Below are 142,825 nucleotides of genomic sequence, written 5' to 3' on the forward strand. Positions count from 1 at the left end.
TGTTCCAGCCAGCCAGGATGTTGCCACTAAATTGACAACACCACCTAAAGATAAGTTTTGGACTACAAACTGCTCAGGACATTCAAATCTCTGAGTCATGAGACTGACACGAACATTTTACACAACTTTGAATTGAGAAGTACTTAATCCTAAAGCTGTCAAATACAACCAAGCCGCCAGGCCTTGTTTTACTGTGTTAGATATTTAGATATCTTTCCTTCTTACTTAGATAAAAAGAGGGAAATGTTGCAGGATATTTGATTACACCATGAACTCCAAGATTGTGTTATTTACTGGAAAAACCTGTTTCTAGTTGTGGTTCACTGCTCCCCCCAAAGAGGCACCTATTGGACTCTGGGGACTGACCGAATGACACATTTGGTTAAAGCATGGTTTCCTGTTAGGGGGATGGAATGGCCAAAGGCAAGGGAAGAAACACAAAGTCAGTATGAAGCTGTTCTCTAAGACTAATAGCCAACTCATGGTGTGTGTGCAATGGGATAGCTCAGCCCTAGTACACAAAGTTAATCCAAGAGCTTTCTGCTTGAATATTTTAAACAGGATTAAATCAAATCAACCATAGGTTGAGAGCAAGCAAGCAACCAACTGGCGGGAAAAAGCCGTAGAGTGGGTGAAAGTCAAGAGGACGGAGAGAGAAGCACACAAGAAGTAGAAGGGAGGTTGGAGGGGTTTTGGTCTCCAGGCAGCTCCAGGCAACATAGGAGAAAACTCTCTTTCTGGGATGATTGCAAAGGAGGAAGCAGCTAGGTGCTTTCTCTGCCTCTCTGAGCTTACAAGTTTTTACCCCAACATCTGTCTCCTAAGTCTTTGTTGATAAAGTGACAGAGACTTAGATAAAAAAGAAACCTAAAGACTGTACTCAAGCTTGCTCTTCTACAAGCCTAAGAGAAACATTCTGAACCTGCACAGCCTTCCACAGCCGTGGAATCGAGTAGTTATGCTGGTTTCTGGCACCAGCTTGGAATAAAAGAAAGCAACCAGTTTATTGTCTCTTCAGTAAAGTCATTCTAGGCAAAGACTTAAGAAAGGAAAGAAAAAAAGAAATGAGGAATGTCAGAACAAGAAGCAGCCAGACAAAAGGAAGCCTTGGAGCCACAGAGCAGGATGTACAGGGCTCACCAGCGCCAGCTCCCTCAGAGACCACCCTTCTTCACATTTTTTTACAGGTACTTCAATCCCAGGGTCAATAAATTTAGAAAAACACTTGTGATAACCCATCCTCACTGACCCTCAGCAAGACCACCGAGGTCAGTCAACAGGAGTGCAAGAGTTCAGTCTCCTAGGCCAGTTCATTTTATGAGTGCTCCAAATAGGCACGACAGCAAGAGAACCCCCAAGGCCAGGAAAGAAGAGCAAATCCTCTCGAAGTGTGAGGAACTTGATTGACAGAGAGCAATGTGAGGAAATTATCAAACGGCTTGGAGAGAGAACGGGGTTGACTTGGACCCCGTCCAGGAACGGGGTGGCAGCAGCCCAACTGAGGGCTGCTGAGGATCTCCATTCTTGGAGCAGATGGAAGGACTTTATTCGAGGGTGCGCTGTCAAGCGGCAACAAAGGGGATCTGCACCAGCGCAAGCACTCTAGTGCCTGCTCAGTCAGCAGCACGAGCTTGTCGAAGCCGTGAGAGACTAACTGGCTGGCCAGATGTTGAAGAATGAGGAGAGAGAAGAGAAACTAAAGATCTTACTTTTACTCTCATCCCAAGTCCGGGTTGACTTATCAACAGGGTTTCCTTCCTCCCAAGCAGGAGCAGCCACCAAGCCGCTCTGCCACTCCACCTCTCCTGGCACAACACCAGGTCTGCCAAGTGCACCAGAAGGAAGACCCAGATTTCTGAACTGCATTCGGCTAGCAGTGCATACGCTTAGGCGCCACGAATGGATGTGGCTGCACGGGATGACTGCAGCCACCCGACCCCGCTTCATTCTTCAGTCCTTCACTTTCATAAAGCCTGATAAAGGATTACTCCTGCCAGGACTAGTCCTCATTACCCAATTTAAAAAAAAAAAAAAAAAAAAACCCACAACTTCCTATTATGTATTACATGTAAATGTTGTATCAGACACAAAGGACAGCATAAAACTGTCAGATGTCTAGCAGACCTGATATGATCCAGAGCTTTATGCCTTAACGCCTTAACAATTATTTCTCTTTCTTGAAGCCTACCTTCCTGTCTGCTCAACCTCACTGATCCCAGACCCTAGGAGTGAGCCTTCCATTCACTGTGGAATGTTAGGCAACGCTTGGTCTCTGCAGGCACAAAATGTGATGCTTGGCTAACAGGGACAATGGCAAGCAGAAGTTTCCACGGAAAAAGCTGCACCTGTGTTAAATCAGCTACACAGTAGATTGGCTGACTGTGAAATACTACAGTGTTACAAGATGTTACAAGAGCCAGAAAACGCCTCGGACTATCTGTGGCCTTTTAAGAGGTGCTCGGCGCCCCCTGCCTGTCACCTGACATTCCTGTGAGTGCCACCATCTTCTGATGCGGGTGTTGGGTTTTGAATGAGGAACGTCCTCCCGAATGGACTTAAATACACAGTCCCCAGTTGGAGGTTCTGCTTGGCAGGGGTGGGGTCGGAGAGGGGTATGGAGCCTTCAAGAGGTACAGCCTCACTGGAGGAAGTACGTCACTGGGTGTGGGCTAAAGGGTTTATAGCCTTGCCCCACTTCCTGCTTGCATTCCCTACTTTCCACACGGGGTTGAGACTTGAGCTCCCAGCTTCCTATTCCTGCTGCATGCCCTCCCCACCTTCATAGACTAAACTTCTAGAATCAGAATGAACTCATTCTTCCTTAAGTTGCTTTTGGGCTATTATTCAAACGTCATTTACAGATGAAATATCTGGAAAGTTCCAACACAATATCAAAAATGTCCTCCAAGAAGACTCAATGAAAGCCTGACCAAAACCTCTCAACTTGGAAACCTCGATCCTGATCGTACCAGGGCTCCTTTCTTTGGGATGCTTGTGCTGTTTCCACTTCTGTTGCTTATCCTTGCCTTCCTCCTTCTCAATGAGCATATACAGTTTTTCTCTTCCAGAATCCAGCAAACCTGATTACCCATGGCTTCTGACACCAGGATCAGCAAAGAAGACCACTTCAGTAATCATTGTCAACGGCGATGCCTTTGTCTGAGGAGTTTCATAGACAGTTCCCAGTGGAGACTTCACAGCCTTAGAAAAGCGTAGGAGAGACTGTATCTGCCCAACTCAGTTCTGGGCCCCTACCTAGCAGCTCCAAGAAGACCGAATTCCTCAGTAGCCAACAGGCACAGGAATAGCTTAGCAACCTAGGACTCGGCCTGGCTTGGGCTATGAAGACACACTGGCTAGTCTCGTAGCATAGGCCCTGTACCTGCATTAAGTTGCATACACACCGCATGTCAAACAGTGGAGTGTTATTCTTTCCTGATATCACTTTAGTAACTCTTGTGGCCAGCTTTCATTCAGGCATATTCTAGAACATACCTAACTATGAGAAGCAGGCAGCCAATTCGACCTGAACTGGTTCTGGGTACATGCCCAGCAAGACAAACTCTGTCCTCCAACGTTTTAGGGAAAATCTTATATTTACTGTCGTATGTCTATGCATAATTGGGACACATATGATTCAAATCAGATGGATTATGGCAAAGAATGTTCGAACCAAGCAAAGACTTACATAATCCAATCCTACCAGTCAAAACAGAAACTGCCCATAACCCATTATTAACAACTAACTCTGCTGTTCCTTAGACCCTTAAAAGGAGGCTGCAGATACTGAATACTACTCAGCACGACAATCATGGAATCCACTGCTCATTGTATTATTGTAATGTTTCTGAATAAGGTTTCCTTGCCACTTTGCAATCTGTGTGTGCCTAGATTCTTTAAACAAGATGCCAAGAGTCCGGAAATGTTAATCGAGGCAACAGTCTCCAGCAACACTTCCATGACCCATTTCAGCTCTGAGGAGCCAGACGGATGGTGCGTAGCAGCTCCTCTCCTTACAGGTTTAATGTCTCGATTCTTTTTTTTATTTCACTTATTTATTTCATCGTATATGTGTGTGCACGTGTATAGATGTGCATGCCACCACAAAATTTGGAATAGACACGCGGGGGGGGGTCAGTTCCTTCCACCATGTGCGACTGAACTTGAGTCATTGGGCTTGGCTCTTGCCCTCTGAGCCATCTCAACAGCTCTGGCCTCAGCGCTTGAGGGGGAATGTTGGGTGGCTAGATAGGCAGTAGCAGGTTTGGAGGCCACTGAGGATAGTCTCATCATCAACTTTAGATTCTAGCTCCAGTTTACCATATAAAAGGATGGAGGAACGGGGCACTTTCTTGGGATCCTCCAAAGGACAGCTATTTTCTCTTGGTTAAAAGAATAGAATCTTACTTCTCCCTCAGATGCTAACTAGATATGACAGTCTCATCTGCTTCCAGGATTAAGCATTATATACTATTGCTCCCCTCAAAGTGGTTCTGCCAGTCACCTGGTCAGGAGACCACCCCTCAGGGAAGCTGATTTAGCTGAAGGCTTGCTAAGGGGATGGGAGGAATAATTATCCCCTTAGTGATGAACTTACACGCCGCAGAAGCCGCTTCAGACCCTCACTGCTAAGCCCACCCTCTTTTCTCATTTTCTTTTCTTTTCCCCTTTCTATGCCTTCCTTAGCTGCTGAACAAAACCAGAAGCATGCTTGCCCCAGTGCATGGAGATTTGTTTTCCCTAAAGATCCTGCAGCTCCTTACAGACCTCCGCTGCTGATTTAAAAGGCAACTCCCCACACCCCCATCATCTGCCTCAGCAGCTTCAGGAATTTACCTCTTGTCCAGCCTGTTTTTCTTGCAAGCAAATGACCCTTCAGCTTCCTCCCAAGATCCTTTTGAAATTATTTTAGCAACAAGACTAAGAACATTGTTACCTTTGCCGAACTACTTTTTCCCTTAATGGACAAGATGCGGGTTCTTTGCATGGCTTCTTTGCAAAATGACCCTAAGAGTTCTCCTCTCAAACTTCCAAACAAGCTTTGTGTTGAGTTAGAATATCCAGTTCATATATGCTAGATCCGGAAAGCCCCATTCCTCTCTCTCGAAAGTCCTCCCTCTCAGAGAATCTCCAACAGAGAAAAGTCACCAAAAAACCCAGTTCCACATTTCTGGTGGCTACAGCAGCTTCTCCCCTGAAGTTGCCAGCCACACAAGTTCCTGCCTAAAGCATTCAGCTTTTGATCATACTTGGGCACAAACCCAGCTTGTGACAGACATGTCATTAGACAGGCATGTCATTACCCTTGCCTAGAACTTATCTACAATTACAACAGAAGTGTGACTTCTCCTGCCTCTGTCTCTGGAGAACTCACCTGGGAAGTTGCTTTGCTCAACCTGTTCTTTCACTTTTTCAATCCGGCTTAATCCGGCTTACTGTGTGGACAGAAGAACTTGCTATCATGATATAGAAAACCTATTACTCCGAATTATAAAAATATAAGAAGGTCTATGTTAAGGGGACAGAAAAGGAAGCTCCCTTCTGCCACCACTGGGAGCTTGAGGCATCTCCTAATTTTTTTTAGAAACTTGGTTTGTGGCTTCCATGCAGAAAAGAGTATCAGGGTGACCCAATCCAAAGAAGAGTTGGGGTTTTATAGAAGATATTTTACTATAGGCTTAAGAGAGTTAAAAGAGATCTCAGAACAAAAGGCACATTCAAGAGCATGGGTGGCAGGGCAGCGAGCAGGGCTTCACTGCCCTTACAGGAGTCACATATACTACAGAGACCGTCATTTTGGCAGGGTTTGAAGTGTCTTTAAAGGTGGGTATGGGACAGAAATCAGATCTCAGGGTGGTTCCTGAGGAGGAGATGGGCATCTAAGAGGAATCCAATTGATAAGGTAAAAGTCTAGCTCTCAGGAATGAAGGTCGGTGGGAATGCTTCCCTGTAAACAAAGTTAAGCCTTGTTTGGATTCCCAGGAGACCCCTGGGAGAGAAGGCTGACAAGGCCATGTGTGCTTGGGCTTTAAACCTGCTTCATTGCTAGTCTAAATTCCCAAAGGTCCTTATTTTAAAGAGTATTTTTAATTACTTATATCTATATGAGTGTAGGTGCCCATGGAGGCCAGAGGCATCTGATCTTAGGACCCCTGGAGCTGGGAGCCACCTGACGTGGGTGCTGGGAACAGAACTTAGGTTCTCAGACTTCTGTGCCTGACAAGAGCGGAGCTGCCTTGCTGTCTCCTTGACATAGACCTTCTTAACCACCGAGCCAGCCCTTCACCTCCTTGACATAGACCTTCTTAACCACCGAGCCAACCCTTCATCTCCTTGACATAGACCTTCTTAACCACCGAGCCAGCCCTTCACCTACCGTTTCCCCATAAGAAACATCTGTAAGCAGCCTTCACAGCACAAGTTCACTGTGCTGTTATCCTTGCTTCTCAACCAGCAACAAGCTTCACCCAAACTCTAGGCGAGGGTCTCTTTTCCCTTATCCCCGTCATTTTCCATCTCTCTGGCCTACCTCGGTCCATTTCCTGGGAAATTCATGAATTTAAAAAGAAATGAAGGAAGTATTGGTGTATTGATAAGGGAGGACCTTGCCACACTCAGGCAGTAGTCTAGATTTTTGAAAAGAAACTGAAGCCATTCATCCTAGCCAGAGGAGAATGGTCTTTCAGAGGTGGAAGATGGCAGGGGTGGGGTGGGGCCTCCGTAAGTTGAATAGCTACCTTCAAAGGATCTGGAAAAGGCACTTTAGCAAGCAGTGGGCGGGGGGGGGGGGGGGGAACTGAGGCAGGCAGACAGATATAGGGAAAAGGTTAGTGACCTGGGAACCGCACTTGGTTTCTGTGCTATGCACATACACTTCTCATGATCCACCCAGCATTTCAAGGTCTATGCATACATGCTCACATACTACGCACACCTTCCCAGCCAAGACTCCTGCCTGAATCTGCAGGCGGCTTGCCCACTTCACTCGAACAACTGAATGAACTTCCTCTCCCCTTAAGGACCAGCCAATCCACCACAGATTCCATCCAGTCATACAGCAGCTACACATCCAGTTACAGGGGTGGAGTGGCCGCTGGCTTGAACTCACTTTGCCTGTGTTAAGTCTGAATGAAAATGGCCCCCACAGACTCGGAGGCAGTGGCACTCTTAGGAGGTGTGGCTTTATTGGAGCTGGTGTGCCCTTGCTGGAGAAAGGACGTCACAGGGGGTCAGGCTTTGAGGTTTCAGATGCTCAAGCCAGTCCTAGTGTCTCTCTCTCTCTTCCTGCTGCCTTTGGATCTGCATGCAGAACTGTCAGCTACTTCTCCAGCACCATATCCACCTTCATGCCATCAGACTTCCCACCATGACCGTGGACTAAACTCCCAGAACCAACTGTCAGCCATCCCCAATTAGATATTTTCCTTTATAGGAGTTGCTATGGTCATGGTGTCTCTCCACAGCAATCGAAACCCTAACTAAGAAAGTGTGCTTGTTCAATAAGGTAAATTGAGTCCTCTAAGGGAACTTGTAGGGAAAAGTCCCTATTAGCCTTTTTGTGCCCATGCTCAATGCATGTGCATTCCATGTGCAGTAGAAAAGAGGATGCAGAGCTTTAAACTGTCTACCAAACCAGAGATCACCCCCACCCAGGCAACAACCTGAGGCCCTGACTACCTTCACTCACTTACTCTTTTTTTAATTAATTTATTAAACTTCATTTTATATTCTAGCTAAAGTTCTCCCCCCCATCCTTTCTCCTGCCCCCCTCTCACCTCCTCCCCCAGCCTATCTCCCATCCCTCCCAACAGATAAGAGCTCCCATAGGGAATCGGTACAGTTTGGCATATTAATCTGCAGCAGGATCAAGCCCCTCCCCTCTGCATTAAGTCTGAGCATGGCATCCCCTTAGAGGGAATGGGATCTAACAAGTTACCTCAACGTACCAGGGATAGATCCTGGTCCTACTGCCAGGGGTCCCTCAAATAGCTCAAGGTTCACAGTTATCTCTGGCACATAGAGGGCCTAGTTTGACCCATGGAGGCTCCACAGCTGTCTATCCAGCTCAGTTCAGGTGTCTCTGTAGATTTCTCCATCATGTTCTTGATCTTCCCTGTTAATGTGTTCCCTCCTCCCTTTCTTTGACTGGCTTCCCGGAGTTTGGCCTGGTGCTTGGTTGTGGATCTCTGCATCTGGTTCCATCAATCTCTGGAGCCGTGGACTATAGTCTAGTTATCCTTTGCTTTCTATCTAAATATCCACTTATAAGTGAGTACATACTATGTCTCTCTTGAGTCTGGACCTCACTCAGGATGGTTTTCTCTCATTCTATCCATGTGTCTGCAAATTTCATGATGTCATTTCTTTTACAGCTGAGTAATATTCCATTGTGTAAATGTACCACATTTTCTTTATCCATTCTTAAGTAGAGGGGCATCTAAGTTGTTTCCAGGTTCTGGCTATTATGAATAATGCTGCTATGAATATTGTTGAGCAAGTGTCCTTGTGGTATGATTGAACATCCTTTGGGTATATGCCCAAGAGTGATATTGCTAAGTCTTGAGATAGATTGATTCCCAATTTTCTGAGAAACGGCTACACAGATTTCCAGAATGGCTGTACAAGTTGGCACTCCCACCAGCAGTAGAGGAGTGTTCTCCTGACTCCACATCCTCTCCAGCATAAGTTGTCCTCAGTATTTTTGATCTTAACTATTCTGGCAGGTGTAAGATAGTATTTCAGAGTCGTTTTAATTTGCATTTTCCTGATGATGAAGGTTGTTGAGTATTTCCTTATGTCTTTTGACCATTTGAGTTTCTTTTGCTGTGAATTCTGTTTAGTTCTCCGCCCCACTTTTTAATTGTATTATTTGGTATTTTGTTGTCTAGTTTCTTGAACAGTTTGTATATTTTGGAGATCAGTCCTTTGTCAGATGTGGGGTTGGTGAAGATTTTTTTCCCATTCTGTAGGCTGCCGTTTTTGTCTTGTTGACTGTGACCTTTGCCTTACAGAAGCTTCTCAGTTCCAGGAGGCCCATTTATTGATTGTTGCTCTCACTGTCTGTGCTACTGGTGTTCTATATAGGAAGTGATCTCCTGCACCAATATGTTCAAAAATATTTCTTTTCTATCAGGTTCAATGTAACTGACTTTATGTTGAAGTCGTTGATCCACTTGGACTTGAGTTTTGTGCAATGCAATAGATATGGATCTATTTGCAATCTTCTACATGTAGGCATCCAGTTATGACAGCACCATTTGTTAAAGATGCTTTCCTTTTCCTTTTCTTGACCTCTTTGTCAAAAATCAGGTGTTCATATGTGTGTGGATTAATGTCAGGGTCTTCTATTTGATCCCATTGATCCACATGTCTATTTTTACGCCAACACCACGCTGTTTTTATTACTATAGCTCTATAGCAGAGCTCAAGGCCAGGGATGCTGATACCTCCTCAAGTTCCTTTATTGTACAGGTTTGGTTTAGCTATTCTGGGTTTGTTTGTTTGTTTGTTTGTTTTTCCATATGGAGTTGAGTAATGTTCTTTTGAGGTCTGTGAAGAATTGTGTTGAGTTTTTTTTAAAGATAATTCATCTAAATTTATTTTATATGCATTGGTGTGAAGGTGTCAGAGCCCTGGAACTAGAGTTACAGACAGTTGTGAGCTGCCATGTGGGTACTTGGAATTGAACCCAGGACCTCTGGAAGAGCAGCCAATGTTCTTAACCGCTGAGCCATCTCTCCAGCCCCCTGTGCTGGGATTTTACTGCGGATTTCATTAAATCTGTAGATTGCTTTTTGATAAGATTATCATTTTTATTGTGTTGATCCTAGCTATCCAAGAGCATGGGAGATCTTTCCATTTTATGATGTCTTCTTCAATTTCTTTCTTTAGAGACTTAAAGTTCTTGTCATACAGGCCTTTCACTTGTTTGGTTAGCGTTACCCAAACATGTTTTATATTCATGGCTATTGTGAAGGGTGATGTTTCTCTGATTTTTTTTCACAGCCCACTTATCATCTGTGTACAGAAGGGCTACTGATTTTTTTTTAGTTAATCTTGTATCCCACCACATTACTGAAGATGTTTATCAGCTGCAGGAGTTCCTGGATTTAGTTTTGAGGGTCATTTATGTATACTATCATAACATCTGCGAAAAATGATAGTTTGACTTCTTCCTTTCCAAACTGTATGCCCTTGATCACCTTTTGTTGTCTTATTGCTTTAGCTAGAACTTCAAGTACAGTATTGAATAGATATGGGAAGATGGACAGCCTTGTCTTGTTCCTGATTTTAGTGGAATCACTTTGAGCTTTTCTCCATTTAATTTGATGCTGGTTGTCAACTTGCTATAAATTGCTTTTGTTTTGTTTAGATATGTTCCTTATATCCCTGCTCTCTCCAAGACTGTTTTCATGAAGGGATGTTAGATTTTGTCAAAGGCTTCTTCAGTATCTACTGAGATGATCATGTGGTTTTTTTTTTTCTGAAAGAAAAACAAAAAGTTTGTTTATATGGTGGATTACATTGACTGATTTCTGTATGTTGAGCCAACCTTATATCTCTGGGATGAAGCCTACTTGGTCATGATGGATGATTTTTTTGATGTGTTCTTGGATTCAGTATTTCATCCAGTATTTTTGCATCAATATTCATGAGGGAGATTGGTCTGTAGTTCTCTGCCTTTGTTGCATCTTTATGTGGTTTGGGTATCAGGGTAACTGTAGCCTCGTAAAAAGAGTTTGGTAACGTTCCTTTTGTTTCTATTGCATGGATTAATTTGAGGAGTATTAGTATTAGCTCTTCCTTGAAGTTTTTGTAGAATTATAATAAAATAAAATGGTTTATCTGGTCTTAATTTAATTTTGGTATGAGCACCTATCCAGAAAATTGTCCATTCTTTTAAATTTTCCAGTTTTATGAAATACAGGTTTTTGAAATATGATCTGATGATTCTCTGGATTTCCTCAGTGTCTGTTGTTATGTCCCCCTTTTCATTTCTGATTTTATTAATTTGGATATTCTTTCTCTGCCTTTTTGCTGTGGGACAATTGTCTTTTTTTTTTTTTTTTTTTTTTTTTTTTTTTTTTTTTTTTTTTTTTTTTTTTTTTTGGTTTTTCAAGACAGAGTTTCTCTGTGGCTTTGGAGCCTGTCCTGGAACTAGCTCTTGTAGACCAGGCTGGCCTCAAACTAACAAAGATCCGCCTGTCTCTGCCTCCCGAGTGCTGGGATTAAAGGCGTGCGCCACCACCGCCCGGCGACAATTGTCTTCTACCCTGTAAAGATTTGTCACTTGTATTGCTTTACTAAAATTCTGATTGGCCAGTAGCCAGGCAGGAAGTATAGGTGGGACAACCAGAACAGGAGAATTCTAGGAAGAGGAAAGGCTGAGTCTGCAGTCATCACCCAGATGCAGAGGAAGCAAGATGAGAATGCCGCACTGATAAAAGGTACCAAGCCACATGGCTAACACAGACAAGAATTATGGGTTAATATAAAAGTTAATAAGAATCCTGAGCTAATAGGCCAACCAGTTTATAATTAATGTAGACCTCTGTGCGTTTCTTTGGGACTGAACAGTTGAAGGACTGGGTGGGACAGAAACCTCTGTCAACACCTTTTGGTTAGTTTGAATAAGGGTTTGTCTATCTTGTTGATTTTCTCGAGGAACCAATTCTATTTTCCATTGAGTCTTTGTATTGCTCTCCTTTTTTTCTATTTTATTGATTTCAGTCCTCAATTTAACTATTTACTGGCATCTACTCCTCCTGAATGAGTTTGCTTCTTTTTGTTCTAGAGTTTTCAGGTATTCTGTTATTTTGCTAGTATAGGATTTCTCCAGTTTCTTTATGTAGGCATTTAGTGCTATGAACTTTCTTCTTAGTACTGCTTTCATAGTATCCCATAAGTATAGGTATGTTGTACATTCATTTTCATTGATTTCTAGGAAGTCTTTCATTTCTTATTTTTTTCCTTGACTCAAGGTGATTCGGTTGGGAATTATTCGGTTTTCCATGAATTTGTAGACTTTCTGAAATTTGTGTTGTTGAATTCTAACTTTAAGCTATGGCAATCTGTTAAGATAGAGTGTTATTTCAATTTTTTTCTTTTGTATCTGTTGAGGTTTGTTTTGTTATGGAGTATGTGGTCAATTTTAGAAAAAGTTCTATGAGATGTTGAGAAAAAGGTATAATCTTTTGTGTTGGGTGGAATAGTCTATAGATGTCTGTTAAGTTCATTTGAGTCATGGCATCTGTTAATTCTTTTATTTCTCTGTTAAGTTTCTGTCTATCTGTCTGCCCTTTGCAGTGGTGAGAGTGAGTGTTGAAGTCTCTCACTATTAGGTGTGGGGCCTGATGTGTGATTTAAGCTTTTGTAACATTTCTTTTCCATGTGTGAGTGCTTGTATCTGGGGCATAGATGTTCAGAACTGAGACTTCATCTTAATGGATTTTTCTTGCTACAAATATGAAATGGCCGCCTTCATCTCTATCACTTCATTTGAAGTCTATTTTGTTAGATATTAGGATAGCTACACTTGTTTCTTAGGTTCATTTGATTGGAAAATCTTTTCCCAACCCTTTACTCTGAGGTAATGTCTGCCTTTGAAGTGAGGTATGTTTATTGTATGCAGCAGAAGGATAGATTCTGTTTTTGTATCCAAGCTGTTAGCTTTTGCCTTTATATAGGTGGATTAAGTCCATTGATATTAAGGGATATTAATGACCACTGATTGCTAGTTTCTGTTATTTTTGTTTTTGTTGGTTGAGGTGGTATTGTGTGTGTGGTTCCCTTCTTTGAGATTTGCTGGTGTGGGATTATCTATTGTCTGTATTTTTGTGGGTGTAGTTAACTTCCTTGGGTTGGAGCTTTCCTTCTAGTACTTTCTATAGGACTGGACTTGTGGATAGATATTGTTTAAATCTGGTTTTATCTTGGAATATCTTGTTACCTCCGTCTGTGGTGATTGAAAGCTTTGACCAATGGTCTCTTCGTGTCTGCATAATGCCTGTACAGGACCTTCTAGCTTTCATTGTTTCCATTGAGACGTCAAGTGTAATTCTGATAGGTCTGCCTTTATATGTTACTTGGCTTTTTTATTCCTTTACAGCTCTTAATATTCTTTCTTTATTCTGTATGTTTAGTGTTTTGATTATTATGTGGCAAGAAGACTTTTTTTTGATCCAGTCTATCTGGTGTTTTGTAAACTTCATGTAAGGTATGTCCTTCCTTAGGGTGGAAATGTTTTCTTCTATGATTTTGTTGAATATATTTTCTGTGCCTTTGAACTGGAGTTCTCCTTCTATCCCTATTATTCTTAGGTTTTGTCTTTTCATAGTGTCTCAGATTTCCAGGATATTTTTGTTAAAATTTGTTGGATTTAACATTTCTTTTGACCTCTGAATCTATTTTCTCTATTGTATCTTCAACACCGGAGAGTCTCTCTTCCATCTTGTGTAGTCTGTTGTTTATGCTTGCATTTGTAGTTCCTGATTGTTTACCCAGATTTTCCATTTTCAGAATTCGCTTGGTTTGTGTTTTCTTTATTGCCTCTATTTTTGTTTTTAAAATTTGAACCATTTCTTTTTACCTGTTTGATTGATTGGCTTTTCTTGGTTTTCTTTTTTTGTTGGTTTGTTTTGGTTTTTCGAGACAGGGTTTCTCTGTAGCTTTGGAGCCTGTCCTGGAACTAGCTCTTGTAGACCAGGCTGGTCTCGAACTTACAGAGATCTGCCTGCCTCTGCCTCCCAAGTGCTGGGATTAAAGGCGTGCACCACCGCCCCCCGGCTCTTGGTTTTCTTTAAGGGATTTGTTGATTTCTTCTGATTGTAATTCTTTGCTTGTCTTTTCCTCCATTTCTTTTTTTTTAAAGATTTATTTATTATGTATACAGTGTTCTGCCTGCATGTCGGAAAAGGGCACCAGATTTCATCACAGATGGCCGTGAGCCACCATATGGTTGCTGGAAATTGAACTCAGGACCTCTGGAAGAGCAGCCAGGGCTCTTAACCTCTGAGCCATCTCTCCAGCCCTTCCTCCATTTCTTTAAGAGAATTTTTCATTTCCTCTTTAAGGGCCTCAATCATCTTCATAAAGTTATTTAAAGGTTGTTTTCTTCTGCTTATTTGCATTGGATGTTCAGGCATCTGTTATAGAACCACTAGTTTTTGGGTTCTGTATTGCTCTTTATGTTGTTGAGTGTATTTCTGCGCTATTGTCTACCCATCTCTTCCTCGACTCGGTACCAGTGGAGCTTGTGCTTCAGGGGATCTCTCTTCCTCCAGTTGGTGCAGCTGGTGGCTGTGACTCCAGGAACAGGCAGGGCAGAGTCTCAGGTGGTCACTCCTCCAGGTGCAGGCCTGGCCAGGGCTCTTGTGATCCCTCCGTTATGTGCAGGCAGGTCTGTGGCTCTGGTGGCTGCTGATGTGATGGGGTATCTCGTACAGAGGGTGGCACTGGATGTTGCCGGGAGCGCAGGTGCTCGTTCCCAGAGGGACTTCTTAGCATAATTTCTGAAAGTTGTTGCTGTTGGTGCATCTGGGCCGCCACAGCCACCGACATTTCCAGACCGAGGCTGAAGCCTCTACCATGTTCCTCTCTCTCTCTCTCTCTCTCTCTCTCTCTCTCTCTCTCTCTCTCCAGGCTGCCACATAACTCTTGAGAGTGTATTTCTTTCTGTGTCTGTGATTTGCTTTGAATCTCCTCACACCTCTATTTTGTTCTTGAATAAGTTGCCAAGAACATTTGAACTTTTTTTGAACCATGTAAAACCTTCATGTTTGAAATTGTACAACCTTCCTTGCTGCTTTTAACATATGTGATTAACACTTCACTAGAAAGAAGCTAGCCTCAGAAAGACAAATATCACATATATCTCTCACATGTAGAAGAGAAGCTAATGACGTGTGTGTGTGTGTGTGTGTGTGTGTGTGTGTATTTGGGACCAATTCCATGACCTGGCACTTGCTAGGCACATACTCTACCACTCAGTTTAACCCTTAAATTTATATGTAACATAAAAGTAGAAAATGGACTATGGGGGTGAGAAAGGAGTCTAAACAGATGGAGAATGACAGGGAATAATGGGGAAAAGACAGAAACATGTTTTCTCTCATATGTGTTAACTATGTTTAAACACATATATGTATGTGTAGGTATATATAATATACACATACATACATGTGACATCGAAGAAAATGCACAACTTGATGGGGGAGCAAGGGGATCAACATAGGAGGGGAAGGGTAGTGGTGTTATGATGAAACCCACTATTTTATGCACTGAAACAAATCACCAAGTTACTTCCATGCATTATTATTGCAAACCCCATCCTTATCAGAGGAGTCCTTGCCCTACAGACACTGAGCCAAGTCCTTCTGGCTCAGGGCACTCAGGGATCTGTGCGTATCCCTAAGCCGCAGTGACTGTCTTAGAGAAAAGACTTCCTAGAAAGCAAAGTAAAACTTCTAGGAGTTTTCCAAGCCTTTCCTAAGGGCCGCCCCTGGGGAGATCTTTGCATGTGACTTGTCCTGGAGCAGAGGCACCAGCATGACTGACAGTAGCCCCACTTATTCCACTGAACCAACTTGTCTCTCTGAAGAAGCCACCTGGGCAGGAGCCCTTTGCTCTCCTGCAGATCAGCTCTCACAGGCAGACTTGCTGAGGTGAGGGAGGGGCTGCTCCTGCTTGCCTAGCTGCTTTATCCTCCAAGTCCACAGCCCACGTCCACAGCACAGCTCACAGACTCATGGGGTTTCACCCTGCAGCCTGCCTCTGCTGAGGAGTCATAGCAGCAGTTTAAAGGGCACGGCTAGCTGCGCAGGGTGGCTGAAGCCTTATAACCCAGCATTGGGGAGGCAGAAGCCAGAGGACTGTCTTGAGTTTAAGATCAGCTTATACAATCAGGCTACACAACGAGGTACAGACCAGCTTGAGTGTTGAGTATGACAGAACTAGCACCCGAACATTAGCCGTCCTTTCAGAACCCAAATGGAGTAGAAAAACTCAAGAGTACATTTTCTGGAAACTTCTGACATTTGCATGCTGCCAACCCAGGGAAAAGGTCAGAGGTCAGAGCCTACCCAGGCCAAGGACACACAAGTTTGGAGTCCCACAGCTTGGGACAGTGCTGACCCAGGGAAGAAGTCAGCATCTACTCAGGGTAAAGAGTTCCAGAACTCAGGGCAAGGACCCCTGAAGCTCCAGAACTCGGGGTTGGAAGTTGCTAACGTGGGGAGGAGATGGCAGTCACAGCATCGAAAGCCCGTGAAGGGAGAGTTATTCCTTCCTGTCAAAAATAAAAATAAAATCTACCTCTGAGTAGAAGCCTAGCATTTCAAAGTACCCCACAACCTAAGTATCCTAGATAGGCCTCTGCTTTTACGTTGGACTTTTTCATTCTTTTTTTTTTTCCTCTTCTTTTCCATTCTCCTCCTCCAGCTGCCCAGATTTATAGCTTGTCTGTCCGTCCTGGGGTTAGTTTTTTTTCTTTTCTTTTCTTTCCTTTTCTTTTTTTTAATTGATTTTTTTATTGAGCTCTACATTTTTCTCTGCTCCAATCCCTGCCTCTCCCCTTCAACTCTCTCCCCATGCTTCCAATTTACTCAGGAGATCTTGTCTTTTTCTACTTCCCATGTAGATTAGATCTATGTAAGTCTCTCTTAGAGTCCTCATTGTTGTCTAAGTTCTCTGGGATTGTGGTCTGTAGGCTGTTTTCCTTTTCTTATGTTTAAAAAACACCTATGAGTGACTACATGTGATAATTGTCTTTCTGTGTCTGAGTTACCTCACTCAAAATTATGTTTTCTAGCTCCATCCATTTTCCTTCAAAATTCAAGCTGTTATTTTTTCTGCTGTGTAGTACTCCATTGTGTAAATGTACCACATTTTCCTTATCCATTCTTCAGTCGAGGGACATTTAGGTTGTTTCCAGGTTCTGGATATGACAAACAAAGCTGCTATGAACATAGTTGAGCACATGTCCTTGTGGCACGATTGAGCATCCTTTGGATATATACCCAAAAGTGGTATTACTAGGTTTTGAGGAAGGTTGTTTCCTAATTTTCTGAGAAATCACCACACTTACAAAGGGATTCCTTCCTACCAGCAGTGCAGAAGTGTTCTCTTTTCCCCACAACCTCTCCAGCATAAGTTGTCATCTGTGTTTTTGATCTTAGCCATTCTTACAGGTAAAAGATGGAATCTCAGGGTTGTTTTGATTTGTATTTCTCTGATGACTAAGGATGTTGAACATTTCCTTAAGTGTCTTTCAGCCATTTTAGATTCCTCTATTGAGAGTTCTCTATTTAGATCTGTACTCCATTTTTTAAATTGAATTATGTGGGTTTTTTGGGTTTTTTTTTTTTTTTTTTTTTTTTTTTTTTTTTTTTTTTTTTTTTTCTTTTTCTTTTTTTGGTTTTTCGAGACAGGGTTTCCCTGTAGTTTCTAGAACCTGTCCTGGAACTAGCTCTTGTAGACCAGGCTGGCCTCGAACTCAGAGATCCGCCTGCCTCTGCCTCCCGAGTGCTGGGATTAAAGGTGTGCGCCACCACCACCCGGCGGATTATGTGTTCTTTTGATGACCAATTTCTTAAGTTCTTTGTATATTTTGGAGATCAGACCTCTGTCTGATGTGGGGTTAGTGAAGATCTTTTCCCATTCTGTAGGCTGTCATTTTGTCTTGTTGACCGTGTTCTTTGCTTTACAGAAGCTTTTCAGTTTCAGGAGGTTCCATTTATTGTTTCTCTCAGTGTCTGTGCTGCTGGGGTTCCATTTAATGGAAGTGGTCTTTTGTGCCAATGCGTTCAAGTGTACCTCCTACTTTCTCTTCTATAAGGTTCAGTGTTGTTAGCTGTACGTTGAGGTCTTTGATCCATTTGGACATTAGCTTTGTGCATGGTGACAAATATAGGTCTATTTTCATTCGTCTACATGTTGATATCCAGTTATGCTAGAACCATTTGTTAAATATGCTTTTTTCCATTTTATATTTTTTGCTTCTTTGTCAAAAATCAGGTGTTTGAAGATGTGTGGATTGATATCTGGGTCTTCTGTTTCACTGATCCTCCTGTCTGTTCTTATGCCAATACCAGGCTGTTTTCAGTACTGTAGCTCTGTAGTAAAGTTTAAGTCAGGGATTGTGATGCCTCCAGAAGTTTTTTTTTTTTTTTTATTATACAGGATTGTTTTGGCTATACTGGGTTTTTTGCTTTACCATATGAAGCTGAGTACCGTTCTTTCAAGGTCTGTGAAGAATTTTGCTGGGATTTTGATGGGATTGCGTTGAATCTGTTGGTTTTTCTTTTAACTACTAAGAAAGTTGTTCTGGAGTATTCTTAATTTCTTCTTAAATTTTTTCATTAGCTGGCCTAAGAACTCAAGAGGGGACCACAGTTTCCCTGGTAACTTGTGGCACTCCAAATAGGTGCCCTCTAAAATTTTCATTTACACATGGCAACCATGAAGGGAACCCAAAAAAAAGTTTCTCTAAGGACAAACCGGTTTCCACATGCCAAGAGAGTGGGTAAGCGCATTCCTGAGACTCCCCCTCCAGTCCCTGTTGAGGAGATGCAGCCTGCAGACTTCATCTTCTGACTACATGGGAAGGGGGGGTTCTTCACTGTCCCCCCTCCTCAAGTGGCTTTCCTGTGCTTCTGGGTCTAGCTGTCAGCTGCAGGGCCGGGGGTTAAGTAACACTAAGCTTAACTCCTGCTTTCTCTCTCTGGCACCGGATCCCTTTCTTTTTTCAAAAAGGGGTGGCTGCTATTATATAACGTTTTCTGGGTATGTCGAGTACCATGTTACGGTAAGGTCAAGTCCTTTCCCACATTAGACTAATGAGGTTAGTTGGATTTTCAAAGCCTTAGTTTACATGATGGCCTACTGGGTTCTAAAGAGAACTTTGGGTTTTCCTAGCCATGGACCTCCAACACTGGCCAAATGCTACAGGGCATGAATGCTTTGAGACAGCTGGACCTGGGAGGCTCATGTGAGGTTGCAGAGGTCCAAGGGCCAAGACTGAGGGGTGGGGTGGAGATAGTGGCACAGATCCCAGTGACAGACTTCATTGTTCTAGACAAGCTGCTGCCGATCTGTGGGTTGAGGTTGTTGGGCCGGAGGTTAGGGTGCTGGCTTTATGAGGTCTGCCTGAGTCTCTGGCCCTGCTTTTTCCGCACACTTAACTGTCTGCTTTCGCAGGTGTTTTCTTTTTTGTATTTGGTATGCTGTAGTTTATGGAGTCTATTGTTGTTTTGAGGCAGAATTTCTCTGCGTAGCCCTGGCTGCTCTGGAACTAGCTCTGTAGATCTGTCCGCCTCTGCCTCCCAAGTGCTGATAGCGTGCGCCACTAACCGCCCGGCTAGATTGTGGAGTCTTACATCCAAGTTAAACATACAGTAAACTACATGGAGCTCTCCCCATCCAGGCAGCTTGACGCATAGCTCTTGAAGTGAGGCATTCACCCCAAGTACTTTGTTTCCTACACAGATCTTAACGTGGGGTGGGGGGGGGGACAGATGGTAAAGTTGGAACAACACAAAGCCCAGAGGGAACATGCAAGGAAAATATCAGAAGTTCAACCCAGGAGGGAGAAAACGAAGCAGAGTTTGTGAGAGCCAAGTGGTGCCTGGCCAGCCAGCCTGTCGATGAGGGGGTCTGAACTCAGCCCAGGCACACACCCCAGCTGTAGCCAGAAAGATGAGGTGTCTGGACACATGAAATGGCAGTTCTGGTGCCATCAAGACTGAGCAAGGACATCTCACGTGATGGTGAAGCGAGGTGACCCAAGGCTGGCACAGGAGAGGTGGCAGTTGGGAGGAGGCAGAGTGAGGCAGCCTGGAAGAGCCTGTGTAAACTGTTGAACTTGAGCAGTTGGGTCTGGACTGTAAGCTAGATATGTCTCTACCCCGCTCTAGGGAAACCTCAGTGGTGGGGCTGCGGGAAAAGGGATTTTAAGCATGCTCCATTATCATTCTGTAAGTCCCTCCTCCCCCCAAAATGTACCTTGTTTTATAGTTGCAGCATGTGTTAGTAGTGTCCCCTTCATGTGACAGGAGACAAGGGAATGTGTGTTCAGGACCATCAGTGGGGACTGTGTGGTGGAAGAGAAGACAGAACCTGGGGCCCAAGTCCCCAGCCATTCCCCAAGCTCAGAGGGTCTCCATCTGATGTCAACATCACCCCCCAAACTGACTTATAGTGACAATCCCCCGCTCCTCCTGTTTAGTTAAGAGCTCAGAAGTAGCTTTAGCATTTCCAGCTACGAGTTTTTGATGATAGTCTGATCTGGGCCAGGGTTGTGGCCCTCCAAAGGCTTCAGTGAGGCTGTAGGATCCATCTGCAAGGCGTTTTAGCCCCCCACATGGCTGACAAGCAGTGCTGGTCGCTGAGAGGACCCTTCAGTTCCTGCCCACACGGATCTTTCCCCCCAAGCTACTTGACTGAATGTCATTAAAATGTGGTGGCTCCAGAGAGGTGGAGGAAAAAGAAGAGGATCTTTTTATGGTCTCGCACTAGACAGCACCTAGCATTACTACTGACTCAGCACACGACCAGTTAAACGCCATCAACAGTTCCAGCCCGCATCCAAGGGTAAGGGATGTTGCACGCCATATTCTGCTGAGAGGAAGAGCAGCCTCTTTCTCTACTACTACTTCACACCAGCTTCTAACTGTCAACAGAGAACTACAGGGAGTGGGCGGGGCATCATGAGCCCCACCCCCCTGGAACTGTTAACTGCCTCCAAATCAACCGGGTAGGGGCAAGGGACTCAAGTATCCTTCTCCCTAACTGTTAACTGCTTGTAAGTCCTCAGGGAGGGGCAGTCCTTGTGGGCCCCTGTCTGGCTCCATGATAGGTAGTTTCATGAGCTTAGTTTTGTTTTGTTTTCTAGACAGGATTTCTCTGTAGTTTTAGAGTCTGCCCCGTACTCGCTCTGTAGACCAGGCTGGCCTCGAACTCACAGAGATCCACCTGCCTCTGCCTCTCAAGGGCTGGGATTGAAGGCGTGTGCCACCATCACCTAGCTTTCATGAGCTGCTCTTGTGCAGGTTTTCTCAGAGCTGCTGAGAGTTCAGGATGCAGCTGACATGTTGTATCCAGCGGCAAAGCCACTTAGACTGTATGTTGCTCGGTGTTTGTTTGTTTGTTTGTTTGTTTGTTTTTTACAAATCAGGTTTTCAGTAATGGTTATGATTTTCTACCCCCCCCCCAAAGGATAAGGCGAGCATTCCCCCTCCTTTACACATGAGGTTAGGAGCATCGACTGCTTTTAAGCAGAAGCCTGAGTCATTGCCCTCAGTTCCGAGTTTCCATATTCAAGGGAAGAGGACGCTAGACACCATCTCTTGAAAGAGTCATGGGGTGGGGTGGAGAGATGGCTCAGCTGTTAAGAGCATTGCCTGCTCTTCTAAAGGTCCTGAGTTCAATTCCCAGCAACCACATGGTGGCTCACAACCATCTGTAATGAGGTCTGGTGCCCTCTTCTGGCCTGCAGGCATACACACAGACAGAATATTGTATACATAATAATTTAAAAAAAAAAGAAAGAGTTATGGAATTTGTGGGCCTATTTTTCAACTGCCCGAGTGCAGGAAAAGCACCCTTTTTTCTGCCACTTCACTGAATCTCAGTACTTCTGACACCAGCTGGAGAGGAGGCACACCAAGCAACTTTCTAGCTCTCTGGAGACACCAGCTGTGGGTCCTAGACTCAGCTGGACTTAGCTCTACTGGAGTTAGCTAATGCCAGACTGCTCAGATAAGGGCTTGGCTCTCTGGGAGTCCCTGTTCAGATGGCAGTCACAGTCCAGGTTGTCTCTAGAGCATCCTACCAGCTACACAGCCACCTCAGGGTGATCCCTTGCTAGGATGACTCAGAGCCCAGGAAAACAGGTCCCCTCCTACTGCTGACAAAGAATTCTGGGGAGCAGCGGACAGCCATGGGAAGAGGTGCGTAGGTGAGGTGAGCTGGGAAGGCTCCCAGAGCATGGTGCTGGGGGTGGAACATTTCTTCCCTGTGCATGTGTTCATCAACCCAGAACCATTGGGGTCCCCATGTTTGGGGACTTTTATGAAATCCTTCATCATACAAGCCTGATTGCCTTTTGAGACATGGTCTTGCTATTAGCCCAGGCTGGCCCAGAATTTGTAAACCTGCATCCTCAGCATTTTGAGAGTGGAGGGGTTCCAGTGTGTGTCCCCATACCTGGCCTGTTTGTGTCCACCTCCTTACCTCTCACCAGAACACAAGGACTAAAGCTATCTCAGGCATGCAGTTGTGGCTTGTTCTTGCTGATGACTAACCTTCATCCAGAAGCCCACCAAAAGTGACCTCATCCAAACAAATGGTGCTCTGGCTGCAGTGAAAATGTCCAGGAGCTCCGTGGCAGCAGCTGGGGAGCAGGTACCAACTATGTGCTTCCTGACATGGCACATTCCCTCAGACAAGAAACTAGAAGCCATTATTAACATTTCAAACCAAAAAGACTATTGTAATTTCTTTATTATAATGTCAGTGTGTTTTTGTTTATTACAGTAAATCAATTGTATGAAAGAATGGGCTTCGTTATGACTTTCTGCTTTATTTTATTGCTGACGACGTGCACCAGCTGTGCACAGTTTGTGCATGTGGATACAAGTGTCCACAGGGGCCACAGGAGGGCATCACATCCCCCTGGGGCTGGAGGTAAAGTTGGTTGTGAGCCACCTGGCATGATTGCTGTGTGCTGAGCTTTGCTCTGGGTAAAAGCAGTGCATGGTCTTTGGTCACCGGGCCATCTCTCCAGCCCCTTGGATAACACACTCTGACGGCACTTGGCTCCTCCACCGCCAGGTCATCTCTCCCCACCAGAGTTCTTACTCCCCTTCTCCCTTTCGTGTCTCCAAAGGGATTTCATCCAAGCCATTGGTGCTTTTCGTTGAAGGTGCGGGGGGAGGGGGTAAGCGATAGCTGGTGAGGGGCTATACCTCTAGCTTTCAGTTTCCTTTGTCACAGCTGCTTTCCAGAAAGTCAAGGAGCCGGGTCATCTTCTGGAACACTGCCAAGGCCACTGTAGTCTCGTGGTCCCCAGGCTGCCGACTGGTGAGGGGGTGTCCAGGTGGCCTCTGAAGCTGCACATCATGACGTCAGAGGAGGAATCAGATGGCAGCCATCTCTTCTCTCCCTAACCCATCTCACACATGCACACATTACCAGCAACGCCTCTGGCCAGGGAGTCATGGAGTGTGTGCTTCCTGGGTGTCATGAACCTGCACAGAATGAAGTGGCGAGTTCGACTGGGTTGGTCCCTCTGTACCACACCTCTAGATCCAGGTGTGATGAGAAAAACTCCACTTGTACTCGAAGGTACCCTGGTGCCTGCCGCGCCCACTTTTACTCGAAGGTACCCTGGTACCCACCGCGCTTTGGGCAGACAAATGGATGTTCAAGGCTCTGGAAGAGTAGGGAGGCCCACAAAGAGTTACATGGTGGAGGCCTGACTGTCAGAGACCCAGTGTCATTCTGGCCAGTTAGCAGGTAAGGTAGTGACTCCTGAGATTCCTGGGATTAATCCTTAGTTTACTCTCTCTGTAACGAAGGGCAGGTGATCTGCAGGCCACTGAAAGCATAACCCTTTTTCAAACCACTGGGGGTGGGGAGAGCATCTATAAAGAAGTGCCCTTTCAAACACTGTCTGTGCAGGGCCTGGTGCATGTTAGGATGCTAAGCAAGATCTCCCACCTGCACTGCCCTTTTACTTGGACAACACTGGGCTACTTAGTTAAGCAGTGGGTCGTTCCCACATCCCCTTCCCAGCCTCCTGCCTCCCTTCCGAAATCAATCTCCAAGACCTAGAGATGTATTTATCAAGCCTTGCACACTCACTTTTACTACCAACTACTAACCATAGGTTAGGTAGGTGGCAAAGGTTCTCTGGTTTCTTCCATGCTGGAGATCATCAGGGAGAGGAGTTGGTGAGGGGCAGGACATAACAGTCAGTACAAGGAAGGCTGGGGTCGTTAAGTCTGACATGGAGGCTGGGGTCCCACCTTCGGGCTGCCCCACACAGGTAACATTGCCCAGATGGACACCCATCTTGTAGCTTAGGGCCTCTTAGCAGGCCCCGCAAACTCTGGCTCCTAATGTCATGAGGTGAAGTTCTTCATTTTGAGACCTGGACAATAGGAGAGAAAGGAACACACCCTAGTCCACAACCCTTGGAGTCCGGGTGGGACTTGAAGCCTACAGCAAAGGTGGAATGAGGATAAAGTGGAGGCTTTTAATAAATGGTGACATTGAAGGAGGGTTTAGTGCCATGCTGTGGAGAGTTTGGGGCCTGCAGCTGAAGGAAACTGGGATTTAGGTCTGCAGATGCTATGAAAGCTTCAGAGGAAAGCAGATTCGCGAGGAAGATGCAGCAGTAAGGCAGACCTGGGGCCAGCTAGAGGACTCGGTGCATCAGGCTCAGCCAGGGAGTTCAGTCCTGAGTTCATTCCCAGGAATCTACATGGTAGAAAAAAAAACAGCTCCTACAAACTGTCTATTTACCTCCACAGTTCCCTTCTAACACACACACACACACACACACACAACCAAATTTCACTTTAAGCGCTCACTTTGGCAATACGTATAGTAAAATTAGAAAGATACAGAGATTAATAACACAACCCTGTACAAAAATGGCATGCACATTTGTGCAATGTTCCTTATATATATTAAATAATATATATAAGTATATATATTAAATTTTACTGTGAAAAGACAAAGCCAGGAGACTCATCCATGGGCTACCAAATGTACTCTGGCCTTCTTGTTGTTGTTGTTGTTGTTGTTGTTGGGATAAGGGGTTGAGATAGCGTCTCAACACTGTAGCCCAGGCTGGCCTTGAACTCACCTTGATCCTCCTGTCTCAGCCCTGTAAATAATGGACTTCCTCTCTAAACTAATCATTCTTTGAGACAGGGTCTCCCGTAGCTCAGACTGCTGCTCTACTACTATGTATGGAAGAAAGAGTTTGACATTATGGCCCTACTGTTCAAAACACCTGAGTACTGGGATTGCAGGACAGTGCCATCATGTCTCAGTGCTCAGAAGGAACCCAGGGGTTCATGAGCTTGTAGTGATGAGGCGACAGGCGGCATTCCCACCGGCCTCCCAGCCACCTGCTAGCTTATGCCCCGAAATAACAACACACAAATTGTATTCTTTTAAACACTGCCTGGCCCATTAGTTTCAGCCTCTTACTTACACTTTGATTAACCCATATCTAATAATCTGTGTAGCACCACGAAGTGGTGCCTTACCAGGAAGATTCTAGCATAAGTCCATTTTGGGCCAGAGCTTCATCGCATCTGTCCCAGAGAGGAGAGGCATGGCATCTGTCTAAGCCATCTACCTCACTTCCTTCTTCCTGTTCTGTCTACTCCACCCACCTAAGGGCTGGCCTATTAAATGGGCCAAGGCAGTTTCTTTATTAACGAATGTAATCAACACAAACAGAAGACTCTCCCACATCATTTCCCCTTTTTCTGTTTAAACAAAAAAAGACTTTAACATAGCAAAATTACATATAACAAAACAGTTATCAAGTAAGAATTACAGTTACAGAATTTATATCTACCTTATCTTTTATCATAGCTAAGGAAAACTATAACTATCTATCTATTCTTCAACTCCATCAAAGACTCCAGAAGGACACAATATTACCTAGGTGAACAAGAAGTAAGCTACTTCCAAAACTCTAGAAATGACAGAGACATCTCGCTGTCTGGACAGTCACCCAAAGTTCCTCTGTACTGTTTGGGCATCCCTCTTCGGCCTACAGGCTCATAGTTTCCAGCAGACATTTCCATGAAGCAGGAAATTTCAAAGACAGTTCAGTCACTATCTGCTGTGTCCTGCAGAATGTCTCGCAGACTCTTTCATGAATCAGGAACCCCGAAAGACCATCTCACCTTTCAGGCAAGTTCAGCAGTCCTCTCTCTGAGGGTTCTTTGTGTCCAATTTATGCAACAGTCCAGGCAAGAGCAGTTTCTTGCCCAAATGGCTATCAAACTCCATAAGGAGCCTCTTTGATGCCCATCTTCATCTTGAAGTAGATTGGTGCTGCCAGGAGCAGACGTGTCTCATTGTCATGAAAACCCCTAAGTTATTAAAACATTAAATTCCATATTCTGTAGTCTTTGAAAGATATGAAGAATACCTATCTGAAATATATCTCTATATATCTAGAAAATCTAACTAACATGACTATAAGCTTGACTATTATCAATGATTATCCACTAACAACCTATATTTCCTAATTACACATTACATATTTAAATGAACTACACAATCATAATACCTTAATCAATATCAGAAATACATATACGTATAACAAAATTGACCTTAAAAATCCATATCAATGCAAATTATATCTATATCATATCCCCCTTTAAATGTAAAAGAACATTTATAAACAATATTTGGGAACATGGGCGCAGTTGTTTCTCTCCAAACTGCTTCCTGCTGAATGGGGGCACTGTTAATCACATCTTTCATAATGTAACCTGTGTGCCAGGTTCATCTCAGTCATCAGTTGGGTGAAGTAATTTTCTGAAGGTATTCACAGCAACCTTTCAGGAGGGCATGGTCTATCATACCATATTGGGATAGAAACAATCCACAGGGTCTCATTTTCTGTAAAAACAAAAGAAGAAACTCCTTTCCAAAGCATCATATCCTTAGATCCAAATTCTGAAGTCAAGGTATTTTCAAAATATCTATGTTGGATTAGTTCAGCAGCATTTATAAACAAATATTTTTTAGCATCTGTTGCTCCTTCCTCAGCATTCAAACAATTCAAAGAGAGCATAATAGCATACAGCATCAAGATTCTCTGTGTATTTTCCATCTTTGTGCAGCTTTATTTTAACCTCTCTTTCGTTTATTTTTACTTTTATTTTTTTGAGACAGGTTCCCTGTATATCTTTGTCCTGGAATGACTCTGCAGACCAGGCTGTCCATGAACTCACAGAGATCCACTTGCCTCTGCTTCCCAAGTGCTGGGATTAAAGGTGTATACTACCACACCTTGAACTCACAGAGATCTGTCTGTCTCTGCCTCCCAGGCATTCGGATTAAAGGTGTGTGCTATCACATGTTGAAGTAACAGAGGTCAATCCACCTCTGCCTCTCAAGTGTTGGGATTAAAGGTGTGTACCACCACACCCCAACTACTCCTTTTTTCTTTTTCACTTTTAAGAACTTTAACCTTAGCCGGGCGGTGGTGGCGCACGCCTTTAATCCCAGCACTCGGGAGGCAGAGGCAGGTGGATCTCTGTGAGTTCGAGGCCAGCCTGGTCTACAAGAGCTAGTTCCAGGACAGGCTCTAAAAAAAAACCTGCAGAGAAACCCTGTCTCGAAAAACCAAAAAAAAAAAAAAAAGAACTTTAACCTTTAGCCTGCATATATTTTTAACACACTGTAAACCATTAGAGGTTTTCTTTGTCTTTGAATCTATCTTTACTGTATATCTCTTTCTTTTTCTAATCACATGAGTCTTTAATTTACCAAGCAATATCGGTAGGACTAAAGCTGTGACTTTGACAGCTAGATCCAGCCCATTCCTTAGCTTTCCAGCCTCACGGCAGAGGTACCCACTGTAGACATGTTTATCACCACAACTCTGTGGCGGTTCAAGGTCCCTGCCAGCAAGCAAGCTGCAACAGTGTTAAACAACAATCTAAAGCTCCATAGTCAGGACTGCCTGCTTGAAAGAGTCAGAGTTTGCCCTGGCAGGACGGCCCAGAAAGCCGGCATTTTAAAATGACACAGCTTTTTTCCTGCTATGGCTAAAATCGGAAAAGCCTGCGTTCAGGTTTTCATCAACACTGTTTAAGTGTTTCGTGGCAGGACCTCTTAAAAGAGCTGCAGGGTTTTGCAGCTAAAGCTGAGTCAGGAAGCCTGTCTTAGATGAGAGTGTTTGCTTGCCTCTAGCAAGCAGAGCAGCCCCGAGAAATTGCTGCTATCAAGAAAACATGCTTTATTCTTTCCCAAGCTTTGTCAAGCTTTCTGTGGATTCACTTATCCACGTGGGCGCCATTCTGTAGTGATGAGGCGACGGGCTGCAATGAGCTGGACAATTACAGCTGAGCTACATCCTGGACTTACATTGTGTATGTGGGGTAAGAATATGACAGAGGGGGACTGTGCACATACAGAGGTAAGAGCACAGCTCTGTGGTGTTGATTCTATCCTTCAACATTTATGTGGGTTCCGTTTATCAAACTCAGGCTTGCAGCAGCAGCAGCACCAGCAGCAGCAGCAGCAAGCACCTTTATCCACAGAACCATTTGGGTGCCCTGGACTTCTTAACCACATTATTCCATGAGAACGCAATAAGCTTATTTCTTAGCCAACTATATGCTGGTTCTTACTTTCAGTATGAACTTATAACCTAATAAAAGGAATGAATTAGCCATTGCCACAGTAACTCGGTGGAACAAACCATCCTGAACTGTAGGGGTTAGAACAAGAATCCTTTCTGTTTTTCAGCTGGCTATGTTAGTGATGCCATACTGCTGGCTGGTTTCCAACTCCCTGCAGCCCAGTTCCACCCTGTTGACACTGTAACAAACTGGAGAGGCAGCAGGTACCCAAGAGAGGCTCTCCTGTGAAAACAGAGACCAGTGCAGCATCAAGAAGCCTCTGCAAACACATGCTCACTTTGTTTGTCTTGCCACAGGCCAATGCAAGTCAGTGGGGGAAGCCCAATGCCAGGAAACAGGAAAGGACAATTCAGCCACAGTGAGACTGGATGCTGGGAAGTGCTGGAACTCCCTCAGTGTGTGAAGAGCCCTGGTTTGGCAACTGTACAACCTGGGCTCATTCCTCTAGTGCTCACCATCATGACAGGAAGTGCCTGGTGGATTGAGTTCTCTATGGGGTCAGAATCCCTGACAGGGCAAGAACCGTATCTCCTTCCTCTTCAGCCCCCTTCCTTCCCCCTGTGCTTAGTGCCAAGTTCTGCCTAGAGAATGACTCAAGAATATTCCCGAATGCATTTCAGTCTGTCCCTTCAGCTCCCCGTGTGACTCTTGAAATACAGACCAGTTTATTAAAGGTTATTACATTCCAGTCAATACTTCCCCAATAAATTGTAAAGAGACCGTGCCCTTTAGAGCCAAGATCTGTGCCCAGAGGTGTCTGACACCAAATCCTCAATCTACTGCTGCCAGGCTCAGGCCACATGGGTATAAAGGGTACCCTGGGACACTGACTCACGACAGTTACTCCCTACAAAGGGTTATTCAATGTCAAGCTATTTCAGGGTTAGGCTGATAAAGGAAACAGATGGTGAGTGTGTCATGGGGTGTCTTGATTATAATATATATTATATATAATACGCAATATATATGGATGATTTTAGATCTCGTTATAAAAACTGATGGCCCTTACCTCCAGGACGTTAGTAGTAGATTTTTAAAATGAGAAACTAGAAAAACCGGGGGCTGGAGAGATAGCTCAGCGGTTAAGAGCACTGACTGCTCTTCCAGAGGACCCGGGTTCAATTCCCAGCACACACATGGCAGCTCACAACTGTCTGAAAATGCAGTTCCATGAGATCTGACACCTTCACACCAATGTACATAAAATAAGGTTAAATAAATCATAAAAAATATAAACCTGGGCTGGAGAGATGGCTCAGAGGTTAAGAGTATTGCCTGCTCTTTCAAAAGTTCTGAGTTCAATTCCTAGCAACCACATGGTGGCTTACAACCATCTGTAATGGGGTCTGGTGCCCTCTTCTGGCCTTCAGGCATACACACAGACAGAATATTGTATACATAATAAATAAATATTTAAAAAATATTTTAAAAAAACTAGAAAAACCTACTTCTAAGTAATGTAAGGGTTGGGAAGTAAGGCTAGACCTGTAGAGCATGTATCAGATAAGACCAAGCATCACGGGTTGTTTGTTAGGCTTTTGTTTGTTTTGGTTTGTTTAGGTAGGGATTCTTTGTATTGCCCAGGCTGTCTTGGAACTCACTCTGTAGACCAGGCTGGTCTCAGGACTCACAGAGATCCTCCTGCCTCTGCCTCCTGAGTGCTGGGATCAAAGGCATGCCCTGCCACTACCCAGGTCAAAGTAATAGTTTATGTGTCTTTAATTTGTAATTTTCCTTCTGAGTCATCACCTGTGCCCCCAAACATTCAGACCCAGTCAGTCTACAGTTGTGGAGGAGGGTTCACTCCTGCTGAGAGAATTATTGACCTGGAAATCCCCAAATGAGATGAGAGCACTCTGGAAGCAGACATTGTGCCCTTGGCCTTTAGATAGTGAAGCCCAGGGTGAGATGAACCAAAGCTCAGGCCAGTAGAGCTTGGGATTGGGAATGGCATTTGGTGGGCAAGCCTGGCCTAAATTCTATCCCCACATAAAGGTGGGAAGAGAGAGAATATAAAATCATCTACAGACCTACACACACACACACACACACACAGAGAGAGAGAGAGAGAGAGAGAGAGAGAGAGAGAGAGAGAGAGAGAGAGAGAGAGAGAGAGAGAGAGAGAGAGAGAGAGAGAGAGACAGAGAGAATAAGTAAAAGAGAATAAGTAAATTGGGGTAGATTATGAAAGAAGCTTATAATCCAGCTACTTTGTGTACTCTTTTATTATGTTTTTTTAATTAAAGTAATTTTAAATTTAAATATACTTTGATCATATTCTTCCCTCCCCTAAGCTGTTCCAGATCCTCTCCTCCCAACTTTAAGTTCTTTCTCAAAAAACAACAAAAACCTTCCAAAACTACAGAGAAACCCTGTCTCGAAAAACCAAAAAAAAAAAAAAAAACTACAATAATACCAAGAAAACAAACAACACTCAAAAAGAAAAATAAAACTATAACCAAATAAAAGCAAACAAAAAACTATGGAGTCCATTATATGTTGGTCAACTACTCCTGAACATGAGGCCTGCCCTGGAGTGGTTGATGTTCTCCATCAGAGAAAACCGATTTTCCCTCTCACAGCTGGTATAAAGGATAAGTTCGGTTGTTAACCTTAACCCCAGTGGCTAGGTTTTCATTCATTTTTTAAAATTATTTTAATTTATATGCATTGGTGTTGTGCCTAGATGTATGTCTGTGTGAGGGTGTCAGACTCCTGGAACTGGAGTCACAGCTATGAACTGCCACACGGGTCCTCCAGAAGAGCAGCCAGTGCTCTTTAACTGAAGAGCCATCTCTCCAGTCCTTCATTCATGTTTTAAACATAACAAAATAAAATATAACAAGGTAAAACAGAAACTACCACATCAAAGGACAAATGAACAGAAGGAAAAGAATCCAAGAAAAGGCACAAGGACCAGAGACCCACTCGTTTGCACACTCAGAAATCCAATAAAAGCACAAACTGGGGGCCATAATATAAACAAAGAGGTCCTGGTACAGACCCATGTTCACAGTTCCTCAGGAAGGTGGGAATCTACCTCAAAGTCCAGTTATACCAGTCTTGGGCATATACTCAAAGAACATTTTAGCCTACCACAGAGATGCTTGTTCAACCGTGTTCCTTGCTTCTCTATTCAAAATAGCCAGAAACTGGAAACCATCTAGATATCCCTCAGGAGAAGAATGAATAAAGAAAATGTGGTACATTTACATAGTGGAGTACTACTCAGCCATTTTTTAAAAATGTCAACGTGAAATTTATAGGCAAATGGATGGAGCAAAAAAAAAATCATCCTGAGTGAGGTATCCTAAACCCAGAAAGACAAATATGTATTCAGTTACATGTGGATATTAGCTGTTAAGTCGGTGATATTCAATCTACAATTCACATAACCACAGAGGGTAGGTATAGAGTAAGGGACTAGAGGGAGCAGACAGATCTTGTTAGGAAAGGGTTATGGGCAGATGGGAGAATGGAACAGAAGAATCAACTAGAAAGGGGAGGAGAATACATGGGGAGAGACAACTAAAATAAGATGCATTTGAGGGGTAGTATGAAAACCTAGTACAGGATAAACTGCCATATATGAAGACAACTTAAACAGAATCTCCAAATAAAGAGATTCATTGGAGACAGAGTCCCACCTGGCTATCTCTTGTCACCAAATGAAACGTTAGTACAGGGAGTGGGTTATATCTAACTGAGTTGTTGGCCAAAGGGACCCCACGGACATCCTCAAACAACCTAGGGTGTTGCCAAGATTGTGTTGCCGTCTACAAAGGTCCCATTGCTGAACACCTACGCAACTCACTGCTGGAGACAGGGTTCTGGTGCCCATATTGAGCCTTTGCCCCTGTGTTCTAGTGCCTTTCGTACAGGAAGGTACTTTGCACACTACCAGATGTGAAACCAAACACCAAGCCTGCAATACACCCTATCATCTACAATGACGCACTGCCTGTAAGATATGCTAGGGCAATGGCGGCCAAAGCTTGTGGGTGTAACCAACCACTAACTGATTTGACTTTAACTTCAGATGAAACCCATACCCGACATGCTTGGGGTGACCAAGAACCAGAGACTAAATAGCCCAGAGACCTAGGGTAAAACCAAATACTAGTCTTTAAAAAAAATGTAGTGATAAAATGAATCCTAATGATACTCTGCTATAATCAGATTGGTGCCTTGGTCAGCCATCATCAGAGAAACTTCCTCCTGCACCAGATGAGAGCAAATATGGAGACCCACAGCCAGAGAGTGAGAGGCCTTGAAACATTCAGCCCCAAATGGGAAGCCTCCATCAAATCCCTCCCCTTGGAGCTCAGGGAACCCCAAGGGAGAAACAGAAAGGGTATAAGAGGAGATGGAGGACACCAAGGCCTTCCTAATTAACTTGAGCAAAGCTCATATGAACTCACAGAGACTGAAGCATATTCACTATGGCATGTTCTTAAGGATTCTCTTTAACAGTCCCCACCTCTATGGCCCGCACTTAGGTCCTGCGTTCCCATTTGGGCAAAGTACCTACACTGCCTGCCCTGCCCTATTATCCAGGCTCCTGCTCTCGACAGTTGTCTTTGGGAGTCCATTCGGAAAGACAGGTGTCACATCTGTAATGGAACAAAAGCAATTAAACGGTGAGAAGACGAAAAGCAGGTCCTCCGGGCTCATGCCTCAAGGGGCTGACCGCAAGCAAATTAAACTAACCCATCCAAGGGAGCGCTCAGGGAGATCACGTGGTATAAGACAAGCCAAAACAACTGTTTCTTGGCTCCGGAAAACCAGACAGTAAAGCCCCAGTTGGGTCCAGGATCTGCCCACTCCAGTACTAATGTCCTTGCGGAGGCACTGGGGTTAGTGGTGCCACAAGTGAGCATTTTTGGCTTAAGGAGACGAAACGACAGCCCCAAAATCGCACAGATGGGGTTGAAGGTCAGGTCTGATGAGGATCTGCTGGAGGCAGGCGGCCCGGACGCTCTGAGTGGCTCAGCCGCTCTGCGCTGCCCAAAACCCGGGGTCCGGAGCCGCAGGACCGCCGGCCTGCACAGATACCCTCGCCCGGCAAAGACAGGTAAAAGCTTTCGGCTCCGCCCCTCGGCTTCTCTAGGCTTCATGATTGGCTCCGGAGGGGGGGGGGCGGAGAAGCGAACCAACGTGATGGCGTCAGACGCCGCGCGCCGCTTCCTGTTGTCAGTGCCGCTGGAGCCGCAGCTTCTGCGGCCAGCTGCGGGGTTGCCTTCCCGGGAGCGCCGCCTGCTGCTCCTGTCCCCTATGGTGAGTCTGGGTCTGGGCGTGAAGGGAAGCAAGGGGCGGCGGGTCGTGACGCAAACCGGCGGTGGGTCTGCAGCCTCGCGGCCGCTCGCGACCTCTGGGTACCTTGATCCTTAGGGTGGGAACCTCGGCCCGTCGCTGCCCGGGCCTGCTCCCACCGCAGCCAGCGGCCACCCGGTCCCTCCCCTTGGTCTCCACCGCAGCCGACCTCAGCCCCGAGCCGGGTGGGACCCCTTACCACCGGTCATGCGTAAGTGTCGCCTCCCTAGTGACCCCTCTAGCCCAGTTGCAATCCAGTCCCAGCCACATCCCTTCGTCACCTCTTAGTTCAACATCACTCATCGCTCACCTTCCCTCGCCCCTCCATTCTGGCTCAGATTTCTTATCGCAGCCTCTCAAGGTCTACTCCCTCATCCCCAGCACCCTCGTTCTGCCCCTGCAGTTGACCCACTACTATAGTGGTCTCCTGTTGGACTGTCATCTCAGCTTTTATCGCAAGTCTTGTGTGCTTCTTGTTTTTACCGGCTCTCACCCTAACTTCCTAGAGACCATAGAGGTAATTTCTCTCTGGCCTTATCCCGAGAGGACACCGTTCTGCCTAAATCTTTTTTAACTGTCCCAACTCTGATGCCTCGGTTCCTACCACCTTTCTCCAGTCCTTTTGCTATTTTAGACTTAATATATGCTTATTAATTCTTTGTGAATTTCATACATGCATGTAATGTACTTGGATCATAGTAACACCCCCCCCCGCGCGCGCGCGCGCGCGCGCGCGCGCTCATTCCTGTTAGTTTGATTTTTTTGATTGTTTTTTTTGAGATAGTGTCCTGGCCTCAAACTCACAGAAATCCACCTGCCTCTGCCTTCCAAGTGTTAGGATTAGAGGTGTGGGCCACCACTCCTGGACGTAGTTTTGTTTTGTCCCTTTGGTTTTGCACAGTAGGGGATAGGTATGGGTGTTTGGTCATCGTTTTGAGACAAGGTCCTTCTAACTAGCCAGAGCTAGCCTTGAACTTCTGCCTCTCCCTGCCACCACCTCCCAAGTGCTGTGATGGTAGGCATGAGCCACCATGTCTGGCTTCTGGGAGTTAGTTATTATTAACTAAATTTAACCAACCTTTGTCGATTCCTTTCCTGATCCAGTGTTCTCTCACTTTGGGAACTTAGGGCACAGCTCCCTACCCGTCGTACCTGCTGTTCTTCATCTCCATGTCTGTTCCTTGCCCAGAGAGCAGCGAAGTAAACAGCCGAATTGGTGTCTGTAGGCACTCAGTTGGTAAATGAGTATAGAGCTTACTCCCTCCACTCCCCCACCCCCATTTCTCTGTAGCTTTGGAGCCTGTCCTGGAACAGGCTGACCTTGAACTCACAGAGATCTGCCTGCCTCTGCCTCCCGAGTGCTGGGATTAAAGGCGGCGCCACCACCGCCCAGCATTCCCTCCATTCTTGTGCGAGAGGTTTTTCCTGGTGTCTGCTCTCCTCGACAGGTCTCCACAGGCAGCTCTTCTGGCATTCATGTTAAATCATCTGTGCCTGCTATTATAATGGTAGGTGCCCTTCAAACACCTGGAAGATGAGAGTTGGCCACTCACCCAGCTCATTCATCCTGGGGCAGTGGAAACCAGCCCTGCTTTTTGGCTGGTGTTCAGTGGAGAGCCTCAGGGAGCACTGTGGAGTTGGGTGTGATCACAGAGCCCTGCCCATGTGTTCTAGCACCTGTGAGGACGAAGTCTCCCAATGTTCCCTTCTGCATAGCAGAATGCAGACCTTTCCTATTATTAAACTCAGGGACATGGTGGCCTTCAGAAGCTTGTTGTAAGCCGTGAGGAGTACAGACAAGTGGGCCTGGGTAGGCTGAAGGACTAAGTGGATCACAGGGGCTGTAAAATCGCTTCTGTTTTTTTAGGTCCTGGATCATTTAGTCTTAGCCACCGCTGCTTGTAGGAACACGTGAGGATGAGTTACCTGTCAGTAGTTGAGACAGATGGGTGTCTTTAAGGTCTTATGCTCAGCATTTATAGGCCCCCTGGCAACTTTTTGGTATAGATTTCCTCCAAGTTCTCCTGGGCTTGCTTCAGGAGGGTCAGCTATCTTTGATGGCAGACCCTCCCCACCCAGCCCCCACCCTCAGTACTGGGAATTGAATCCAGAATCTTGTACATGCCCTTCCAGCCTCATTAGCAATTGTAAGGGCCCTAAGAGACTATCTTTGCCACAGTGAGTGGTCTCTTTCTTTGAAGATTGAATGCAATTCTGTCTTTAATATCCTCTCCAGATAGTGCAACTTTCAGAATGACTTTTGGCCTATTGACCACATAGCCTACTGGCAGAAATTCCCCAGTAGCCCTACCTCGTCTAAGTGGTATGTCTCAACTTCCCACAGCCTGTCAAAGAGATGTACCTGTTGTTTATGCCTCACTTTTGTTAAGTCATTCAAGGTTTGGATTTGTTGTTGCTTGTTCTTTTCCTTTTTGATTCTTTTGAGTACCAGTGTGTGCATAGTCCTAGGTACTAGAAACACTGTGATGATAGGGCTGGAGAGATGGCTCAGTGGTTAAGTGCACTGACTGCTCTTCTAGAGGGCCCGGGTTCAATTCCCAGCACTCATATGGCAGCTTACAACTGTTTGTAACTCCAGGATCCAGCACCCTCACACAGATGTACTTATAGGCTAAAACACCAATAAAATAAGTTTTTTAAAAAAGAGGAAGGAAGCACAGTGATGAGTGAGTCTCTCTAAGGTCTTGTTTTCATTCATTCGGAGTATACGCATCGTTAGGATCCTATAGCAAAACTAGGCACAGTGACTCACACCTGTAACCCTAGCACTCAGGAGACAGAGTAGAGAGCTCAAAAGCTTTCCTACGCTACATTTGAGTGCAAGGTCAGCTTATGCTACACAGCAAGACCTTGTCTCACAGAATTATGTACTGGAGGTATAGCTCAGTGATAGAGCACATGCTGAAGTACAGAGCTCTGAAACACATGAAAGCCAGGAATAGTTGGCCAGGCCTTGTAATCTCTACATTGAGGGAGGAGAAAGCAGGAAGAAGATGACCTGAACTACACAGTGAAGTCCTGTCTTGAAAAAAAAAAAAAACAAAAACCAAAGAGGGTAGAAGGAGGAATCCTATACTGTATGAAACAAAAATATGGGCAAGATGGGTGACATTGGATTAAAGGCAAGTTGGAAGGAAATGTGTCCAGCAGGGACAGGTGCCCTCACCCACCAGTGTTGGCTCTGACCTGTCACCTTCCAGCAGCATTTAATCTGAAGTTGTCGCTTCAAAGCCTGTTCTCTTTACCCCGTCCTAGCCCTTCGGGACACTTGTCTAGAGATCAGCTCTCTTCCGAAGGAAGGGCATGCTCTGTACCCACTCAGCGCTCACATGCCTGAGAGGTCAGCTGCCTTCTGAATCAGAAGATAACTTTGTCGTGCTTTTCCAGATGAGATACTATGACTCACCCGCTAGTCTTGCAGCTGGATGGCACAGGCGCAGGGCTGGTCAGAATAGCAGGTGTGATTCAGGCAGTAGGACAGGGCTGTGGAGTGACTGAGGTGTCTCCCAGAGACACCTTGCCAGTCACTGATGGGTATAGAGATGAATGGATACTGAGAGCAGTGGGGCCATGTTATCCACTCTCTAAGTCTCACCTAAGCCATTTCTTTCCTTTCTTCCTCAGAGTGTAGATGAAGTTAGATGACTGTACTAGCTAGGACTGGGGCAAACCCTTCCCGTGTTGGACATTTCAGACAGGACAGTTCTGAAGACCTGGGCTCGGCTGATTGGGGCTGTAAATCTGTCTGGTAAGATTGTGTCTTACTGCCAGGCGGTGGTGGCACATGCTTTTAATCCCAGCACTCGGGAGGCAGAGGCAGGCGGATCTCTGTGAGTTCGAGACCAGCCTGGTCTACAAGAGCTAGTTCCAGGACAGGCTCCAAAGCCACAGAGAAACCCTGTCTCGAAAAAACAAAAAACAAACAAACAAAGAAACAAAACAAAAAGATGGTATCTTACTGCCTTTAGTTCTTACTTGATAGAATGGAGTTTCTGAGTTCTTTTGGCCCGAGACAGCTTGAGCTGTAAAAAGGACTAAGGAGACTTGGGATTTCTGTTCCATACCTGTTTCTACTGAGCCTGTGCGTTCCACTAAAGTGGAGACGACCATTTTTTCACAGGACTGTTCTAAGCATTAAACAAAGTTGGAGAATGAGGTTAGAGAAGTTTTGTTCATACTGGAAAACCATGGGAGGTTGGATCAATGCCTGGGGTAAAGGCAGAGCTAGTATAATTTGGGGCCGCCTTTCCCCTGCTAACCTTTCCCGAGGAGTGGTAGAGACCTTCAGTATTGTTGCCCAGGTTTTCTTTTTACTCCTTCTGCATGGGTGTCCTCCTGAAAGCCAGTCTTGTCCTTGGTGTCAGTGAAGAACAGCTGAGGAGAGAACGTGACACCAGTCCCACGTGCTGGTAGGTTTGAGGTTCCAGCCACCCGGTGACAGTGGATCACTAACCCAGCAGTCAGAACAGCTTCCATGAGTGAATGCATTCTTGTTTCCATGAAGCACTGTGGTTTAGACACGAGTAACTGGTATTTGAGCTTCTTTCAAAGGGTAAAGGTGCTGGGCATGGTGGTGCATGTCTTTAGTTCCAGCACTGGGGAGGCCAGAGGCAGGAGAAGCTCTGCATTCGAAGTCATTGTGGTCTGCAGGACATCCAGAACTAAATGACTCAGAAAAAGAGGGGGTGGTTAAGGTGTACTGAATGACAGTCTAAACCTGAATTTATTTATACCCATTTTCTGAACTGTGAAATGGTTGCTTTGAGCTAGTGTCAATCATTTTATGGCTTCTCAGGCAGTTTCGGGCAATAGTCAGTTACTTCTTTCTGCTTGGGACCTGCGTACTCCGGCTTTCTTAACTTCAATTTATTTTGGTTTGGTTTAGTTTGCATTTTGTTTTGTTTTGTTTTAATCACTTTATTTTATGTGTGAGTGTGTGTGTGTGCCAGCATGTAGGTATGTGTGCCATACACGGTGACAGAAGAGGGCATCGAGTCCCCCAAAACTGGAGTTGCAAGCTGCTGTAAGCCACCATGTGCATGCTGGGAACCAAATCCCAGACTTCGGCTGGAGCAGTAAGTGCCCGTAATTGCTGAACCATCGCTCCAGCCCCTCGTTAGGTTTTTTGAGATGGAAGTCTCTGTAGCCAGGCTGGCCTGGAACTCCCGATATGGCTAAGAGGGGCCCTGAACTCAGCAATCCTCTTGCCTCTGCCTCCTCCCCTGTGTGCTGAGATTACAAGAAAAAGCCCACCATATTGGGGTTTATGTTTTGTTTTAGCATGGTTTGGGTTTTCTGAGGCAGGTTGTCATGATGATACTGAACCCCTGATTCTTCTACCTCTATTTCCAAATGCTGAGATCACATGGTCTGGGGTGACTTTGTTTTTAAAAGCCATTACTGGGCCATAGCCCTTATTAATAACGTGAGTACACTATTACTTTCAACTAATCAATTCCTGGAGCTCTAATTGACATACTATTATTTACATTGCTGAGGTCTAAACCCTAGGGTCCAATTCACCCTGGCAACTGGAGTTTGAGGGCTGGGTCTAGAACAGCCAGACTGAGACTGAGAGAGGCTTGGGCCCTGGAAGTACGGGGCCTTGGCTCTTGTCTTCTGGGCTGCACAGGGTGTGGAAGGAACTCAGCCTCAAGGACAGCCATGTTGTGAGGGGTGACTGCTTGACCACAGCAAATACCTTTTCTGCTATCCAGGAAACCAGAGTTTGGAGTTGGTCTCCTGAAGGCTTGAGAATCCCTGGGGAGGAGAAACAGAATGTGAAAGAATGAAGCCAGAGTTTTTAGTCAGAGCCTTTGTAGTTAGCCAAGAGCTCTCCTGGCAGCCTCTCCATAAGGGCCATGCTTCTCTATACCTGTCTCCCTGGACAAGGCTTGTCTTCAGAGGTCCAACCTCCTGTGCAGTTCCTGCATCTAGGAAAGGTAGAGATGGACGTGGTCCCATCCTTGAAGACCACCCTGTTTCTCCCCTCCGGGGCCTACACTCCTCTCTGTCCTGAAATCCTTCCTGCCAGACTGCCCATAATGTTCCTCAGGGCTGCAGCTGAAGTACGCTCCTCTCCCCGCCCTGTACCCCATCCCACTCGAGGTCTAGCTGAGGACAGCATTTACTTAGGAGTCCTGGGTTTCCTCGGAGCTGGGGTTGACATTGCTCTGAGTGGTGAAGCCAAGCTACCGCTGTGTAATTGTGTTCCTAGACCTGCTTCAACTTCCCTGTCCTCCTTCCTCTATCAGGTAAAAATTACGAAATGGCATCCGTTGGGGGATCATAGGAGACATGTAAACAAGGCTTTGGTGTAACATCCCTTGCTGGTGTTAATGGCTTTGTGTTATAATTAAGTGAGACAGCATAAACATTTGCTCTGTAGTGTTCTCTAGAGACTTGTTTGCGTATGACCAGCCTGAGTGCTCAGGCTTGGGCCAGGGGAAGAAGGTACCTGGCCCTTGGAATCTTCAGCCATGGATACATACGCACATTGTGGGCAGTGGCAGTCTCTGCTTATGGTTTGTAGGTACAGTCACCGGAATGACAAAAACCATTTCTACCCAAACACACCATGTTCAGACCTTGCACCTGAGAGATAAAATTCTATGCTTCCTCAGTCCTGCCTAGTTAGTAGTAAATTGTGATGTCGGAACCCATGCTGGTCATTTACACATTTATCTGTGACACTCAGGCTAAAGATTTGCAGCCCAGTGCAGAAGCAGAAGTGTGGAGAGACTGATCTCTCCCAAAGCTGCTTCAGGTGTGCTTAAAACCCTGGACTGGGTCAGGAGTGGAGTACAAGACCAGCCGTGAATGTGAATTGTGAGGCCCAGCATGTGATCCCCACCAGTTCTTAGCCTCTTCAATGAAAGCCCCTCCCTCCTTCATGCCCTGGCAGGCCTAAAGTTTTCATGTTCACAACCCCTTCTGTCTGAGAATTTTTACATGACCCAATAGGTAGGTGTATAAGGTAGACAAATTAAACATGTAATAATAATAAACCACAAAAAAATCAATTTAAAAATGTCTTGGTATATATGCAATTTGTACTGTTTATTGAAGATTAAATTGCATACTGATAAGATGGCAGTGTTTGTTTATCCATCAAATTCAGGCTATAATAAATTGATACTTATGTGCTGAAGAAATATTCAAAGCCTTTGTTTTTATAATTAAGCCATTATGTTTCTATAAAAGTAGAAAGTTTTGTACAATAAACACTGCAAGTTGTCTCAAATATGTGTTGAGAGCTGGGTGTGGTGGTGCACACCTTCAATCCCAGGGCCCTGGAGGCAGAGGCAGGATCTCTGTAAATTTGAGGCCATAGCCTTTCAAGACAGCTAGAGCTACATAAAGAGACCCTCTCTATAGGGAAAGAGGAGATTGGCTCAAACCTGAGCTGAGGTTGACCAGGCAGTGCGCATGATGATGTTTGATGATGTATGTATGATGTATGACGAATTCCTGTGTAGTGCAGAACACGTGTTGCATGTTCAGAACAGCAGATGAAGTCATGTGGTGCAACTCACATGATCTCTGCCAGAAATACTTCAGATTCATGAGACACTGATTTTGAATTAACTTTTAGTTGTTGTGCGTTCTGTTGGTAAGTTTTTGCAACCCCCACATTCAGTGTGCCACTTGATAGGAGCTTCAACCCACTGTTGGAGAAGCCTTGCAAATTCTTATTTCACAGGCCCTGACTTTCTACGCAGATTTTGGTGTGAGGAGCTCTTGCCTGCCATTTATGGTGCAAGGGTTTCACCCCTCCCAGGGGCTGAGCCTCTGGCCTGTCTCCTTCCTTAAAATCCAGTCTCAGTTTAGTGACCTGGTCTGACTGCCTGCTGCCTGTTGGGAGGGGCTGTGGTTGTGGGGGTAAGTTGGGAGCATGTTCATCCAGCCTTCTTCTGCCCCTGCAGGTGTCATGTGAGCCTCCTTGCTAGCTGCTGCCTGAGTGGAGATGCTCTCAGTGGAGAGTGGGCTGGACCCTCGGGCTGCCATCCAGGTATGTGGGCAAGGTAGGGTCAAGGTGGGAAGGGCTGTCCAGGGCCACCTTTCATCAGCTTTTACCTTTAAAAGATTCCAAAGCTACAGAGAAACCCTGTCTCGAAAAACAATAATAATAATAATAATAATAATAATAATAATAATTTCTTTAGGGTCTCATGTAGTTGCCTAGAATGGCTTTGAACTCACTTCATAGCAAAGGATAAACTCCTGATTCTCCTGCCTCAACCTCCAAGGTGCTGGAATTTCTGGCATGTATCACCATCCCCAGCTTCCATCTACTTTTCTTATTTTGAAATAACTGAGCCTGTCCAGAGAGAAGCTTCAGGTGGAGAAAAAATTTACAACAAAATCAGACTTCCAGGAGATCTTAACCTTTCTAGATCAGAGTGTGCATGTCTGTGTGTGTCTGTGTGCCTGTTCATGTGACCTGTGGCATGTATGTGGTGGTCAGAGGAAAACCTAGTAGAGTCTGTTTTCTCTTTCCATCGTGTGGGTTCTGGGGATTGAACCAGGTCAGACTTGGCAACAAGTACCTTCACCCACTGAGCCTTCTTGCCAGTCCCCCACGCCCTCTTTTTGAGACAGGGTCTCTCCCTGAACCTGGAGCTTGCCGATTCTGTTAGACTGACTGAGCAGTCCTTGGGATGCTCCTGTCTCTTTCTCCCCAGGGTTGAGATTGCAGGTGTCACCGCGCCTGGGTGCTAGGGATCCCAGCTTGCACTTTACAGCTGCATAAGCCTGTCTGAAGCAGGTGCTCTCACTAGCTGTTTCAGTAATGGGGGTCAAGTGAAGACATATATATATATATATATATATATATCTTCGAACAGGTACTATTTTCTAGGAGTTTTTCAAGCAAAGATGTTTGTGACCAATTTACTAGAACCCCTCCAAAAACCTCTTTTTCCTGTACTTGGCCCTGGATTTGCTTAGGCACGCTGGACTGGCTGTCTTGTGTCCTTGGAAAGGAAGTAGGTCAGATAGCTTTGGGGCTCAGTGGAACCCTGTAGTGGCTCCCCCCCCCCCCCCGAGATCCTTTCTTCCCACTACTACTCCAAGTTACCAGAACCTTCTGTCAACAAGGAGCTACAGTCCGCAAGGAACTGCCTCTCCTCTCCTGGCCACAAGAGGTTGGCTCTACCCATCTCCCTGTTGGCTTCCAGCTAGGCCTTCACAGTTATCCCTGTCCTACCCTGAGCCCTTTGGAGCTGGAACAGAGCCCTGGCCTCCTAGCAGGGGCTGCACAGACCCACCCCTGGAGGTGTATGTCTGGTTATCCCTGCTTTCCCTGATACAGCACTTGGTTGGCACTCAGTTAGGAATAGTTTGTGCTTTTTATATAATCTAATAATATATTTGAAATAGTGTTTAAAATTCAACTCCAAGATTAAAATCTTTGCTTTAAAGAACATTATTCATAAAGTGTTGAGGGAGAGATGAAAAGATAGAGTCCACAGAAAAAGAAGAGGTGTTATCTCTGATAAAGGTCTAGTATCTAGAATATAGAGAGAACTACTTTAGCTCGGCAGTTAAAAGATAATCTTGGGACTGGGAAATGGCTGTTCAGTTGTGTGTGCTGGCATGAAGCCCTAAGTTTGGAATTCTAGAACCCACACAAAAGCCAGTTCTGGCAGCCTATGTCTATAATCCCAGTTGCCGGAGGGTAAGGGGCTGACAGATCCCCAGAGTTCATTGGCCAGGTAACCTATGAATTGGTGAACTTAGGTTCAGTAAGAGACCTTGTCTACAAAAATAATGTGTAGAATGACTAAGACACTCAACATTGACTTCTTGCCTCCACATACATGTGTGCACTCAACTACACACACTGACACATATATGCACACACACCACACATAAAAACCAGTTATATAGTAGACAAAGGATTTCCCCAAAGAAGATATACAAATGACCAGTAAGTACACAAAATAATGCTTATTACCGTTAGACCCAGGGAAATGTAAGGCAAAGCTATGGTAAGGTGCTACTTCACACCATTAGGGTAGCTGTCATCAAAAAGACAACAGCAAGTGCTAACAAAGTATGAAAAGTTGGCTCTCCTCTAATCTCTGGGAATTTAAAATCGTGGTTGCTTTGGTAGACAGCTCAGTGTTTCATAGAAAACTTAAATGGAGCTTTTGGGTTGTTTTTTGTTCCTTTTCTTTCTAGTGTTGGGGATGAAATACAGGATCCCACAAATGTAGACAGTGCTCTACCTAAACCACATCCTCAACCTGGCATAGGGAGCATAGGTTTTACGTGATGTAACAGTTCTGGGATTTTCAAGCAGGTTTTACTATGTAGTTTAGGCTGCCCTCCAAACTCGCAGGAAAGGCCTCAGCCTCTAAGTGTCAGGACTGCAAGCCTGTGCCATCGGGCGAGCTCCATGGCTTATCAGGTCTACCCTGGAATGTGGGTACAAACACTCAGTAGCTCTGTAGTCAAAAAGTGGGAACAAGACAGGTAGGTATTCCTCTTCTTGTAAATGACCAAGTAAAGTATTATATATCCATGCAGTCGGATATACTTGATGATAAAAAGAAATTAAATACCCATATGTGCTACAGTATAGATAAGCCTTGAAAACATGCCAAGTTAAAGAAGCCAGAATCAAAGTCATATGTTGTATGTTTCTTTGAAGTGTCCAGAACAGATAAATCTCTAGAGGCAGAAAATAGATTATCCTACAGCTACTCCACCCCACCCCCAGCCACTGATACATACTTTGCTTCAGTGGTGTTGAAATGCTCTAAAATTAGCTAATGGTAAAGGTTGCACAATTCTCTGAGTATACTAAAAACCACTGAACTTTATTTCCTTTTCCAAAACTTTCTACATTTCATTGACGTTCAGATCAAAGAAATGAACTCTAGACAGAATAAATACAATAAAACCATTTGGGTTTTGTTTAGGAATACATCTATGATTTAAAGTGATAATAAAAAATAATGCTGGGGAGATTGTAGTTGGTTGTTTTCTTTAGTCTTTTTACTCTTTGGGGCTCTTTGCTCTTTTGGGGGGGCCCGCCACCCAGCTCCCAAATAAATCACATGGAGACTTATACTTCCTTATAAATACCCAGCCTTAACTTGGCTTACTTCTAGCCAGCTTTTCTTACTATCCTGTCTACCTTTTGCCTCTGAGCTTTTTCCTTTTCTTACTTCTGTATGTCTGACTTTCACTCTTACTCCGTGGCTGACTGGGTGGCGGGGTCCTAGTGTCCTCTCTGTTTTGGAATGTTCTTCTATATGCTGTGAATATGTTTTATTACCATCAGTTAATGAAGAAGCTGATTTGGCCAATAGCCAGGCAGAATAGAGCCAGGCGAGTAATCCAAGCAGAGATACTGGGAGAAGAAAGGCGGAGTCAGAGAGACGCCCGCAGCTGCTGGAGAAGCAAATGTGGAATAACTCCATGGCCACGTGGCCATGCATAGTTCAATAGAAATGGGTTAAGTTGAAATGTAAAAACTAGTTAGAATTAAGCCTGAGCCATTGGCCAAACAACTTGTAGTCAATATTAAGCCTCAGAGTGGATATTCAGGAACTGAAGAACAAGAGAGAAATCTCCAGTTACACCTCTCTCCTCCTTTTCTTGTTCTTTCTCCTCTTTTCCAGATTTCTTCTTCTATTTATATTCTCTGCCTGCCAGCCCTGCCTATCCTTTGTCCTGCCTCACTATTGGCCGTTCAGCTCTTTATTAAAACCATCAAGTGTTTTTGACAGGCAAAGAATCACAACCTCACAGAGTTAAACAAATCCATCATAAACAAAGGCAACATATCTTTACATCATTAAACAGATGTTCCACAACATAAACAAAAATGGCATACCTTAAAACAATATTCTACAACATTTCTCCCTTGTATAAATAGAAAATGAAAGGTTTTAACTGGGCGGTGGTGACGCACGCCTTTAATCCCAGTGCTCGGGAGGCAGAGGCAAGCAGAGCTCTGTGAGTTCGAGGCCAGACTGGCCTCTAGAGCTATTTCCAGGACAGGCTCTAAAGCTACAGAGACAGCTTGTCTCAAAAACCAAAAACAAAAGAAGAAAGGTTATAACTTAAACATAGTAAAACTGTATACAACAAAATAATTATCAAGTAAGAATTAATTAATATTCAGTCCATTCACATTTAGCAAATTCAGAGAAAATCCATCACCTGTCTTAGTGAATCCAAAATTATGTACCTGACCTATTTTCTTTCATAATTAAAGAAAACTAAAACTATAACTAGTCTTCAACTCCATCTAAGACCCCAGAAGGAATTAATATTACCTAAGTAAACAGGAAGTTTATTGCAAGTGACTTCCAAGACTTTAGAAATGACAGAGACGTATGGCTGCCTGGACTGTCACCCAGAGTTCCTCTGCAACATTGGGGTACCCATCTTCAGTCTACAGGCCTAGAGTATTTGCTTTTCAGCAAAACAAGAACTTTGAAGGACCATCCTGCTTTGTTTAACCAATTCAATAGTCTTTTTCCTGTGTGTCCTGCATGTCCAGTCTACATGCATATTTTCAGCAGTCAAAGACAAAAGCAGTTTCTTTGCCCAGTGACTAACCTTGTCACAATGAAAGTAAACTCCATAAGGAGTTTTTTCAATGCCCATCGTCCCTCAAGTAAATTGGCACTGCCAGGAGCAGATGTGTCTCGTTGTCATGAGAAACCTTAGGTTAGCAAAAAAATTTTAAATCACATATCTTTAGGTCACTGAAATGTTTGAAAACCATTTATCTATCTAAAATGTATCTCTGTATGATCTAGAAAACACGCCTAACATATCTACAAGTTTAATTGTTATAAATGACTACTAACCTATATTTCTTGATTATGATTACCCTAAATAGCTTATAATAATAGCTTTCAAAAACTAGAATTTTACCTTACATTTTTTAATGAACTGCATAGGTACAATACCTTAAACAAGAGTAGAAACATATATACAATGTGTTGTAACAAAAATATTGTATCAATATACAAAAATCCTTTAAGCAAGAATAGAAACACATATACAATGTAATAAAATTTACTTTGAATTTGTATCAGTATGCAATACTGATAGAGTTCACAGCAATGCAAAATATGAGATTAATAGTTGTGTTTTTATTCTTTATTCCTATATTCCCCTAGATATAACAATCATCCATGACCCACCAAATAACCAAAAGCCTCCAACAACCCAACTGGTGGGAATGTGGGTGCTGTTTTCTCTAGACTGCTTCCTGCTAAATGTGGATGAGGGCATTTTTAGGGTCCCTGAGAAAATTTGAGATAATGACCAAGTCCTGGGAAGACCGTCCGTAACCTTTGTTGATCACCTGTCAAGTTTCAAGCAGTCTCCCTTGATCAGACCAGATCATATCAACCTGCAATGAGTCCACAGCCTCTTGTTTCCTGTGAGAACAAAGGCAAAACTGCTTCTCCAAAGCCTTTCTGATTTTCATTTGACAGATACATTTTTTGACTTTTTTAAAGTTAAGGCATTCCTAAAGTATATAGACTGGTGTATTTCCACAGTCCCTCTCCGTTCCAGGCTCTTAGCAGCCGTCCTTTGCTTTTCTGCAATCAAAAAATTCAAAATCAATACAGTAGCATACAGAATCCAGACTTTATTTTTTCTTTCTATGATTGCCTATACCCATTTTCTTTCTTAAGCCTACACACTGTAAAACACACTGGAACTGTTCTTTTAATGTGCATCTTTTAGCCCTTGACCACACAAGCAAGCTTTAGGCTGTTAAGCTACAGCTGGATCCTCCGAATGCCCTGTAGCCTGGCTCTACCCACTCTCCGGTTGTGAAAGCCAAGCCCAAAGCTTGCTACCTCGTCAGAGGTGTGTGAGCAGAAGTGCATTCAACCACCCAGAGCTCTAGAATGCCGGTGCTTGCCTCTGGTGTTCTTACTTAGTTTTTGCTTCTATTTAGCATGAAAAGTGCTGTTTAAGTGCTCTGCTGTACAGCAGGGTTTCTCAAGGACAGCTTTCGCTGGCTCCACGTGGAAATTTAAGTCTCTGTGTTGTTGTTTGTTTATACTTCTAGTCCTTCCTTACTCTTTACTTCTTTACTCTTTTGGGGGCCGCCACCCAGCTCCCAAATGAATCACTCAGGCAGAGGGGCAGAGGCTTATTGTTACTTATAAATGCCGGGCCTCGGCTTGGCTTGTTTATAGCCAGCCTTTCTTAAATTTTCCCATCTATCTTTTGCCTCTGGGCTTTTTCCTTTTTTTTTTCTGTATATCTCACATCCAGTCTTACTCCGAGGCTGGCTGTGTGACTGGTCCCTAGCATCCTCTCTCCTTTCCTTGCTCCTTCTCTCTCCCAGACTTCTATTCCTCTGCCTGCCAGCCCCACCTATCCTTTCTCCTGCCTCATTATTGGCCATTCCACTGTTTATTAGACCAATCAGGTGTTTTAGACAGGCAAAGACTCACAGCTTCACAGAGTTAAGCAAATGCAGCATAAAAGCAACAACACATCTTTACATCCTTAAACAAATGTTCCACAGAATAAACAAAAGTAACACACCTTAATATTCTACAACAGGAGATGGTTCAGCAGTCCTTGCTCTCCTCTCTCTCTCTCCCTGGCTGTCCTGGAACTCACTATGCGGACCAGGCTGGCCTCAAACTCAGGGGTCCTCCTGCCTCTGCCTCCTAAGTGCTGTGATTCCAGTCATGTGCCACCATGCCTGGCTTCACTTTCTGCTTTTGTGTATACATACCATCCACTGAGCTCATTTAGCATTGCTCTTTTGCATATGGGACTGGATAGCCTATTAGTGCTCATCTCTATAGAAGACGGATGCTTTTCTAAACAGCCATTGTAAATAAATCTTTTTGTTTGTTTGATCTGAGACAGGGTCTCACTATGTAGCCCTGGCTGACATGGGACTCCCTATGTAGACCAGATTAGCCTCAAGCTTACAGAGATCTGTCTGCTTCTGCCTCCTGAGTGTTGAGATTAAAGGCATGTGCCACCATGCTCAGTGTGAATAAATTTTAAAAAATTAGTCAAAGTAAAAGTTACCAAGATTCAGGAATATGGTTACTTCTGGGGATGACCAAAACCAACAACTCAAAACAAAACAAGACAAAAAACCAGAAGTTTGTAGTTTAAATGGGAGAATTTAATGTGACTTATAACTTGTTAATTAATTTTTTTAAAATTCAGCTTTCCAAAGAACACTTACTCTTCAGACCAAGTCAAAATAAAAGTGAACTGTTTATCTATAACGTAATATTTGCTACAAACCAGTTTTTCTGCAATTGTGTCTAGTTCTTTGTCAAACACTAATATGATTTTAATAGACTCATAATTATGATTATATACATTTTATGCTAAATTTCCACAATCCTTGATGTGCATTTTGTAATGCATGCCTTCTATGCATGTACCAGGACAGTGGCAACTCTTGGGGACACAAGGAGAAATGAAAACCCAATGTCTGCCCTCAAGCAATGGCCCCACTGGGCTTGATAGTTCAGATAATCTCTGAATGTGAGGCTAGCCTGGTTTACAAAGTGAGTTCCAAGACAGCCAGATCTACAGAAATCCTTTATCGAAAAAACCATAATAATAATAATAATAATAATAATAATAATAATAATAACTCTCTGAATTTGGAGTTAGCTTGATCTACAGAATGAGTTCCAGGAGAGCCAGGTCTATGGATACCCTTTCTAAAAAAAAAAAAAAAATAATAAATAAATAAATAAATAAATGAAAGAAGCCGTGTCCCCATGTTATAGGTCACGTAATATCATTTCCATTTAACTTAGGGAACTGAGGCTCAGAGAGATTAAGCGAGGTGTCTGCAAACAGAGCTGGTACTGACTTAAGCCTTTGTCTGTTGGCCTGGGCTCTTAGCTAATGTAATTAGGCTCCTATGGTCTTTTCCCCCACTGTGTTGGGGTTCTAACCCAGGCCTTGTGTCTGTTAAGCATACTCTGAAGCACTGAGCCACACCCCAGTCCTTTCTTGGTTTTTGCTCTAAAGAAATATTCTCTGCCTCCTTAGCTTGTCTCTGCAGAATGCCCCCGAGCTAACATAGCTATGACTACATGGATCTGGTATTTAAATACAAGGCTAAAGTTCCATTAAAAAGAAAAGAAAAAAGATTGGGACGAGAGAGATGCTTCAGTGAATAAAAGCTCTTGTTTTTGCAGAGGTCCTGGGTTTGATTCCTAGTATCTAATGATGGATAGTTTACAACCATCTGTAACTCCAGTTCCAGGGGATTTGATACCCTCTTCTAACCTCAGACACCAAGCACACATGTGGTGCACATATATTACACATATAAGCCAAACACTCATAATACATAAAATAAAATTAATAATTCTAATTTTAAAAAAATATACAAAACCATTTCTCTGTTTTCTGGATCTTTACTTGCCAAAGTAGCTAGCTTGCAGCAGTCTCGGGTTATGTACATAGGTGTGTTTGTGGTCACACACATGGAAAAACAGGTCATGGGCTACATTCCAGGGACTCTGTGTAGGATTTACCCCTAAAGTCTGCCATTGTCTTTGACACCTCTTAGGTCATCAAGAAGAAGCTGGTGGGATCCGTGAAAGCCCTGCAGAAGCAGTATGTGTCTCTGGACACAGTGGTCACCAGTGAAGATGGAGATGCCAACACCATGTGCAGCGCGCTGGAGGCCGTGTTTATCCACGGCCTGCATGCCAAGCACATCCGTGCTGAGGCCGGGGGGAAGAGGAAGAAGCACACTCAACAGAAGCCTCTGCCTCAGCCTGTTTTCTGGCCCCTCCTGAAGGCCGTCACCCACAAGTGAGAAACCCTGGAGAGGGTTGGCGTCAGTGAGCTTCAGAGTGCAGGGCACGCAACTCTCTTGGGGGAGGCAAAGTCAGAAACCACAGTGTTGTAGTGTAGGCACTGTGAGGTAGGGCTGGAGACGGGCGGCCTCATTGGAAGGCTTATCTCCAGATCTGAGACGCTCTTCTCTCGTCTAGAGCCTGTGGCTGCTTCTCACCAGTACTGTCGACCTCTGACTACTCTGGGCTGAGTCGTGTGCTTGCTACTGAGTTGTGTGGCCTGAAAAGACTAAAATACTCTCTGGTCCTTTTAACAGGGAAAGTTTGCTGACCTTGCCTTTGAATGTTTGAGTTTCTATCTGCTAAACTTAGTTTTTAAAAATTTTATGTATATGAGTATTTCCCTATACACATGTCTACTCCATGTATGTGCCTGGTACAGGGCACACAGCCAGAGAAGGGTGTGCGGTCCCCTGGAACTGGAGCTAGAGATGGCCGAGCCACCATCTGGGTGCTAGGAGCCAAACCTGGGTCCCTGCAAAAGCAGCCATTTCTCCAGCTCCTGGTTCTGAACTTTATACTCATAATAAGTTGTGTCTGGCATTTAGCCAAGAAGCCAGAGAGTGACTGAATATTCACTCCAAGGCCCTGTCTTTGACCTTGCTCTTGACTGCTTAGGCTCTAAGTTGGTAGCTGGCATTGCCTCCATGGCATATGAAATGCCACCTTAGCCTGAAGATGCCGTGTCAGTCTCTGATTTGCATCTTCCTACCTGCTGCCACTACCCTGCCTTGGGTTTCTAGCTCTCTTCTGAGTAATAATGTTTTTTTTTTCCTTTTTTAAATTTATGTGTATTAGTGTGTGTCTGTGTATATATGCCGCATGCATGTGGGTGCCTAGGAAATCCAGAAGAGGTGATCAGATTCCCTGGAGCTGGAGTTATGAGTGCTTGCGAGCCAGGCAGTATATGTACTGGAAACTGAACTCCTCTGGAAGTGCAGCAAGTGCCATCTCTCCAGCCCCAGACAATGCTTTACAGCTGTCTCTCTGTATCTTGTTCAGTGTCTCCTTAGTTCAGTTAGCCAGTCAACATGTACTGGGCTGCAGTTAGTTGGAGCTTAGCCACTGAGTCCAGAGGATGGTGGGTGCACTCCTGCATAGGACACTGTGGTAGCAGGAGGGTTTATCTCAGACTGCAGCTTTGGGAACTGAGTTTGGTGCAGCTAGGGTCCACTCTAATGTGTACTACTGTGGTCAGCTCACTTCCCTGTGCAGAACCACTTAGCTCCCAAGCAGTTCACTAAGTCAAAGCCTTGAATGTTTGTCCGGCTAAGTTCTCCCAGGTGCTTTAGCTTAACAGCCAAGTAAAGGATCTTTTTCCCATATAGCCTGATCAGGTGACAGTCAAGGTCCCCTCTGTTGCCTGGCTTTGTGACCTGACCAACACCCTCCACCTGTTGTGATGGGAACTCTCCCAGTCCCCTGATAGGTCTGCTGCTTTTCTGCCCATTATGTCTTCTCTAATAGTCCATTGTGATGAAAGTTTGTCCATCTTTCTTTCTGGAAAGTCTTCAGGGCCTAACCCAGACAGTGCCCTTTCTAAGAAGCGAGGGCCCAACCTCCCACGCCACCAACAAAAGGACTGAACTCCATGTATTTCCTGTGGCGGCAGTAGCCTGGGGCTGAGAGCACACGCAAGGCCCTGGATTTATTCCCCAGGCATTAGGGGTTGGGAGCTTAGCAGATATGTCCTGGCTTAGTAGAGGACATCTGGTGGCCCAGCCATTCTGAATTCCATGAGTCGCTACCCTAGAATTTATTCTGTTTAAGTGTGTTTATGTTTGCAGTGCTTATCACTGGGTCTTGCTAAGCAGTGACTTAAAACCGTGTCTCTGAGATTCGATCTGCTCTGTCCCTCCCCAGACACATCATCTCAGAGTTGGAACACCTGGTCTTCATCAACACAGACGTAGGCCGCTGCCGGGCCTGGCTGCGGCTGGCCCTCAATGATGGTCTGATGGAGTGCTATCTGAAATTGCTCCTGCAGGAGCCTGCACGGTTGTGCGAGTACTATCAGCCCACAGCCCTGCTGCGAGATGCCGAAGAGGGCGAGTTCCTCCTGAGCTTCCTGCAAGGACTGACCTCCTTGTCCTTTGAACTCTCCTATAAGTCGGCCATCTTAAATGAATGGACACTCACCCCACTGTCTCTTTCTGGGCTTTGTCCGCTCTCTGAACTCGAACCTCTCACTACCTCTGGGGCAGAATTACAGCGGAAAGAGTCTCTGGATTCAATTTCCCATTCCTCGGGCTCTGAGGACATCGAAGTCCAACACTCTGGCCACAAGATCCGCAGGAACAGGAAGCTCACTGCCTCTTCCCTCAGCCTGGACACGGCCAGTTCATCCCAGCTGTCCTGCAGCCTAAACTCCGACAGCTGCCTGCTCCAAGAGAATGGCTCCAAGAGTCCCGACCATTCTGAGGAGCCCATGTCGTACGACTCAGATCTGGGCCCAGCAAATGCTGATGACTCTGACAGGTCTCTGCAAGAGTGAGTAACCCTCCAGCCATTGCTCTGCCTCTGTGCATGGGCTTGTCGCTGGGCACTGGTGGGGTGTAAAGAAGTCAGAGGAGACAGGGCTCTCACTGTAATTGAGGAATAGCTCAGGGAGGAGATCGGATTGCTTTGGTTTTTTGAAATGTCTTCCCTCTGTAGTCCAGGCTACAGTACCAGGTACTCCTGAGTGCTGGCATTAGAGGTGTGAGCCACCACTCCCAGCTAGAGAGTAGATTTAGAACTCAAGAGTTGCACTTTGACCTTTCTGAGCTGCATATAAAATATGTCTTTTTCATCTCGAGGGAATAACAGTTCCCTCTAAATGCTGATAGTTCAGAGTGATAGACAACTTCAGCAAATACAGTGGAGTGTGTGGGCTGCGGCCTCCAGGACACCTGGCAGACACAGAACCTGAGACAAATGGGACGCGTGAGTGTGCAGAGCGCGTGAGTGTGCAGAGCGCGTGAGTGTGCAGAACGCGTGAGTGTGCAGAGCGGGTGAGTGTGCAGAGCGCGTGAGTGTGCAGAGCGCGTGAGTGTGCAGAGCGCGTGAGTGTGCAGAGCGCGTGAGTGTGCAGAGCACGGAGAAGACTGTCCTCACTCACTCCGCCAAAGTGCTAGACAAGCTGTGTGCCGCTGAGCTGCACTGCCAGCCCTAGCAGGCCCTCTTCACCCCCACACCCCACGCAGGGCAGGGAGTCACACCAGGCCTTACACGAGCTAGGCAAGCTCTCTACCCCTGAACTACACAGGGTTTCATTTAGTTTTGTTTATTTTTGTGAGTCAGAGTCTCATACTGTAGCCCAGGCTGGCCTTGAACTCTGCTTCTACCTCCTGAGTGCATCTGTAACAGAAACATTGTTTTTACTTTATTATTTTTTAAGTTTTCTTCCTGTTTCTTCCATGGCCTACAAAAGGTAGTACTCGTGTGTTGCTGGTGTGTCAGAGCCTCTTCCTTCTCCTCTTATGTCTGTTGTTCCACTCAGTGGGCATTGAGTTCCGTCAGCCTCCAGAAGCTGGTTTGCAGTTTCCAGAAATACTGTCTACTAACACTCCACCAGGAATGTCCCCATGATCTCTTAGTCTCACCAATGGAAAGTACTGTCAAGGTTACGGGTATTAGTGACTTTCTGTTGCATTCAAGTCTGTGTTCCATCAACTGTCTAGGACCTTTTCACTACTACTGTACACCCTACAGCCTTGGTTCAGGCCCTTCCAGGTTGCCACCTGGCATAGGATCGGCTCAGACCCAGTGATATGTGGGCAGGGCTCACAAAGACCTGGTGTCTAGGCCTGCTCCACAATTTGCAAGTCAAGTAACATAAGTCAAATTGCTGACTCTTTCTGGACTGTTTCTCCATCTTTAAAACAGAGATTTCTCATAGAGTGGTCTGAGCCAAATCATTGCCTGTGTAGTAAACGTACGCAAGGAGGTGCAGTAAAAACCCTGCCGTCACGATCGCTCCCTGGTCAGGGGAAGGTTTCTATTGTAAATAATAGACAATACCAAGAGGCATCTGAAAGAAATCAGAGCAGAGAGAGAAAGCAATCAACTGAACATGGCAGCAGACTGGACATGGCCAGGGCTATCTGTGAGAGAAGGGAGAACAGCCAGAGACAGAAAGCAGAGAGAGGGTAGTGAGAATAGCAGCAGCAGAGGGGAAGCCTTGCCCTTAGAGCGGACAAATGGGCATCTGGGAGGAGGAAAACCTGGGCGGGTGAGAAGTGGAATGTATGGTGTGTGCTTGTGATCCTGAGGGAGCCTGCAGGCCAGTATGTGCTTTGCTCTGCTACTACAGGTTTATGTCAATGGATCTGTATGTCCTTTCTGCCAGAGGTAAGGGAAATGACTCCTTTTGGTAGATGGGAACTGGGTTTACAAGTTGCTAAGGAATGCTGGCTTTTTTTTTCTTTTTTTGGAGACAGGATTTCTCTGTGTAGCTTTGGAGCCTGTCCTGGAACTCTGTACACCGGGCTCACCTCAAACTCACAGAGATCCACCTATCTCTGCCTCCCAAGTGCTGGGATTAAAGGTGTACACCACCAATGCCCAGCGTGCTAACTTTTTTCTAACTACCAGAAGTCCTCCCATATTCTAGGTTGAGCTCATTTCTGGGCTACCTTTTAGAGTTTGTGGGATTAGAGTTTTCTTTAGACATGGCAGTCAGTTGCTCATGTGAAAATGGTAAGACTCCAGAGGTAGAGTAGATTCCATGAGATAGCAATTTCAGATGTCAGATGAGGAGTTTAGGTTGAGCACATTGGGGAGAAACCCCAAGGAGCCGTCTCTGCCTTGAGAAATGCTGGGGTGGGGGTGATATAATGTCACTTAGGCTAGCTTACCTCTCTTGGGCCTTCTCTTTGTCATGCACCTTGCCTTTATCTCATGAGTCTCAAGACTGGAAAGTTCCAGCACAAGGTCTTTGAGTCAGTGGCTATCCACCCTGTCTGGGAATCATTGACGTGGTTCTTCTGGGGAAACTCTGAAAGAACCGAGGGTCAGGATGTATAGATAAGCACCAGGCAATGATGTGAGTAGCTGGAGCCTTGACCATACAGAGGCAATGCAGGGTCAGTGCTGTCATTCTCAGAGCCAGGCCTCAGTTACCCTCTGGGGGAGGGGAGTATGCTACACCCTCATGTAGAGGTCAGAGGGCAACTTTTAGCAGTTAATTCTTTCCTTCCACCGTGTGAGTTCAGCAGATCAAAATCAGGTCCTCAGGCTTCACAGTAGGTGCCTCTGCTTGCTGAGCTGTCTCCCCGGCCCAGCGTTTTTCTTTTTAAAGATGGGGTCTTACCATGTATCCTAGGCTGGCCCTGAACTCTTGATCTGCCAGAGCTGGGTTCACAGAAAAGCACCACCACACTTGGCGTGATGTTAGCCTATAAGCTGCAGGGATTAGCATTTCTAGATCCTCAGCAGTACTTCAGTTGAGTTTGTTCTTTATGATACTTGAATATTTAAGTTAATTAGGCATAAATATCCTGTCCTTAATGTTTCAGCTCTTAAAACAAAGGTTGAACAAAGTACAAAACATGACTTCAAAATAAACCTTTCTCATTTTCTCTAAGGGTTCTGTTTGCAGAGAGTAAACTGTGGCTTGCCCTGTGGGCAGAGGGCTGAATGTTCTTTGGGTCTGGACTATGATTATGGAGGGTTGTGGACTCAGGCGCTGGAATGCTTGGGCTGTCCAAGCCTTCTGTTTCCTTGGTGTTGACCGTCCCCTCTGACTAGTGCTGTCTTTCCACTGCAAACTTTGTCAACGTTTGTCAGATGTCATTTTCTAAAGGAAGTGACTTGGCGTTGGCGTTCACTCTGCGCTTTCTTCAGTGGCCCTTACTTTAGAGTGAAACAGAGCCACCCACGTTCCAGCAGCATGAGGGTCTGCATGGTCAGAGAGTCCAAACCCTGCCTGGCTCGGCAGAACCTCTGTGAACACACATATACAGATGCACAGACAGGAGGCTGGGGAGAAGTTTGGCTGGAAAAGTACTCATCTTATCTGAACTGGGTCCCCAGAACCCATGTTGAACAATATGGGAGTGGTGGTGCCTGTCTGTAACCCCAGTTTTCTGAAGGTGGAGCCAGGTGGATCCCTGGAGCTCACTGCCAGCCAGCAAACTTACTAGGCTAGCTGCAGGCCCATGAGAGACCCTGCCTCAAAAACACAAGGTAGATGATGCATGAGGAATGATAACTGAGGGTGTCCTCGAGCCTGCACACGCTTGTACCTGCACATACATGATCTCAGTATCTCTCTCTATCTCACACCAGAAAAGGGCGGGAGAGAAGAACCCAGCATTTTCCACTCCCTAGAAGTAACACTCTTAGATTTTCCTTGAATTTTTTTCTTTTATTTATTTATTTATTTATTTTATTTTTCAAGATAGGGTTTCTCTGTAGCTTTGGAGCCTGTCCTGAAGCTAGCTCTTGTAGACCAGGCTGACCTCGAACTCACAGAGATCCCCTACCTGGAGTGCTGGGATTAAAGGCGTGCACCAGCACCACCTGGCAGTTTTTTTCTTTTGGGCAGGAGAGACGGTGCTGGGAGCTGAACCTAGAGTTCATTTACTCTGGGCAAACTCTACCACTGAGGTGTCCCTAACTTTCCTGGTCTCATTGTGTAGCTCTTGCTCTCCTGCAATTCACTGTATGGACAAGGCAAGCCTCTAACTCACAGAGATCTGCCTGCCTCTGCCTCCCAAGTGCTGGGATTAAAAACATGCACCATTATGCTCAACCATTTTTGAAACAAGGTCTCCCTAGGCTGTCCATGAACTCACTGTGAAGTTCAGGCTGGTCTGAATTTAGGATTCTCCTGCCTGGGCAGTGTCAGAAGAATTACAGGTATGAGCCACTGTCTGCACTTTTTGATTTTGTTTGTTTGTTTGTTTGTTTCTGAGGTAGCAGATAACATCTCACTTTGTAGCAGTGGTTGTACTTGGAACTCATTAGGTAGACCAGGCCTTGAGCTCAGAGAAGTTTGTCTCTGCCTGTCTAGTGTTGGAATCAAAGGCCTTGAGCCACCACACCTGGCTTGAAGTTGTCCCTTCAGTATTAAAAAATAATTTCATTTTGGCATTTTCATACAAGCATATGTTTTTGATCACACCCTCTTCTATTACGCCCTCTTACTTATCCTTTTTCCCTGGTTTTCTTCCTTTTCCCATACAGCATCCCTGTGATTTTTCTCTCTCTGTTTTCACTGTCTTTTTTTTAAAAAAAATTATTTATTTATTATGCATACAATATTCTGTTTTGCGTGTATGCCTGCAGGCCAGAAGAGGGCACCAGACCTCATTACAAATGGTTGTGAGCCACCATGTGGTTGCTGGGAATTGAACTCAGGACCTTTGGAAGAGCAGGCAATGCTCTTAACCGCTGAGCCATCTCTCCAGCCCCTTCACTGTCTTTTTTTAAACCTAGATCCTACATGTGGGTGAACATATACAACGCACGCCTTCCTGAGTCTTAGTTCTCTTACCACGATTGCCTCGGTCCCATCCATTCTCCCGTTCCTGTGCAGTTTCCCTCTAGTTTGCAGCTGTGTGCCTACCACGTTTTTCTTACCCAGCCATCTGCGGGTGAGCAGCTGGGCTGCCTCTGTGATGAGCCATTGTCACACTAGTGTGGCTGGTGGGATATAATTGTTCTCTTTTTGCTTTTTTGAGGAACCCCCCATACTGATTTTCACAGTTCTAGACTAATGCTGTATAATATAAAGGTTCATTTCCCCCTCCCATCTGCTGCTTATTTATTTTTTTTACTCTTTTTATATTTATGTTTTGCCTAAATGTCTGTATACCACATGTGTGCAGTACCTGTGGAGGCCAGAAGAGGGCACCAGATCCCCTGGGTCTAGAGTAATAGGCATTTGTGAGCCACCATGTAGGTGATAGGAATCAAACCCTGGACTCAGCAAGAGCAGCCAGTGCTCTTAACTGCTGAGCTGTCTTTTTACCTCTCACCTGTCTTTCTTATGAAGATAAGATAATCACTTTTACACGTCATAAAATTCACCGTTTTTTTTTTTTTCCTTTCAGATTTTTGAGATAGGATCTTGTTATGTAGCCTGACATGGAACTCACTGTGTAGACCAGACTAACCTCACACTCATCACAATCCTCCTGCCTCTGCTTTAGTGCTGTAGTTACAGAAATGAGCCAAAATGCCCAGTTGCAAGGTCATTACTTTGTAGCTCAAGACCATTTTTATTGTCATGGAAGGAAAAGCAGTGAGTTCCCATTTGCTCTGTTCTTGCCTGTTCTGGACGTTTATACAAACAGAACCTTGTACTGTGTGGCCTTTTGTAGCTGGTTCCTTGTACTTAGTTAATTTTCAGGATTCATCCACACCATGGCATGCATCATGTCTGAATACTTTCCCATTTGGTGTGTGTGCCCCCGTTTGTCATGCTCCTGTTAACAGACTGCTCTCCAGCTTTAACTCTGAAGGTAATGGTGCTGAGCAGATAGTGGTGAGCCGTCGTGTCCAGACTTCGGCTGGACATGTTTTGATTCTCTTAGAGAAGAGTTGCTGGGCCACATGGAACTCTGAGGAGCTACCAAACTGCTTCTATAGCAACGGTACCATTTTATATTCTTACTATTAACATACAAGAGCTAATTTCTTAGCTGGAAGTGAGAGCAGCAGAAGCAGGAGACTTAGAAGTTCAAGGCCAACCTTGGCTAAATAGCAAGTTTGAGATTCTGTCCACAAAAAATAAATTTTAAAAAGTCAATTTCCCCAAATTTTTATCAGCATTTGTTGTTTTTATTGTGGCCATCCTAGTGAGTATAAAGTAGTGCATCCGCACATCCTCACGGCTGTTTTGCATTTCCCTGGTGGCCAGTGGTGCCCAGCGCCTTACCATGTACTTACTGAGGATATCTTCACAGAAGTATTTTCGATCTCTTTGTTCATTTTAGCTTCAGTTATTTGTCATTTTATTGCTGGGTTGTAGGAATTTTTGTTCTGAGAGGCCGCTTGTTTGTTTCCCAGCCGCCTGGCAGCTCAGATCTGAAATAATCACACAGAACCATATTATTTAAATCACTGCTTGGCCCATTAGCTCTAGCTTCTTATTGGCTAACTCTTACATCTTAATTTAACCCATTTTTAGTAATCTGTGTATCTCCACGTGGCTGTGGCTTACTGGGTAAAGTTCCCAGCATCTGTCTCCGGCGGGGCTACATGGCTCCACCTCCTTTCTCCCAGCATTCAGCTTAGTTCCCCTTACCCCTCCCCCACCTGCCTAGCTCTTTCTGCCGTGCTATAGGTCTGAAGCAGTTTCTTTATTCACCAATGGTATTCACAGCATACAGAGGGGACTCCCATATTACCTCCCCTTTTCTGTTTAAATAAAAAGAAGGTTATAACTTTAACATAGTAAAATTACATACAACAAAACAGGTGTCAAGCAAGAATTACAGTTATGATATTTATACCTACTTTATATTTTTATTATATCTAAGGAAAACTATAAATTCTTCAACTCCATCGAAGACTCCAAAAGGATATATTACCTAAGTTAATAGAAAGTACATTATAAGCAACTTCCAAAACTCTAAAAATGACAGAGACATCTTGCTGAATGGACAGTCACCCAAAGTTCTTCTGTAACATTGGGGCATCCATCTTTAGCCTACAGGCCGATAATATTCAGCAGACTTTTCTGTGAAGCAGGAAGTTTCAAAGATAGTTCTGCCTATATTGGCAGTTTGTCAGTCACTTTCTTCTGTGTCCTGCCGAATGTCTGGCAGACTCTTATGAAGCAGGAACCCTAAAGGACAGTCTCACCTTTAGGCAAGTTCAGCAGTCATTTCTCTGTGGGTCCTGCATATCTAGTTCATACAGCATAACTTCGAGCAGTCCAGGCAAGAGCAGTTTCTTGCCCAAATGGCTAGCTAAATCTATAAGGAGCCTCTTCGATGTCCATCTTCCTCTTGAAGTAATTGGTGCTGCCAGGAGCAGATGCGTCTCACTGTCATGAAAAGCCCTAAATTCTTGAAACACTTTAAATGTCATATTCTGTAGTCTTTGAAAGATTTGAAGAGTCCCTATCCATCTGAAATACATCTCTGTACAACTAGAAAATCTAACATGACTACAAGTTTGACTATTATAGATATTCTCTACCTATATTTCTTAATATTTCTTAATTATACATTACATTTTTAAATGAACTGCATAATTACAATACCTTAATCAAGAGCAGAAATATATATACACAGTATAACAAAATTGACCTTAAACTTTGTATCAGTAAACCAAAATCCATACCAATGCAAATCTTTATAGAATATCCCCCTTTGAATGTCAACAAGCATTTATAGACAATATCAACAAATTTTGATATATTCTGAGTATTGGATGGTACAAGTCTTTCCCCTTATTGTCATTTCTGTCTTTCTTCCCCTCAGGATGGCAATCAAATCCAGGACTTTACATATAATAGCAAGTGTTCTACCACTCTGAGCTGTGCATCCCAGCCCTCCATCTCTCTTTCTTCTCCTTTATTGTGTGTGTGTTACTGTTGTGGTGGTGGTGGTGGTGTTTTTAGACAGGGTTTCACTTTGTAGATTGGAACTTACTGTGTAGCCCAGGCTGATCTCAACATTCATAGTCTTCCAGTTTTAGCCTTCCAAGTTCTGAAATTCAGGTGTGTACCACCCCACGGAAGCTGGCGTCACTTTTGTGTTGTGTGTTGTTGTTGTTGTTGTTGTTGTTGGTGTTGTTGTTTGTTGTTTTGAGACAGGGTTCTCTGTGTAGCCCTGGCTGTCCTGGAACTCACTCTGTTAGACCAGGCTGACCTCAAACTCAGAGATCCATCTGCCCTCTGCCTCCTGAGTGCTGGGGATCAAGGCGTGCACCACCCACCCGCCCAGCCACTTTGTGGATAGTATTTTTATGAATCATGAAAGTTTGATTTTTGTCAGGCATGGCAGTGCCTGCTTACAATCCTGTCACTCAGAGAGCTGAAGCAGAAGAATCAGACTGAGTTACCTTGGAAAGACCCTGTCTCGCACAGGTTTTTAGTTTTGATGAAGCCCGGTTTATTATTTTGACCGATTGCTTCTGGTTGAGATGTGACATCTGAGAATTACCTAACTCAAAGACACACTTATATCTATATTTTTTGTAAGAGTTTCATAGCTTCAGCTCTTACGTTGAGGTAAGTTTATAAGTGGTGGGGCTAGGTTTCCAACTTTATTCTTTTCCTTGATTGGCTCCTTTTCACAGCACCGTTTGTTGCAAAGACTGTTCTCTTCGCCCCCTGGAATGCGCTGGCGTCCGTGTGAAAATGTGGCTGTAATGGCTTGGTTTGGTGACACCTGCTGACTCTGTTGTCTTGGAATGTCAGTGGGATTGGCATGGGGTAGGCGAGAGCAGAGCTCTGGTGAACAGTCAAGTGCTTTGCATCCCAAGATCATTTCATCAACCCAAACTGAGGGGCACTTACCCCATCTAAGCTGGGGGTGAACTCAGGCCATCTTTGCACTACAGGCAGCCTTGTTGCCTTCTGAACCAGCATTGATCCGTAGTGTGCTTGTTCTGTAAGTGAAAGAGGAAATACCAATAGTTTATTTTAAAAACTTAACTTGGATTCCCAGAAGCCTAGGAGAGGGAGGAGCAGTCACTAGCCAGGGCACATTCCAGAAGGCCCAGAAGTATATGTGAGTGCAAAGGCAGTAATGTTGGCTCTCTGTGGTCCCTCAGAGGGGACAAGGGGCAGTAACCTCAGACATCAGTAAGTTACACCCTGTGTGCTTGTGCACACCCTTCCACACCATGTGGGAAATCACCGAGCTCCAGCAGAGGTTTTGGGGACGTGAAGCTTCTCTATATCTAGGAAATTTTTGAGGGCCTTTGTACCTCACTGTAGCCCTGGTGCCCCGTGACTGTCCTCTGGGCAAAGTACGTCCTCGCTTCTCCTGTCCCCCCTCTCTCAGAGAGCAGACTCTCAGTGCCTCAGCTCTTAGCCATCGAGGAGCCCCACGCTGAGGCTCCACCACAGGTGACAGGGGAGCCATTGTCCACACCCACATGACCCATCCAGATTCTGCAGACCCACACTGTTCAGTTTGGACTCAGCTCCTACTTGATCTAGTTCTCATTTCTGCCATGTGAATTGTGCCACCTGAGATGGGCCCCACAATCTCACCAGCCACCCACTGTGGCCCCATGTCCCTGGTGTCAGTGAGGAGCACCAAGGAGGAGCCTTGTGTGGGGATGCTGAGGAAGGGGAGTTGGGTAGTTAGAGTGTTGTTTGGTTTGGTTTTAAAATAATAAGCAGCTTTCTATTCTTACCACTGCTCCAGTAGCCGTGGACATCCTAGCCACCAACTTGTCACACAGGTTTGTTTGTTTGTTTAAAAACTTCTAGGGTATTGTCAGAATTCAGCAAAGCCCAGGTAAACTCTGTGCCGAGCAGCGGACCAAGCCAAGAGACAGAGACCGCCACCACGCTCCAGAACCACCGCTGTCCCATCCACAGCCTAGCTACACAGCTGCGCTCTGAGGGGCCTGCAGAGCTTCCTGCCCATGTTCCCTCTGGGACCCAAAGTGGTGGCTACAGCATCAGCTGCTTCCCCAGGAGTACCCCAGATGTGCAGCCTGGGCACTGCCCAAGCTGCCCCTGCAGAGAGCTCTTCAGACCAGCCGCCTTCTAGTCCCGTGGGCCCAACAGCTGGCCAAGGGAGTGGTCAGCCGGCCCTGGAATGTGATGGGTTTGGACCGAAGCTTGTGGTTTCCTCTCCTACCAGTCTGGTGAGTGTCAAGGCTGTTCAGGGGAGTCTTGGAAATGATTCAAAGCTGAAGTTTCCCCATCCGGTGACCCAGAGTGGTTCTGCCATCTCGTTAGCGTCCCTGTCCTGACTGGGGCAGTATTATCAGCATGGTGGGGTGAGCTGAACGTGTCCTTGGTGTGTCAGTAGAGAGGAGCCGGCATTGCACTGATGGATTCCCATAAACGTCTCTTCTTGTCTTCACACCCCAGTCCTTCTCATACCACACTCTGCTTGGATTTTGTTGTTTTTGGTTTTTATTGTTTTTTGGCAGGCACCACAACACTGTTCACCATCTGTTCTCAAGGCTGCCACGTTCACATCTGGGAGTGACTCCCACGTTTACACTCTTGGAGAAGCCATTTCACCTGCCTATGCCTTGGTTTTCTTTTACTACTTAAAATTAAATTTTTATAAGATTCTGAATATACTGAAATACCCTCTAAAAAAATACTCATTTATCACATGGCCCAGGTCGTGAACTTTGTGGTCAAATGTGGCAGTCACTAAACCGACAGTGGCCGTTAGGCACTCAGATGGGTCCTGACCATATGGCTATGGTTATGCATAGATCTATAATCATGGTTATGCATAGATCTATAATCTCAGTGCTTTGAGGTGGAAGCAGGAAGGTCTTGAATTTAAGGCTGCATAGTGAGATACTGTTTCTAAAAAAAGAAAGGAAAATGTGGCCAGTCTAGATTGAGACGTGCGTGTAAAATAAGCACTGTTACACTGACCTATTGGGTGTAATTCACACACCACATAGGAGTGTAATTCAGTGATTTTTGGTTTACTTATGATTGTAGAGCTCACTACTATGTAATTTTAGAACATTTTCGTCACCCATTTAAAGAAACTTTATTAACGGTTATTCCCCTCAACCTCAGACAATCACTGTTTGGTCTCCATAGATTTATCTGTTCTGGAAATTTCATATAAATGGGAGATAACATGTTTTTTGTGATTGACTCTCAGCTGTTTGTATATGTGCACATGTAATGTGTGCTACATCCATCATTTTATACACGGGTGCTGAGGATCCTAAATTAGGTCCTCATGTTTGTGTGGCAAGCATTTTACTGACTAAGCCATCTTCCCATGCCCCTAAGCATGATATTTTAAGAATTAATTCAGTTAAATATGATGGCTCATGTCTGTTAGCCTAGCACACAGGAGGCAGAGGCAGGAAGAGCATGAGGCCAAATTAGTCTGCATAAGAAGACCCTATTTCAAAAATAAACCAATAACAATGTTTGCCCATGTTATAGCATGTATCAGTTCTTCATCCCTGTTTCTGCTGAGTAATAAATACTCCATGATGTTTCCCAGTGTGTGACTAAGTATGTGATATGTTATGTGTTGTTGGGCCTTTGGGTTATTAATACTTCTTGGATGCTACAGATAATGTTATAAACATGGGCGTGCAAGATTTCTTATGGACATGCTTTTGATTTTCTTAGGTACATAAAAGTCTATTCGTAGAATTTTTGGATCATATAGTAACTCTATATTTAACCTTTTGTGGAATTGCCAAATCATTTTCCAAAGCAGCTGGCCTAGTTTACATTTCCACCAGTGCGTTTCTCAGCATCCTTACCAACAGCTGTAATTATCTAGTTTCAAACGGTTCTATTATTATAGCCATCCTGGTGGATGAGAAGTGGTAGCTCATGGTGTTTTTAATATAGGTTTCTGGTGATTAAAGAATGTTCTTTCATTTGCTTATAGAAGGCCATATAAGTACCATAACATTCTATTTTTTTAATTTTTATTTTATGTGTATGGGTGTTTTGCATGCATACATGTATGTATGTATGTGCACCTCATGTGTTCCTGGTGTTCACAGAGGCCAGAAAAGGACATTTGATTCCCTGTTACTGGAGTTACAGATGGCTGTGAATCACCATGTGGGTGCTGGGAATCAAACCAGAGTCCTCTGGAAGAGCAGCCAGTGCTCTTAACCACTGAGCCATCTCTCCAGCCCCTTCTTTAAGTTGAATTCGTGTGCTTTGGTTTTTGTGTTTTCTTCTGGTTTTGTTTTCTGATTTTTGAGACAGGGTCTCTTTTAGCCAATGCTGACCTCATACTGATCATGTACTAAGCCTTTCTGATTGTCCTGCTCTCACTTCCCGTGCTTGGTTGTGAGGTAACAGTCAATTTGTTGTTCGTTTATTTACATCTATTGATTGAGTGTATGTGTGCATGTGAAAGTGTATATGTGGCTCTTAGGTGTGCTATAGCACACAAATGGGGGTCAGAGGACACCTTTTGGGGGTCAGTTCTCTCCTTCCACCGTGTGGTTTCTGGGGATAAATCTCAGGTCATCAGGTCTGGCTACAGGTACCTTACCCACTGAGCCACCTCTCTGGCTCCAACTTATATTTTTCTTTTTTCTTTTATTTATTTATTATATATACAACATTCCTTCCCTGTATGCTTGCATGCCAGAAGAGGGCACCAGATCTCATTATAGATGGTTGTGAGCCACGATGTGGTTGCTGGGAATTGAACTCAGGACCTCTGGAAGAGCAGTCAGTGCTCTTAACCTCTGAGCCATCTCTCCAGCCCCCAATTTATATTTTTCTATGTGGACATCTGCTTGATCTACCTCAAAGTATTGACTCTGACTATGAAAATCATGTAATTCTATAACTGAGTCAGATTCTTTGTATTTACCCTTCTGAAAATGGTTCCAGATTTACTTCTGGAAGATGCATTTTATGAGGCCTCAACTAGGCAATCATAAAGGGGTACCAAAGGTTGGGAGGTCTGCAGCTCTTGCTGAAAACTGCAGACAGGCTGCTTTAAGAAGTGGCTGTCTGTGTCTCAACTGAGCTCCCAAGTGTGACCTTGGCCATACTGCATCCACCCTTGCCAAGGGTCTTGCTTCTGCTTTGAGCCTTAGACGTAGTACCTCATCACAGATATGGTACCTCCTCACAGACGTGGTGCCTCGTCAGAGTCCCAGAGATCATGGGACTGGGTAGCTGACCTCTCAACATAATTCTTCCCCATCCATAGAGTTTTGACCCTCTAGCTTCCTGTCAGCACCCTAGATAAAGCAAGTTCCTTATAGGCTGCAGCTTTTACAGTAACTGCCCCCTATACCCGGACACTTCCTGACTGTCCCCTGTGTCTGGACCCTTCCCGACTGTCCCTGTGTCTGGACCCTTCCCGACTGTCCCTGTGTCTGGACCCTTCCTGACTGTCCCCTGTGTCTGGACCCTTCCTGACTGTCTCCTGTATATGGACTCTTCCTGACTGTCCCCTGTGCCTTAGGGCTGTCCCAGCCTTTTCTGCCCCCCAGGTCTGAAAAGCACCATTCCCATGACTGTCCTTGTTATCTGTTCTACCTTATTTAGAAGGTGGAATTCATCAATCCCTCTTTGGTTGTCTTTTGTTATTGGAAGGGTTAGTCTAGTCACCATCAAGCTTTTACAGCCCTGAGAACCATTCAGCCTTTCTTTGTCAAATGTTTATTTATAACCATTCTGCACACAGCGTTGACTGTGAGCCAAGCACCATGATAGATGCTAGAGATGCACTGATGAAACAGGACAGACAAGAGTCCTGGCTTTGGGGTCAGCCACCAGATTAGACAACTGATGATGTACATTATAATTACACTGCAGCTAAGTGCTGGGGAGGAAGGAAGTGGGGAGCTCCTACGGGTGACTAAGCCTGGCCTAATCACTGTCCCACACACTGTTTGTGGCATGGGATCCCCTCCTGCAGTTGTACACACAGGCAGTCCCCTTGCCTGGCATAATGAGGACAGCTTGAACAGAAAGTCCAGTCCTTCTGAAGATGATTCAGAGACAATTGCATACCTTAACCATCATCTCCTGGTACCTAATAGCGCAAGGTGGCATCCCTCTGACTTGGATTCGTAATGGCAGATGCTGCTCTGATGTAGTTTCCAGGCCAGTGGTGATCTCCTTACAGTTTGAAGGAACAGAGCTGGCCAGATATGAGGCCCTAAGCAGGCAGACATGGGAGGGTGGCAGAATTAGGTAAGAGAAAAGGGAAACAGATGGTGATCATGCGATTGCCATGATCCATTATTGCTCGGGTATTCTTTCTCTGCCCCGCCCTATGAAGCAGATACACCCTCGGTGCTCCCTCAGTGGGACCTGCCCCACTGTTTCCCGTTGTTGTTTGAGAGGAACAGAGCCTTTCTCTAGAGAATCATCTCCCAGTGGCTGCTGTGAGGTCAGGGGACACTGACCATTTCTTAGTCTCCCTCTCCTCAATGGATAGAGAAGTATACACACACACACACACACACACACACACACGAATCCACAGTTGTCTCCATCCCTCCTGATCCTTCCGGCCACCTCTGTTGTTTTACAGTGAAGGCATTTGGGTAGTCAGAGGTTCGGAAGATGGCTCAGTGAGTCAAAATACCTGCCACACAAGTCTAGCGACCCGAGTTTCATCACTGGAACCTAAATAAAGGTGGATAGAGAGAACTGACTCCACGGAGTTGTTCACACTCTTGTGCAAATGAAAGGTCTCCTATCATTTATAACTCAATGCCCTGCATTTTTGCTTGACATTATCAAGAGAAATGATATTTGTGAACAGTCTTACAGGATGGAGGTGAACAGATTTCATTGGATAGGGTGATACCCTCCTGGGAGATGAGAGGATGTGAGCAGGGCACTTCCAGTGGCAAGAGGTGACTCTAGTGGAATCCTAAGCGATAGAGCCCTCTCCTACTGGGGCTTGCACAGGGCAGGATCACCAGGTGTGTGTGAGGTCACCAGGATGGCCATGTGGCTCCTGGGAGCTATTTCTCACACCCATTTTCCTCGGGGAATCATCTGGGTCTTGGTGACCCAGACGTTCTTTGTTTAGACCAGTTTTGCATGGTCCCTAGCAGCCACCCTTCTGACACATCATCCTGTCCCTAGTGGAAGGAAGCACCTGTCATCTCTGAAAGTCACATGAAGAGGCCCTGGGGGCCCTGTTCTGGAGAGCTCCCCCCAGTGCCTGAATCAGAACTTGCCTCTTTGCTTCAGGAGTCTTGTCACATCTGAATGCACTAAACTGACACAGCCCAGCCTGAACCCGCCTCCCTGTCTACATCAGCAGGGAAGGCAGTCTTGATTTAGGGGTTGGAAATAGCAATGTCAGAGTGAGATTGGTAGCACTTAACAGAGCAGTGGGGCAAGTCCTGCCCTTGGGTGACTCATTTCCTTTGTATAGACAGTCAGTGCAACCAGCCAGCTTCCTTGCCCCTGCTCTTTCATGTTCCAGCATAGAAAGGCAGAAGGACTTACAGTAGTGAAAAATAGGAACTGAACAATATTCTCACAGGCCGACTGGCTCCAGATATCCCCAACTTCCCCTGTCAGTGAACAGACTTACATTGTAGATGGGGGGAGGACCTTCCTGCTAGGGGCTACAAGAACCTTCTTAATGTGGGGAGCAGAACTAGAAGCAATAATTTGGGACTAAACCCCACATACCACACCTCCCTCATCCCAAATCTCCAAAACCAAAGAGCCAGAAGTGCTGGTACCCCTGTATTTCCCCTGCAAGAGAATCAGGCTGCACCCCTTCCTTACATCTCACACAGAAGTTGACTCAAAATGGGTCACAGAGCTATGAGAGCTAATAAAGCTCTCAGCAGAAACGTAGGAGGAAATCTTGGTGACATTAGCTTCAGCAGTGGCTTCCAAGATAAAGCAGCAGGAGCTCAGACAGAAGGAAAACTGGCTAAATTAGGCTTGAAATTGAAACATCTCTGCGCTCCAGAAGGTACCACTAAGAAGGAAAACAGAAGCTGGGCATAAGGGCTTGTGCCTGTAGTTCTAGTGCTTGAGACGCTGAGGCAGGAGGGCCGCCCAAAGCTAGCCTGGGCTATGTGATGACCTCAAAATCAACGTTGGCTGTAGACAGTGTCTCAAAAAGAGGGGAAGGGAGGGGGATAAAAAAGAAAAAGACAGCATAGAATGGAGAAATTATTGGTTAATCAGATAGCCCAATACAGTTCTGGTGTCCAGAATCTGCCCAGAACTCTTTTAGTTTTTATTGATTTCCTAAAACAGCTATAACAAAGTACCATAAATTAGATGACGTAAGACAGCAACTGTGTGTTCCTCAATAGTACTAGAAGCCAGGCCCAGAGCCAGATGTCCTCGGGCTTGGATCCCTCTGCAGATGCTGAAGAGGAACCTCTGCCCTGTCTTTCCTTAGGTCTTAGTATTCTTGGTGTTCTGTGGCTTGTAGGTGCACCCCTCTGCTCCCTCCCTCCATGATCCCATGCTTCACCTTCCTCTGTGTGTGTCATCTCCTTTCCTCTCTGGTTTTGAGCCAGGGTCTAGCCTGGAACTCACTGTGCAGATCAGGCTGCCCTGAACTCGTAGAGATCTGCTTATCTTTGCTCCAGAGTCCTGGGAATGGTGTGTGCCACTATGTCTCCTCTTGTGAAAACATCCATCGTGTTGGATGAAGTACATGTGCATCTGAACTAATTATGTTTGCAAGGACCCTGTGTCTAGAGACATCACATTAAAGGGTTAAGATTTCAGCAGGTCTTCTGGGGCTGAGGCAAAGGTCAACCCTAACAACAAAGCCATAAACCCAATTCAAAATAAAAATCCAAAGATAGAGATCACCAATATGAAAAGATGTTCTCTTGCCATTAGGCATTAAGGAAATGCAAATCAGAACTGTAGTGAGAACACTTCACAGGTCAGCATGGCAGGAAGACATAGTGGCAGAGGTTGGAGAATTTAGAAGGAAGCTGGAGGGCTGGCGAGTGCTCCACAGGTAAGTAAAGGAGCCTCCCACTCCAGCCTGACAACCTAAGTGTGATCCCCAAAGCCCACATAAAGATGCAAGGAAAAAAGTGGCTCAAGTTGTCCTCTGGCCTCCATGTGCCCCCCCCCCTGTAATATCAGCCTCATGCAGTGCAGATGGGAACGTAAAATGGTATAGCCACTTTGCAAAGCAGCATGCTAGTCTCAGTTAAATATGGAATTTAAGCATAACCCGCCCAAGACAGGGGACTTGGGAGATAGACACGTCTGTTAGTGGGTAGAGGGTTTGTTTGTTTTGTGGGTGATGAAAATATTCCAAACTTAGGTATGCATATACATCTCTGTGAGTATACCAAAGACATAGAGTTGCACACCCATTTTTAAGTTGTATTTTATCTATGTAAGTGTGTATGAGCGTGCACTTGTTCATGGGGGCCGGAAAAAGGCGACAGATTCACCGGAGCTGGAGTTACAGGAAGTTGGGAGCCACCCAGTGTGGGAGCTGGGAACCAAACTTGAGTCCTTTGCAAGAATAACAAGTGTTCTTAACCCTTGAGCCATCTCTCCTGTCCCATATTTTTAATTTTATTATATGTGAACTGTAAGAAAATATTTTTAAAACTCTTATAAGACTGCCTCGTTCCTTTTATCTTACAGAAAAGCAAGAGCTGGATTTCTGAAGATGACTTCTGCCGACCTCCCCAGGAGCATGCTCCCAAAAGTGCTTCTGATCGCTCCACATCTCCAGATGGGACTCCAGAGTCAAGGCCTGCTCTCCATAGGTGTTTTTCTCAAGGACCAAGAAAGAGCTGTTCCCTGGGGGCGTTAGACAAAGCCTGTGTGCCTTCACCAGACTGCAGGAATGCCAAAGCAGCCCCAGCATCCGTGTTGGCACAAGATCATAAAAATTTCTGTGTGGTGCATCGGAGGCAGATGGGTAGGTGTCTCTATAGAGTCCCATCACCAGGGACAGTGTCTTTCAAATGACAGCTCTCAGTCCTCTTAGCCATTGCAGACAGGTAGTGTGTCCTTCCAGGGTGTGGAGGCAAGTGACACTTACGCAGGCAGGAAAGCACTTCTGGGAAGGTGCTGCACTCCCTCACACAGTCCTCTAGAGCAGTGGCAGAACTGCCCACGGTGCTGCACTCAGAGGGCTCAGCAGCACCATCCAGCCAGGCCACCTGTGCCTCTGAGAAAGAACAAACAAAAGGCCTGATTACAAAATGTAATTTTTTTTTGAGGCAGGGTCTTGCTCTTTAGTGCTTAGTGTGTAGCTGAGAACGGCCTTAGATTCACAGCCATCTCCATGTGTTAGCCTCTGCAGTGCTGGGATTTCAGATGTGTGCCACTCCTCCTAGTTTAGGTCATATATTAAAATGGAACTATTCTCAATGAAGTTTGGGATAGCAAAGCCAACCTACCATTTCAGCTGCTCGGCAGGTAGAGACAGGAGGATCTCAATTTCATAGGACACTGAGTGAGTTCAAGGCCAGCTTGGGTCTCTTAACATAAACTTATTTCAAACAAGTGAAATGATATACCGGGGATATAGCTGAGCAGTCAAACCCCGACCTAAGGCGTGAGCCCTGGGTTCACTCTCCAGTACTGTGGAAAACGAAACCAATACATTTAGGATTGCAGAGAGCCCACAGACTCCTTCCGTACCTCGGAGGAGAGCCTGCCCTTGAAGGCCAGCTATCTACTGGATCCTTCTAAAGGCCTTTTATCTGGATGGTTCAGGGAGCAGCCCTAGCAGCCCTAGCAGACCCGCTGTCCGGTTCAGCCCTCCACGTGTTCTTTATGGGATGGATTGAGCTCCATATCCTGAAAATTCCTACAAGTATTAAATAACCCTCGCTTAATTTTCATTAACCCTCAAAAAGTTGAGGTTTGGTTTTTGTTTGTTTGTTTTTCTGAGACGGACTCACTATGTAACCCTGGCTGTCCTGGGACTCACTATGTAGACCAGGCTGGCTTCAAACTCACAAGATCCCCCTGCCTCCGCCTCCCGAGTATTGGGATTATAGACCTGTGCCAGCACACCCAGCTGGTTTGGTTTGGTTTTGTTTTGAGACAAGGTTTCACACTGTACACAGGTTGGCCTGAAACTCAACTGCTCATCCTGAATTAGCCTCAGATTTGTCACAGTCCCCTCCCTTAGCTTCTTGAGTGCTGAGATTAAAAGCATGAGTCACCGTATCTCCAGATTTCACTTGAGGTTGGTTCTGTCACTCATTTTCTGATGGTAGGCAGTCAGCAGAGGACTTGCCAAAGCCCCGGTCTCTGTGTTGGCTTCTCTTGGGCTTGTCTCTCATGGCTGACTGTAGTCTCTAACCACAGAGTCAGGGCTTCATGTGTCAGCTGTTAGGTTCCCTGACACGCTAGTCCAGAAGGGAAGAGACAATCGTGTGTCTTTTAGACTCCTGCTTGGGAGTAGTTCCGGGGCATAGGGAACAATGAGCAGCGTGCAGCACGCAGTCCTCACTCACCTACCTAACCACGTCCTCATGCAGTAGGTATTTCTCTGCTGTGCCCAGCACTGCCCTGGGCACTGAGAACAGTGTCCTATCTTCCTGAAGCTTCCTCCCTACTCTTCCCCCATCAGAGTGGAGGAAAATTGACCAGTAAATGTGTGGTCAAATAGTGGATGGGGAACTATCCATAGTGACCAGAGGAAGAGAAGCCTTGCTAGAGTTTGACCAAGGCCATCCTCGCAGATGAGGTGACATTCGGGGTGAAAGGGAGCATGGAGTGATCTGCATTTCAAGCCTGGAGAAGGTGGTCAATAGCGCCCTTCTGGTAACATGCTTGACATGTCCAGGGAGCCACGGTGAGCAGAGTAGATGGGAGTGGGTGATAGTAGTGTGAAGAGATGGGGCGTGTGGGACCGAGGACCACAGGAAGTGCATGGGCTTTTGTTCTGAGCATCTCATGACCCGCCTAATTTAAACATATATTATTTTATTATTATTTACTTATGTGTGCATGTGTTCCCAGAAATCCCTGAAAGCACGTGAGAACAGCTAGGAGGAGGGTGTCCATGGAGCTGAGGCACAAGTACTGAGCCCCAAGTGCTCCAGGCTTAGGTGGTCGGGGAGATGAAGGCTAGAAATGAGGGCTTTATGTAGGCTTTTTTGGATTGACCACAAGGTAGGCTTTGGTGGCCACGAAGGAGCAGCTGTAACAGCGTGAGGAGATGAGGCCGTAATGGAACCAGGTTTAAGAAGGATGGGAGTAGGGAAGCTGGAGGCAGATGTGGGTGTGTTTCCCCGGTGTTTCTGGAAAGGAGACCGAGAAGCAGGGTGGCAGTTAGAGATGGAAACCGAGAGAAACGGTGTCTGAGCGTGGAAAGAATGACGACAGCATGTGTGGTGACAGGAATGACCCAGTAGAGAGAGGAGGAGATTGCTGGAGAGACAGCCTTGAGTGGGTGGAGGCTCAGACGCTGAGAGGCAGTGCAGTGAGGAGGCCCATGGAGGAGTCTTCATTCAGGGAGATGTTGGAGGGGAGGTTACCAGCTGTGGGGACGGCAGGAGGAGATGTGCAACACTCCTGGCTTTCAGGATCTCATCTGAAGGTGCGTGGGGCCAGCTTCTAAAGGCAGTCACTCTCCCATGGAAGAATATTGGGTATCAGTTGTGGCTTTGAATTGTAAAGATCGCAAAAGGACGGATCCATACTCTAAAGTGCCTCTTTTCTTCCACTAGGCCTATCGAACCCGTTCCGGGGCCTCATGAAGCTGGGCACAGTAGCCCGGCGAGGGGCGGTGGGCATCTGGAAGGAATTCTTTTGCGAGTTGTCTCCCCTGGAGCTCCGCCTCTACCTGAGTGATGAGGAGCGCACCTGCGTGGAAAGCTGCTCCCTGCTACGATGTGAGGCCGTGGGGCCAGCCCACAGTGATGGGCGGTTTGAGTTGGTCTTCTCTGGCAAGAAGCTGGCACTACGTGCCTCCTCCCAGGATGAGGCTGAGGATTGGCTTGACCGTGTGCGGGAAGCCCTGCAGAAGGTGCGTCCTCAGCAGGAGGAGGAGTGGGTGAATATCCAGTACCCAGACCAGCCGGAGGATGCCCTAGAGGCTCCACCAGACAACCTCCCCCCTCACTCAGCCCTGCTCCCAGAGCCTGCAGCTGCCCAGGGCGTGCAGTTGGACTGGACATCTGCCCAGGTTCCGGAGCCAGATGCTATCAAAGAGTCCCTTTTGTACCTGTATGCAGACCGGACCTGGGTCCCCTATATTTTTTCCTTGTCCTTGGAGTCTCTGAAATGTTTCCGTGTGAGAAACAACGAGAAGATGCTAAGTGATAGCCATGGAGTGGAGACCATCCGAGACATCTTGCCAGACACCAGCCTTGGGGGCCCAGCCTTCTTCAAAATCATCACAGCCAAGGCTGTCCTGAAACTACAGGCCCAGAACACTGAGGAGGCCGCCCTGTGGAGAGACCTAGTCCGAAAGGTGCTGTCATCTTACTTGGAGTCAGCAGAGGAGGCTGTGACGCTCGGGGGGAGTCTGGATGAAAACTGCCAGGAGGTGCTGAAGTTTGCCACCAGGGAGAACGGCTTCCTGCTACAGTACCTTGTGGCCATCCCCACTGAGAAGGGCCTTGACTCCCAGGGCTGCTTCTGTGCAGGTGCTGACCGACTCTCCCACCAACTCCAGCTGGCGATGCTCTTCCTCCTGTGGGGTCCTCAGTTAGGGCTCCCCACCAGGGTCTTCATCCTTCCCGTATATGATGCAGCAGATGGCACCTACCCTGTGGCCTCTGTTCCTCCACAGTGCCCTCTGTGGGTGGCAGTCCTGCTTCCTGAGCCCTTCTGTCCTTCCTGCTTTATACTACTGCTACACTGAATAGACTTTTGTTACAAGGGTATAAGATCCTTCCAAAGCATGTGTGCTTGCATGCTTATAAGTAATGATGCAAGCGTCTGGGTCTGTGCTTTCCAACTATAGTTACAGGTTACATGTGGCCACTGCACGCTTAAAGTATGACTATTCATAACTAAGAAATCAATTTTCCATTTATTTAAGTATAAAAACGGCCTCTGACTTTGAGCCACTGTGTTGGGCAGTATATTGCTCCAAGTTTGAGGGCTCATCCTCCCCTCACGTCTCATGTAGCCCAGGCTGGCCTTGAAATTGTTATATAACGGAAGGCAACCTTAAACTCTTGGTCCTCCTGCCTCCTAAGTGCTGGGATTGTAGGCCTGTGCTGTTGTGTCCACACACACACCCCCACTTCTTCCTGTTTTTGTTTGTTTGTTTGAGATGCAGTCTCACTGCATAGCCCAAGCCGCCTCAGCCTCCCGAGCAGTGGGGTTACAGGCATTTGGCATCACACCTAGTTGGCTTTCCTGTCCTTTTCACATATGCGTATCAGTCTATGTGAAGGATTCTATGTCAGCATCATCATGATAGGGATCTGATCTGATCCTGTGCAGGGCACAAAGCCAGATGCTTCATTTGGATTCTCTCATTTTTTCAATCAGTATATCCTTGTAGAGTTAGGGGCTACATTTTCTCTCATTTTAGTATTGGTGAGGAAACTAGAGTCCAAAGCTAGTGTCTTGTCTCGGGCTCTTAGTCTATGCGAGAGGCAGAATTGGACTTTGATGATTGTGTCCTGTGCTCATGGCATGACACCAGAGGGCCTCCCAGAGGATGTTCCGCTGTCTGCCTTCCGTTGTTACCTCTTCCCACCTATCTCCTGGACTTAGTGTCCAGGGAAGATGTCAACTACCCTGTTACAGAAGAATAGAGTAGAGCTGTCCCAGTGGGGTGGAGCCCAGGAGACCATAGAGGAAAGCCCGCTTCAAGTGCCCGGAAGGAAGTGGCCTGTGGCAAGCCCCCCCCCCCCCCCAGGGTGGGTGAAGTGGCTGAGCAGAAAACACCTGCAAACCTCCGCCTGCCCTAGCGCTCACAGTCCGGTCCTGTGGGGGAGGCTTCTGTCTGTGGGTGTGAGCACTGTGGCTGTCACCTGCCAGCCTCCCATCTGAGACCTGTGAACCCAGGGAGTTCAGGCTTTCTACACTGCCTTACTGGCAGTGGCTGGGAAGATGCCAACCAATGATATTCGTGTTTGAGCTCATAGTTTACAGGGCACTTGTATTGTTTACACTTTGCCGTGACCTCACAAAATGCTGGCAGTAGCTAAGATCTACAGTGAAACAGAATCTTAGGAAAGTTAGGAGACGGTCAGGAGGAGGCAGCTGATCAGCAGGAAAGCCAGCTCTTTGGTCCTGAGACCAAAGTCACCTTTTCCTCCCGTGCCAGTGGGAGTTGGGGGGTAATTAAGCATTTAAGTTGAATGCTAGTGTTTTGCCCTGGGCACTCCTGACTCTCCCTGCTCTCTGGTATGGAGAGATTACTGACCAAGTGACTAAACTGTCACTGCTCACTATCTTGAGATAATATTACTATAGGCTCAAGCAGACACCATGTTATGTCTAGGCCACGCTGGTCCTGCTAGCTTCCCCATCTTCTCTGACTGGACCTCTCTCCACAAATCTGTCACTGCTGGTCAAGGTTCTAGCTTTGTTCTCTTATTTCTGAGTGCCGGTGGAGAGGCAGGAGTACAGGTTGGCATCCGGAAGCAGGCAGCGGAGCCAGTGAACAGAGGTGCCTATGGAGAATGCTCTGGCTTTGTGACCAACCAAGCCCAAATTTGAGTGCTGCCTATCCCTTAGTCTTGATGTGACCTGACAGATGACTTCCTATGAGTTTGTTTTGAGACAGGTTCTTATTATGTGACCTCAAACTCAGAATCCTCCTCTCTCATCCTCCGAGGGCTCCCAGACCCAGCAATTATTGTTTAATAGTATGCTGTCATAATCAACAGTTTTTCCAGGGGTGATGGTGCACATTGTGCAGGCCTTTAATCCCAGCACTTAGAAGGCAGAAAGCAGGCAGGTCTCTCTGAGTTTAAGACCAGCCTATTCTACATACATCTCAAAAAAAAAGTTTTTATTTTAAGTGACAGAAATACAAGTGACCTTTTTTAAAAAAAAAATGCATATTTATTGAGAGAAGAGGTCAGAGGACTCAGTTCTCTCCTTCTACCATGTGGGTTTCAGGGATCAGACTTTAGTATCAGGCTTGGTGGCAAGTGCCTTTTCCCACTGAACCATCTTGCCAGCCCGTGAGTGACTGTCTTCATCTTTATATTAGCAGGCCTTTCCCACTGTAGCAGATTCCATGTTACATGAAGCTGACTCTGGCCCCACTGCTCACTTCCCACCGTCCCTTCCCTAGGCTGCTCACGGCAGATCGGCTTCTCCTTTGTGCGACCCAAGCTCTGTGCCTTCTCTGGCCTGTATTACTGTGACTTCTGCCACCAAGACGATGCCTCAGTGATTCCAGCCAGAATCATACACAACTGGGACCTCACTAAGCGCCCGGTAAGTGTCTAGGCCAGGCTGTCATTGCCTGCATAAAGCTGCTCGGTGACTGGGAAACATTATCCCCTAGGCTGCTGTTGGTTTGGAGGACTTTGGCTGTAGGGGAACCCGAATCACCAGTTCAGGCCCTGAGACGTGGGACTGAAAGCTTGGAGTCTATCTTCAGTCCCTGAACAGGGCTTTGTAAAACTCTGCCATGGTCCCCAGTGTCCCTCAGGACAGTTTCCTGAAGCTAAGATAGCAACAGTTGTTGAGGGTTGGTCGGTGGGTAAGTTAGGCTAGAGTAGGTGCAGCACACTGATGGATGGGTGGATGGACATACAGATGGGCTAGCCCGTGGGCTGCACCCCTGAGATAGCTTTGCGTGTGCTGATGAGCTGGGAGGACAAAGTGTAGTGATGGGAATGGCGGACCGCTTCCCGACACCCGGCGAGCTTTACCCGAAATAATTACACGGAAACTGTATTCATTTAAACACTGCCTGGCCCGTTATCTGTAGCCTCTTAATTGGCTAATTCTCATATCTTGCTTTAACCCATATTTAGTAATCTGTGTAGCACCACAAGGTGGTGTCTTACCGGGAAGGATCTTAGCCTGCGTCCATCTCGGAGAGGAGAGCTATGGCGTCTGCCTGAAGCGTCTGCCTGACTCTGCTTTCCTTCTACAATTCTGTTCTGTCTACTCCGCCTACCTAATCTTTTTTCCTATTAAAGGGCCAAGGCAGTTTCTTTATTAACCAATGAAAGTAACACATAGACAGATGCCCCTCCTCCATCAACAAAGCATTTTTCTAGGTCATACAGTATCGTTATTGCTTAACACCTCCAACTTAGAGAGGCCCGAAAGGACACATCAAAGCTGCGTTCAGAGCCTTTAACCTCTGAGCATCAGTGTTTTCGGCTGTAAATGGCCACGCTTGTTTTTAGAGTATTTGTTTGCATAAGCATCTGGACTTACCTTGCTTCACCACATTTTGTTTATTTAATATTATATCTTTGGTACTTTTTCATTACTGTATGTGTACACACGGTATGTGCAAACACTAGTCTGTTCTCTCCTTCCACCGTGTGTGCCCTGGGGATTGAACTGTCTCATCAGACTTGGCTGCAGACACCTTTACCTCTTGATGGCCCTTGGTCACCTTTATCATGTATACTTCTGAAGGAGATTGATTGCTTGCTTGTGATAGTCTCTTAGTACCTGTCAACTGTGCCTTTCTGTCCTCACAGCCTGTTACACTTTCGTTCCTAGGGCCATTTATCCAGGGTCTTTCTCCAGGGGAACAGACTTGGCTTTCTCCCAAGGGCATGGACATAGAAACACAAGGAAGGAGCCGTTTGCTTCTGTCAGAGCCTGTGGGCTGCAGTCTTGACTTTGGCTGTGCCCCACCATACAGGAATGGTGACGCTGAGTTAGTTTCACCCTTGTGGTGAGGGGAAACCCCAACATTGGCTTTGTTTTGGCCTTCTGTTGTTGATCTTGTCTCCACCCCGCCCTCAGTATTAACTAGTCCACCACATAGAGGAGTGTACACCTCAAAATTCAAAGATGCACACGAGCCCTTTGACAGTAAAACAGTTAGCACTCCTAGCCTGGTGCGTCTGTGGAGCTCCCCATTCACTGCTAGAATCTGCCTCATCTTGTCCCACACTGAGACATGGCAGTCCTGTTCTAGATGCTTCTGGGACCAGGAAAGTTCTCCCTCCGCAATCACTGGCCTGGGAAAGACAGGGAAATTCAAAGCAGAGAGTAGTTGGCCCAAGGGTTTGGAACTTCATTGTTTGCTGTTGCTGCGCTGGCTGACCCACTTGTACTGAGATCCAGCTGGCACCTGGCAGAACGTCACCCCAGTACCGGCATTCTGCCTTGACCTGTCTCTTCCATGCCCCAGGATACAAACAGCCTCTGGGGAGCATGAAGGCCATGTGCAGGGGAGGGCTGGGCAGTGTTTAGCACACATTGCTGGATGTTGTTTCAGCTGATCCAGCGACTGGGTTGTGGGAAGAGCTAGGCTCAGTCTAGAGGGCAGCACTTTGACCCCAGTTGTCGGAGTTTGCTACCAGGCTTTGTCTAGACTGGGGGCTGTTACTTCAGGGCTCTGGCACATGGGAAATGCAGTTATAACTTTTAGTCTAAACTCAAAATAATTCATGAAGTGTGCTTTGATTTTCCTGTAGCAAACCTTAGCTCTTGGCCACAGAAAACTGAGTTTATGGCAGCCCCATGAGAAAGACCACGCCTGTTGGCCTCTGCCATCCGCAGGCAAGTTGGATGAGCCACTTTCGCTTCTCTGAAGCTGTTTCACCATCTGTAAAATAGGCACTGCCACCTCCCCAGAGATGAGAGAATATAGAGGAATCACTTATCTCTAAGTGGAGATGCTGGCAGCTGAGACCCTCTAACATTATCCTGAAGTACTGGCTAGAGCTGAGGGCACTTAGGAATGTCATGGAGTTCTGTCTGCTCCGTAGCTTCCTGTGGCTGGAGCATCAGCAGCGGAGTCACCTGGTTCCTGAGTTAGGGCCCAGAGGACAGCATGTTTCCTGTAGGCAGGAAAAGGGGGCTGGGAGGACAGGAAAGTGTGGAAAGAATCTCCCTTGTCTCAGCATGGTCAGAATCAGACAACAACAGGGTTTGAGACTGCTTTCAGATATTGACTAGCCGGGTTTCTGAGCTGTGTGACCTTGGTCAAGTGGCCTCAATCCTCTGGCCTTATTTCCTGCTCTGTGACTTGAAGAAAATACCATTCAATGAGGACAGGCTGCAGGCAGGTTTGAACTAGGTAACACAGCATCCAGCCAGAAGCCTTAGCTGAGCAGGCAAAGTCTTCCTTGGATTTCTCCAGGTCTGCCGGCAGGCCCTGAAGTTCCTGGCACAGATCCGGGCTCAGCCCCTTATCAACCTGCAGCTGGTGAACGCCTCTCTGTATGAGCATGTGGAGCGCATGCGGCTCATTGGCAGGAGCCGGGAGCAGCTGAGGCTTCTGGGGGACTACCTAGGCCTGTGCAGAAGTGGTGCCCTGAAGGAGCTGAGCAAAAGGTGAGCCGTGAGCACTCGTTATGTGCGCATGCACCTGTGTGCACACACCCACCAAGGCCTGGGCAGGGTGTGCACTTGGGAAATGCCAGAGCTGAGCTGGGAACTTCCCGCTGGCAATGAAATCACTGTGTCCCCTGAGGGTGGTGTGCGGTTTTGTTGTATGTTCACTCGTTCCTTTGTTCAACAAACATTTATTGAGAGCAACCATTCCGAGTGCCTGTGCTGAGTCAAGCAGACCCGGGGCCTCCCTTCAGGAAGCCACTGGTGTGGTGGGAAGCAGGTGAGCCAGCAGCACCTCCAGTGGGGGCAGAGGGAGGGAGAGAGGAAGGATGCTCCAGATGTGCATAGGGGCCAGGGGGATGCATCAGAAGGGCTTCCTGGAGGGAGCGGCTTCTGAAATGAGACCTAAAAAGTAAATAGAAGTCACCTAGGGAAGGAGGAGAAGAGGAAGGTTGGCTGAGGAGGGGCACACGCGGGCCATGGAGGAAAGCACCAGGCATGGAATGTTCAGGAAGTGCTTCAGCTGAAGAAGGAACGGAAGTGGGCAAAGTGGTAAAGGGTAGTAGCGAGAAGGACGCTGGCCTGGCTCATCCCTTGGCTGCTGGCTTTGGCAACGCTCCTCCCTGGAGCATCTGCAGCATGTACAATAGCCGCACCCTCAGGACACCCTCTAGAAACCCCTTGTTCCCCAGAGCCTGGATCTTTTAGTGCTTAGGGATGGGAAGTGGGACTTCAGGAGAGTCTGATAGGTCTCTGACTGCCTCGGGCCTCCAGGCCCTAACTTATGGCTAAAGATGTGGCTTCTAAGGGGCTGTATTCTCTGGGGAGCCCTCAGGTGGGCAGGCCTTTGGGAGGAGTGAGGTGCGCTGCATAGTATGGACTTTGTGTCTGCTTTGCTGGCTCTCTGGAGACTGGAGGCGTCTACAGGCTGTCCTTCCCTAGCCTGCTTCCCCAGAGGCCAGCACAGAGAGCACTGTCTGAGCATGTCTCCTCAGGCCCAGGCATACCTCAGTTCTCCCTGAGGCATGCCTGCACTGTGCCTTGAGCGTGGGCGTGTCCAGTGATGGTTCCCTGACTCTTGGGCAGGACAGAGGGGAACACTGGCCCTCTTCTGCCCAGAACAGCCACCGAGCCTCACCAGGCTTTGCCTCCTTCCACAGACAGCCTTCCTGGGAGCTCTGCCTCCTGAGATCAACACAGTACCTGGGTCTCCTTTTCCCCATGAAGTTGACCCATTCTCTCTTTTCAGGGATTCCAGGGGCCAGGGCTCCAAAGAATGTGTACACCTGCCCAGAGGCAAAATCTCTGGGTGGGAAAAAAGTCTCACTGCCTTCTGTGTAAATGGGTGACTACAGCATGGCTCATGGGTGCTGGCCCCACTCACCTTACCTGCTGACTTGTTCCCGGCAGCCTCTGATGGGTTCTCGGGCAGCCTGTCTCTATCTCCATCTTCTTGACTCGCTGTCACACCCTGCCTCAGCCCCGCACAGCTGCCTGTGAGAGGGCAGGCCAGGCTGTGAGAGGCTTACTTTATGTTTATACACACTCTGTCTGTGCCCTCGACCAAACCTTACAGAAAAATCAGTTGCGAGGCCACACTGACAGTGACAGGCAAAGGGTACAGTCAGTGACTCCCCTGCTGGCTCCTCGGACTGGACAAAGGGAAGATGACAGGGATAATCTCCATTAAATCAACTCCACCCTTCCTGCCAACTCAGGGTCAGCCTTTGTACCCCCTCCCATGTTTTCCTGGCTATAAATGACAGCTTCCTGTTCCCAGAAAGCTGGAGGCTCTCTGAGGGCAAATTGGAGTCCTTACCTTACTTGGCTGTGTAGGATTCAGTATCCTAGGCCCAGATTGGGCTCCCTGTGGATCATAACTAGAGTGTGGCCAATCTCCCAGGGGCCTGGCACTGTCCTGTCCTAGTGTCCAGAGTGTCCAGATAGGGCCCCACACTTCCCCAGCTTGGCATACCTTCACACCAGTGCCCACATGCGTGGCCATCCGGGCTCTGTGCCAGGGATTCTCTGCAAGTGTTTTCCCTCCCCTCAGAATGTGACCTGGGGTCCCTGCCGTTGATCTGTTAGGAACCTGAGCAGGGCTGTGTCCTGCCTTCATCTTTTTCTCCTCAACCTGAAATTAGATCTGCTTTGCCTAGAGTATGAATCAGTTCCTCTCAGAGGTCAGGGAAACCAGATGCTTGAACGTGACCTGGGGGAAGGGGCTGTGTCCATGATTTTCTGTCCTCAGAACTGTTTCAGTACTGGCACTGACTCAATGGAGGGGATGAGGATACAGGCCAGATTCCTGCGTCAAGTTCAAGCTCTGATTCTTAACTCTGTGACCTCAGGCAAGTCATTTAACCTGTGTTTCCTGTCTTCTCAAAATGGGAGTTAAAATTGGACCAGCTTCACGGGATTACTAGGTATTTACCCCAGTTCCGGGCACCTCACGTCAGCCCACTTCATCCTCATGGCTTGGTAGTCAATGTGTTTGCAATGCACCAAATGTGTTCAGCAAATTATTTCATCCTCAAAACAATTCCATGTCTCCCAGAAGGATGCCCCTAGGTACCAGGGGCTAATTAATGTACAAGGAGCTTAGGCGGACTGATGTGCTCTTGGCCTGCCTGGTAACCCAGACTTGTGTTACTGACTGGTAGGCGGGGCTAAGGGGAAGGAAACCAGGAACTGGAGGCCTGACCTTGGAAGCCCTTCTGAGGAAGTGCTTGTGTTGCCTTTGCAGGCTAAGCCACAGGAATTATCTCTTGGAGTCTCCTCACAAATTCAGTGTTGCTGACCTCCAGCAGGTGAGCATCCCATGCTCCTCACCCCTAAATCCTGGATTTACTAGAAGGTTCTTAATCCTGAAGAAATCTCAGAGAAATAGCAGGTGGGGCAAACTCAGGCCAGCCAGCAATCTTCAACAGTCCCCCACCTCAGAATGGCCTCCGTTTGCCCTCCTCCTGAGCAGTCACTAACCCCTACCTCCTGGACTAAGCAGGGGTTCCAGCATCCCAAGGGTAAAAGCGGAGGCCTTTCCTCCAAAGATGACAGGGTAGATTGGGATCCTATCTGTTGGTCCTGTACCTCGGGTGCAGGCCGATGCCCACATCAACAACCTGATGCAGGGAGTTCTTTTTGCCCATGTGAAACTAGGAAGTTCTGAGGCAGGTGCTATGGCGATACAGTAGAGCCACCTAAGACTGGTCTCCATTGCCCCTGCAGATTGCAGAGGGGGTGTATGAAGGATTCCTCAAAGCCCTGATTGAGTACGCCTCTCAGCACGTCTACCACTGTGACCTGTGCACCCAGCGAGGCTTCATCTGCCAGATCTGCCACCACCATGACATCATCTTTCCCTTTGAGTTTGACACCACAGTCAGGTACGAGGGCTACTACCCCACAACCACAGCCTGACCCAGCATCCCTGGTAACCCTCATCCGCTTATGCACACACTCCACTCTGCCGATGCCCAGGATTCTGTGACTGCCCAGAGCCACCTGGGCTCACAGCCCACCCCCGGGTGGTTGCTGCCTCATGAAGTGGGGTGTCTTTGAGCTCAGTCTACAAATGGGTTGAGGGTTGACAGTATATCCCTGGCCCTCGAGCACTAGCCTGAGGATGAGCACTAGCCAAGTGGGGACCTGATAGCTGGTACCTACCATGGCCCCAGCTGCAGTAAGTGGTAGTTCTTGCCGTTTAGTACTGCACATCGTTAGAAGACCCTGAACAGGGGTATACACCCCAGTCTTCCCTTACCCTTACCCCAGGTAGGAGTGGAAGGCTGAACTAGGGCGGTCATCTACTCACCTTCAGTAGATGAGCCAGCCAGCGTCAGCCCGAATGGACCTGGGCTGTTTCAACTGCTTAAAGGTAGGCAAGAAGTCACATAAACACTCCAGCATTACAAAGAATAAAGTAGGGCACAGAGTATCAGCAGGCGTGGTGTCACTTATGGGTCCAGTGTCTGAAGTGCTCTCCAAGAGAGTTGGAGGGCAGTACGCGTGAGTGTGGGCTACAGACAGAACACAGCCTCTCTGGGGTCTGTCCAGGCCCTGGCCAGCCTGGGCCCGGCACATCTAGGTGACTGTCACTCAAAGGCCCGGATGCTCTCTTCTCAGGTGTGAGGAATGCAGAACTGTCTTCCATCAGAGCTGCCAGGCTGTGGTGCAGAAGGGCTGTCCCCGCTGTGCCCGCCGGCGCAAGTACCAGGAACAGAACATTGTCAGCTAAGCCTGCTGTCCTGACCTTCCGGGGCCATCCAACTGGGTTTGTCATCAGCTTAGGCTTCTCTGTCTCCCTGTAAAGGACACTCTCAGGTGTGCCCAGAGCTCCAGCTTCCAGAGAAGGCCCAGGAAGCCCCAGTGACACTCCTGGCCCCTCATTAGCCTTCTGCTCCAGGAGGTGGGGACCCACCCAGTGGTGCCTCTGCAAAGGCCTTTTATCCGGCCTGGTGTACCTAGCTTTCATAGCACCTCCATTAGGGCTGTTCATACACTGTGGAAACGAGGCCTGGTGAGCACTTTGAACTCACATTCCTGATTAAAAGGTCTAGTTTTTTAAGGTGGGTTTTCCCCCTTCATATTTAAACAGAAAATATTTTTTTTATTCTTGACCCTACCTAAACCACCTAAGAAATGCAACCATTCGCCCAAGTGGGTGAGAGCAGTCCCAGCCCAGAGGCAGGATGGGCCTAGGTGGACAAGCCTCTGGGCTGGGCGCCTTTCCTTGCCCGTTCTGGCACATACTGCCGGAAGTGCAAGTGTTACGTGCCAAACGACCCATCACTGCACGGCTGGTCAGTTTCAGAGACTACCCTGCCCTCCGTCTTCGTACTCTCACCTGGAAAGTATCCCCTTTCTCTGTCACAGCCCCTGCCTCCTTTCTGGCTTGGGAACACAGCAGAAGCAGGGGAATGACCAGCGCCAGCACTGTCAGCACTTTGAGTCTTCCTTGTCAGGAAGACCGTGATCCTGCCCACCTCATCCCTGTACCCTCCTTAGTCCTGGTAGATGGTAGGGCTAACCCCTGCCAGGGTAAAGTAGGCTAGACACCGAGAGGCTCCGAGCTCCGCCTGTGGAACAGACAGATGTGTGCAGAAGCTGCACTGTGGAAGCTTCCTCAGCCCTTGTCTCCAGATTCGCTTGCTCAGCAGGACACTGCGGTGCCCAGTGGACTTCTCAGGAGCAGGCTTGCCCTGAAGAGGCTCTTGGGGCTGGTGTAGCATTCCAGAATTGTTCTCAGGGTGATGTTCATAGCCTTGAGGCATTTAGGGGAGTAGGTATGTACTATGCTGTCCTCACCTCTCCTGGACCCCGTAGCCCTTCTGGCCATCCCAGAGTACTCAAGTCAGAGCCAGAGGCCTCAGGTGAAATGGTGAGCCTCTCTGGAAATGTACCTGTCATTTCTAGAGAAGAGGTTTCCCCACCCTCCCGGGGGTGAATGAGCTGAGTCACCTCCTGAAGTTTGAAGAATTGTGCAATAGACCAGAGGAGGCATTGGCAGGTGGTAGAAGCTGCCACAGTTAATCTGTCCCCATCATGGACGACAGCACTCTCCAGTGGTTGGGAAGCCAAAGCTTCCAGAACCACGCAGTGTATCCATAGCTGCACCCCACAGCCAGCATTAACACTTCCCCCAAACCACCGCCTGATCAGAGCCCTCTTGCTGTGGGCTTGTTACATGAGAGTATTCCAGAACCCACCAGGGGCAGCCGGAGCCCCTCCACTGCCTGGGCTGTACACGTTAGAGCGTGCCCTCACCTTTCCTGAGCTGCTGATGTGCTCAGATGAGTCACCCCACCACCAGAAGAGCTTGCTCACGTGAACCTCAGCAGTGCCCACACTGTAAGAGATGTTATTTTATGCAATATTCTGACAAGTGGGCCTTGACAGTGTAGAGAAGGAGCTGCTTCCGTGGTATTTGACTGATTTGCAGTAAAGAGCTCATCTTTCTAATCAAAATCTGGCTTCTGATTCTTACTCCTGCGGCTGCTGGGGAGACACCAGCCATCCCACCCGCTCCCCTCAATCCTAGGGACTGGCATTTCAGGGTTGTGGAGCACACTTGCCAGCCAAAGCAGCAGGGGACAAGAGGTAAGTGACAGAATTTAGGGTGCCCTGGGTGGAGTTGGGAGGCTAAAGCTCGCTCTTCTGCCTTAAGTGCCTGAATACAGATCTCTCTCTCTCTCTCTCTCTCTCTCTCTCTCTCTCTCTCTCTCTCTCTCTCTCTCTCTCTCACACACGCGCACACACACACACACACGCGCACACACACACACACTGACCTGTAAAAGCTCAGGAATCTGGGTGTGGGATTCAGAGAGGGTAAGCAAGAAGGGTAAGCCCTGGCTCCTGGATTAAAGGCTCAAGAGACCTGTCTGCTGCTGGCTTTCACCAGAGGTTCCAGGAGAAGCCCCACACTGCCCGTGTAAGAACAGAAGAAGGAAGGAGACTAATTCCTAGGGAAAGCAGGTGGTGGGAAGACGGGACAGAAAAAGACAACACCCAGGGGTACATTTCCTGAACTCGAGGACCTTCAGCCAGTGAGTGGGGCTGCTCCTTGGCCATCGATGAGCCCGATTCTCCAGAGACCTAGAGGAAGAAAGGGGAACTGGATTTGGAGGTTGGGGGAGGCAGGCCCAGAAAAGCGGCCTGACGCTTGAGTTGACACTGCCCAGGGCCTCAGGCTCAGTTTTGCACCTTCAGCACAGGCCTCGGGGGCAGTTTCCCTTTCCTCCCCTCTGTCTGGAGGGGGCGGGAAAACTGGAGCTCTCATCCCCAGAAAGTGCCTCCTATCATGAAAGTAACAACAAATAATAAAGGTCATGCGCACCATCGTTGTGTTTAGTCTGTCTCATTTATCCTTCCCCGCAAGCCTATGAGACAATGGGAGGAACTGAGACCCAGTAAAGCCGGACTCCCATGTCTAAGTGCCAGCTTGCAGCAGAGTTGGGCATCAGATCACTGTACACCCAGAGACAGACCTGACTGGCTGGCTGGGGGCTAGGGCAATTAGGGAAAGACAAGGTAGGGTGGAGGGAGAGAGCTCGCTCATTCAGCCTCTTCTGCCATATGCCTTCTCTGGTGGAGCCTACCCAGCAGAATGCGGGCTCATTAGTGGACAAGACTAACAGCAAAGATGAGGAATGGGGAGTCAAAAAAAAAAAATATGAGGGTGGGTGTGTCCAGCCAAACCCTCAGCCCTGGAGGGACATAGGCCTGCTGTGAGGGTTCCCTTCTCTGCTCAGGAGCCTTAAGCAGCTCCTGGGTGGAGCACCCAGTTGGACCCTACACTTTTTGGAGGCCAGAGAGAATGGATACTCCGGTGCTGGGGCCTGTCCTAGTCAGAAATGTTCCCAGGCACAGCTCAGAGTGGGAAGGCTGCTTTCCCAAGAGCCAAGTGGCTTCCAAGATGCCTGCAGAGTACTGGACAAGGACTCTTTCCCCCTTCCGACGACGAGGGTCAGTGGGAGGGTAATCTGGTCAGAAGTTGAGAGAAACTGCCTCCCCCGCAGATCTCCATCCAGGCCCTGCCGCCGCCTCCTCCCCGGAGACAGCCAGGTGTGGCCCAGGATCCCGGGGAAGGAGGGGGAAGGGTGGTGTCTGCTCCTAGAGCGCTGGCCCGGCCCAGAGGGGACAGGAAGCCAGGACACCGGGGATTGTCTCTTGCAAGCACAGCCCAGCCCCAGCCTGGGAGGAAGTTCTGCCGAGCGCTCTCCGCCGGTTATATTGTTGAACAGGAAACAGGGCACCGCGGGAGCAGGGCCGTGGAACAGGCAGCACCGGACGCGGACCCCACGCGCGGCTGCCAGGACAAGTGGAAGCTAGGCCAGCGGGCGAAAGTTCTGAGGTGCCCGGGCCGGGCTAGACTGAGGGAGGGGTGGTGTCGGGGAGGATGGTGCTGGGTCGTGGGAGGGCGGGAAAGGTGCCCCCAGGTGGCCGTCCCCACCCTGGAGCCCCGCGCACCGCCTGTCCTTCTCACTGTACTGAGGTTAAAACCCCGGAGGCCCGATCCCCAGGAAGGAGCGTTAGGCGTGGGGGCTGCCTTCCGTCTGGGGGCAAGAGGGGAACCAGCTAAAGTCCCCCGGTGCTGATTTAGGCATTGGTGACGCTATGGCGAGGGACGACCGGGGCAAAAGATGCAGGAGACCTACTGGCTTAGGGTGCGTTCTTGCTTCCAGGGATCCTCCCCGCTCTCGCATCCCTCCCCTTCTCTTTGCTCTCCCCGGATAAAGGAAAGATCTGAAGTGCAGGTCCCCTTGCCACACAACTCGAGACACTGCGCTCCTGTGAGCGTCCCTGCAAGGGGACTCTAGTTTTTCCAGGCCCGGACGGGCTGCGCCCTGAGAGGGCGGAGGTGCACTAGGAATGGATAGTACTCTCGGTCTAGCTGCAAAAGGCTCGCAGTTCGTGATTTAGGGAGCAAATGGCCTCGCTCAGAATGTGCATGCAGGGACCAGACAACCACCTCCAGCCGGGCATTCCCAGAGCATCGAGCCCGCGAAACGCAGGGCCTCGGGGGCAGCAATTCCCTCCGGGGGTGGAGGGGAGAAGCAGGACCTATTGACCCTTAAGCTCCGCTCACTACCCTTAGTCAGCACCTCTTCCACGCAACCCCTCCCTCGTGCCTTTTTTTTTTTTTTTTCCTGGAGACCCAGTCTCACAGTTCTCCCATGGGCCCCGGCACAGACATTATGGCTCCTCCTCACCCTCCCATACAAGCTGTACTGGGGACTGGGAACAACCGTACTGAGTGTGGGTCTCTGCCTCTCCTCTCTGAGTCAGCTCTGTTCTGTGCGGTTCCTTCGGTCTCATCCCTTGGAAGTCCCGCCCACAGAGATGGTAGAGACCTCACCTGCTACCCTCCGCCAGCCCCGCCCATCCAGTCCATGGGCAGCCTGAGACCCTCCCAGCTAACGTGAGTGCGTGACTGGGGTCTTGGGGAAGGGGGCGTAGCCCGAGTGTTCACTCTCCCAGGATTTGCTCGCCAGGCTCTGCTCTAGCGTGACACCGCCTCTCAGGCTCAGGGTGCTCACTGACTCAGTCTACACCCCTTCCCCCTACAAGGAATTCTTGAAAACGTGAAGTCAACCTCAGCAAGAGGGTGGACTCCCCGCTGCTGGCCCCAGGCCATCTTGTAGAGCAGTAAACGGAGTGGTCAGTGTAGGGTTTTGGAGTGACCAGCACTTCCGGAGTAGGCCACCGGCTTCACTTTTTTGAAGGCACACAAGTTGAGATCGTCCCTCTTCCCCCATACACTCACTGAACAGGCATTGGGTGGGTGGGTGGGGCGTTATGATGATTCCTCCAAAGAACTTTAGGGGATCCTGGTGACACTATCGAAATGCATTCTATAGGAACTACTCTCCCGGGCAGGCAGGCAAGGTAGGGATCAGACGCAGGTGCGCACACCAGGAAGCTTTGGGAGCTGGAGAGCAGGGGGCGGTGCTGGCCCGGATGGGCGGGCCGGACTCCTAATTCACGTGTGTGGCGAAGCCACTGAGAAAGGAAAGAGAAACCCAGAGAACCGGTTCTCCAGCCTTAGCTGTCCAAGCCCCTACGTCAAAGTCTCTGGACTAAGTAAGGCAGGGACGCCCCTAAGGAAGAGCAACTTGGGGGCTGCCCCAGAGCCTGCTCCCCAGAGTTAATTAATCGCTTGCCCGGAGTGCAGACTCTTAAAGGGAGGGGGCACTTTAGGGCTTTCCACAGATTTCCTGCAGGCTGGAGGCGTCGGGGTGGGGCGGGACGGGGGCGGAGGAGCGGCGGGAAAGGGGCCTTAATTCCCAGTTCGCCAACCCGAAAAACGAGGCTCAGCCAACCTTAAGGCAAATGTGTTATCTACCTTGCAGTCCCCGCGGGTCTTTGAGCCAAGGTTCCCTGAAGAGTAAAGTTGAATTTCTATCATCCCCAATTTCCTCACCGCGGGATCGCAGCGAGACCCACCTCTCACAATCAACGTCACAGAATGGAGCCTTAAGACTGGGAGCTTTTGAGATGATTTTATCCAATTCCCCATTTCAGAGATGGAAAAACTGAAGCCCGAATGCACTTGGCAAGGGCTGGAGAGGGACTCGAACCCTTTTCTTTGAGCTCCAGGCGTGGTGCTCTTCCAGGCTGCGCGGTCCTGACTTCGGCAGCTCCTCTTCTTGTTGCCCGCAAAAAAGCGCGGTGGCCGCGATGGCGGCCGACGTCGAAGGGGACGTGTATGTGCTGGTGGAGCACCCCTTCGAGTACACCGGCAAAGACGGGCGCCGTATCGCCATCCAGCCCAACGAGCGTTACCGACTGCTGCGCCGCAGCACCGAGCACTGGTGGCACGTGCAGCGCGAGCCTGGGGGTCGCCCCTTCTACCTCCCCGCGCAGTACGTGCGCGAGCTGCCCGCACTTGGTGACCCTGCCCCGACCCCGCAGCCTTCCTTGCCGCAGCCGCGTCCGGCAGTCCCGGAACCTCTGGCCTACGACTACCGCTTCGTAAGCACCCCTGTGGGTGCCGATGGATCCTCCACCGAGCCCCGGGGACGCGCCAGCTCCCTGTGTGGCCCTGCGCGACAGCGCGCCGGAGGCCAGCGCAGCAGCCTGGCGCCGGGAGGGCCCGCCTGCCTGTACGTGCGGCCGGCAGCGCCGGTGCGACCGGCGCAGTCCCTGGACGACTTGGCCCGCGGCGGCACCGCGCCCCCTGCCGGCCTCCTCGGTAGCGTCGGCCACTTCAAGGCCTCCAGCGTGGCGGGCTCCTGGGTTTGCCCGCGGCCCCTGGCGCGCAGCGACTCGGAGAACGTCTACGAGGCCATCCCGGACGTGCGCTGTCCTCCGCGGGAGGAGAGACCCAAGCAGGTAGGTCGCCGCGATCGAGGGGACCGAGGGAGGTCGCAGTTGCGCAGAGCCCAGCTGATTTCTTAACTGAGGTCGCTGTTTGTCCCTTCATCTCATTCATCGTGAATATTCATGTTCATGCAAAAAATGTAAATAGACTTGAATATTTAGGGTACTGTCCCAAACCCTGCTCGGAGGTTAACTAACCTAGGACAGGTCCCAGCACCGAATAACGTTCCTACAATCCCACCTGCTCTGTAAGGAGCAGTTTGGAGCTGTGGACTCTCACTCACTCTTCCCCTGAAGGTGGAGGTCGAGTCGGATGAGATGGTGGATGTGAAAGTCGAGCATTTGCTTCTCTTTGGGGAAGCTTCCAAATTTTCGGTTCCTTTAAAACAAAACAAGACTGAAACTCTTAATGGGCTTTTTTCGAATTCAATTGCAGTGAAGTCTCTCTCTTTCGGAATCCGGTTGCGTTAATCTGAGACAGCGAATACATTGCGTTTTTAAACACAGCCTCAGAATCCTCTTGCTCGGCCATGTCATCTTAAACTTTAGAACCTTTTAGGGAGAAATGGCCTGCGGGAGGAGGGAGGGGTGCCCCCAACGGGTTGACATCTGTCACTCGCTGTGGCATTATCCAGAACTCACTTCCTCAGGCCCCGAGTCCCAGGTGCCCTCACCCACGAGGTGCGACCCCATAGGGCAGCTGCTTGGCCTTGCGGCTTGTCCTTGAGGCTGAGTTCAGGTTTTGAGGCTACTGAAACCCGAATTTGACTCTGCTGGGTCACCTGCCAGCTGCTGACGAGCTCGGTGTCCTCGTATGTAAACAATACCCAAGGAATAAAGTTGCTGTGAACCTTAAACGCAATGAGGCGTGGAAGCGCTTGGCAGGAGCCGGTGCAGGGAGAGCAGCTAGGGTCCGGCTGACTCGGCGTTGCCTGCAGCTCTGCGCCTCTGCGCCTCTGCGCTAAGGTTTCCGCGGATCATCCCTCCTCCTTGTGGCCACTGCAGAGAACAACACTCAACCGGCTTGAGTATCCATGACCGATCAATGACTATGTCCTGCTTATCCGCCAATCCAGGCCCCTGTGGTATAGATGGCTAAACGCCCGCGCTTGGTTCTCCCGCGCCCTTGAGCTCGCCCCCTTCCTCTAGAAAACTCCCGGGTCTTTCCAGATTATGGGTCCTAGTAATGTTGGGAATATGTCTACTGCCCCCATGAGATCCTGGCTATGGGAAATAGTCACATGTGCAGAATTCTGGCCAAGGGATCGCTCACACTGTGTTAAGAAGCAAGGAGCTGCATCCCCCTTCACCCATGAACTGGGACTGTGCAAGCCTGTCCAAGGGTGGCTATCCAATCCAGGCTCTGGGACCAAGGAAAAAGAGAATCGCCCAAATGTCAGCATCTCCTGAGAAATCTCCCCAGCTACCAGGATCCCTGACCTTTCCCTATCCTTCCTCCAGCTCCCAGCAGGTTCCTGTGAGCAGTTTGGGGACACAGTTGAAGGTGGGCTGGTACTGACACAGAAGGGACCAGGAAGTCTGCCAAGGACCTGACAGAGAGGCTGCTGCTGGCTCTAATTAACTGTGGCTTCAACAGAGGGCTCAGCATCCCTGGCCCTGTTTGCTCCTGTGTGCAGAGTATAACAATAGCACATTCTCTGCTGTGGCTCTCCTGACACCTTGTCCCCACCAAACCGCAGGGATGCTGAGTTTGTTCTTCCTTGGGAAGGAAACCCCACCCCTGCCCTGCCTTGTCCCAGGCAGCATGGGAAAGAATTTCCTGAAAGGTGAGCCTGGCAGTTTTCCAGAGGATATAGATACACACATGTGTGCAAGTGCACACACATACACACACAGAAGACATAGATGCACACACACAGAGGACATAGATACACACATGCATGAATGTGCACACATACACACAGAAGACATAGATATACACATGTGTGCGTGTGCACGCACACACACAGAAGACACAGATATATACATGCGTTCATGTGCACACACACACAGAGAAGACATAGATGCACACACACACACACACACACATACCCCTACTCATATTGCAGCTCAGTTTTACTCACTACCCTCATTTATACTTCGGCCATGATTCCCCAAGTCGATTTGCTTACTCTTGCTTGTCCATTAAGCTTGAATTGATTAGATGCCTCTCAAGTCCCCAGTGAGCCTTCAGTCCTAGGGATGATGGGAGCACAGAAACAGCCCTGGGAGGTACACTGTCTGGGATGGGACCCTGATAGCAGATGCCCCTGTGCCACCCTGTTCAGGCCTTAGGGAGCTGTGCTAGGGTGCTGTGGCAAGGGCAGAGGGGAGGTGTGGACAGGCCGTCATGGAGGCTTTGTAGTTCTGTCCCAACCCACGGCTTGTGCTGGCTCAGGCAGGGCTTTGTGGGAATTTGGACTTTATCCTGCAGCTCTTGGAAGGCTCTTAGTAAGGAAGGGAATGGGTTTGAGAAGGACTCCTGTCTTCAGGGCTGTACTGCATGGTGAAAAGGGGAAGGTCACGGAATTTGGGGTCAGGGAGAAGCAGTTGGGCAGCTGAGGCCTAACTTCCCACTCGCTGGTGGGCAGACAGTGGCATTGTTTACATAGGCCTTGGAGGAAGCGCGGGTTAGAGGGGGGAAAAAATGGGATGCACCTGAATAGAGTTGACAAAAGGAGGAAAAGAGGAAGTCAGGAGGAAACAAAGGGACCAAAGAGGAAAAACAGAAGCCTAAAAGCCAAGGCGAATGTGCAGAAGTTCAAGTTAGACAAAGGCCATGGGACATTATCTGACATAGCCACCAGAAGATCACCTTGTCAAGGGATTGCAGAAGACAGTGTGGGTCAGGGGCTGAAGGATGTGAGTGGAGAGGGTATGCGGCGGGCAGGCGGGCAACCGTCGGGCAGAGAAGACGGAGAAACGCTGTAGTCAGAGTAAGAAGGCGAAACAATCAAGGCATCCCAAAGTCTGAAGCAGTGGGTGAGGCCAGAGCAGGGAGGAGGGAGGAAGGAGGAGGAGGGACGTTTAGAGAGGATCCCTGGAAGAAGCGAGTGACTGAAAACGGGAGCAAAGGTGTGGACCGCGAGGTGTCACAGGTTGTATACCAGCTCCATCCTCAGGGCGGGCTGCTCAGCGGGCATACCCAGAGAAGAAGAGTGTCTGTGCCACCTTCAGCGTTTTATGTCCACAGCTCACGTGAGTACTACACACTACACCTGCTGTATGCTGGTCATGGAGCTGGACACCGTGGACCCAGGGGCTGACAGCCCCTCTGTCCTCACCAGCACAGGTCTGCCACACAGCTCAGTGCCTAGCAGCTCAGAAGGAGGCACGGGACACTCCTTTGCCCCCAAAACAAACAGGGTTATAGAGGAAGTGCGTTCGGATCAGGCTCAGGCCTCCTGACTCGAAACCCCACCCTAGCCGCCAAATTTAGTCTCAGGAAAGTGGCCAGGGGTGAGTAGCCTTGTTCCTCTGGGCCAGAGCAGTGGGAGCAGAAGACAGGAAAATCCATTTTGTTCTGAGCACAGTGCCCAGCCCTACAGTCCTCCAGGGGACACTGCTGATGTCCAGGTTACAGCAGGGGAATTAGATAGTCAGGAGGCCATGACCAGCACCCCTGACAGGGATAGGGTCACACAGGAAGCCAAGAGACAAAGTGGCCTCTGGGGCCATGTCTGTAATCCCAGCTACTCGGAAGGCTGAGCAAGTCAGATCCTGTTTTCAAGGGTCCTTGAGCTACAGAGCAATACAAAGCCAGTCTGGTGCACTTAGTGGAACTCTCTCAAATAAAGGGTTAAAAAGAGGAGTTGGGGTATACTAGGTCATGCTAGAAGGTTTAAGACACAGGGTTCAATCCCCAATACCGCCCTCCCCATGTGGCCTCTGGCTTCTCTAGCTAGAAGATTTCAGGGTGTGGTCGAAATGCCTGCCCTAGCCTTGGAGGTAGGAAGGCCCCGGGGCACCGATGGACTAGGGCCCGCCCCTGTTGCCTGGGCATTGGCCACTGGCAGGACAGGTTACAGACCTTGCTGGGAACTTATGCAAACAGCCCCAGAGGCACTGCTCCTGAGCTTGGACCCAGCCTGAACTGGAAGGAGCCTCCTGGGCCCTCATTTCTCCCTCGGCCATCAGGAACTGTGAGTGATTTCTCCGGGGTACCGAGATCCTGGGGGAGAAAGGGACTGGCAGCTTTCTCTCTAACCTCACTCCCAGATTCCCCACCTGATCCCTCCCTTCCTGTACACTCCCTGAGGCAAGTCTCAGGGACAGTCCCAGCCAACCATGTGTCTGGAAAGCTTGGGGTCAGTAAAAGCAGGGAGTGGAGGCCAAATTAAGGACGTCCAGTGAGATGTCCCTGTGCCATTCAGTCCTGTCCAATCTGCTCACTCCCTCCACCCCTGTCTCCCAACAGCGCTCAGGAGCCCTAGCTTGGGAAGCTGCCCCAGGTGGCTCAGCTGGTCTCTTTATGCCTGACCTGGTCTTTTCCTCCCTGCTGACCCACAGGTCCCAGGACCTAGCCCCACCATCTGGCTTAGGAAAGAGCAGGGAGACCAGGGCTTCCCCTCCCCCACTCCCTCCCAGCCTTATTTACCTTACCTACCTGGCTACTCAGAATGCTCCTACTCAGGGCCCTCGCCCCTGCAAGATGGGTGGCTGGCTATCTCGTGTCCTCTAGATGGTAGGGGGCTGAATTCCTCCTACTCTTGGTCCCTGGTTCTCTTGGTCCCTGGTTCCCTTTAGCCCCTAGCCTTCAAGCTGGATCCCAGACCAGCACACTCCTGCCGCTCCCATCTGAACCCTGAACTTTTTTTCCACCTTCCCTCTGTTAAGGAGTGGGAGGGGACAGTCCTCAAGACTGAATGTCAGTTGGATGGGTGATCAGTGCCAGGTCTTGAGGTACAGGAAGGCCCATGGTCATAGTAACTAGTAGTCGGGAATGTGTTCTGGCTCCATGCCAGAAAAGGGTCTGGGCTGGTGAGCAAAGGGACAGTGGCTATTGGCTGATGTCTGGGGGAGCTGGAACAGAGCCTGTGGCCCTGGGGCATAAGAATGCCTGGTTAAGTTGAGGAAGCTCTGTTTCTAAGTTGAGGAAGGACTTTAGTGTTGAGGGGATTCCCAGATTGCTGCCTTTCCACTCAGCTCATCTGCAGGCTCCTGGGGGTCCCTATCCTGCATCTTTTGTTCCTGTCTGGAGGTCTCCTGTGAGACTTACAGGTCTTTGTCTAATCCTGGAAAGCACAGGGGCCAACTGGGCTGCCTCCGGACCCCAGCCTCCCTCTTCCTTGTCCCTCCACAGGAATATTCCCCAGCCTGTTTGAATATGCGAATTACTATACCCTCCCCTGTAAAATGATTTGACCTTCTTTTAAATGTTGGGGTAACGGGGAAATTGCAGTCTATTTCTGCCAACTTCGGGGTCCTATTCCTGCATCTGCTTCCCCGGGCTTCCCTGTTGGGAGTTTGCCACAAGGCAGTTCAGTAGGCCGATGGGGGAAGGCAGCTCCTGTGGCTCGTACTCATTCAGTCAGAAATGGCACAGCAGGACCACAATGAAAGGAAAGCCCTGGCTGCAGGTAACTTATTGTCCAGGAGGCAAGATAGGCCAACAAAAGTACCGTACTGTTAGGAGATGTGTGGCTAACATGTCCCCAAGGTGCCACAGAAGACACTTTGGAAGTGTCTTCTCTCCCGTGATGGGATTGGCAGGAAACATCTCAGATGCTTCCTGAAGGAAGAAAGTGATGTCACAGATAGACCTAAAGAATTCTGTAATTTCTTTCCATGAAACCTTCCAGATCAGCTTCCCTCATCATTATCAGTAATCAGTCTATTCCATTTATTTTACTAGTTCCCTAGTTAATTTTGGCTATTTGACATCTTGTTAGGAGAGAATTCATCTTCCCTAGATTTGTAAAATTTCCACCTCTGGAATCCAGTATGAACTGGGGGAGATGGCACACATCTGCCGAGCCAGCATTTGGGAAGCTGAAGCAGGAGAATCACAAGGTCCAAGTTGGCCAGGACAACTTAGCAAGAACTCATCTCGAAAACGAAAAGAAACCTAGGCCAACTGCCTGTCTTGTAGCAGGAGCATTCGTTCTGCTCATGTTTTGTTTAACAGCCGATTCCCTCTGTGGGATTTTGTTGATCTGGATTTTATTGCCGTGTTTTGCACTCCTTGGTTAGCCTTGTGTCTCCCCCCCCTGGGGTGGGGGTGGAGTTGGCTTCCCTTTTCTTCTTGTCATATTTTCCATTTCATCCTTGCATCCCTAACCAAATGAGAGTTCTCCATCCAGTCTCGATGCTTATTGAACCTGCCGGGCAGCAGACTCGTCCCTGTCAGCGTAGGACTCTCTTGATTGTATGGATTTCACTTCCTTTGTTTTCTTTTACTTGAGAGTTTGCTCTCCTGAGTGGGTCCACTGGTTTATCTTTTTCCCTATCCTTTTGTACTTGTGCTGTGACATTGGAGAGAATTCCTTCTGCTTGAACTTGAGGCCACAAATCTGAGTCTGATGGTGATATCTTTTTGGTGAGTACAATGATATATTTTAAAGTCCTTTTTAAAGCTCCTTACTTGGTCAAACTCTCCTTAAGAGTTCTCATTTGTTGTTTAAGTTGTAATTGCATTGATCAGCCCTTCCTTTTGCTAATAGTCTTGAATGTTTTAGTGGAAATATGTATGTAGGTTTTTTAAAAAATAATTTTCCCCCAAAACACAGTTACTCTGTATAACCCTGTCCTGGAACCTACAATGTAGATCAGGCTGGCCTCAAACCTGAGACCTCTCCCTGCCTCTGCTCTCTAGCGCTAGGACTGAAGGTGTGTGCCACCACCGCCAACTTTAAAATAGTATTTATTTTATTTCATGTGCACATTTGTCCGTGTGAGGGCATCGGATCTCCCGGAACTGGAGTTACAGACAACTGTGAGTCACCTGTGGGTGCTGGATTGAACCCAGGTCCTCAGAAAGCAGCCAGTGCTCTTAACAGCTGAGCCATCTCTCAGGCCCTATAGTTTTATTTTTTAATTAACATAGCAGTCATACACATTCGTAGCACACACAGTGAGATTTCCGTAACTGTATATGAAGTATGATTAGTGTAATCATACTGATCATCACAGACTTCATTATTTCTTTGTGATGAGAACATTCAGACCCCTCTCTGCTAGCTATTTGTAACTTTAGAACTACTTGGTGTCAAGCACGGATGCTCTTCAGGACTCTGGAGTGCAGAAAGCTCCTCCTCCATCTAACTGAGCCCCTAGACACTGGCCGTTCCTTCCCTGCCACCCTCACACACACCCTTCCCAAGCTCTGATAACCACTATTCTGTGTTCTATTTCTTCAAAGCCAACTTTCCAGTCCCCACCGTGAAGTGGGTGAAGCGGGAACACACACAAGTTATTGTCCCAAGCCTGGTTTATTTCACTTAACACAGTGTCCTCTAGTTAAATTCATGCACTTACAGAGAACTTCACTCTACTGTGGTTGCAAAGAATTCCACTGTGTTTGGTATTCCACTGTGTTGTGTCTTCTTTACTCATCCTTTGATGGACAGCTGGGTGGATTCTGTATGTTGGCTCTTGGGAGCAGAGCCACAATGATCGTGGTAGTGCAGATGTCTTCTTAACATGCTGACTTTGGTTTCTTTGACTGTATGCCCATGGTGAGGTGGCTGCGGCATATGCTGTTCTATTTCTAGCTTTGGGGGAATACTCACATTGATTTGCATGCTATTTACATCCCACCCATGCTGCAGGGGAATTCTGCTTTCCCCGTACCTCACTAGCATTTGCTACTTTTTTTTCCCTAGATTTTAAAATGTATGTGTATGCGTGTTTGCCTGTGTTTATTGCACCATGTGCATGCAGATGCCAGCAGATGCCAGCAGAGGGCGTCAGACCCCTGGAACTGGAGTTACAGGCAGGTGTGAACCGCTCGGTGTGGGTGCAGGGAACCGAACCTGGATCCTCTGCAAGAGCAACACAGCTCGTCCCTGCTGACCCATCTCTCAAGCTTCCACCTGTTACCTTTAGTTTTATAAGTTTTCTTTTCAACTTTCGTTTTTTTTTCTTTTTTTTTTTTTCAGTGCTGGAGATCAAATCCTGTCTTACAGATTTTTTTTAAACCAGACACAGTATCACGTGCTTGTGTCTGAGGCACGAGGATCATTTGTACCCAGGAATTTGAGAGTACTCCAAACAACCTACTAAGACTTGGGCAAGAGCGGTGCACACCTTTAATCCCAGCAGTCTGGAGGCAGAGGCAGATGGATCTCTGTGAGTTTGAGGCTAGCCAGGTCTACATAGCCAAGGCTACATAGTAAGATCCTGTCCCCCGCCCTCCCCCCCAAAAGACCCTGTCTCGGCTTCTCAATTTAAAAAGAAAAAAGATTTCTTTAATCACATTTATGTAAGTCCAGCAAGTTGGTACTCACAGTTCCAATACTTTGGGAGAGTGAGGCAGGAAGATTGGAAATTGGAGGGTAACATGGTCAATTTATCAAAACTCTGTCTCAAAATAAAAAATAAAAATAAAAAAAATCTAGAATGTAGATGAGCAGTAAGGCCCTTGCTTAGCCTCTAAAAATCCTTGGGTTCAATCCCAGGTACCACAAAAAAATAAAATATTTTCAGTACAAAAATTTTCAGATATATTTTCATTTATTTTGTGGCTCTTAAACCTCAGGGCTTTATCATAGACTTAGTTAAACTGCTACAAAGGTCCTAAGACACACAGTCATATGTCACTCACCGAGGACACATCCTGAGGAATGCATTGTGAGGTGATTTCATTGTCTTGTGGGTGTCATGGGGTGGATTTGACCAAACCTAGATGGCAAACAGGTTGGTCACCCGGCATGACTTTCTGTTGTGATCAAGAGACATAGTAACCAAACATATGAGACTACTGGCCATTTCACAGGGAAGTGTCTGTCCAAAGTGGGGGGAGGGACACTGCACTAAGGATTGCTGAGGCTTAGGTCGCAGGTGCACGCATTTGTCAGGTCCCGTGCTCTGTACGCCCCACCTAGTTGCTTGTGCTATAGGTTTATGTATACAGCTGCCAAGGTCACAGATGTGTCTACCCTGCCATCACCAGGAGCTGTGACTAATGCCTGGGGCTGTCACTTATGGTGCCAGGGTGACTCAGGGAATAAGAATGCTTCAGCTTAAAAAAAAAGAAAGAAAGAAAGGAAAGGAAAGAAAAAGAATTGATCTCAGCTCCATAGAATTCTCATCAGAATACTACCATTGATGGTTGTTAATCAAAGCTCCCATGTGCACAGCTGTGGACGATGCGTGCGCTCAAACTTTGCCAACTTTTCCTTTTCTTTATTTTGCATCAAATTCTGCCTCAGCTTCTTTGGTGCCAAGATTACAAGACATAACGATGTGAACCGCCATGGGGGGGGGGAGGGAGGTGTGTGAGACTTTCTCTCTCCCTGTCTCTCTCTCTCCTCTCTCTCTCTCTCTCTCTCTCTCTCTCTCTCTCTCTCTCTCTCTCTCTCTCTCTCTCTCTCTCTCTCTCTTTGTGTGTGTGTGTCTTTGTCTCTGTCAGAGAGAGAGAGAGAGAGAGAGAGAGAGAGAGAGAAAGAGAGAGAGGTGAGGCCTTCATAGCTGGTGAGACTCTAGAGATCCAGGTCAAGGAAGCTTACTGGAACAGGAGGCCCCTGCGCCCTACATTAAAGCCAGGGAAAAGTCTGAGGAGTGGTGGGTAAAAGGCCACCCCTTATCGCACTTCCCTTACCTGGGCAGTTAGGTTGGAAGTCACAGTCTTACTGGCCAGCCCAGAGGTCCGTGATGGGCTCTGCAGGCAGTCCGCCGGCATTACTTCTAGTGTGTACCCAGGAGAAGCCCACCCCGGAGGAGCAGGCTCAGCAGGCAGTTCCCCGAGGTCATACAGAGGCTGAGGCAGAGTCCAGTGCTGAGGGCGCCCAATCCGAAACCCAGAACCAGAAAAGCAGAAGCTCGCCCTGCTTTCTCACCAGCGCCCGCCCTGCGGGTGTGGGAACTCAGCGGCCAGCTGGGCTTTCACAGAAACCAGCCCTGGGGACAGGGAAGAGGACAGCCCCGCACTATAGAGATCCCTGCCCCCACACCTCCGGATGCCTGTTTATTCTGTGTTTATCGAGATAATTCAGCCCTAACCCCACTGTGTTTAGGATTCCGTTGAGGTAGGACACCTGGCCTGGGCTGCACAATCACCCCAGGGAGCAGTGAAAAGCTTTGTCTGGGATGCTGCAGTGAAATCCCTTTCGTGCTCCCCCTGTACAGTAGTGAGCATGTGGCTCTCAGCCTGGCCTGGCTGGGATGCAGAGAGAAACACAAGAGAAACACAGTCTCTGGCCCCTAGGAAGTTGTAGCAGGGCAACACTGAGGCAAAAAGCTCAGTTCCTTCCTGCTGTCCCGCCACCCAGTCTAAGTGGCAAAGAGTGGGCAGGCTCAGTGAGTGGGTGGAGGCCAGTCCCTGCCCGTCCCTGGCTGAGTCTTTGATTTAGGCCCTCTCTCTCTTTCTCCCTCCTTCCCCTTTCTCCTTTGTTTCTCTTTAGAGACAGATTCTCACTAAATGGCCAAGAGGCCACAGTGGATGAATTCCAGGCTACCTTTGAATTTCCAGCCCTGCCTCCGTCTCCTGAGTGCTGGAATTACAGGCTTGTGCCTTTATATGTCCTATGTTTTGGGACATTTATTTTACCTCTCAATCGAGAGGACAAGATTTTCCTCTTGTACAGTCTCCTACACACACACACACACAAACACACACACACACACACACACCTCCTCCCTTCGAGAGCTTTGACGGTGAGGCCAGCCTGGGAGAGGCCGATGGAGTGCCAGGCAGCTAGTCTGTGCTGGTGGCTCTGGCCCCACCTGCTGGGTAACTCTCAGCGTGGTGTGCTTGTGGGCACCAGTTGTGGCCATCACTTCCGCTTGCTGGGAGAAGGGAAGCCACTTTAGCCTGTACATCCGGAGCAGTACCAGCTTCCCAGGACGGTGGCCCTATGTCCTGGGGGCTTCTGACGGAGCCGTGACGTGGGTGCCAAAAGGGCGGAGGACCACAGACTCAGCCTTCTGTGTTCTCAGCAAGTGTTTCAATTCTGTCGCGTCACCGTGTCACCGTGCGATTTCTGAAATGGGAGACCAGGCAGGGGGTCAGAGCCCAAACTGGAAACAAGCCGGGGACCCATGAAAACAGGGCTTATTAAGGAAGAACACCTTGGGGAAGGGCAAGACAGACAAGATGGTTGCCAGGGACTTGGTGGAGCAGCCACAGATGCTCCCCTGGAGTATGTTGGGTCCACTGTGTGTGCTTGGGTTGGAGTGTCACCTGCGTAAGGCAGTGGACAGAGGAGAAATCAGAAGGGGGCAGCTGGTTGGTGTTCTTTCTCTTAGTCCTCAGTGGAGGGTAGGCAGATTCACACACAGATGCAGAGACACCTCTGAAGATCAGTGCGTGTGGCCACCCGGGCGGAAGAGGGCAGGTGCGGCTTGGTGACCATGTCTGGAGGAGAGGACCAGGTGGTCAAGTGGGAAGACAGTGGTATGGTCACTGCCCCTTCCGTTCTCATGGCTGGCAGAGTCTAGACACCAGCTTCCCCAAACCGCTTGCATCCAAACCCCTTCCTCATCTGAACGTCTTTCCACAACCTTCCCCTTCACATCCTCACAACCACAGGAGCTACACAGTACCCTAGGCTAGCCCAGGCTGAAGCCCTCTCCTCAGTCCTTCCTTCACCTGTGCCTGATGAGGCCTGAGCCCATCTTCCATCCCACCTGTGACTTAGGTATGAGCATCTTGGTACAGGATGCTCTGAGCTACATCACCAGAGCACTGAGCACAGGGGGACAGCCAGTGGAGTCCCGGAAACATGAAAACACCCCAATCTGCGCCACCCCCCACCCATCAGGCAACCTTGTCTCAGGCACTTCCGCAGCCCTGACAGGAAACCAGTCACAGACTCAGCCTCGCGCCATCTCAAGGCAACTTCTTGTTTCCCAGTTGCCCTGTGCCAGCCCAGAGTTGTGATCCTGGGCTCCACCCCCTAAAAACTTCCCAGGCTGTATCCCAGAACTCAGAGGGGCCGGGATGGTGGACATGATTGCAAAACTGGCCAGGAGGCAGAGCCGGGCCCTGCGGGCACAGGTAAGGATAGAAGGAAGGAGTCGGGGCAGGCTCAGCCTCTGCCGGGGCAGCAGAGGGCCTTCTGGGTTCGGAGCTGTAGCAGGTCTGCACCCCACTGTTGGGAGCTGGTTGTAGAAGCTCAGAGCAGTGTATGTCAGGTGATCTCAGCACTTTCTCTCTCAGAGGCCTTCCCTGTCCAAGGGTGCACAGAGAGATCTGAGATACCCAGCTTGGGGCAAGAGAGACAGGGCTTCCGCCACTGTGGACGAGGACGTGGGGCAGGGGGAGGGGGCATCTGGGGTGGGGGATTGAAGGTAAGGAGTGCATAACCATAAACAAGTGAAGGGAGATCTCTGTGGTGAGCGTTAAAGGTCTCTCTTGGCTCAGCCCTCTAACCAGAGGTGGGGAGGCCTCTTCCTCTTCCCTGCCCAGCCCCTGTGTCTACATGGTACAACTTGATACTATTTTTAGACTGTGGCAGCATGTGAATCTCCAGAGTGGGGGCCAGCTTGGCAGACCCCACTATCTTTCCCCCCCCAAAAAAAAGGCAAGCAAAGGGCCTACACAGACCCAGGAGCAATGAGAACCCAGCTGAACCCCGCCAGCAGAGGAAAGTCCCTTTAGCTCATCGCTGAGGAAGGGGGACCCATGGAGAGGTCCAGAGTTTGAGGGACCAGTGACTGCTACAGTTCCATGGCCGCAGCTTCAAAAAGGAGTGGGTTCTGCCTGCTTCCCTCTATGGGGGTCCCTATCTTCCACCCCAAGCATTTAGTGTCTCTAGACAGCACGTCTTCCTAATGCTTCCTGTCCCCAACACATGTCTCTGCATCATCTCTTCTTGCGATAGCCCTGCCACTCCAGGGACCTAACTCTCTCTCCCCTCAACATCCCCCATACCTGCCCGTGTGTTCTTTATTTGAGATCCCTTAGCTCCAATGGTCTGTCAAGCATAATCCCTCCTCCAAAGAGCCCAGCAGCACCTCAGCCTCTCCACACGACCCATGGACCCTTCCAGCCACCACCACTGTCACTGTCACCGCCACCCATCCTGGAACAGCAAGGCCACAGTCCCAGTGTGTCTAGGTGTGGGGCAGGAGGCATATTGGCCTCTCTGCTCCCTCTCATCCTGGTGTCTGTCCTGTTTCAGTGACTCTCCTGGGCTCTGTGGCTCAAACTTTCATCCCCAGCAAATCCTTTCTCACATTCTGTGCTGTTTGTTTCCAAAGTTCGCCACAGGACTGAATTGCACATTAAAGCAGTGTTTGAATAGATCCGCTATATACTTCAGGGCATTGTCTCACCTGAGGGGGGCAGTGGCATCTGCCACATCATCCTATGTCATACTCACAAGAGATGCAGGCCTTGGGGAAAGGGAGAGGGCTCTGTGGGTAAAGTACTCGCTGTGTAAGTCTGAGACAGGGTTTGGATCCTTGGCACCCATGTAAATGCCAGGTGGGTATGGTGGTCTGTCTATAATCCCAGCGCTGGGGAGGCAGAGATGGGATCGCTAAAGCAAGCGCACTAGCTCAAATCAGTGAGCTCTGGCTTCAAGTGAGAGTCCCCACCTCAATATATGAGGTGGAGAGCCATCAAGGGAGACAGCCACAGTCAACCTCAGACCATACACATGCACACGTATGTGCACCCACATTCATACACACACATGTACTGTGCATACACAAGGAAAGGGAGAAGGAAGGAAGGAAGGAAGGAAGGAAGGAAGGAAGGAAGGAAGGAAGGAAGAGGGCCAGGTTGGTAGGCAACTCCCCAACCTCCAAGGCAGAATGCCACTGGAGCCTAACAAAGCAATGAGTGTCTTAATCCTCTCCACTGAGAGACAGTGACCTGAGGCTCCCCAAGGAGCAAAGTCCGCATGGGGAGGACAGGAGAGAAGGACAGTCAGGCTGAGGGGACAGCCTAAGGAAGAGGACAGTGAGGAAGTGGATAGGGACTTCTGGTGTGGTGGGCTAGCCTGGGGTAGCTGAAATACAGGAATACACATGAGGTTTGGGGTCAGGGAGAAAGGAGAAGAATCGATGACTCAGCCCAGCACCTGCCTCCTGGGGGCTAGCCATCTTGTCAGAGCCTGTGCCCTCCCGTGTCTCACCATGCCTTTAATTTTTTATCCTATTTTATTTATTTATTGTGTGCACACATAATCATGTGTGCCACGGCACATGTGGAAGTCAGAGGACAGCTTGGCAGAGTCAGTTATCTCGCTCCACTGAGCGGGTCTAGGGTTCAAACTTAGGTGGTCAGGCTTGGCGGCAAGTGCCTTTAACTACTGAGCCCTCTCGCTGGCCCCTACCTCTGCAGTCTTTCTCAGCAGTGAGCGTAAGCTTCACTTGCCGCACCCTACACCTGCCGTGTGTGCACTGGAGGCCAATTCTGCCGAGCAGGGACTTGTGTCCACTTGTTCTCTGCTGCATTCCCAGCGTCCGGCTCAGTTCATGCTACAGGGCAGAGCAGAGGGATCTTAGGAGTAAGATGCATGATGTGTGTGGGGGGTAATATTTACTTATTTTTCGATGTGTGAGTGCAAACACTCATGTATGTGCATGCATCACGTGTGTGCCTGGTGCCCAAAGAAGTGAGAAGAGGGCATTGGATCCCCTGGAATTGGAGTTTGAGAGTTGTGAGCCACCATGTGGGGGCTGGGAACTGATCTCAGGTCCTCTGCAAGAGCAGCCAGTGTTCTTAACCCACAGAGCCATCTCTCCAGCCCCAAATGGGTGCCTTTCTATCTTCCTAAAACCCAGGGAGAAGCCGTGTTGAGTAGGCCATGCTTCCCTTACACGCGTGTCCTGGCCAACAGAGGAGGAACATGTGTGATGAGTTTATCTTAGTACATTTACTGTGTCTGTGTGAATGTGTCCCAGCACACATATGGAAGACAGAAAGCAACCTGTGCTAGTTAGTGCTTGCCTCTCAGCGCGGGGCCCGAGGATCAAACTCAGGTCATCATGCTGGCTCACTGAGCCATCTTTACGGTACATTTTGGGTTTTCCTATAAAAAAAAAAAATCAATACTGTTACAAAATTGGAATCTCAAAAAAAGAAATGGAAACTCCAAACCTTTTAAAGGAAAAAAGAACTGGGGTGGAGCCCCACAGACCAACACTTATTTGTCTTCTGCACTTAAGGCTTGGGGTTCAGTTACCCAGCAGCACCACCACCACCCCAAAAACCTAAGCCTTATAATTACACTGGCCAGATAGACCATTGTCAGCATTTTGTTTGATTTGGGTCTTTTTGAGACAGGATCTCACGTACCCCAACCTGCCTTCAGACCCCACGTGTAGATAAGGAGAGCCTTGAACTTGTGAAGTTCTGCCTCTGTCCTCTGAGTGCTAGAATTACAGGCATGTGCTACCGTGCCTGATTGTATGCAGTTCTGGGCATCAGACCCAGGGTTCCCTGCATGCTTTGTGAGCTCCACCCCCCCTCCCTAGTCCACCATAATAGCTTTTTGAGGTGTGCTGTTTGCTGGGAGCAGTGTGTATTCTTAGAAATCTGTTAGCCAGATGCACTCCTGCTGCCTTGGGTTTGATAGTGAGACTGTCTGTCTCTCTAGGGGTTTGGCATTGTTGGTGGAATCTGGGGAGATCTGGGGACAGATCTGAAACCTGACATTCTCAAGAGCTGAGACTTGAAGAACGTGGGGTGAGCTGAGTAGAACTGAACATAGACAGACTGTCAAGGAGCTGAGTGCAACCTGCAGTAGAAGTTCCAGCAGAGGGGTGGGGCCCTGCAGCTAGAGTTTAAAGTTCAAGGCCAGGGGCAAGCAAGGAGTGGCAGGAAACAGAACCCAAGCTCCGGCAGGTGATGGGTGGCCTCTGCAGGCCTCAGACTTTGCCCCTCTGCCCAGGAGGAGGCAGAGAGTATGACTCACCCCAGCCTCTCCTCTGTGCCTAGCCAGATGAAACACCAGATGGCTCGCCCTTTGGGGGGAAGGGGTGTCTCCCTTCTTTGACCCTTTATTCTCCAGCCCATCTGGGTCTCTCTCTCTCTCTCTCTCTCTCTCTCTCTCTCTCTCTCTCTCTCTCTCTCTCTCTCATTCCTAAACCTGCAAAGCAGCTCCCAGCAGTACAGATTCCATCACCGGAGCCACCAAGGGTTGTGCAGCTTTAGTGGGGCTATGGACTGCAAAAGGACTCCAAATGAGACCCACAAAGAACAGGTCCCAGGCCCTTGATCTGTTGCTGCCAGTGCCTCCCCTCGGAGGAATGCAGACTCCTGAGAGCTTAGTTAGTGTTCTGTGATTAACAATCTGACCTTCCCTTCTGCGGCACATGCTGCTTCAGGGAGCTCCTTCAAAAAGTGTTTCCTTTCTTTTACCACAATTTCTGGCATGGGCAAAGCACACGTTTTCTGCCCAGGGCAACTGAGTCAGAGAAGTACCAGGGCTTGCTGAAGGTTGCCCAGTTTGCAAATGTCCAAGGCCACCCTGTGCGACCCTGGAGTTACCCCAAAAGTCGTCATGTCCTTCGGCTCCTGCAGGTGGATGATCCCCAGGAGCCAGTGTATGCGAATGTAGAGAGGCAACCTAGGGCCACTTCGCCGCACTCCGCTGCAGTTCCTCCTCGGCTCAGCCCAGTGTGGGAGACGCACACCGACTCGGGCACTGGGCGCCCCTACTACTATAACCCGGACACGGGCGTGACCACCTGGGAGTCACCCTTTGAGGCCTCTGAAGGCGCCACCAGTCCAGCCACCTCCCGAGCATCTGTGGGCAGTGGGGAGAGCCTGGAGACAGAGTGGGGCCAGTACTGGGATGAGGAGAGTCGCAGGGTGTTCTTCTACAACCCTGTGACCGGTGAGACCGCCTGGGAGGACGAGGCTGAGGACCTGGAGGAGGAGCCCCAGGAGCCGCTGGAGATGCAACCCAGCCTGAGCCCGCGAAGCCCGGGACTTCAGAGGGTAAGGGACGGGCCTCTGATCCCACCTACTGCTTAAAGATCAGAGGATGGGGTGGGGCAATGGGGGTGGGGCATTTCCGAGCATCCTGGACCCCTCTTCATGCTAATCAGAAATCACAGAATGGGTGCGGGGCCACCCCCTGAGCGTTTCTTTTTTTTTTTTTTTGGTTTTTCGAGACAGGGTTTCCCTGTAGTTTTAGAGCCTGTCATGGAACTAGCTCTTGTAGACCAGGCTGGTCTCGAACTCACAGAGATCCGCCTGCCTCTGCCTCCCGAGTGCTGGGATTAAAGGCGTGCGCCACCGCCGCCCGGCCCCCCCTGAGCGTTTCTGACCCGACCTCTTGCTTCTCAGGGACCAGAGATAGAGACAGGCCATCTCTGAGGGTCTCTGACTTCTCCTGATTTTTGGCCCCGAGGATTAGAGAGTAATAGGTGGACCTGGTACAAAGTGAGGGAGGCAGGAGACAGAACCTCTGACTCCATCTTCTGGTCCCTGCAGCCCCCGACTCCTGAAACAGACTATCCTGAATTGCTGACTAATTACCCCGAAGAGGACTATTCTCCTGTGGGCTCCTTCAGTGATCCTGGCCCCACTTCTCCCGTGGCTGCACCCCGTGGCTGGTCCTGTCACATTACCCCAGACAAGCAGACGCTGTACACCAACCAGTTCACTCAAGAGCAGGTAGGACATCGCTAGCAGCCGGACCTAGACAACCTTGCTGGCACGGCACTCCCCAGACTTCCTCCACTAGGACCTCCCCTCGATACTAAAGGGCAGACCCACACCATTCAGTCCTGAGTCTGGTACTGCAGCCCCTAGTACCATCCTGGACTCTGGGCCGAGGGCCCTGACTATGTTCCTGTGTCCACAGTGGGTGAGGTTGGAGGACCAGCATGGGAAGCCATATTTCTACAATCTAGAGGACTCCTCTGTGCAGTGGGAGCTGCCCCAGGTAAACAGCTGGGGAAGGGAGAGCTGGGGAAGGTGGAGGGGATAATGGGTGACAGTGTCTCTCTCCCCAGGTCCCCATTCCCGCCCCTCGAAGCGTTCGCAAATCAAGCCAGGATAGTGACACTCCAGCCCAGGCTAGCCCTCCGGAGGAGAAGGTGGGGTCAGGGGTTGATGGGATATATCCTTCCCTTCCCAGTAAGCCCCAGTGTAGAGGGGCATGGAGGCCCTGGGGGAACCTCCCTGTGACTACTTCTGTAGGGACCTCACCCTCCCTCCCAGCAGGGTGCAGTGAGCCTCAGGCCAAGCCTGTAAGAAAACATCCAGCTGAGGAGATGCTAGCATTGTTCCTTCGTGCTTTCCTGTCATAACCATTCCCCTTCCCCTCATTCTCTTAGATCAAGACCCTGGATAAGGCCGGAGTGCTCCATCGTACCAAGACAGTTGACAAGGGGAAGAGACTTCGGTGAGGGCCTGTCCAGACCCCAACCGTGGCAGGGTGGGCCGCGATGATCCAGTTCCCCAATGCTAAGCTCCCTTATGTCATACTCGTACTAATCCTCGTGGTGACTTCATGTGAAGTCCTGTGAGGAAACTGAGGCACCTAAGGTTCCTTGCCTGCCAGCTATTACGTGGTGGGAATCCAATTCTGTGGGGCCAGTGCCCCCAGCTCCTGTGAGGGGTGGGGTGGGGTGAGTCCTCCAGACTAGGCGCAAATCTCAACCCCGCCCACCCCAACTTCCCTCTGTCCTTAGGAAGAAACACTGGAGTGCCTCCTGGACAGTGCTGGAAGGCGGTGTCCTGACCTTCTTCAAAGACTCAAAAACCTCAGCTGCGGGCGGCCTGGTGAGACCTGTCCCTGAGCAAGGGAGACCTTCCGCTCTTGTTTTCTGAGTTGGCTTAGGAAAGGCTGGTTTAGAAGATGGGTTCCCAAGTACCAAGGTAGCTGGATAGTGGCAAAGAGGGACAATGATGGCAGGTTTACCACAGTACAAAGCACTCCAGCTACTGGGGCCTGCAGAACAGAACTTGGTGATAGACAGCTCCGGTCTGGAGAGCTGGGAGGCTGGGGCCTGGCCTACCTGCTCACAAAATGGGGTTGGGCTCCTTTCTCTTTTCCTTTCTGCTGGCTAGCAGGTCCTAGGACAAAGATGCTCTAGGAGCCTGGTGTGTCGGAGCCAGGTATTTTAGCAAGCCCATCTGGGTGGGTGCCCCTTGTAATCCTGCCTTTTCCATTCCTTCCTTCCCCACAGAGGCATCCTTCCAAGCTCTCCACCCCTGAGTACACCGTCGAACTGAAGGGGGCCTCTCTTGATTGGGCCCCCAAAGACAAATCCAGCAAGAAGAATGTATTAGAGGTGAGTGGTGGGATTGGGGGAAGGGACCCCTGAATCCCACTGCAGACAGGGCGCAGGAATGGGGTCCTGCAGAAGGTAGGGCTGGAGTGCTCAAGACTCAAAGTCAAGGCTGCCCCATCTTGGGTTCAGTGCTCATCATGTTGTCCGAAAATCACCACCCTGGGTATAGAGTTCATAGCCTTTGCCACTGAGGGTAAGAAGTAGGTCTCTAGGAGATGAAAATGCCATCCCCAGAGGGACCTTCTCTCAGCCACCAGTCTGAGACTGAGAACTGAGTCTAGCTGCTCCCTGTGATGGGCTGAGCCAGCGACCTGCTTTCACCGGCCAGAGCCCAGACTCCAGTTTTTATTGGGTCCCCAATGAGTAGACTAGTAACAAGTTGGTCTGGTTTCCCAGCAGGTAGAGCAAGAGGACTCTGGCAAAGGCCTCGTAGTACCACGCTCCTTGCTGTTGGGGCGTGGGGGGGGAGCGGGGGTGACAGTCCCTAAGAGCAGTGAGGCAGAACGCCAGAAAAGCACAGGCGTGAGGGGCAGAGGAGATGGGGCTTAGTGAGTGAAGTACTTGTCACACAGACTCAGGAGCCTGGTTGGTGGCACATGCTTGTAGTCCCATGGCACAGAAAACAGATATGGGTCCCTGGGGCCTGCTGGCCAGCCAATCTAACCTAAATGTTGCATTCCAAGTCAGCAAGGGACCCTGTACTAAAACAGCAAAGTAGACAGCGCCTGAGGAATCACATCCGGGTTGAACTCTGGCTTCCACCTGCACATACATTCCTGCACATGCGTGCACACAATACACACATGCATGCACATACATTCCTGCACATGTGTGCACACAATATACACATGCATGCACGCAGTACACACATGCATGCACACACAATACACACATGCGTGCACACACATGAATGCACACACCCATGCACAAACAAACCCCATAGACAGTAGACAGTGAACTCATAAAAACCACCACCAAAAAAAAAAAAAGTAGCCAGTATCTGTCAAAACAAGTTAGGGATGGTCCAGGATGGGGAGGAGCTAGGAGCAAACAGTGAACAGGCGGTGCTCGGGTGGTCTCTGAGGGAAACTTAGATCCGTTTCTCCAGGCAGCAAGTGAGAAACGGGACAGCGATTGGTCACATAGATCTTTCCTGTTGGGGGAGGGAAGGTCCTCTCTAGGTTCCTGGGAATCCAAACTGTCTTAACTCTTGGTTCTTAAAGAACTTTCTAGTGTGCAGTTTTATGAACCTGGGCTCCAGAGGGATATGTGCCCTTCCAAAGAGCTCCATGGAAGCTAAGCCGGGACCTTGGGTCTGCTTCAGATAGTTTATTATGAAGAAAGTCAAATACACAGTCCAGACATTCTGCAGGGAGCTTGCATGCTTATTTTTGATGATTTTCCAAGCCTTATTTGTGTCTATATTTATTTAAATATATGTATGTGTGTATATATGTATGTATGTGCACCACATCTGTGCCTGGTACTCCACAGAAAAGGGCATTGGATTCCCTGGAACTGGTGTTGGAACCGGATGGTTTTGAGCCTCCTGTGGGTGCTGGGAACGGAACCCAGGTTCTCTGCAAGAGCAAGAAGTGTTCTTAACAGCTGACTGAGCCATCTCTCTGGCCTCTGAGTTATAATTTTAAAAGGAGAACAACCAAAAAACCGTTTTCTCTGACTCTAGAATTCATTCCCTACCGTCTGAGCCAGGTTCTGCCTCACTCTGGACCGAAGGGCTAGATTGATATCTACTTCCAAAGCTAGGCATTGCAGCTGGGCCAACTCTGTGTTTAGAGCCGGCCAACAATGGTCTATTTCTACTCCCTGAAGTTTTTTTTCATTGCCCTTCCAGCAACCAGACTCCCACAGGAATTTTCTATCACTTTGCCAGTGCCCTGGGAGAGGCCTGCTGTGTTCTGTGTTAGGCAGCAAGGAGCCCGGCAAAGCTCTGATCTGTCACTACTGGCTGTGTGCTCGTGAAGAAAGTGACCCCACTTAGTTTGCCTGTCGCAAACACTGTCGTCCACAGCATTAAACAAAGAGGAAGACTTGGATCTGGCTTGAGGCCTTTGCTCTATTAGGCTCCAAGCCTCTTGGGGAGGGACAGGTCAACTCCCTCTCAACACACACACACACACACACACACACACACACACTCCAAGCCTACTCCCAAGACAGACCCAGGGAGCAGGGGTAACTGACTGGCTTGTGTCCCTTCAGCTGCGAAGCCGAGATGGCTCAGAATACCTGATCCAGCATGACTCAGAAGCCATCATCAGCACTTGGCACAAGGCCATTGCCAAAGGCATCGAGGAGCTGGTAGGTAGAGTCTGGGACCTCCAGGGCTGACTGAGAGGGACGTGGGCCTTTTATGCAGGACCCCAAGTTATGCACCCAGCACCTATGACACCAATGGAATGGTGCCATTTCTGCAAAAGCAGCCCATCTGCTGGTGAGAGGGGCTGTCCAGAGGCACGTGACGCCTGCTCTGGGCTGGTCTTGCAGGATTCCACGGGAGGGAACAGCCGCAACCCGAAGGAGCCTTCTCATTATAAGGCAGGTGGAACAGTACATAAGTACCCCGAGAACCAGACTCAGGCAGGGGTGACAGCTCAAACTGGAAGATGAAGGGTCAACAGATTGAATTCAAGGCCTCGCGTCTGCTAGACAAATGCCCTGCCCATCGTTGAGCCATAGCCCTGGTAGTGTCAGTCATGCATTGTGAATACATAGCTTAGTGACAGAGGACTTGCCCAGTATGCAAATGGTCCTGAGTCTGGTCCCCAGCTGTGAGAAACAAAATCAACAGCTATTTAGATGGAAATGACCTCATAGTATTTGATTCTTGATTTCATATGAGTTAGCACTGGGTCCAGATTTTGATTGTCCTAATAGAAGTAGGAATCCAGATGCAGGAGGTATTGGTGCAATCAGTAATGGTTCAGCGAGTTTATGAGTGAGAGCCAGTCTAGCGGGATGTAGAGTGGACAGAAAACTCTGAGGAGGTCAGGAACTGGGAGGGTGCTAAAGACGGCCTGGGTAAGAAAGAGAGAGGGTAGAATGACCTCGCAGCTCCTGGAGGACTCTGCAGCCAAGGAAGGTGGAAGTTGGTTCCAGGACTTTAACCTGCCAAGAGAAATCTGTCTCTTCCTGGGATGTCTCCGGGCTAGAGCTGCTAGAGAGAGGCCCCAACTGGCCCCAGGCCTTGCTTCTCTGAGGCTGTCTGATTCTAGTCCGCAGACCTGCTCCAGGGGGTGGAAGGTGAGCCCAGCAGTGCTGATTTCGGGTCCAGCGAGCGCCTTGGAAGCTGGCGGGAGGAGGATGTGCAGCAGAATGCAGGTGTGCAATGGGGTCAGGTGGGGAGATAACCAGAGTCCCCTCTGGGGGGCGGGAAGTGATGCCCTGGCTGGGGATCTAGGACCAATGCTATCACTGCCACCTACTGACCGAGTTCGGTCTGTGACAGCCTCACCTTCACCGAGCCCTGGAGGCCTGGAGAGCGACTTGAGCAAGGTCCGGCACAAGCTCCGCAAATTCCTACAGAGAAGACCCACTCTGCAATCTTTGCGGGACAAGGGCTACATCAAAGGTACCTGCAACTCGCCGGGATCCGGGCTCAGGTGGCACGGGGCTGGGCGGCGCTGACCAATCTCTCCCCCAGACCAGGTGTTTGGATGTGCGCTGGCTCAACTGTGTGAGCGCGAGAGGAGTCCCGTGCCACGCTTCGTGCAGCAATGCATCCGCACTGTCGAGGCCCGGGGTATGTACGCATGCACAGACAGGGCAGAGCACCGTGGCCGGCTTCTAGAAGCAAAGGGTGGAGACCCCTGGGGGAGCACAGGGTCAAGGAGAAGCAGATGGGCAGATCCTGAGTTGAAATTGCTAGGGTCCCTAGCCCTTCCAGGCTCAGCCATTCCCCTTTCCGCAGGACTGGACATCGATGGGCTGTACCGCATCAGTGGGAACCTGGCCACCATCCAGAAACTGCGCTATAAGGTGGATCACGGTGAGGTTCTAACCCAGTCCCTACTCTGGGGCCTGAAAGCACAAGTGGATGCTGACTGCCTCTCCCCCCTACCCTCTCCACCCCTGGTCTCCCCCCACCGCAGATGAGCGCCTGGACCTGGACGACGGGCGCTGGGAGGACGTCCACGTGATTACGGGCGCTTTGAAGCTCTTCTTCCGGGAGCTGCCAGAACCCCTCTTCCCCTTCTCGCACTTCCACCAGTTCATAGCAGCCATCAGTGAGCAGCTTAGGGAGAGGACGGGTGGGGAGGTTGGCCCGCCTTTGTCACAGCCAGCAGACTGTCACCTCTGGTTCCTTCCCTCACCCAGAGCTGCAGGACCCAGCCCAGCGCAGCCGCTGTGTACGTGACCTGGTGCGCACGCTGCCCGCCCCCAACCACGACACGCTCCGACTGCTCATCCAGCACCTGTGCCGGTGAGCAAGCCAAACTTCCCAGGGCCAAAAAAGAGGGCTAGTTGTGGCTGTGGCCCCTGTTGAAAGACTCCCCAGCCTCTGAGCTCTTGGCCCCACTGTTCCCACTGCAGGGTGATCGAGCATGGTGAGCAGAACCGTATGACCGTGCAAAATGTGGCCATAGTGTTCGGGCCCACGCTGCTGCGGCCTGAGATGGAGGAAGCCAGCATGCCTATGACCATGGTCTTCCAGAACCAGGTGGTGGAGCTCATCCTACAACAGTGCTCAGACATCTTCCCGCCGCACTGACTGCAAACCCTGGGTGGCTGGAGGCCATGAGGCTGGACCTCCTCTGAGGCTCTCCACTTCCCACCCCGCTGCACTGTGACTTCTACACCCCTCGATTAAGAGGGTACGGTGACCCCCTTCATGACCCCAGTTCATGAAATGTGATTTCTCCCTGCTGTATCCCTATTTGGGGTTCCTTAGGGCCCTTTCTTGACTACAGCGCCGCCTATTGTGTTAATGCGAGAATGTTCCGGGAAGTCGGGGCGGATGAGTGCTTCCTAGGGCTGCGGTTGGGAGGAGGGATTGGATGAAGGCATTCTGGCTTCCACAGGCCTGCATCTGGCCAGGCCTTGATGGAGACTCTGTAGGCCCCGTGCTATGCAGGAGGTCCTGCGCTAGTCATGAAGCAGCTACTGACACTGTCCCTGCTGCCAGGGGAGGACTAACCCTGGCCGCCAGCCCAAGCCACTGACTGCTTTCTTCAGCCTTATGCTCCTGTGCCACCCTACTGCAGGCCACCTGCGGGCTTTTCCTCCGCGTTGCTCTCTCCCTGGGCCACCCCTGTTCTCTCCATGTTCCTCATGACTACCACATGCTTACCCCACGCCCACTATGCATGATTCCAGGGAACTGGGGCTTGCAGCAGAAGTCAAATGACTTCAGGTTCCAAAGGTGACCTGAATCCTTGCAAACCCAGCCCCTAGAGGAGGAAGTGGTTTCCTCACCCCCTCTGCAGCACCATGGATGGTCAGAGCAGAGCAAACAGCCCGGAGCACCCTGCATGGGCTGGAGGGGGTGGGGTCCCTTCAGGCAACAGGGAACCTACCATAGCTGTTCTGGGGAAGAAAAGCAACACAAATAGAAGCTCCTTGCCTGCACCCTGACTGAGTGCCTACCCTGTACTCCCTTGCCATGCAGAGCTGGGAGGGGCCCACTGGAGAAAGGTCACAGCCTCGGGCACAGAGAGTTGAGCATGTATCAGCTGCCCCCTTCCCATGCACACACCACCTCAGTTTATGGATCTGAGCCCCTAGCTCCACCCACCCTCACTAACTCAACAAACAACGATAGCTAATATTTATTGAGCATTCATACCATGCCAGCCTTTTACTCCGATGTCCCCCTTGGTTTCTTGCAGTCAATATTTATTGTGGGTTCTCGTGTGCCGGGCACTGTGCTCTGGGGCAGGGGTCCACACGTGCTTTCTGGAGCTTAGGGCCCAGTGAGTAAGGCTGAGGTAATCCCAGCCCTGATGCTAGCAGGGCCAAGAAGAGAATAAATGGAGGCCTCCCACCATACACCTACATATTTAAAGTCTTAAAGCAACCTAACAACGTTTAAATAAAATATGTTTATTCTCCTACTTTGGCGAACATACTTCAATAACAGCCTGCACTGATCTTCAGTCTGTCTACATCCCACCCCATTGCACAGCTAAAGCTGGCCTTGAACTCCTGGTCATCCGGCCTCCGCCTCCCAAGTACTGACAGTGCATCACCAGGACCAGCAGCCACCTTTTCCTAATTATTTGCCAAATAAACGATCTCTGGGTTATGTCCTCTGGTTGTGACAGACACTACTGCACACGTGTGTCTGTGTCCACGCTGGCTTAGTGTGCTACTGTTGCCATAACACCGCAGACCAAGCGGCTCAGTCAGTAGAAATGCATTCTCATGAAGCTGGAGGCTGGATGTTCACGGTGAGGCTGCAGCAGGGTGGGGTGGAATGAGGACATCGTTAGCTTACAGGCAGTGCTTTCTTGCTGCGTTCTCAAATGGCCGTGAGGCTAAAGGTCTGGTGTTTCCACACAAGGACTCCGATCCCAACACCAATCACTTAAACTGTGGCACTCCCCAAGGCCCCATTTCCAATCACGTCACACTGGGGCTCACGCTTCACTGTGACTCGGGGAGAGTGTGAGCTTCCAGTCCATAACTCGAGCTTTTCGGTCCTCTTGGGTATGCAGCTGTTGCTGGATCCCTCTGTGATCCCTGTATCTTACTTGTTGGGGACCTCCCCTGCCATCTTCATCAGCAGCCATGGGGAGGGTAGGTCTGTGCTTTCTCCCATCGTTGGCTTTCAGGAGCTCTCCTCACAGCCCAGTCTGCCTCTCTCCCTCTCACAGATGGCTGGCCTCTGCCCCCAGCAATCATAAAAACACAGCAACCACAGTGAGCCCCAGAACAACTCTCTTCTTAGCACATCCCTGGGGATGACCAGTTGCCTTTCTTTCCTAAACATGCCCACGGTTCTCCATGCTTCTCCCATATTGAGCTGCTGTGCCGAATTGAAGTCAGCAGGAAATAGAAGCAGGGAGGGCAGCTTGGTTCCGACCGACCCCTGCGAAGGGATGAAGGCCGCAAGACTGGGCCCCATGTCTAGACTCCACCAAGCTCCCAGAAGCTCTGGGTGAGCTTACACATTGTCCCTCTTGTGGCAAGAAGCCAGGTCTGCCGGCTGCCTAGTAACCACCCACGTTGCCTGATGGACAGCACAGATCTGGGCATCTCCTTTCAGCTCTAGGCATATCCCAGAAGGTCAGATGAGAGCTATTGGTCACCACTCTTAACAAGCCAGGCCTACACCCTCTGAGGAAGCTGATGCTCAGTCAAGGAGGAGAGGAGATTGTGGTACCCACAGTATTCACTATTCCCCCCACCTACCCATGGAAAGATGCTCCAGTCACGGTCACCCCAGGAATTCCTCCACCATATACCTCTCTGTAACCACAGCCATCCTCCTCCTCTCAAAGACAAAAGTTTTAGTTTATTGCATTGATTTGTTCTCATACTGTGTATGTGTGTTGAAGGTGCATGCATGCTACGGCATGTGTGTGTTGAGGTCAAAGGACAGCTTGCAAAAGGTGGTCCTTTCCTTCACCATTGGGGTACGGGGGTTGTCAGGCTTGACGGCAAGAGGTGCCCATGTTCACTGTCCTCCACCCCTGCACGGCACAGATCACAGACTGTCCTGTGGATTCACCAACACACCACACCCGTCCACACTCCCAGAATGACACCCGCAGCATCAGTGATGTCTCCCCTGGGACAGACCTCAGACTAAGCCTAGGTTCATGGCTTTCCCCAAAGCGAGTCCTCCTCTAGGGTTTCTCTCCCAGGAAATGGCTCTGCCATCCCACAGGTAGACAGGCGGACAAGTGGATAGGTGGACAGGCGGACAGGTGGACAGGCAGACAGGCTTAGGGAAGATGGCTGGCTCCCTCCAGTCCATCTCTGCATCCTTGGCACATTCCTTACCAACTCTCTTTCCTCACCAGCCTGGTCTCGGGATCAAACACCTGCCTGAACTACCACTTAGCCCCTTCTGCATCCCACGAAATCAGCTCCCCAAATTCAGCCTCGGTTTAAAAACGCAGCCCTGATTATATTATTGTCTTAATTTAAAATCTCAGACTTGAGTCCAGTGAGGTGCCTCATAAGGTAAAGGTGTCTACTGCCAAACCTGACCACTTAAGGAGGAAACTGAGTCCCAGAAGTTGCCCTTTGACCTCCACGTGCATGGATACACAGTGAGATGTGTGACCCTTGCCCAGCCCTGAACCTATTATGGGGACATTTGTGAAGCCACATTAGTCTTTTCTCCCCCAGTTCCTAGGCTAGCTTAGGTTCTGGAGAGTGACGGCCAGCATTAGCCATCATGTTGGGCCCAAAAGTCTTCTGATCCCAGGGCTCTGGAGCAGCCATTTTCCAAGACCTCAGCCCAGCAGTGCCTCAAGAAAGGGACTCTTTATGGTTTGGGACAAGAGCATTTCTGGTAGCAGAGTGGCCCTGTCAGACATAAGCAGAAGGGGACTCTCTGGATGGCAAGAGGGCTGGAAGGGAGCCTGCTTTCCTGGGCCTTCCAAGCTGGGGTGTCTGCTGCAGGCCTGGAGGGGTGAGGGAACCTGTAGATTTATTATTATTATTGTTGTTACTAAGAAGAGGTGGAAGTAGAGGACCAGCAACAGCTTCATACCTGCATTACTCAAATGCACCACTAGGTGGAGATGATCAGAAGGACCGTGTGGCCAGGTCTTCCAGTGTCCGTGTGGAAGGTACAGTGTTGAGACAGTCACATGACTGGCCTGCAACTTGCTATACAGCCAAAGGTAACCTTGAACTTCTGATCCTCCAGCTTCCACACCCCAAGTGCTGTGATCGCAGGACACCAAGATCCTTTCTCCCCCTCCTCTCCCTCCAACATGTATTTATTTTTATGCGTCTGTGTATCTGTGTGTGTGTGAGAGAGAGAGAGAGAGAGAGAGACATGTGTGCAGGTGTGTGATGAGGAGGCCTGAAGAGAGCATGGAATCTCCTGGTGCTGAAGTTTCAGGCCATTGTTAGCATCCAACCCCACCATGCTATCGTCCACTCTACTGTTCACATCAACCCTGGGAAGCGGTGACTCCTTCCAGCCGGCTGTACTACAGGGCTCACCTACTCCACTGGCCTTTGCACACTCTTCATTGTGAATCTTCATGGAGAGTTCTGACTTTAATCACAATCACAGATTCTCACAGCCACTACCACAATCAAAGCAGAAGTGTTCCACCACTTCAAAAACCCCATTTCTGCCAGACCCGATGGCACGCACCTTTAACCTCAGTGCTCGGGAGGTAGAAGCCGATGGCTCTCCATAAGCTGGAGGCAAGCCTGGTCTACATAGTGAGTTCTAGGCCAGTCAAAGCTCCAGAGTGAGACCCTGTACCAAAAAAAAAAATCCACTCTTGGACTGGAGACAGTTTGCTTAGAATCATTTGGTGGATCAGGAAAGGAATTTCCTTATACTTTATTTTTGACATTTTATGTGCATGAGTGTTTATCATGCCTGTGTGTATGTATGTGCACCAGGAGAGCCGGCATCTGGGACTGGAGTTACAGTTGTGAACTGAATGGGACTTGAACCAGGGTCCTCAGGGTCCTATGCAAGAACAACAGTGCTCTTAAGTGCTGAGCCAACTCTTGGGCCCCCTTTCCATGCCCCTTTATCCTCACATCTCCCTGCTTCTTTCCCACCAGGCTTCTTCTCTAACCTGGTTCTTCTCCGTTTCTTGTGTCTGCCCTTGAACCTGTCGTGTAGAGCGACTCACACAGCACATAGCCTTTGGAGACTGGCTCTCTGCCCTAGGCACAAATCCTTCAGAGCCAGCCTAGAGGTTTAAGGCTCCCAGGTCTGCCTCTGTTAGGTTTGTGAAGAGCCGCTCCCAGCTGGGAGTAAAGGATAAAGGGAGCTGAACCACTTGGGAAGCCTCCGGGGTCCAAATGAATACTACAAACCAGTCCCCCACGCTGGCAGGCCGGTGTTCCATCCTCACCCCAACCCCCACTACACACCCCACCCTCATCTCGCACCCCCTACCCCCACCCCGCATCCCGAAACCAGCCTAGCTTTTCACCTTGTTCCACCCCCACCCCTACTCTACCCTCCACCCTCATCTCGTACCCCCTACCCCATCCCGCAGCCAGAAACCAGCTTAGCTTTTCACCAGGCACTTTCCTGTCCCGTGAGTGACTGGGATGCTTGGAGCAGAGCTGCCAGCAGGGGGCACCAGAGGCCTTTTACCCGAGGGGTAATTACACAGACACGCCCAGAGCTAGAAGGGGAATTTTGGTACTTGTGTGAGCCAAGAGAACCCAAGTGTCGTGTCCACTGTGTCTTAGCCCCCGAGGAGAGACTAAGCTTGGAAATGGAGAAGGGGTGTCCCTCAGAAGAAGGTGGGTGTTGCTCAGGATGCCTAAGCACCTCCTCCTATCCGCTCTAATCCATACCTGCATGTCTCCCAAGTGCCCGGTGGTTTATGCCCTCCTCTCTTTGTCCTGGTACTGGATCTCTGTTTCTCACACCACCCAGGGCACCTTCTTCTCCAGAGGCCCCTTCACTCCCAGCTTTCTCTAGCATGCTAAGTATGCATCCAGCCGGGGCGGAGGATCTTAATGAGCTTTGCCACCAGATGACGCTGTAGATCTAGAAGAGAGCCCCGCCCTCAACATCGCCAGGGCCCTGGAATGCAGAACCTCTGGTCCCTGTCCAGCTGGTGGCACGTTGCTGGGTGACAGGTACCTAATAATAACCTCTGGCCTCCACAGGCATGCACACACACACACAAGATCACCCAGCTATGCATACATCCAGGGGCACCCACAGACACATGCACATACATGTATCATGTGCAAATGTAAGTCCCTGTCTCTGTAATTGCACAGTGGGTACTGTGTGCATGTCAGTCCTAGATCATAGTAATAGAACCTTCTCATGCCCTTTGCTTAACTCTAATTCACACACCTGTCTCCCTGAGAGACTTCCCTTTCGTCTCTGGTTGCCCAGAGCCTGGCACAACAAGGGGTTAAAGTTTGATTGAAAGATCAGTTACCAAATCTTAGAAACTCCCTTTCAGTCACCTGTTTCTACCACAACCCATCGCTCCAAGGGCTGGCTGTTTTTAGGGTCTCTTCTCCTCCCCTGAGTGTTGGCCACTGGCCCCCTCACTCTTGGCCGGCTCAGCCACCCACAGGGTTGTAACTGCAGCCCTTCTGTTGCCAGGTCTCAACCAAAGCCTGCAGTCCAGACCCCTGCATCCATGTACCACTGAGTCCCGGGTGTGCTCCACCAGCTGCAGAAGGAAGCTTTCCCTCCTGGTGGAGCAAGGGAGAGAAAGAAGCTCTGGAAATTCTTCAGAAAGGTAGAAGAATGCACAAGAACTTTGCAAGCAACACAGGGAACTCAAAATGTCCCTTGTATGAGTCATCTGACCCAGACTGAAGCGGGCCTTTTCATGATGCATCCGTCTGAGGCACCCATACTCCTGAAAAGTAACCCCAACAGTCATTCTCCACAAACAAGACTCAGACTTGGGTGGTCCACTCTCTTTGGGCCATTGTTGGTGCCCCATGCAAGGTAAGTACACCTGTGTTCATAACTCCCCAGGAAAGATTGCCCAACACTCCTACTGACTCCTCTTTGCTTTTTCCAGCCTTTGCCTTCCCCAGTCTATCTTCTTCATAAACCTGGACGTCTATCAGAACAAAAACTTTTGTCTGTCTGACACACTGTTGCTCCCTGAGACCCACACATGAATGAATGAACAATGAATCTCCAGGTCACTTCCCCGGGTCAATTCCATCACCTCCCTCCCCTCTGCATGCTACTCCTGTCTTCTAGCTTAGAAACCCCCGGGGCCAGCCCAGAATGTTCTCTGCCCTCCTTGCCATCACCACACCTCACAGTGACCATCTCACAGCCCCTCCCCTGTGTTCAGCCCCTGTTGTCCCCAGCTCAGGAGCTCCCACCTGCTGCCACACAACCATATCACCACACGGCTCTCTGCCACACCCGACGGCAGCCAAACAGCTTTTCTCAGTTGGCCATCTCATTCCGCCAACCGCTTCCACAGACCCTCTTTGCATCCACTGCGCACGCGCAGGTTTGCCAGTGTAAGACTGCAGGGGGTGCCAGGACCTCCTTTCCAGAATGATGACAATACAGCAGGGTGACAGTGATCACGGGGCAGCAACACTGGGAAGTTGTTTCTTTTTTAACTCTGTGAAACTTTCCCATTACATCAAAAAGAAAGTTTCCAGAGGTCCTTAGAATCCTTTTACTCCCTTCTTATTTTCTGAGATTTATTATTTTGGTTTTTCGAGACAAGATTTCTCTGTGTAGCCCTAGCTGTCCTGGAATTCGCTCTGTAGACCAGGCTGGCTTCGAACTCACAGACATCCTTCTGCCTCTGCCTCCCGAGTGCTGGGATTAAAGGAGTGCACCACCATTGCCCAGCTTACTTTTTACTATTTTCTTGATGTGTATATGTGTGCGTGTATGTATCTCTGTGTGTGTGTGTGTGTGTGTGTGTGTGTGTGTGTGTGTGAACTTCATGTTGGCTGTCTTTCTCAATAGTTCTCCACTTCACCCTCTAAGGCAGGGTCTGGTGATTGAACCCAACATCCACTGATTTGGTGAGCCTGGCTAGCCAGTTTGTCCCAGGGATTCCATGTCCCTGCCTCGTAAGTGCTGAAATTACAGCAGCCAGCACGCCTGCTTGGCTTTTACGTGGGTCCTGGGGATTCAGACTCTGTCTTCACACTTTCAGACCAAGGACACTGAGCCATCTCCTCAACCTTCTTTTCATTTGCTGTGCTCTTTGGTGGTGAATATGAACCAGGATGTTGACCATAGCTGCCCACCAGCAAGCGAAGATAGCTAGAATGTAAGAATGGCGTTTTAGTCTACTTATTTTACAGCACCTATGATTCTAGTTCCAGTTACAGCAACATTGTACCACAAAGTAGAGTTCACTGGAGAGATCGCACCATAGATCACGTCCATCAAAAGATTAATATCTGGAATATACAATAAGCTCTCACTTACCTGCAGGAAATTCAATAGAAACTGTTGAAAATCACATAGAAAATCTGGAAAACCACTCAATGCTTCACGAAAGAGGATGTGTAAAAGGCTAATAAATGTGTGTTGATTTCATTAGGCAAAGGAGAAAAGAAAATTAAAACCACCTCATGGTCTCATTGCATGCCCAGCAGAGATGGGGTCAAAGACTTGACATCACATGCTGGCAAGGATGTGGGTCAATTAGAACGCCACTGGCTGGAAGCAAGGAGTGTGCGTGTGTGTGTGTGTGTGTGTGTGTGTGTGTGTGTACACCGACTTTGAGAAACTGGTTGCATCCACTGAAGCTGAGCACATATAGGAAGGCAAGAATTCTGCGCTGACCAAAAGTCACCAATAAGAATTTTCACAGTGGCTTGGTTCATAAGAGCTGCAAGCTGAAAGCAGTCTGTGGACCTATCGGTGACAAAATATCGGTGTGCATCGTGGCATGTCCACAGGATGGAGGACTTGGCAAAGTGTGAACTAGCCAAAGAGGCCAGGACAAAGATGAGCAGAGAAAGCAGTCTCCACACTTTGATTTGTGTAAACTTCAAAAGCAGCAAGACTTGGGGCAGTGGGAGAGAGCCATCAGGAAACTGCTAGCTGCCCAAGCATGAGGTGCGGTGGCACGGGCTGATACACTTGGCACTGAGGAGGCAGAGACAGGAGGGTCTCGTCTGTGGGATTCCCAGACCAGGCAGTCTAGCCTAAATCAGTAAGACATGCCTGGGAGGGACACCTGAGGTTGTGGTCTCACCTTCACACACACACACACACACACACACACACACACACACACCATAATTAAAAGAAAACAATTACTTAAACTTAGGTTTTTCAAAAATAAATCACTAAAAGAAACGTTAGGAAAATGGAAGTTTAAGACACTTAAGTGCCTTGCTGGCAGAATGCCCATGGCAGACATTTGGGGAGCCTGGATCCCTGGAATAGAATTCAAGTTGTCCGGCTTTCTGGGCCCTGCCATGTGTTATGGAGAAAGTTCAGCTTGGTTGGTGGTTTGAGTTCAGATTTGTTTTTGTGTTGGGGAGCATGTTTTGCTTTGGTGGAGACAGGGCCTCACCATACAGCCCTGCCTGGACTCATTATATAGACCAGGCTAGCCTCAAACTTGAGATGATCTTCCTTCTTCTGCCTCCCAGCATTGGTTTACAGACATGTGTCCTCACACCCAGCTAAGAGCAGGATCTCGAGACCTATATATTTACAGGAGGAAAGAACAAGCAGGTCTTCATATGATGCAAATCCATGCAGGTTTTTTTTTTGGAGGGGGTTGGGCATAGTTCCTCTTGCATGCTCATGAGACCACTAGACATGTATCCCTGCGTTGGACTCTCGCCTCTCTACGGAGAACTGGACCACGAGATGTATTGTGGGTGAGCAGTTGTCACGATGACATCATCCTCAAAGGTTAGGGATGCCCCCAAGTCATCCCAGTTCCCTTTAGTGCCCTATATGGATAGGTCACCCAGAAGAGCTCCTCCGACTTCTACTTAACCTCTTAGTAGCTCGGCCGCTTCCCTAGAAACCAGGTGATCACTGCTGAGAAGCAGGAGTATTTTAAGCTTTTGGGCGTGGGGTATGCAGGGAGTAACTGGTTCACATATAATTTCATATGTGGGGAACCCATGATTGTCCCTGAACTTTGGTAAATCAAGTCAGACCCTCTTACTAGGAAAAGTACCATGGGTTCAGTAGATAAGATGCATAGCCACAGCCTGAGGACCTGAGCTTGGTACCAGGACCCACAGGGTGGGTGAAGAGAGAGGACTGAGAACCAGTTCTGATAAGCTGTCCTCCATAGCGATATTTTGCTTATGTTTTAATAAATAAAGCTTGCCTAAAAATCAGAAGGGAAAAGTTAAGGCACTAGAGGTCAGGCAGTGGTGACACACACATTTAATCCCAGGATTTGGGAGACAGAGGCAGATGGAGCTCTGTGAGTTCAAGGCCACCCTGGGCTACACATGATCAGTGCAGAAAAAAATCCAAGTGGTGGTGCCTCACACTAGAAAGTCCTACACCTTTAATCCCAGCTCTAGAGAGAATATTAAATGGGAGGAGAGAAAGGCTTAGTCTGCTTAGTCTGTGGTCGCTCAGCCTTGGTAGAGGTAAGACTTAGAAGCTTTGTTGCTTTGCTTTTCTAGTTTTCGGGTCGTACGCCAATATCTGTCTCTGGGTTTTTATTATTAATGCTACAGCTCTGCATATACACATTGTGGCGTGTCTATGCACACACACGATATGAATGAATGAATGAACATAAAATTATTTTTAATGGGCATGGTGGCACATGCCTTTAATCCCAGCACTCAGGAGGCAGAGGCAGGTGGATCTCTGTGAGTTCAAGACCAGCCTAGTCTACAAAGTGAGTTCCAGGATAGTCATGGCCACAGAGAAACCTTGATTGGCAAAACACCAAAAAAGGAAGGAAGGAAGGAAGGAAGGAAGGAAGGAAGGAAGGAAGAAAGGAAGGAAGGAAGGAAGGAAGGAAAGTGCTATAGGAAAACCTACACTGCCCTCCAAGATCCAGCATGGCACTGTGTGTCCCTTCATCTTTCTCCCAATACCCCATGCTCTCCTCCCCCCACACAAGCATTGACACTGTACATTGTCTTTACCTCTTACGTTGTCCCTAGCCACAACTTTTTTACTGCGGAGTGCAATTCGCAGGCACGGTGAGCATCACACATGGCTGTGGTGCTGACAGAGGAAGATGGGAGAGGCAGGAATCCCAGCCTCCCACACGGAGGCAGATGCAGACAGAAACTTGCCCATAGGGTGACGTGTACATTCAAGGGGTCAATGGTCTGTTGGAGACAGAGGCGATTTGGAGCAGTGCAAGCGTGAGGGAATGCTTCCTGGAGATTAGTGTTCAAGGATGTTTTCATGTGGTTGGTGATGGGGATCAAACTCAGGACCTTTTGTGTGCTGAGCAAGCACTGGGAAGGGGCAGATCCTGGAGACAAGACACAAGGCTAGCCAAACAGCAGGCAGCACAACTGGAGGCCTTGTCCTCCCCATTTCTCTTAGGAAACCCCACCTACCTCACCTTGTACTTCGCCCCTAAAATCCTGCTTCCGGCACCTACTGAACACCTACAGCAGGCCAGGTGTGGTGTTGATGCAGAAATACCTCCATAGGCAATGACCTGTTTGCCAGAGGACTTCCCATCTATCCAGTATGGTACCTCGTCCTTAAAGCAAGATAGGAACCATACCCCCTCCTTACACCCATCTGTTAAGCTATGTGTTCATTTATTTAAAACAATATATACTGAGTATTCAACATATGTCACGAGCTCAATATGTAATGACAGGAAGCCTGGAGAATAAGAACCCTCCATGGGGAAGGGAAGATAAATGCATAAACCATAGAGTCAAGCTGAGAAAGTCAGTTCCATGGTAACACAACAAACAGGGATATGGTAGGGTGTGACTAGGACAATTGGCAGAGCAGGCTCTCTGGAAGGGATACAATGGGTAAAGCTCTCAGCAAGTACAAACAAGAGTTAGACAGTGTCCTGGCTCCTGAGGAACAGAAGGAAAGTGACTGAGACCTGGAATGTTCTATGGGGATCAACAAAGAAGTGGAAGGTGAAGAGGAAGCCAGCAGCTAGCATGGAAAAGGCTTGTGGGTTTTGGACTCATTTTACAGTGGGATGTAAACCCATTGAAAGGCTCCACGGAAGTGAACTGATGAAGTCTGATTGTCTTGTGTCTTTGGGGACTGGTTTTGTGATACTGTTGGCAGGACCCAGGGCCCTTGGCATTGCTGGGCAAGTGCTCCACCTACACATTCAGCCACCTCTGGTTGATAGTCAGCAAGACTGCAGAGATGAGCAAGCAACAGTGATATCTCTAGCATCTCTAGCCCCAGTCTCTGCCAAGACAGAAGTGTGAGGACCAACTGCCTGCTGGAGCCTTGGCTAATCTCCACCTGCACACCCCCAGCCTTGAACTTTTGTGTCCTACCTGCACCCTTTCCTCCCATCTCTCTCCACTTTGACTTGCTCTGTGGGTATCCACACCAGGATACCAGAGATCTCCCAACGCACATTTGTGTTTGAGATATATGATTACACTGTGCATATATATGCTACTGTGATTGGTTTAATTCAAAGCTAACTGGCCAATAGCTAGACAGGAGGTATAACTGGGACTTCTGGATAGAGAGAGCTCTGGGAAGAGGAAAGACAGAGACATGAGACATGGAGAGGAAACTGGTACAAGATGGAAAAGAGGTAAAAAGCCACGAGGCAGAACATAGGTTAATATAAATGGGTTCATTTAAGTTATAAAAGCTAGTTGGGGACAAGCCTAAGCTAAGGTTGAGCTTTCATAATTATTAAAGAAGTCTCCATGTCATTATTTGGGAGCTGGCTGGTAGGACAGAGAAAGACTCATTACACATTTGAGGCCAGGTACCCAGGCCAGGTGTCTTGGCCCATTTCCCCAGCATAAGTAGGGAGACCATGGACCCCTAGAGCAAGGCTCTACTTGGCAAAGAGGCCATTAAGTGGGTAGCAATGGCCTGGATTTCATTGAGAGGGTGATTAAAAATGCTAGACCATAAATATCGGCATGGGACATGAACAAAGAAGAGTGGAGATGATGTCCCATGGGAACATGGAGCTTAGAAGTTTGATTCAGAGAAAGTAAGCAGGAAGGCAAGGGACTGGAAATCCAGGGCAGAACTATTGGCAGCACCGTCAAGGACCAGGGTGTGAGCGTGGGAAAAGCACTCAGCCGAGGTGAGAAGGTCAAAAGCGTGTGTGCCAGAATCATCAGGAATGAGGCTGGGGCAAATGCCAGGCAGTGAGCTAGGAGCCAAAGCCCCAACCAACCCCTGTCCTGAGTGGGAGTGGCTGGGACCAAGTGGAGGCCATCACAAGACATGGGTGACTAGGGTGTGTTTGGAAGAGCCTGAGAGAGGCAGGTGCGGTGATGAACACCTCTAACACCAGCCCTTGAGAGGCTGAGACAGGAGGATTATGAGTTTGAGGATAGCCTGAATTACACAGTGAAATTCTGCTTCAAAATAAATTTTTAGCTGGGGCCTGGCTTCCATCCTAGCACTGCAAAATAAATAAAGGCAGGCCGGGAGATAGAAGGGGAACAGCTTGGAAGCCACAGAGAGGAGCAGAAGGATCCCACCCCCACATCTCAACCCTGAGGTGTTGGCTTTGAGGCGCGCTGCTGGGAAGCCTCCACAGGGCAAGTGGATGGGAAGTCACCTGAGAAACAAAAAGGACTGCAAAGGAGTCCAGAAGGCGGCCTAGAGATGGAGCTGGGTCAAGATGGGGCCACTCCTTGGCAGACCTGGTTGAGACACAGGACCAGTCTGAGACCCTGATGGCAGAAAAAGATACAGAGGTTTTGTAATTTATTCTAAAATGGCACGAAGAGAAGTCACGCCACGCGACAGGGCTCACATAGGAGATTTATTGGAAGAGGAGATGGAAGTAGGCCGAGAGGAGGGCAGAGAACGATCCCTGGGGACAGAGTGGTAGAAGAGAAAGGCAGGAGTGTTGGGGGGGGGGGGACTAGAGGAGGGCAAGGCCTACCTTTCTAAAGGGAATGCAGCGAATGTGCACAGGAAGTGCTCTTAGTGGCTGCAGCCGAGGATGCATGCTGTCAGGACCCCAAGGGCAGGCCAGTACAGGTGCCTGAATATGAACAGAGGTCCTCGGTTGCGATGTCCAGGGACACTGAGGAAGATGGAGGTTCCCAAGGTGAATGAGAAGTCGCAAGACTTTGGTACAGATTAATCAGCTTTTCTAAAAGTGATTTGAGCTGGAACCAAGGACCTCCCAGCATCCCCAGCGGCTGCTCACCCTTTCTCCACCAGTCAGCTCCTTCTCAGCCTCCTGGCATTTGATAATGGCTGTGAGCAGGTCCCTTAGCTCCGACGTTGACCAGACCATTAGTCACTGCTGGGGGTTTCCTTGAAGCACAGGCCCTCACTATGTTCATAGAGCAACTGAGGGCTCTAGCAGTAGGTGTCCCTGAAGAAGTTGAAGGGAGCTGAACTACGCTTGAGACCCATCCTCCTAGCCTTGTTTTCGTAGAGACCCAACCCGAGGTCATCTTTGGCAGACTACCCCCACCTGGCTAAGGAGGAAAACCAGCCAGGGCCCTAGTGGGGTGAGAAGGATGTGGAGGCCCCAAATCTTCTACCTGGTCCACTCGGTTTTGAGGCGAGAAAACATGGACACAGCAGACACAGCATCTCACTAAAAGAAGGCCCAAAGCACTTGTGGGCCAGATTAATATTTTATTATTGCTCGGTGTTCACGCATACATGGGTTTGTGTGTGTATGGGTGCGCGTGTGTATGTGTGAGTGTAGAGGTCATAGGACACCCTCAGGTGTCATCTTCGGGAACACTGTCCACCCCTTTGAGACAGGGTCTCTCGTCCCGGAGCTCACCACTTTAGCTAAGTTGGCTGGCAATAAGCACAAGGGATCTGCTTGGTTTCGTCTCCTCAGAGTTAGGATCCCAAGCACAGGGCACCAGGCCAGGCATGGTACATGGATTCTAAGGCTCATGCTAGCCAAACAAGTTCTTTATGGACTAAGCCATCTCCCCAAATCCCCAGAGCTGTCAAACACAGCAAAGGTCCGTGTGCCCAGGGGCCCCTACTCCCAGATGGATGGGGCAGCAAGACACACTCCTAGGCAGTTGGGCTTTTGCCAGGAGCTGGTTGGCGAGCATCAGGAATGTCAGGCTAATAAAGTCCACCTCAGCCCCTAGGAAATGAAACTCCTCTAGGGCCTCATTTGTTATTTGAGGCTGGTTGTCAGTAACTCCCCTACGTGATGCAGAGAAGGCCTGGTGAAACCGGCCTGGGGGATGTGGGAGAGAGAGGGCCACGAGCTTTCTGGTGACCCTGTGTGGGGGATTCCCAGGGAGGGAGGGAGAGCCAGGCACTCCATAGGGCCCTTCTCCTTTAGCTCCACCTCTGGTGAGGGAGTGGGGACTTGGCAGGGAATCAGCCTGGGTTTTGGTGGCAACACCACCAGGAAAGATCTCTGTGACCTACAGAAGTCACTTCCCTCTTCTGTGCTGTTTCCTCATCTATCAAATGTCAGGTCGGTTGATCTTTATGGTCCTGTCCTGCCCTGACACCACCAGAGACCAGTCACTCTGAACCCCCCCCCCCCTCCAGCCCCGTCCTCCACCCAGAGCCTGCAGGCTGTAGGAACACTTTGCCCTGCGGTTCCACAGACCCCCACCGCTCATCACCTCTCCTCAGCTCCACCTGACCCAGCTTGCTGAGAGTGGGCGGTACCACTGCTGAGCCCCGCCCCCTTCCAACTCCTGCCTTCCTTCCCTAGGCCAGTGTATCCTTCCCAAGATTTTTCTCAGTGCCACTGCCAGCCACTCTCAGGGTGGGGACAGCAGGGGGAGGGAGAAATGGGAAAGTATGAGCCACTACCCCCAGACCAGTTTGGGGGCCATGGTAGACTGGCATTGCAGTTGGGACTTCTCGGAGCTTGTCACAATAATTACTAAGCATTGTGGGAATTTAATACTCTGTTTCCTTGCCAGACTGGAAGTACCAATGAAGACAGGCACCAGGGCTGGTTCACTGCTGTGTCCCCGAGGCTTGCAACTGTGAGTTGCACATAGGAGGTGTTGATGCCAATACGTAACTGCTAAAGGAATAAATGAATAAACACCCCGATGACATTGTCATCGTTATTATTGGCGGTGCTGAGGGCTGAGCCAGGTCTTCATGAATGCTAATGTACAAGCTTTGATACCGAGCTAGAGCCCAGCCCCTCGACGTTTATAGTTTACACACTGGCTAATATATACTGGGCATTAATTCCATGTCAGGATACACTTGCCAAGCTTAGCAATGGACAAATTCAGAATGCCTAGTTAAATTTGTTTTATTTTTTCCAGAAGATTCCACATATTTATTATTGAGCTTAACCACTACTGTAGATCAAAGAAAAAGAAAAATCCAATTCTCAATTGAACATTTCCAGCTAGTAAGACAGTATAAACTTTTGCTTGATACGGTAACATTGATTATTAACCAAGAATATTTTGAATTTCAGTTAAATAATAAACAAGTTATTTTTTGTTTTCTTTTGTTTGTAATATAGCCATGTACCATGCAATAGGAGTCTGGTGCTGTATTTGGTAGCCCTGGGCCAAGCCGCATTCTCTAACTCACACCATCCCTAGGGCAGAGGAGTTACTATTTATTACTGCTCCCCTTTACAAATGAGTGTTCAGGGACACAGAAGGGTAAGTAACCCGTCTAAAGTCACACAGCTCAAAGGTCACTAAACCAAGGCTAGACCCTGGGCAATGAAGGGTCTACTTTGCTTGTTCCTTTTGTAGTACTAGGAATTGAACTGAGGGCTTGTGATTGTTAGGTTAACAAGAGTTCTGCCATCGAGTTAATGCCTCAACCATTTTGCCTGGTTTCACTAGGGATCTCATGGCTGGCCTCGAAGCCTCGAAGCCACTGTGTGGCAGAGTGTGGCCTTGAACTCCTGATCCTCTTGCCTCAGACTTCCCGATCGCTGGGGCTACAGGCGCGCCCCACAACACACAGCACCAGACCTTTGTTCCGTTTCGTCTTAAAACAGTCTCTCAGAGTCACCCAGGCAGGCCGTGAACCTGCAACGGGCAACACAGAATGACATCTCTCCCCTCAAAACAAGAAAGTGCTGGTTCTCGAGTTAAATGTGCATGACCAGAAAGACACGGTCCACCGTGGAAGTGGTTTTATGGGGGATTTTATTAGTTACAAGACAAAGTTGTAACTTAAAACAAGTACCAAAAACTTTGTGGGACCACAGGTAGGTGTGCCCAGCAAGTGGGGAAACACCCCTATGGGATTCAGACGGTGTCTGAGGGCACTGTTTTGCTTTGGGGATGGTGGAAGCTAGTGTTTGGCTAAGAATACATTTTAAAGATTTTTGATAGTCACAGATAGCTGTTAGGTCAGACATGGGGTGGGCAGTGAATGGCTTTCTAAGTGACAAAAAATAGCCCAGGACAATTTGGTTCTGGTCTAACTCTTTCAAATCACAAAGTTCGGTTATTTGGTCTTTAACATGGGTCTAGGCTTCTCTCTCTCTCTCTCTCTCTCTCTCTCTCTCTCTCTCTCTCTCTCTCCATATATATATATACATACATACATATATATATGTGTATATATATGTGTATATATATGTGTATATATATATATATATATATATATATATATATCAACTTCAGTTCACATTATCCTCAAGCTTCTGACTCCTGAGTAGCAGGGATTATAGGTCTGTGCTACCTGAAGACTTCAATCTGAGCTGGGAGCTCTTTCCTCCCAGTAAGTGCCCAGAAGTAGGGGCACAGAGCTGGGCTCTGGAATCCAACAGGGATACGTACCAGACAGGAAGAATGCTATCTTGGAGGGGGACCAGAAGGACAGGGTGACAAAGGCCCCCAGGTGGAGTGGGGCTGAATCCTGGAGCAGTCTTGTGAGCTTGCCCCTGCTCTGTGAAACAGGTATGAACAGAACCAGTGTCTCCAGTTCCAAACCCTAGGACCAGACTGTTTGGAAACTCAGAACTCCTGAGGTTTTAGAAAGAAACTTTAGGGTTGGGGACATAGCTTAGTCAGTAAAGTGCTTGGCATGGAAGCGTGAAACCTGAGCCTAATGCCAAGAATCCATATGGAAATCGTCAGCTTGGTGACTCACCTCAGCACTGGAGAGGCATAGACAAAAGGGTCCCTGAGATAAAAACCCCAGGACTTTCTGGTTGCCAACTCTGGGGTCTCAATGATAGAGAGACCCTGCCTCAAAAAACCAAGCAAATAACTGTCTGAAGAACGACTTCTGGCCTACATGTACATGTAGACACACACACACACACACACACACACACACACACATAAACGGAAGGAAGGAAAGCAAGGAAAAATTTTAAGCTTCTTGAAGTGGGAGGATAGCCTGGGCTAGAAAGTAAGACCCTGTGGGGGTGGGGGAGTGAGGAGAAAAAGGAGAGAGGAGGAATAGAAGTTGTCCATGGGCCCTGAACTTTCCAAAGGCTGAGATGGCCACACATCCGATGGATATTACATAGCACCTTGGGAGTGCTAGCAGCTCCAGTCTGTATTCTAGAACAGGTCCTTCTCTGCTGCAAACCTCTCCAATATCCTCATTAAGTGGGGAAGTGAGGACCATAACTTTGCCCCTTCCCACTCCACAGTTAATTTAAGAGTCAGCATCCTAAATTCCTTCATGGATTCTGGATGGGGATTACAGCGTGGGTGCAGCGGTACCCGGGAGGAGGCTGGCTGCAAGCGGAGGTGGCGGCTAAGGCGTTTCCAGAGAGGAAAAGCAAGCCGGCGGGACGTGGCGAGGCGAGCTGCACCCCCAATCCTGTGAACGGGCGTTCCTGGGCTGCCTGCTCCCTGAGTCACCGGCCGGCGGCGGAGTGGAGCTCAGGAAGGCTGCCAGCCAAGGGCAGCGGGTGGGCGGCGGGAGGCCGGCGAGGGCACGACAGAGCTTCTGTGACTCAGAGAGACCCCCGCGGGTGCAACCGGGCCAGACTGTGGCAGAGCCTGGTGGGGGAGCACCGGCTAGTCCCCAGCTCCTGGGGGAACGCCCCTCTGAGATCAAGGGATTTCAGCAGCCTCCAAAATGGACCACGGAAAAGAACAGCACACTGCCGTTTCTATGCTATCGTTTTCGATGTTTTGTTCTTGTTTAAGATGGGTTCACTTTGTAGCCCAGACTGACCTTGAACGTCCAGTGTTCCTCCTGCTGGAATTACAGGCACAATCATTACACCTGCTTTAATTTTAATTTGTCTTTTACATGAGACATTCATAGTTAGAAGATGTAAGCTAACAGCGGCCTCACAGATAATTGCGCACCTGTTTTCATATCGGCACTGCTCACATGAGCCAGAGGGTGGAAGCTTCGAGCGCTAGGATAGGATAAATGAGTGAACAGGACGTCGTGTGTACACACGAGCTGTATCAGCTATCATTAAGACTGGAAAACGAAAACAAAAACATGCCTTCAATCCCAGCACTCAGGAGACTGAGGCAAGAGGATTGCTCCCGTTCCAAGCCAGCCTGGGCTACATAGTGGGTTCCAGACTTCGCCTCTAGAGTGAGATCCTATCTCAAAATAAATAAATAGACAGCTAGATAGGAAGGCAAGATGAAGATGAATAAGAATACAGTCCAATGGTAGGTACGGGTGGGGATGCCATAGCGGAAGAGCACTTCATATGCTCTTAAATACCAGTTCCGTGGGGCAGGAGACATGGCTCAGCGTGAAGATCTCTCAGTGCACTTGCAGGAGACCCGGGTTCAGCTCTCAGCAACCACATGGGACTCCTAACCACATGGGACTCCTAATGAGGGATTCAAAGTCATCTGCTAGACAGCATACATCTGCAAGCCCATGGTGCATATAAACTCACACGGGCTCACAGATACACAAATAAATACATAAATTTAAAGAATAAATTTAAAAATTAAAGAAGGCATTTTTTGAAATGTAACAAGGATGAAACTTGAAGGTCTGCTAAAGCAACCACACACACACACACACAAAATAGTGGGATTCCACTTGTATGAGGCACACAGGGTAGCCTCGTTCACAGAGGGCAGAAGGTAGAATGGGATTTGCCAGTGGTCTGATCTAAAGTGTGGCGTTTCGGTGCAGCAAGATAAAAAGATCTTTGAAAATGGATGGTGGGAATAGTTCCGAGTGAGTGCTCACGGAGGGAGGGGGAGAGCATAGGAATTGATTTAATACCACTGAACTGTACACCTAAAGCTGGCTAAGCTGTGATGGGCGTGGCTCCGCCTGTAATCTCAGCATCTCAGCCACTTGGGAGGCTGAGGTAAGGAGGTTTACTTGAGCCCAAGAGTTTGAGACCAGCCACAGCATCATATTGAGACCCTGTCTCAAGAACAGCGATAAAAAATGACTCAAGGGTTAAGTTTTGAGCATATTTTATAATTTAAAAGACATCATAAAAAGGAAAAGTCCTCTCCCCGTTCCACCTCCAACTCATCTAATCCCAGCCCCCAACACCTGTTGTTACCAGCTTTGTGCAAGAATCCTTCCAGAGTGATCTAGGCACAGACAAGCAAACCATAGAGACATGTATTAGCACAGAGGTGTATATACAAACCCATGCAGAGGGTGTCCTCCAACACTTTTCCCCCTTTTAAAAAATGCAAGCAGCAGCTGGGCGGTGGTGGCACACGCCTTTAATCCCAGCACTCGGGAGGCAGAGGCAGGCGGATCTCTGTGAGTTCGAGACCAGCCTGGTCTACAAGAGCTAGCTCCAGGACAGGCTCTAAAGCCGCAGAGAAACCCTGTCTCGAAAAAACAACAACAACAAAAAAAAATGCAAGCAGCCGCCTGAGCTGTACCTTGCCTTGTCTATTAAAAATGCAACTTGGAGACCTTTCTAGACCTTTGCTTTACTAGCTTCCTCATTCCCCTCCCCCACCAAAACAGCTCTGTTAAGAGTGAAGTCAAGATGGCAGTGGTGGCACAGGCCTCTAATCCCAGGCAGAGCTGGTGGGTCTCTGTGAGTCTGAGGCCAGCCTGGTCTACTGAGTGAGTTCCAGGAAGGCTCCAAAGTTACCCAGAGAAACCCTGTCTTGAAAACCAAAACCCAAAAAAAAGTGAAGTCATCCACAGTAAGGATACTTCCTAGTCAACAATCTTCAGCAAATTCACAAAGCCATGCAACTGTTATCACCGTCCAGTTTGGGCTATTTCCACTGTCCCATCAAGTCCCTTTGGGTTCATCGTGGTTCATCCCACTCCCATCCCAGGCCCAGCTGACCACTGATTCAATGCCTCTGTCAGCTTGCCTTTTCCTGAATTTTCATATAAGTGGAATCAAGCATGTGAAATTACATACTTTTGGAATTATTCCTTATTGTTGCATATGTTTAATTATTAATTATTCCACATTGTTCCTTTTTACTGGCAAGTAGTGCTTCATGACACACATTTCATATTCTGCGTATCTATTTGCCAGTTGATGGACATTTTGATGTTTACAGGTTTGTCATGATTATTATGAACATTCATGTTTAAGTCCTTTAGTGGGTATATACTTGTATGTCCCTTAAATGGTGTCTTAGGCCTTCTATTGCTGTGAAGAGACACCATAACCATGGCAACTCTTACAAAGGAAAACATTTAGTCTGTTATCAGTATGGCGGGAAGTGTAATGGCACGGAGGCAGACATGGTGCTGGAGAGGTAGCTGAGAGTTCTCCATCCAGATCAGCAGGCAGAAAGAAGAGAGAGTGACACTGGGCCTGGCTTGACCATTTGAAACCTCACAGCGCATGCCCAGTGAAACACTTGCTCCAACAAGACCTCACCTTCTCATAGTGTCACCCCCTATGAGCTGATGGGAAAACGGGGGCCATTGTCATCTAACCCACCACAGGCAGACACCAATGAATAGAATTACTAGGCTGTCTGGTTAAGTGTGTGTGTGTGTGTGTGTGTGTGTGTGTGTGTACACATACATGTGTGTTTTGCTGGAGATGGATCCCAGGATCTCAAGCGTGCTAGGCAAAGCACTCCAAGCTCATGAATTTTAAGAAAATGCCAAACTGTTTTCCAACATGATTAAGCCATCTTAGGAGCAGATGACAGCTCTAATGTTTCCGTGTTCTCACTGAACTTTTTAAGATTTGTAGCCAAGCCAGAGTATGTGCAGTGGTATTTCATTGTGATTTTGTGTCTCCCTAACAACAGATGCCATTGGGCATTTCCATGTACCAATTAGCCATTCATATAACATTTTTAGTAAAACATCTGTTTTATTTAGGGTTTTGTTGCTATGAAGAGACACCATGACCGTGGCAGCTCTTACACAGGAAAACATTTAATTGGGACTGCCTTACAGTTCAGAGGTTTATTTCTATTACCGTCGTGGTGGGAAGCATGGCAGCAGGCAGACCTGGTACTGGACAAGGAGCTGAAAGTTCCTTTGATCTACCTTGAAATTTTTTCTTTGGCCTCATTTTCTGTTTTTGTTTCCTTCTGTCTTGTCTGACTAGCTTAGGCTAGCGCAGAACACTCTATGTTGCCCAAGGCTATCAGCCTCCCAGGTGCTGGGTGACAGGTGTGCAACACCACACCTGGCCATTTGTCTCATTATTTCTGAGTTATGAGAGTGCATCCTTTTGTAGCTCAGTAGTGGTCCGTCATATAGATAAGCCTTAGTTTGCTTTATTTGCTTCCTGTCAGTGGATCTCTTCCTCCCTCCCTCCCTCCCTCCTGCTTCCCTCTCTCCTTTTGCTGCTGAGGTTTAAACCCAAGGACCTTGGACATGCTAGGTGAGCCCCCTGCCATTCAGTTCCATCCTCAGCCCCAGATCCATTTAGGAAATTCCAAACACTCAGAGGGTGGCTGCTCCATCAGCAGGGTCAAAACACGGAGGATGGCCGTGTGGTGGTGGTACACGCCTTTAATCCCAGCACTCGGGAGGCAGAGGCAGGCGGATCTCTGTGAGTTCGAGACCAGCCTGGTCTACAAGAGCTAGCTCCAGGACAGGCTCTAAAGCTACAGAGAAACCCTGTCTCGAAAAACAAAAACAAAACAAAACAAAACAAAACAAAAATAACATGGAGGATGTCTGGCTTGTAAGTGCCCTATGTCCCTCGGGGTAGAAATGAAAGACACTGTGGTTTGTAAGAGACTTGCAGGGACTATAACCAGTACTGGGGATGGGTCCTGAGATCCCAGGATCTCTTCTGGAAGCTGTCTACTGGGGGCACAGAAATAAGGGGGTTGTACCAAAAGGGAACAGCTTAAGAAGCCAGCAATGTGGACTGGCTCGATACAGGGCAGAGGAAGACGAGACCAGAAGGCCTAGCATGAGGACCAGGAAGCCAGGCCTGGCAGCTGCAGCCACCAGTGGACTGGGAAAGCCCTTGGAGTGCTCAGCTCTGTTCCCAGAAGCGGGTGTTTGGGTTTGTCTGGAGTCCCATCTCCACTCGAGAGCACCCCAGGGTTTACAAACCATGAGATATGTGGGTCACCATTCTGCCAGAAAAATGGAGCCCTGGTGCCTGGCTCTGTTGTACTGTGATGACTCACCTCCAAATCTCCATGGAAACCAACATAAACTTCTTTACACAGGTGTTGTTTTCATCCATGCAAGACAAGATAAAATTAGCAAATCTCCAGGTCAGCTGTCCCTTGCTCAATGACCCAGGGATCCGGGAAGCCACCGTAAAAACGATGGCTTTAAGCCGGGCGGCAGTGGCGCACGCCTTTAATCCCAGCACTCGGGAGGCAGAGGCAGGTGGATCTCTGTGAGTTCGAGGCCAGCCTGGTCTACAAGAGCTAGTTCCAGGACAGGCTCCAAAGCTACAGAGAAACCCTGTCTCGAAAAACCAAAAACAAAAAAAAAACAAACAAACAAACAAACAAAAAAAAAACGGTGGCTTTAAACAGTGGCTCTACCCTTTAAAGCTGTGATCTTGTTGGCTGTGGAGGAACAGAGAAAACAGGAACACTAGAGAGCATGGACCACCAAGGGGGATCTAGTGCCTGCACACTGGATGTCCCTCAAGGAAAGAAAACAGAGTCACACAAGGAACACAGACTTTGTGCCAGATACCAAGCACGGGTTGTGCAACTCTGGGAGATTTACTTTGCCTCTCTGAGCCTCTCGTTCCTTCTGTGCTAAGTGGAGATGAAGCAAAAGTCCCTACTTCATGAGGCTGCTGCAAAGCCAGATGGGCTCACTCTAATGCCCAACACGTGAGGAGCCACTAACAAGTAAATGGTTCTAGTTAACTCTGTGTGGGGGTTATTGAGGATGCTGTGGTTCAGTAGGAGAGAAGTAGCCTGCCTCACAAGAGGCCTGGGTGCAGTCCCTGCTGGGAAGAAGAAAAGCAGGAGAGAAAAGACGGGAGAAGAGAAGAGGGAACTGAGGAGGGGAATTACATAGGACATCAACAAATGCATTAGGCATATAGACTCTCTTTAAATCAGCAGCCCCCTTTCCTGCTTCTGCCTGGGGTTCCATGCTCTCTTCTCTCTCCCTTCTAAGAGGGTCCCTTCTAACTCCTAACCAATGAATGTATCTGCTTCCTCTACCCAGGGCACACATGAAGCCTGGGTGGAGCTGAAGAAAGGACCTTGGTCGTCAGCTGCAAACAGTGAGCTGGTGAGATGGGGCCTGTGTCCCCAGGCATTGCTCCCACTCCCACTCATGACAAATAGGGCGCCTAAAGAATGGGTGCCTGCCATGTGGGTATTAAGTTCCCTGAAAAGCTTCGAGATGACTAGAAGAGGCGGGCCCCGGAATGGCTGAGTGAAGAGGAGGGGGTGGAGGGCAGCCCAAGCCACTTCAAAGATGGAGAAAGCATGGAGCACCCTTGATGCAATGGAGAAGAAGACGAACCCTCACTTCGTAACAGCCCCTCCCCCCAGTTCCCAAAGTGAGGCCACAGGACTGGTGAGGACTCCGCCACCCTTGATGGCAGGGGTACCAACATCTGATAGCCCTTCCTGGTACTAATTGTCACTGGGAAACCGTTAGGAAGCTGGGACATTTCCAGGCTTCTTTGGCCCTGTGTCAGGTTCTTACCAATGGAACTGAACTAGCATGTGTCACGTCTGGGCTCAGTGTGTGTGTGTGTGTGTGTGTGTGTGTGTGTGTGTGTGTGCGTGTGTGTGTGCCATTCAGAGGTGGAAATCCTATGTCTTCCTCTACCCCTCTCCACCTTTCTTTGGAGACAGTGTCTTCACTGAGCCTGGCACTCACCCACCAGTTCAGCTAGACTAGTCAGTGAGCTCTGGTGTCTGCCTGTCTCCCTGCCACTACCATCCAAGGGCTGAGGTTACAGGCACACCTTGGCACACCCAGCTTCCACATGGGTGTGAGGAACTGAATTCAGGTCAGCAAGCTTGCATAGAAGCACTGTACCTGTTGAAACCATCTCCCCAGTCCACTGGACCTAGCTTCTTCGGCTCTCCCAGAAGTCTCTTTTCCTCCCCACAGGTCTTGTGGAGAAGGGAATGACTTATAGCTTCAAACGTGAAATGTTCGGTCTCTCTGTCACTGCATGGAGGACATCCATCTGCCAAACTGGTGAGCCGGTAGTGACCAAGGGACCGACACACTGTACTGGGGGTCTGTTTGTTACAGCCACTAGTGTGGTCTCAACACCCAGTGAGTGTACCTTTCTTTAAAGGGCTTTGAGTGCACTACGAGGGAAAATTCTCTTGTCATCGTCTCTTTTCCTCACCCACGCTCTTCCCATCGTGACAGCGATGGGACCCGGGGCCGGGTGGGGTTGGGGCTTGTCTGGGTTTTCTGCTTCTTCAGAATCTTTCCTCATTGCATGAGCTGAAAGTTTTGGCTGCTTTGAGAGACGTGGGCAGCTGACTCTATAACTGGGTGGAGCTCCGTGAAGAAGTGGAGCTGGTGGCAGTCAAAGGGAAAGAGATGCGAGGCAAAAGGAGCTGGGCTGTGTGCTTAAGAGTAGGGAAAGCCCAGGTTTCGGCTCCCATCCTCGCCCCCCATCCCCAACCCGCTAGCGGAGACAGCCAAAGGCAGGAGCGATGCAGCTCCTAAAAGGGCAAACTATACCACCTCTACCACTAAGCTGCTTACCACTTGGTCCTCAAGGTCATGCTCATCCTAGCCCACGGTGGCAGCTCCGCCTGAGGGCTGGGGAGGTGGCACATCTAGGAAAGTTCTAGGGACAGGTGGGCTCTGCTGGGACCTCAGCATTGCCCTGACTTCTCTTTTCAGAAGAACGTTGAGGAAAAGGCACCTGCCAGGGATAGGGAAGTCAGCATCCCTCCCTGCTACTCCTCCAGCCTTTCTCCTGTCACATGACCACCTTCCTCCCACCTTCTCAGAGCTCCTGCAACTAACTAACAGTAACTGTCACCTCTCTGGTTCTCACTTCCCCAAACCTACAATATCCTGATGTACTGTCTTTTCTGCCACTGTTTTGATGTTTAGCTCCGTGACTAGCGATAGAAGACATGAGTTACACAATTTCCAGTCACTGTGGGACCTTTACGTTGTTTTGTTTTACTGGTTGAGACAGAATCTCATGTGGCTCAGGCTGGCCTCGAACTTGCTATACAGCTGGGCTGGCCTTGAACTCCTGGTCCTCCTACCTCCACTTCCCAGGGGCTGGGAATACATACAGGTGTGTACCACCACACCCGGCTATAATAACAGTGAAAATATTTTTGCATCTATTTGTTTTTGTGCTAGCCTCCCTCCCCGCCCCACCACCACCACACATGTTATAGCACACATGTAAAGGTCAGAGGACAACTTGCAAGAGTCAGTTCTCTCCTTCGACCACATAGTTACTGGGGATGGAACTTGGGTCACCAAGCTTAGGTATCAAATGACCTTACACACTGAGTTTCTTCTGCCCTACGATAGTATTTTTTTTTTAACAAAACCCAAAATCCGTAGGAATAAGTTTCACAAGAGTTGTCTTAGACCTCTACAGTAAAGACTAAGAAAGGTTGCTAAGAGATATCCAGGAAGACCCAAGCACAGCACAGGATGTAGCTCAGTGGCAGAACAGAACACTTGCCCAGAATATGCAAGGCCTTGGGCTCTAACCCTTGCATCTGCACATGTGTGTATGTGGCACGCATGCACACACAGAGGAAAATCTTTCAACAGACTGTTATAACAGTTGCATGCTCGTACATGCAAAGCCAAACATCAGCATCTTCTTCCTTACGCCATTCATAAAAATCTTAGAAATCAACCAGAAACTAAAACCATTACTTTTCTAGAAGAAAATGCAGGGTTTTTCTTTGGGACTTCAAATAGGCAAAGAGACCTAAAATGTGTCACAAGAATCAACACGTATTTTTTTTTCAAGATTGACAAATTAGACTTCATCAAAACTAAAAAGTTCTCTGGGTTGTGGTGGCACACA

The 142,825-nt window shown here is 48.4% G+C and overlaps 2 protein-coding genes and 1 long non-coding RNA gene across 7 annotated transcripts; all 3 read left to right on the top strand.

Moving 5' to 3' along the window:
- The first annotated feature begins 33,570 nt into the window (after positions 1-33,570).
- Positions 33,571-86,252, top strand: Plekhm1 (pleckstrin homology and RUN domain containing M1). The gene is given in 13 exon segments (XM_038327933.1): positions 33,571-33,680; positions 41,663-41,748; positions 50,296-50,543; positions 52,451-53,077; positions 62,970-63,197; positions 63,199-63,352; positions 70,803-71,082; positions 73,853-74,773; positions 77,392-77,537; positions 80,383-80,576; positions 83,323-83,386; positions 83,805-83,962; positions 84,702-86,252. Coding segments are annotated over 12 exon segments (3,177 nt in total). The 5' UTR covers positions 33,571-33,680; positions 41,663-41,703; the 3' UTR covers positions 84,814-86,252.
- Position 86,253: 1 nt separating this feature from the next.
- LOC119812914 lies at positions 86,254-87,418 on the top strand. The gene is made up of 2 exons (XR_005285129.1): positions 86,254-86,675; positions 86,876-87,418. It is a non-coding gene; the product is annotated as an uncharacterized LOC119812914 (long non-coding RNA).
- A 665-nt stretch (positions 87,419-88,083) lies between these two features.
- On the top strand, positions 88,084-116,836 carry Arhgap27 (Rho GTPase activating protein 27). Of its 5 annotated transcripts, XM_038328400.1 has the most exons (18): positions 88,313-88,431; positions 89,367-89,499; positions 90,431-91,412; positions 108,037-108,456; positions 108,955-109,137; positions 109,328-109,408; positions 109,479-109,562; positions 109,803-109,870; positions 110,160-110,250; positions 110,658-110,762; positions 112,986-113,084; positions 113,999-114,104; positions 114,232-114,354; positions 114,427-114,525; positions 114,694-114,771; positions 114,875-115,009; positions 115,101-115,206; positions 115,317-116,836. In XM_038328400.1, exons 3-18 carry the CDS (start codon positions 90,759-90,761, stop codon positions 115,492-115,494), a joined length of 2,610 nt encoding a protein of 869 aa, XP_038184328.1. In that variant the 5' UTR covers positions 88,313-88,431; positions 89,367-89,499; positions 90,431-90,758; the 3' UTR covers positions 115,495-116,836. The 5 variants fall into 5 exon arrangements, with proteins under 5 accessions (XP_038184330.1, XP_038184328.1, XP_038184331.1 ...); XM_038328402.1 differs by lacking the exons at positions 88,313-88,431; positions 89,367-89,499 and adding an exon at positions 88,084-88,142; XM_038328403.1 differs by lacking the exon at positions 109,479-109,562.
- Positions 116,837-142,825: the final 25,989 nt, after the last annotated feature.

This window comes from Arvicola amphibius, chromosome 4, assembly GCF_903992535.2.
Source record: "Arvicola amphibius chromosome 4, mArvAmp1.2, whole genome shotgun sequence".
Classification (NCBI taxonomy): domain Eukaryota; kingdom Metazoa; phylum Chordata; class Mammalia; order Rodentia; family Cricetidae; genus Arvicola; species Arvicola amphibius.

Excerpts from the sequence above, each read along its gene's own strand:
- Arhgap27 (XM_038328402.1), top strand. The coding sequence starts at position 90,759 with ATGGCGGCCGACGTCGAAGGGGACGTGTATGTGCTGGTGGAGCACCCC. Across the intron at positions 108,457-108,954 it reads GAAGCCCGGGACTTCAGAGG|CCCCCGACTCCTGAAACAGA; the intron begins GTAAGGGACGGG and ends TGGTCCCTGCAG. Across the intron at positions 114,355-114,426 it reads GGACAAGGGCTACATCAAAG|ACCAGGTGTTTGGATGTGCG; the intron begins GTACCTGCAACT and ends TCTCTCCCCCAG.